We start from the raw sequence: 144,179 nt of genomic DNA on the forward strand, positions 1-144,179 counted from the left end.
GGGGGCACCGAGGAAGGTGGCTGCCGTGTGGAAGTTTGGCAGCTGTGTCAGATCTGGAGTTTGTAGTTGAGGACGGCTGCCTCACCGTAAGACCTTCCTTCCTCCCAATCTTCTCAGCCATCTTCAGGCAGGTACACCACAGCCAAGGAGGTCTGTGGGACCTTCCTTGGGGGTGTCACTTCCTGAACCCACTTCCTACACATGGACCTAATTCTGAACCTGGCTCTAACTCAGTCTCTGGGGGTCTTTGCAGGAAGCAACCCCACAGCCTGGGGTTGCAGACAAATCACCCCTCACACTTGGAGGTGGGGGAACGGAGAGCAGAGCTGGGGGCCCATCCGGCCACAGCACAAGCACGCGCTCAGTGGAATAACACTCTGAAGGATTTGGGGTTTTTCAAAATCCCCCACCTCCCTCCTTCGCAAAAGCAGCCAAGGTCAGGCCTGGGAAGGCAAAGAGGCAGGAAATCAAGAGTAGCCACTCCTGGTTCCCTCCAGCTACGGGACACAGGCCACAGGACACAAAGGGCTAGACCCCAATTTGGCTGCGTGCTCTTGAACAGTACCTGACACAAAGCAGTGAGGCTGGCCTCCTGGGAGCCAAGCTCTTGAGAACGTGCATCCAAGGACAAGGGGAGTCTGGCCCCTCTCCATGCCCCGGCTTTGGGTATCTGCCCACGCACACAGACCTCCAAAATTCAGCTTCGGGACAAAAGCGGCGGGAAAAAGCAGCCACTGCCTCCCCTCAGGCTTTTCCAAACCGAACAGGACCACCTTCCTCCCTCTCCCCGTGACGGAGATGCATAGGCCCGGTTCCGCTCCAAAACCAGCCCTCCCGTAGCAACTGCCTAAGTTCTACCCAGGGAACCCAAAGGTTCCGTTCCAAGTATGAGCCCAGCCAGGAGGCCCAGAGTTTCGCGGAGGCTGCTCTTTTTGGAGAAAGGGCGCGCATCTGGTCTGGCCCCGGTTCTGGGGCTGGCAGGGGGCACGCTGCCTCGGCTCCCGTCGCCTCGGCCGACACCGCTCCCGGGCTGTGGGGGACTAGACGCCGGCCTCGCTGGTCTCCAACCCGCTAGGATTTTTAGGCCTCTGGGCAAAGAGCCTGGAACACGCCCCCCGGCTGGGGGAGGGGGTGTCCTGTCAGGTGACTGAGGACCCGGATGCCCCCCGCCCCCGGTGACCACCCGGGCCGAGGCGGGGGCGGGGCCCACAGGGTGTGGGGGGGAAAGCCCGAAAGTTTGCCCAAGTCTCTCTTCAGCGGCGGCCCGAGGAGCGCGGGAGCCGGGCGCAGACCACCGCCGCCCCCGCGCGCGCGGCGGGCCCCAGGGAGGGGGGCGCACTTACTGGCCCCCTCGATCTTGTCGGCGCCACGGCTCCACGTGATCTGCCGCGTCTCCAGCTTGACCTGGAAGGTCTTCCGCTCGGGCCGCTGCGACTTCTTGGAGTAGAACAAAGTCATAACGGTGCCCACCTCGAGGCTGCGGCAGAGGTGCAGCACCTCGGCGTCCGAGGGCGCGCCGGGCCCGCAGCCGTTGGCGCAGGGGGACGCGGCGCCCGCCATGGCTCCGACGCTGGGGGTGGCACAGGCTGCCGCGGCGCAGGCCCGCCGGGAGCGAGCTGGCGGCGGCGGAGGCGGCGGGCGAGCAGACCCCGGCGGCGGCTCCTGCGGGCGGAGACGGGGCGGGGCCTGAGCGGGGGGCGGGGCGGCCTTGCAGGCCCCGCCTCGGCCCGCGCGCCTGGAACAAAGGCGCCCGCGCGCCCATGGGGAGGACCCCCGCCCGTCGCCCGCCGCCGCGCCCGCGCCTGCGCCTGCGCCCCGCGACCCCCGGACAGGCCCCAGCTGGGGGCGCGCGCGCCGCCCGTGGTCGACCTGCCAGTCCCTCCGTCCCGCAGAGCTACCTCACGCGGCCCCGGACACAGCCTGGCGGCCACGGCCGGCCCCGTCACGCGCGGCAGCCTCGCGCCGGCCCGGCCGTCAGTCGCACACACCGGCTGCCCAGCCCACTGTCCCGCACAGGCCCGGCCGCAGCAGTTCCCTCAAGCCCGCCTCCGGAGCGCCGCCCGCGCAGCGACCGGGAGGAGAGGTGAGGGTGCGGAGCGCCCCCCGGGCCCGCCAGCCAAACCCAGTACCTGGGCGGGCTGCCCAGCGGAGGGAACCAGGCCAGGCCGCCTCGCCTCACACCCGCGGCGGCGGCGGCGGCGGCGGCGGCGGAGGCGGGTCCTCCGCGCTCCATCTCTGGGGAGGGGAGGGGGCGGGGCCTCCTGCGGATTGGTCGTCAGGCTCTGACGGACAGCCGGCCTGTCCCGTCTTTCCCCTCTGGCCGCCCAGGGCCGGCCCGCGGGCAGCTCCTAAGATTGTTGGACCCACGTTTGTCCCGGCCCAGTGGCCAGTGTGGCCTTGGGGGGTCCCGTTTTTCGGAGTAGTACCCCAGGCCTGAGCATCCACTGCAAGTCCTCCAGTGGTCTTCGCCTCTGTCCCTTGCCTGGACCAGTGTTTTCCGCACCGCACGCTGCGTCTCCACGCGGCAGGACGCGGGCTCAGGCCCTACCTCACTGCGCCCCTCCTGCAGATGCTCTCCGGAGCTTTGGTTTTCCCGGCCCGACTCCCACTGTTTTCCTCCTCCCTCTCTGGCCGCTGCCTTTCGACCTCCAGAAGCTTCTCGTCCTCTGCGGTGGGTCCTGAGTCAGTTCCCAAGGCGACCTGACCCTTCCCATGGCGTCACCCCCCCGTCCCCCCTCCCCCGCCAAACCCAGGCACCCTAGTGCCAAAGCTGGATCTCCCCCACATCCAACTACCTGCTCCACGTCCCCACGTAACACAGACATCTCACCTCCCTCTTCAAATTGCTTCTCCCATAGCCTTCACATTGTCAGAACGTGGCATTAAACTCCTCTAAGATGCTTGGGCCAAAACCATTGGAGATACCCTTGATTCCTCTCTCTGCCTAAACCCCACAGCAATCCATCAAGTCCAGTTCACTCTACCTTGGGATATCTCCGCTCCACCCACGAGCTCAAGGCCCAACTTCTCTCAGACAGACTCTTTAGCCTCCTTGGTCTTGCCTGCATCTATTCTCTATGCTCTAGTCTTTAAAATGAAATTAAATCATGATTCCCTACCTCCAGCCTCAAACCATTCATAACTTCCCACGGCACACTCTCCCTACCTGGCCCAGCAGGTCTTATGTGGTCTGGCCCCTTTCTCACCCATTTCATCTCTCACCACCTCCCCTTCAATCCATTCTCCAGCCACAAGGCCTTTTGTTGGTTATTTGAATAATTCCCACTCTTTGTCTTCCAGCAGCCACTCCCTAGACTCACCCCTGCAATCTAGCTGCCCCTGTCACAGAACACCGCCCAAACTAAAGACACCTGCGGTCACAGTGGAGCCTGTCTGACGGATGGTGAGCCAGGCAGAGCCAGACAGAGCAGGACAACGTACTGCACGTCAGAGGTAAGAGGCTCAGCAGAGCACCCAGCTGATGCTAGAGATAGATCCAGGCTTCCAGGAATGTGTGAGTACATATACGTGTGTGTTCAGGCTTTCCCCCCATCTGGGTGGTGACTAGTGTCTGGGGCTACCTCTGACTTTGTCTTGCTGTAGTGGTAGCATGTGTGTGTGTGTGTTTTGATCCCCTCAAGTGCAACCCCCAAGGAGCTGAGAATTCAGCCTGCAGTTGAGGTGTTTGTGCTAGTAGGCTTCAGCTACCCAAGGGGAGGTGGAGTGGCTGAGATGGACTGCCACCTAGTGACAGGCCTTTAAAGTAGGAGGGAGGGAATGAAAGTTGACCCAATGCCCGGCCCAGCATTACAAGGTTTACAATATGTTGTCACACCTGATCTTCATAATTACTCTAATCAGGGATGATTGTTCCCAATTTACTGATGAGAAACTGAGATTCAGAGAAGTTCTACAGCTTGCCCCAAGGCCACATAACTAACAAGTGGGGATTTGAACCCAAATCTGTCTGATGCCATGCATTTTCTGCCTCACAGGAAAGCCACTGGCTTCAGTAGGTGCTGGTGGTCAGTGGACAGTGGACACGGAGGCTAGCTGGCCGATCAGCAAGGGTGAGGGGAGGCCCTGGGCACAGGAAACCTGAGTGCAGAACTTGAGTGCTCACAGCGTGTGGTTTGGGCTTGCTGGGGCTTGAAGTGGTGCTTGCCCCCGTCTGCGGCCTTGAGCTTCTCTGTGCTGGGTGTCGGAACCATGAGTCAGGAGAACAAGAGAAACTCAGCACCAGCGCCCCGGGAATTCACAGACATTAGACAAACACTTTGTTATGTAGGGACAATTATCATGGAGGCTATGGAGAAAAAGAACAGAGGACTATGAGCTAAAACATTAGGGAGACTTACTTGAGATCTAGTAGACAAGAAGACATCAGCAGAGGCCTAAAGGATGTGAGGAGATGGCTGGGTGAATTATTAGAGGTGGGTTGGAGGAAAGTACTTTCCAGGCAGAGGTAACAGCATGTACAAAGGCCCTGAGACCAGAAAGAGCTTAGTAAGTTTAGGAATAGAAAGAGGGCTAGAGTTTACTAAGTGAGAGGGAACACGGGAGGTGATGAGGCCAGGAAGACAGGTTGGGGCTGACTGGGCCCCTCCCTGCTTATCTGATCTAATCCGTTTTTCCAGGAGGCCTCCTAAGTGCTGCAGCCCTCATTTACTTCTTGGGCCAACTTGGGCAGCCTGTGGGTGGTGATGCTTTTTAAAAATCTCCATTTTTCCATTTTCTGAGAGCTTCCCGACATGTAGCCCATGCTTCCTTGCTTTTGCTTTTACTTTTGCCTCTGGGTCCGGGCCTCCGGGGGCTCCAGAAATCCCTGCCAACAGGATCTCAGGTTTTCAGTCTGCTGCCAGGCTCTTAATCAGGAAACAGGGCCCCATTTTCTCCTGGGACTTCTGAGCCAGCATCCCAGGTCTCAGGTGCCTCCCTCCACCAAAGTAGGTTCAGGAAAAGCAGGGTGTGCAGAGGGTGTGACTAGTATGGGCTTCCCCCAGCTCAGCATATATATGGGTACGTGGGTGTTACTGCCAGTGCCTGCAGCTGTGCTGGCTGGGAGGGAGCAGCCCAGCACCCACGCAAGGCCCACACAGATGACATCACCAAAGCTAGCCCGGCTTGGGCCTATTTCTGTCAACACTCATGCTTCAGCATGCTCCGGCTATGCCAGTACCTGTGCCTGGAGTTTGGAGGGGGAGTCCCAGCCGAGTTGCCCCTTTGGCCTTGTGGGCCTGACCCCACAGGTGTTTATTTAGCAAACACTTAGAACAGCACTTGGCATGTAGTATAACTGCTTTACCCCCATTGGCTCATTTACTCTTCATTACAGCACTGAGGTAAGTTCTCTCATTATCCCCATTTCACAGAAAAAAAATTGAGGCATGGAGAGGTTGAGAGGCATACTCGTGGACACATAGCTAAGAGGTGGCAGAGATGGGATTCAGACCCATCCAGAGTCCATGCTGTGTTGCCTTCCATGTAGGTATGAACATTTTATTTTGTTTTCTTACCCCTTCCTTAATACCCATACCTGATGTGTTTTCTATTTTCAGTTATTTGGTTAAATACTGTTACAGGCTGGGTTCTTTGGGAAGCAGGCTTTGTGACAGAGGTTAGTGTGCAGAACATTTTTTAGGGAGTGCCCTTGGGATCAACACTGGAAGGGAGGGAAGGAAACAGGAGGGGACGCAGGGAGAAGTTAAGCTGTGATTCAGGCCTGGTGACAGCCTCAGCCAGCCCCCCAGGGAGCTCTGCTGCAGCACCTCAATAAGCCATTGAATGTGGGCTGTCTTGGGAAGAGCACAGCCTCGGCCAGACAGCTGTCTGCAGCCATGGTGGTCTTAGGGAGCTGACAGGTTTCCCGGAAACAAGTGCTTCCTTGAAGGGGAATCTGAGTGGCACATCACTGTGCCCATCACAGATGTCTTCTTTCTAGTCTTTTAAGTACTCGAAACATTTCTTAAAAGGCAAAAATATTGTACTGTAGAAATGGGATATGCTGTTATCCGAAGGAGGAATGTAATTTGGTTAATATGGGTTAACATGGTGGCTGTGATTGAGAATTGAATGTTGGCTGAGCTTCCTGGTAGCCAAATCAAAAACTCCTTCTATTCTGATAATTGATTCCTTGGGGGAGAAAAATTTTCCTGGGTTTAAGTTATAAAAGAAGTTTCTCAAGTGGACACTTATTTGATTGAAATAGTGGAGAATGTTCTCAGCAGATTAACAGCAAATGCCGACACAGTTTTCATTGTTCCTTGTAATGACCTCGAGTGAATATAGAAGGTATAAAAATATAGCTTAGTGAAGCCCCTTCCACAGTTGAAGGTAGGCAGATTTATAGACTTGCAGCATCAAATCTGATCCATGCATGAAACTTTATACATTTTCTTTAAACTTTTTAAAATTGTTACTCAGTAGTTTCTTATGTTAGATGTCTGACCAGCCCTTCTCCAGCATCTGAGTCAGCCAGCCTGCCCCTAAGCATACAGCTCTTACTTAATAAGCATTCACCTTAGTGCACTTTGAACTCCATCCCATAACCTGCGGTCTTGTCTTTTGAGCTCTCATCCCCAGTATCCATCCATTGGCTCCACCTTAGTCATTGGGCCTCACACTTTTTCTGTCTTATTCTCCTGCTCACCTGGGAGGTACTCTCAGCTGCTCCAGAGCCTCGTGTTTTCTGTCCCTCATGGGGAAACCAGGCCGGGACTCTGCTCTCTCTGCAGACCCTGCTTCCCCTTTGCTGATGGGCTCCTCTAATGGGACCCAGATGTTGAGGCAGGAGAGCTGGACTCCAGATGTCCCTTCTTCAGGGAGGTGGCAGGGATACTGTAACTGCTTCGCTGCAGGCAGAGAAGGGGAGTGCCCTCGCTAGCCGCTGGCACAGGCCAGGCCGGACCTGCTGTTTTTCCACCTTTTCTTCCCTTCTTCCAACAAACACTCCTGATGCCTCCTCTATAGCATTGAGACAGCAGAATGAATCAGACTGAGTTCCCACTCCAGTAGTGGAGAGAGAAATGCCAACAGACGTTTGTCAACAGATGACAATTTAGTGTGATAAGGGCCCCTGGAGCACTGGGAAGGGACAGCTGACCTTACTAGACCTGTTGGTGGCTGTGGGGACAGAGCAAAGTGAGGGGTATGCCTTAAGATATGGCAGCTCTAAATATAAGACAGTCAATCACCTGTTTTGACAATAAGGTCACACTCCAGGTGTTTTGTGGCTATTTTTGCAACTAAAATGTATTGATAAATATTTTTAGAGATGCATGATTCAGATGTCCACATATAAGTTTATTTAGTTACATATTTTAGTTATTTATCTTTTAAATTTATTTTATTTATTTCATTTTTGGCTGTGTTGGGTCTTCATTGCTGCGCGTGGGCTTTCTCTAGCTGTGGTGAGTGGGGGCTACTCTTCATTGCGGTGCGCGGGCTTCTCATTGCGGTGGCTTCTCTTGTGGAGCACGGGCTCTAGGCGCGCGGGCTTCAGTAGTTGTGGCGCATGGGCTTAGCCACTCCGCAGCATGTGGGATCCTCCCGGACCAGGGCTCGAACCTGTGTCCCCTGCATCGGCAGGCAGATTCTTAACCACTGAGCCACCAGGGAAGTCCCTCTTTACATGAATCTTTGACTTCTATATAGTTGTCGCCATTAAAGCCACTTTTTGAGTCATCTAGTATAATTTCTGAAAGCATGTCATCTTCCTTCTCAGTCGAGAAAGAGCACTTTTGAAAAATCAGCTTTAATAAGGAATAACTTACATAAACTAAAATGCACACTTTTTTTTTTTTGCGGTACGCGGGCCTCTCACTGTTGTGGCCTCTCCCGTTGCGGAGCACAGGCTCCGGACGCACAGGCCCAGCGGCCATGGCTCACAGGCCCAGCCGCTCTGTGGCATGTGGGATCTTCCCGGACCGGGGCACGAACCCGTGTCCCCTGCATCGGCAGGCGGACTCTCAACCACTGCGCCACCAGGGAAGCCCAGAATGCACCCATTTTAAGTGTAAAGTTTGGTGAGCTTTGACAAATGTATACCCTCACGTGCCCTCCACCCAGTTGTCATAGAACATTTCCATCACCCCAAAAAGTGTTTGGGTGTCCTTTTACAGTCAATCTCCCCTGCCCCCAGCCGGCAATCACTGTCTACTTTCTGTCACTACAGATTAGTTATGTGAGTTCTAAAATTTCATGTGAATGGAATCATAGAGTATGTACCCTTGGGTCTGTGTTCAGCATAATGTTTTTGAGATTCATCTGTGTTGTTGCAGAGAAAATACGTTTTGAATCAGTATGTGATACTATCACTAGAAATTTTAACCTAAGCATAATTACCTTTTTGTATAACATTAAAACAGGTTTCTTTTCATTTCTCCCATAGATATATATTAATGATCTACATAATCACCACTTAAATTGTATTGCTTTAAAAATGTTACAGAAAATTTCAAATGTATATAAATGGAGACAGGATAGCATCAGCCAGCTTTAATTATGAACTGGTGGCCACTCTTGTTTTGTGCCAGACTCTACCCATTAACCCCTTCCATATAATTTTGACACAAATCTTAGCTCTATAATGTTATCTATAAATATTTCAGTGTTTTTCTAAAAGACTCTTTAAAAACATAAATACATAACTGCAGTATCATTTTCAAACCTGAAAAAATCAACACCGTTTTGCTATTTAAAGTGATCTTGAAGAGGCCTGTTTACATGTAATACTTGGGATTGTGAGAAATAATTACCGAGTCTGTGGTAAATTTCTTTGCCTCCTTGTTTACTGGTTTTTTCAAGGGACTACTTATAATCATCCAAAACTAGCTTGACTGAGGTCATTTCAGGATAATGTGTTTTCTCCAAAAAGTGCTTTTCGGTTCGAAACAGTTGAGAGAATAACGCAATATATGAGGGATTTTGTAAGGACTGAAATATAAGTAAACTCTTTTCTCAGAAGAAAAAAAAAATTTTTTTTTTTTAAGTTTTCTGTGGAGGAAATACCTATATTTGGTGTATGTGGTATTTAGGAGGTGATATCAGAGTTGGTGATTTACTGGTTGTGGAAGTGAGAGAAAGATGTGAAGGATGATGGCTGCCCTAGGTTCCAGTTGGGGGACAGAGTGGATGGTGGTGCCTTTCCCTGAGATGTGAAACCAAGCACCGTGGGCTTGGAGTGGTAGGTACTGAGCTCGGTTCTACAGACTTGAGATTGAACACGGACATCCCCACTGAGACGTAGTTGGCAGTGCAGTATGTGTCTGGAGCTCAGGAAGGGGGTCTAGGCTGGAGGTAATGATGTGGAGGTCATCGTGTTCAAGTGTGAATGAAATCAGCTAGGCTGAGAAGAGAACCACAGCAGTTAAGGACCTGATATAGGAGGAAACAGAAGCAACAGCCTGAGAGGGAGGGGTAAAATCAGGAGAGGGTGGCACCATGGAAACCCAAGAGAAGTGCTTTAAGGGAGTGGTCACACGTTGTATGATTCCATTTATGTGCGATGTCCAGGAAAGACAGATCTATAGAGAAAGTAGATTAGTGGAGGCTGGAGGTGGGAATGGGGATTAACTGTATGTGGGCATGAGGGATCTTACTGGGGGGAAGAAGTTCTAAAACTGATTTATGGTGATGGCTACACCACTCACTCAAGTTACTAAAAATCATTGTACAGTTGGAATGGGTGGATTTATGATATGTATCAATAGTGATTAAAAAAAAGTGGTCAAGTGTCCAGTGCCACAGTGAGTTTAAATAAGATGCAGAAGCAGAGCCCATTTAGTGGTTTGGTCACTCATTCATGGGTGATTGTGGTCCGAGTGGAGGGGGAACTGGAGGCAAGATGGAGCAGAAGCTAGTTGCAGTGGGTGGGGGAGTGACCGGGTGGTAGAGATGACTCATTCCAGGTGCTTGTGAAACAGAGAGAGGGAGGGGGTGGTGGCTGGAAAGGGTTGGGAGTTGTGGTTTCTTTTCTCGTTTGTTTTTTTTTTTTTAATGTGGGAGAGGCCTGAGGTAGACTTGACAGGGAGAACGGACGGGCTGACCAGACGTGGCGGGTGAGGGCGGAGGCAAGCAAGCACCCGGATGTCTGGCTGTGGTAGCGTGTGGAAGCAGTCTCCTTTTGCCCACAGCTGGACTCTAGCATCATGGAGGAGCCTGACAGGAGGGAGTGGGTCAGACCCTGCACATTTGGCCTCTGCTCCCAGATGAGGCTGGAAGTGGGAGGAGGGAACCTACCTGCCAGATGAATAGGAAGGGGTGGTCTCCTGACTCCGTGTTCAAGCATCCTTCGGGGCCCTTCATACCTGGCCCTCACCTACCTGTCTAGACTCTTCCCTCATTGCAGTGGCCAGGTCAGCTTCCCATTCTCTGGCTTGCTCTCCCAGCCTTGTTGCCACCACCCAGGATGTCCTTCACAACCATTCTTGACCAGTATCTAGTTGCCCTGCACCTGCCCTCAGCAGAAGGAAGGTCCTTGCCAGGAAAGGTGGGCACAAGTTTGTGCTCATCAGTAAAATCTGCCTGTAAGGCCGCCTGTCCCCGGTTTCTAGTTGTGGTCCAAGGTTTGTCCTCTGGTTGTGGCAGGTCCCGCTGAAGTGTATTGATAAGGCACTGGACGAGCCTCTCTTGTTACTATTCCTTACATTCAGTGGTCTAGCTACCCCAGAACCATAGAATTCAAAAATGCCTGGCTGCAATCTCTTGCTCCAAAGCAATGGTGGCTACATAACCTCCTTTATTTCCTGGGGTGAATGCTGCCTCCCTCACTGGCCAGTGACATACAGGCTGACAAGGACCCCTCAGGATTCTCTGCAGTGGGCCCAGCCCCAGGAAGTTCAGAGACCATCAGGGAGATGGCTCTCCTCCCAGAGTACACCTGTGCCTGCTGGCTAGCTAAGGGACCAGTTCTGACCACTTTGGCCTTCCTGCCCCCCTGGCTCCATTTGACCAGGAGACCTCACCTTTCAACCTAATTCCAGACTTAGCTGTAACCTAGGATGAATGGAAAAACAATTTTTGTAGGGACCCTGGCCAGCTCAGGTACTAGAGCACAGAGAAGTGGTCACAGACCACTCCCTCTCTCAATCAACAAAAGAAGTCTGCATTCCACCTGGGAGAGCGCTTCTGGGATCCAGTGTTCTGATTGGCTTAGTACCCTTCATTCCTGCCATCCTAACAGTAACCTTAGCCACATAAGCAAACCCAAAGAAGCTCCTACTGCTTCTTGCCAGCACACATGGAAAGTGTTCCAAAATCTGCCTCCTGAATACACTTGCTCCGTCTTGCTCAATAAACCTACCCTATGCTCCAAATATAGTTCTTGCACCCCACCTGTTCTTGTAGACTTTCTGTACTCACCCTCACTTCCTGGGCCTGCCTTTTTCTAAGGATGTGGACTCTGGCTCCCTCCTCTGTGACCCACACCCACGGCAGCAGGACAGATGCAGCCCCTTCCAGGCCTGGCCCAGCCCCCAGCTCCTGGGGAGGAAGGCATCACTGGAGCAGGCAGACCACATCCCACTCCAAGTCCCAGCCCCAGAGCTCCACTCTGGCCTGGGGCCCTGGGTAACAAAGAGGCAGACACCAAGTTTCCGTTAAGTTGTAGGAATTTATTTTAAATAACCTACAGTTGATTAAAAGGGAATTCATGATAAAAATAGAAGATACTTGAGGAAAGATGTGGGAAATGGACTCTGCACACACGCTAAACTAACAATGCCTCTAAAACTAATGATTATAGCAAAAAATGTCTTCACATTAAAATTCTGCTTTTTATGTGTTTTTTTTTCCATTTTTTACACAATTACAAAAGAAAAAATAAAAGCCCTAAAATCTTGATTATTTTTCCTTTTTTGGACCAAATACTCATTTTCCTCTAAATTTTTGACCTGTGGAACTTTTTATACAATAAAATCTTTCAAGTGAAAGACTGGGGTTTAAAATGAAAAAGATGGGTATCTGAAAGGGCACAGAGAATGTTCAGAACAAAGGATGATGGGAAAATGGTTTCAGTCACTGATTATTTCATTATCCTTAGACTCGCTCACCCCCTCTCATCCCTCCCCAGCCCCAATCTACACGATCTTTAAGATCAAGAAAAAGGTTTAAATATTTTAAAATAATTAAAAAGAAATAAAAATTCACATTTAAAAAGGAACACTCAAGTCAGGAAATATTTTCCCATCATGCTTTTCTGTGAACAGGTGTCTGAACCAAAACACTGCCGATGTCACGACTGCTTCAAGTTTAATGAAAACTGATTCCCATGACAATAGATAGTGACAACTCTAACAGGTGCGCTGGGTTTTTGTTCTACTTAATTTTAAATTCCTGAAATGGGGGAGAGGGGAGTTTAGGAACTCATTTCTATTAAAATATAGAAGTTATTGCAAAACCCTAACTGTAAAAACGCACCAATATAATCGGACTTCATATACAGTAGCTAAGAGAATCCAAATATTTCAGTGAAACAGTGAATTTGTCTGGCAGAACTCTGACAAATTCCCATCCACTTGACCCCTTGAAAATAAAAACAAAATTCAAAACAAATCATACAGCTAGAATTTTGATATCTGAAATATTTTTAAATAAGTTGTCCATAGGACAACTGGCTCAGCTCTCCCTTATAATATTTCCAGGTTTATCTTTTCTCAAAGATGTTGCTTTGTTAAGACTTGCTGCCCCTTTCCCTCAGGTGCGAGGGCAATCGAGGCTCACAGTTTATCCATCTGCCCCAAACCACACTGTTCCTTTTCACAGAACCCTGCCCCTCAAGACAGGCTAGAACTCGTAGTCCTCGTCAGCCATGTCGATGGCCCAGGCAAACTTCTCCCGCTGGGTTTTGTTGTAAATTTTCTCAATTGGGACCCCCCACTTCTTGCACCTGCAGACAAGGGAGAAAGAACGGGGATTAGTGTGTCTCAGGGAACAACGGGCCAGACCCAAGGCTGAGGCTTGGATGTGCCACCTTCTCCTTCACATCCGTCTGGTGAGAATGAGAGTTAATAAGGTACCAGACATGTTTCTTAGAGCTTCATGTGCTTAACTCATTTAATCTTGAAAAGACTTCTAAAGTAGATGCTATTATAGATGTACAAATGAAAAAGGTACAGATGAAAAACTAAGGCAGAGAAGTTGGATAATTTGCTTTCATTCTCATGCAGCTAGTTAAAATGGAGCTGAAAAGTGAACCCAAGCCATCTGGCTCCAGAGTCCATGCTCTTAACCACTGCAGTCTATTGCCTGTCAAGCTAACCAAACCTCTAGCACTAAACAGGGCAAAAAGAGTCGAAAGGATACAAGAGCTTGCTGGAACCCCTGGCCCAGAGAAACAGGGCCACAGGAGATGACTGCTCCTCCTAGGCCCAGAAGCTAATAATAACTCAAGTTAACTAATAAGCATCTTCCAAAAATGCCATTTATTTTGGATGTTGAGGCCGGGGCGGGGCAGTGGTACAGGGAAACAAGCAAACAGTAGCACAAACTCTTTGCATAGGTTTCTCAGATATGTATTCTCATTTTTTTTTTCTCCTTGTCCATACCTTACTTCCTTCACTTGTAAAGAAAAAAAAATGTTATTGAAAAGTTAAAGTGTAGGTAGATGGGTGGGCTCTTTTGTATTTTTCCTTCAATAAGGACTAAGAGTCTCCATTCTTGTCCTAAAGTTCCATTAGGGGTAGGGACCATACCTGCATTAACAAACATAAACACACTCCAAGATGGCGTAACAGTGTTGACCATTTAGGACCGTCCAGGATGTTCCAATGCATTTGTAGTGGGCACAGCAGAAGACAGAGGTTTCCCAGAGGACTCTAAGTGTGCAGTGTAGGAACTGCATGTGAAAGCTGACAACGCTCTTGGAACCCCCATCACCCTTCTCAAGCCAGCAGGTGGAGTTCAAGAAGGGTGTGGTGCTTACCAAGCCACGCTGATCCTTGGGTCCAGATAATTGAGTTTGGAGGTTCCCAAAGCAATTTGTTTATTCTCCTCTCGGTCTGTGGCTTGTACTTCAAGCTTCATCAACTGCTCCTCCAGTCTCTGCACAGCCTTCTTCTTTGACTCTACCACCCTGGAAGAAAGGAAGTCAATCAAGAGCCAGGCCTGGCCTCTGGACAAGAGCACTGCAACCCCATGGTGCCATCCAGGGACAGTAAAAGCAGAAAAGCCCCAGGTACAGAGATTTCTAAAAGACATCACTCAGAAACCCTAGAAAGACTAGGGCCTCTGGCTGATGCTCCGCCCTTTTTTCTCTCACAACAACCCCCAGCTTTGTATCACACCAGGCACATACTTCTTGGTTTTTGCATCCTTAAGGACCTTGGCATCAGCCTTAGCACTTTTCAGGTCTCTCCGGGCATCTGCTAGCTGTTCCTTCTTGGCATCAATCTGGGTGGGGAAGAACAGTAAGATTTAGGAATAAAGTAAGCCCAGAGAATACAAAGAAGGGCTCCTCATGAGAGGATGAAACCTAGAAGTTGTCTACACCAGGCAGGCTGTCTTGGTGGTTTGCCAGGTCAAAACAACTAGGGGTGGCTTCATGAAGGCACAGAGTAGATGTGCACCGGGTGCTGAATTCAAATGCTACTTGGCCATTTATGTTCTTCAGTCACCCTTGAAGAAATGAGGGTTTTATAGGCAGTGACCCAGGGCCCCCATTAATCCAGAAGCTCAGGGAAAAGGACCCACTGGGACTGGGAATGTGGGTGCTAATCTTACAGTCAGAGAACACTTTGGTTTTAGATACTGGGAGAGGAGGGCTACAGGTGAGAGCTGTTTATCAAATGGCTCTTGTGCCAGGTTGTCGCTTCCATTCTAAGAATACTACTGCAGGAGATACTCTTTATGAAGCTGAGATAGGGTCCTTGCATCTACTGAGCGCAGCTCACTCCTCAGATTCTACCAGCACTCTGGGAAGGAGCTGCCAACTTCTCAAGAAAGAAGGATGCACTGAAGAGAATATCCGAGGGACTAGAAAATGGCAATTAAAAGGTACCCAGGAAGCCAAACAGCTCAGCTTAGTCTGTTCCAAGCCACTACATGGCATGGCCTGGCTTTGGCATTCTGTTTTTAAAAGGGGAGAAAACTGAGATGGGAAGGAAATTAAAATGGTCATCACCCAAAGCAGATTTGAAAACTTTTTAGCTGTGGAGCTCTTTTTTCAAATGAAATCTCATGGGGACCCAGTCTTTAAAGGAAGAGACAAAGGCAGTTCCAGTCTTTCTTGCTTGAAAGAACCAGTTCTAAGTTCTTTTTTTTTTTTTTTTTTGTGGTATGCGGGCCTCTCACTGTTGTGGCCTCTCCCGTTGCAGAGCACAGGCTCCGGACGCGCAGGCTCAGCGGCCATGGCTCACGGGCCCAGCCCCTCCGCGGCATGTGGGATCATCCCGGACTGGGGCATGAACCCGTGTCCCCTACATCGGCAGGCGGACTCTCAACCACTGCGCCACCAGGGAAGCCCTAAGTTCTTCTTACTTAAGCAACACTGTGGAGTTAGAGCCCCAAAGCAGTGAGCTCACAGTGCTGGGAGCAGGAGAGCCCCTGACCTGTTACTACCTTGCTAACCTGTAAGGTCAAGGGAACCTCTGCCGAGTAAATACATGCCTGACTCATACACACTGAGCTGTTGCTCTCAGCCTGGAATTGTCTGTTAGATTTACACGCACAGCCTAAGACTGGAAACAGAGGTCACCATTGTGAGAGAATCATTAAATGTGTTTACTATGAATGGCTTACTTCCAACATCTATGTTGTCCAAAGTCAAGCTGAAGGAACTGACACAAAAGCATCACAGACACCACTAGCCAGATTCTTAGGCCAGAAATGCAACAAACCACAATCTTTTAACCATTTCTGTGAATGGTAAATTGGCAGGCTATGTCGAATTCTCTCAAAGCATCAAAGACTCCATTGATTCACTTGGCAAACAGGGGCATGTGTTTGCTTTGTGGGCACACAGGAGATGGTTCCTGTGCTTAGCGGGCTCGTCTGGCAGGCAGCCTGGGTGCCCAAACAGTGGTTCCAGAGTGAGACCAACAAAAGGCCTCCTCATGCTCCAGGGAGGGGTCTCCTGAATTAGGTAAATACCACCTGAAGAGTCATGCTTTTACTTCTGGCTTGAAATGATAGCATGAGGAGAGTAAACGGCACCAGATGACTGCCATTAACAGAGCTGCTAGGATGGGCGGTCTGTACAGGTTCTTTGCCTGCCAGTCACATGATCCAAGGATTTGAGTTGTCTGTGGACACACATTTATTTACTGTGGATGTGTGCATCCCTTCAGGAAAGCCAGATGGCATCTGTAGCATGAACTGCAGGTCATGTGTGTCTTCTGACCCATATGTACTACAGCTGGGTATCTATCTGGAAGAAATTTAAACAGAAGGAAAACACCCTGGGCCTCAGAATATGTATGCAGCCTCACTCTACAGCATTAGTTTTTAAACTCCAGTTGTCCAAGTACAGTATGCTGTGAACGCAGATGGAAAAGAATCAATCTGTAGTTTAATTAACCTCTAGTTGAAACTCATCATTTCTTCTTCAGTTATGAGTGTGGGCAGTTGAACACAGTAATATCAGTAGTATCTATGACTTTATCACCCATAGCTAGTTCATATATTTTCATATTGCTGCAGAAATCAAAGTATCATTTATATTCATGACTACCTTGACATTTATAGTAATTGTCAGACCCACCTAAGATCTAACTTAATAAATTAATAAGGAAGGACATCTATTACTGTATCAGACTTTTTGGTAAACGTATTTCAAGATAATTGGTTTACTTTGTAACCCATGTGTCTGCTTTGTAGTGAAATATCTACAAATTCTCATTGTGGATTAATACATTAGAATGGATTAGTTATGTAGCCATTGGTAACACAGAAATGCATATCATCAAATGTTAAGTGCCTTGCCGCTTAAAAGCTCAGTACCAGGCAGAGCTGGAGGAAGGAGAGAGGCACCTGGAAGAGGAACAGCGTCTAGTTGTTTGCACATCACCCTCTCCCTCTAGGGCAGCAGCTCTGGCACACAGCCTGTATTCAACAGATGTTTGATGATGAGCTATATAAAAATATGATTCATGTGGAATGTGCAGAAATAAAAATAGTTGTGCTAGGATTAGGGGGAAATTAAATATTGTTTCATCATCTTCAATTTAAAACAATATAATTTGGAAATAGTTGTATTTCTGGGCTGTGGAAAGGAATTGTGAAGACTATCTTTATATCCATTATCCTCATGTATAAGGACAATAATTAGCAGTATTTCAAAGAGGGTACATCAAATTTACCTTCTCAACAAAGAATAAAGACTTGCTGAACAATGAGTACCTGATATTCAGTATCTTGATCAGCAATAGTTACTACCAAATTTCCGTTTATTTAGCATGAACCTTTCTGATATCCCAACCCAGAAGGGTGGAGTATAAATGCCCACAGCAGACATGCTTCTCTTCATTTTGCTACCCCACCATCCACATCCAAAATACCTTAGATTGCAAGTTCATCATGGACTTCTCAAAAGTTTTTGGTGGTGCCCTCTGATGGTTACAAAGAATTGCAACGGCTCGGTTGGCACGGTTATAAGATAGTATCTTTGCTGGGATGTTCTCATCAGCTGTAAAGAAAGAAACATGGTAATAAGAGTCCACCTGTATAAGAAGAGAGAACACACAATGTCCCTTCCCCAGCGCTTTATCCTCACGTAAAGGTTTTACTGGTCCTCGTCTCACTCAGATGATCAATTCCGGTCCCCCAAGGCACAAGGTCAAACTCTGAGCGTTATGAGAATCATCTGCTTGCCTCAGTGCCCACCTCCCCCATCTAACCACCCAAAATAGCCTGAAGAAAATATGGGAATTGGGACAGAAAGAGCCTGTAGAGGAGGGTAAAACGAAGGGACCAGAAATTTTACATTTTAAAACCACAAGGCACTATATCTTTCAGAAAGAAAAATACAAAGTGTCATCTAAGAAATGTTTTTACTTGTGTCATATAGCATCATTCTTTGCCCCACCCTAAAATACTGACCCTCAACATACCCATCTTTGGCTTTTTGAATACCATTTTCTAATACCATTTGACATATTTCTAGAGGACAGTGGAAATTCAGCAGTGACTAGGCTCCAGAGGAAAAAAAGCTTGTGGATCTTGGTGATACTTTCTGCAGCTAGTTTTTAGGAGGACACTACCTACTCTTTTTTTTCTTTTATACTTATTTAGTTATCTATTTATTTGGCTGTGTCGGGTCTTAGTTGCGGCATGCAGGATCTTCATTGTGACATGCAGGATCTTTTGTGGCAGCACGTGGGCTTAGTAGTTGCAGCATGCGGGCTCTCTAGTTGTGGCGTGTGGGCTCTAGAGCACGTGAGCTTAGTTGCCCTGCAGTATGTGGGATCTTAGTTCCCCAACCAGGGATCGAACCCACATCCCCTGCATTGGAAGGTGGATTCTTAACCACTGGACCACCAGCGAAGTCCCGAATACTACCTACTCTTAAGAGGGAAAAAAAGAAACCTCAGGGTAAGGATTTGCTCCTATGCTGTTTTAGTAACCATGACAGCCTTACTCTCTCCAATTTAACAGAACATCATAGCACTTTATCTTCATTCTATGAGCTTTTAAACAACATAGATATAAAACACAAAATGCAGGCATTTTCAGAGCAGACAGAAAGCCCCTGTCAGCATTTCATAAAACTATTCTAGAAGCTAGAGTAGGAATAGGGGAAACAGCACTGATCTGCTTATACATCTAAGCCTTAGCCCTCTATTAGAGGTATGGAGGGAAAAAGTTTCCAGTCACAATGTCAAGGAGGATAAGTAGAACAGATCTAGGACTTAGCTGAGTAAGGATAGTGGTCACCATCGCTAAGGCCATGGGCCCTATCTGGTCAGGCAGTACTTACGAGCTGTGAGTTCCTTTAGCTGCTGCTGTAGCGTGATGGAGGCGTTGTATGTACGGAACACCTTCGCTGTCAAGCCCTCCATGAGATCCTGAAGATGTTTATTTAGAATACCAGTCTGGAGGAGACAAAGCAACGAAGAGCATGTTGGGATTTAGGTAAAAGCCATACATACCACCCTGGCCCTTCTGGCAAGCTCCAGGAAATTTATGCCAGTGCAGTTACACCTTGCCAAGTTTACTGTCCTGCCAGTGGGAAGTTAGGAAATGGGAGAAGAATTCCAGAATACAGAGTTGCATGTACCTCCCAAAGAAGCACACTTCAATCTTAAGCAGGCCAATAAAGCAACTGTATCCTTCCCTATTAAGATCATCCCCAATAAGACTTCAGGGACAGGTCTTGGGTCTCTAGCACAGGTGGCTAAGCATCCAGCCAAGGGAAGGCTCTGCAGGAGCCAGAGGATAACAGGCAGGGTTCGTCCACCCCATCCCAGGGCTTCGGCCATGGATTTGCTGTGTGCCTGAGGAAGGGAGAGTATACAGGGTGCCCCAGGACAGGCCGAGGGGAGAGCCCCAGTCACTCCCAGGCAGACCTCTCCTTTAGGAGCTTGGGAGGCTCTGGCTGGACCCCTCTTCAACCCAGTGCAGTTTACCCACTCACATTGAGTCTATCAAAAAGATCATCCTCAGGCTGTTTGTTCTCCATAAATAGTTGTAAGTTCTTAAAAACCTAAAAGAAATAAGCAGAGCCTAATTATTATTATTTTTGAAACCTCTACTTTGGAAATAACTGCAACTTAAAACTTGCAAACAAACCAACCAACCCCACAGAGCACAAAGAAACACCCATATCCTTAACCCAGATCCACCTACCATTAATATTTTACCTCATTTCCTATTTGTGCAGTGCACACGTACACTCATTTCCTTTCCACATTTATGTGTGTATATACACAATTATTCGTTCAGAACCATTTCTGGGTACTTACATAATTATGGCCCTTTACCCTTGAATACTTCAGTGTGTTTCCTAAGAATAGAGATATTCCCTTATATACACACAGTACTTCTCAGCTTTATAAATTTATACTGACACATTTTTATCCAATCTATTGTCCATATTCCAATTTTGTCAGCTGACCCAATGATGTTCTTTACCTCCCCAGTATGGAATCCAACCTAAACTCAAATATTACATTTAACTGTCAGATCTCTTTAGCTTTGTTTAATCTGAAACATTTCCACAGCCAGCAAAACCTAATTACTGATGAAACATCAGACTGCTGAAGGGCTGGACTACTGGGGTACTGCACTCTGTAAGGTCTCCAGTTCAAGCCCAGTACTTCTGGCGGACCGTGGTGCTGCAGCACCCTCTTCAGCTATGGGCTCAGAGATCCGGGGACTCAAGGGCTACCTTTTTGCTGAATGAGGAGTTGGGGGAAAGTTGAGCAATGCTACGAAAATGACAAATTTGCAACATGACCAGGGAATACTGAAGTGTGGTTAGATCATTAAAACAGTGTGATGGGATAAACCTAATGTGCAGTTCGTTGTGAGGGCCAACTCTCTATAGCATTCTCTGTTGAATGCTGCCACAGGAGATGGCCCCTCATTCCAGTAAAGTAGCGAGGGGTGAGGGGTGAGGGGCAGGGACTAAAAGGAGGTACACAGGACACCAAACAATACCTCTCCACTCTCTTTCAAGCCATTTCTTCTAGTGTTCGGCAAAGCACAGAGCACAGAAAAAGCACTCAACAAATGCTTGTTGAATGAATGAATGAAAAAACAGGCCAGGGAGCTCAGGCCACATTAACTTACTCGTTTCTCAACGGGGACTTTGTTATAGTATCTGATTGAGTCCTTTCCCAGGAAGTCAAACTCTACCACGTATTCCTGACCATCCAACTCTGGGTGCAGATTGATGTGCTCCACACGAAGTGAGCAGCAACCCACAGTGTCCGCTGTTTCTCCTTCCTCCTTCTCATTGCCTGCTCGCAGAGCAAGCTGCCCAGGGATGAGAGAAGGGAAAAAAAAAACAAACAAAGATAAGCATGAATGAAGAAACGTCAACATCACAGGCTCTGTAGGAAACCAAAACCAGAAGCCTCCCAATTCTCTTCAGGGACAGAGCATCAGTTTGCAAGGCCTGGGAATTCCGGATCTGCATTGTTGCTTCTTCCCTTATAAAATGAAGTGTGGATCGTCAAGGGATATTAAACTTTCTCAGAAATCTAAGCTTCTGTTTACTCTTGTCCTTTCAAATGGGGATAGAGGAAAGAACATATTTTAAACTCTCAGCAATCAGACTCAAAAAGCTAGTCTCGTAATTTTGCTTAATTTTTAAGACAATAAGAACTTGTGTTAAAATATACTCAGTGCAAAACCGGGGAAAACAAGAAATCTTTTTCTTCCAAAAGAGTGCTGAGAAACTGATCTTCAAAGCACTGACTTCTAAACTGTAGTTGTGATACATTGGCAGATTATTTAACCAATTTTAAGGATTATAACCATCCTTTTTAAAAACAAGAAAGAGTAAAAGACATCAGAATTCACTGCTCACAGAAAGGCTAAGCATTATTTTGTGCAACATTTGTTTCAATTACACACAAACATATTTATGTGTTGGGTTGTGATATAAAATAAAATTTGGGGGGGTGGTGCATTGTCAGAAAGAGTTTGAAAGTGTATTTCTGGCACATTCAGATTCATGAAGATCCTCCTATTAGGCAGACTGTATCTAGACAGCATCAGACACTGAACACCTCTCTCTCCACTTCTACCTTCCTTACTGGACCAGAGATCAGGTGAGCAGAACCACAGATGTCTGGGCTATCACTGCCTCTCCAGCAGTACTTATAGCACAGGGCCTGGAGGAGTAAATGCTTCCCACATCTTCGTTAAGATGAACATGGTAGACGACGTAACGGGAAGATGCTCTCACCTTGTCGATGAAGTACAAAGCTACAGCTCTTTGCCGGACTTTCATCTCTTTGGACTTCCAGTCTTCCCGGTATTGGTTCCGGATCTTGTCTACACACTTCTTCAGCCGCCGAGCAGTCTCATATTTCTGCCAGTCTTTCTCACCCTGCAAAAGACCCAGCGCCAAAGGTGGATTGCTTAGGGACGGTGGAGTAAAAACAGACACTGAATATCCAAGTTCAGAGCTCTGAACCAAAGAGAAGGAACTTGAGCTTCAGTTAAGCAAGGCATATACCTGATGAGAACTCATGCTGTCCCATTTCCCTGACAAGCAGAACTGGCTCTTGTCTGATTGCTAAGAAAGCCTCTGGCTTTCATTTTGTGAAATGTTTATGTTCTTAAGAAAAGCCCACATGACATGTCCCCAAAATTAACTTCTGTCAACACAACGGGTATAAACATCCCTATTCCCACATCAGCATCACAGCTTTGCTGCTGAATCTGTGACCCAACAACAGTTTTCTGCTAGGACTGAATTTCATTAAATTCAAGACAATCATTCACAATTTGATGGAACTGTCAAGGAAGCAGAACCAAAGATAACAACATGTAATTACTAAGGAACACAGTGACTTCCAGGAACAGCTATAATTCACCATTTTCTAACTTCTGCATTTAAAAGTATTCTTGATGAGATTGAGGGAAACAGTGTTACTGGGAAGACATTTTTTTAACAGAGCTTTTAGTGGCAGGTTTAAAAATTGATTCTAAAGCCAATGAAAGGTTTTAAAAAGGGTGTGAAAAGACAATCTAATCAACAGTGATGGAAAAAGATTTCTGTTACCTTGTTGAATGAAAAAAGGTTCACAAGCAAGGACTGATAATGTCAAGTGAGAAAGGAAAGGAAGGAAAATAAAGAAAATCCAAGAAATCCAAAAGGGCCAGGGAATATCACAAGGCCTGAAACAGACTATATGACATGAACACAGGGCAAGAATTTGAGAACTCAAGAATCTCGGCTCTTAGTTCCCCCAGCCAACAACCAAAGAGAGTTGCAGTGACTTCTACCTATGACATAGACATGTGGTCTTTGAGGCAAAAGAACTGCGGTCAAGGTACCTGGCCTTCTGAGCATGCAGGTGTGTGGGGCACATGGAGCAAGAAATGTCTTCTGGGGCTTCCCTGGTGGCACAGTGGTTAAGAACCCGCCTGTCAATGCAGGGGACACGGGTTCGAGCCCTGGTCCAGGAAGATCCCACATGCCCCGGAGCAACTAAGCCGGTGTGCCACAACTACTGAGCCTGTACTCTAGAGCCCACGAGCCACAACTACTGAGCCTGCACGCCTAGAGCCCGTGCTCCGCAACAAGAGAAGCCACCGTGATGAGAAGCCCGTGCACCACAACGAAGAGTAGCCCCTACTCGCCGCAACTAGAGAAAGCCCATGCACAGCAAAGAAGACTCAAGGAAGAGAGAGAGGGGGAGAGAAAGAAAGGGAGAAAGGGAAGGGAAGAAGAAAGAAAGAAACGTCTTCTGCTTCTAGCTCCTAACATTCAGAAATGAAAGCTACGCTAACGAGTCATCAGCACTCTCCCACAACTGTGTGTGGACTAGTTGTATATGCTTGTTTGGCTACAAAACAAGAGGCCCAGTAACTACCTGTTGTTGTGGGTGGGTGGTTTAGTAGTTGAGTGATACAGGAGAAATATCCAAGTTCTATATACTGTCAATGGGAAGCTGAAAACTTCTCTCTGGTTTTTCTAAGCACATTCTGACATTTAAGAGGGCAAAAAGGACTTCCCTGGTGGTGCAGTAGTTAAGAATCTGCCTGCCGATGCAGGGGACACGGGTTTGATCTCTGGTCTGGGAATATCCCACATGCTGCGGAGCAACTAAGTCCGTGTGCCACAACTGCTGAGTCCGTGTGCCACAACTGCTGAGTCCGTGTGCCATAACTACTGAAGCCTGCATGCCCTAGAGCCCGCGGCTCCACAAGAAGAGAAGCCACTGAAATGAGAAGCCCGTGCACCACAACGAAGAGTAGCCCCTGCTCACCGCAACTAGAGAAAAGCCCGTGGGCAGCAACAAAGACCCAACGCAGCCAAAAAAAAAAGCAATTACACATCTTAAAAAAGGAAAAAAAAAGAGGGCAAATAAGAAAAAGGTGCGGTAGAAACTTTCCTCATGTAAGTAATAAATCTCCCTGACAGTCATTCTTATATACACACACACAGAAGACGGGACACGAAAGGCTCATCTTCAACAGTACAGTCTCCAGCTCAGAAGTGGGCTCTCTCCCATCATTCTGATACACACAGGCCTACCAAAACCTGAGTCTGAGTCTTCGAAGTCCAGTAGGGTTACACTTGCTCATTCCTTAGTCATACCAGTGAAACAAAGTTTAGAAAACCTAACAAGTAAGTCATTCACGGGATAACCACAAGACCAGATTTTCTTCACAGGTTGGCTAGGCTCCTGGCACAAGGATCCAGGATTCTCTCAAATAAGGACACAGAGATGGGGGTGGTGGGAAGAGCCACCTTGTCTAGGTCTAAAAGGAGAGGGCTGGCCTCTAAGAAGTATGCATATCCCTGTGCCCTTCAGTTTCCCTAAACAGAATCCAGAGAGTGAACAGCAATCTGAACCCCACACATACATAATTTAAACAAAAGACAATAAACTGGCCCTACGTGTTTATACTATGTTTAAAAATAAAATCCAACCAGCTTTCCATACATGCCCATTCTTAAATATGTTTGTCTTCTTATTATTGATTTGTAGAGTTCTTTATAGATTCAAATTCTTTTCAGATAAAAGTAGTATTTTTCCTTCCAATACTTCCTATTCAACCTTTCACTCTGAGTAAATGTTCTAAAAAGATTTTACGTTATGCAGATTTAAGTATACAGTTAGATCAGTTCTGACCATCCGTAACCCGTGTAACCTACACCCCATCAAGTTAGAGAATATTTCTGTCATTCCAGAAAGTTCCCTTATGACCCTTCCCAGTTGATCACCAACCAAGCAACCATTGATCTTTTAATCTGATTTCTATTATCATAGATTAGCTTTGACTAATCTAGAATATTATTTAAGTGGAATCATAAAGTTTAGATTCTCATGTCTGGCTGCTCAATGTGTTCTAAAGATTCATCCATGTTGTATTTATCAGCAGTTCACTCCTTTTACCTTGCTGGTATATTCCATGACTATCTCTAATGTGTTTGACTATACTACACTGTGTTTATTCTGATGATGGACCCCTGGGATGTTTCCAGTTTTGGACTAGCATAAATATAGCATTATGAACATTGCTGTATAGGTCTTTTTGTGGACATATGTTTTCATTTTATTTGCAGCAAAATTACCTAGAACTGGAATTAGTATCTTATTGTGGTTTAAATCTGCATTCCACTGATAACTGGTGATGCTGAGTACTCTTTCATGTGCTTTTTTACTGGCCAATCCTCTACCTTCTAAAGCATCTATTTGTCTTTTGCTCTTTTTTATGGGGATGTTTTGTCTTTTTATTATTGAGGGATAGGAATTCTTTGTATATTTGAGATACAAGTCTTTTGTCAGATATACATGTTGCAAATGTTTTCTCCCAGTCTGTTACTTGTATATTTATTATCTTAGCAGTGTCCTGTGTTGAACATAAGTTTTTATTTTTAATAAAGTCCACTGTATCAACTGCTTATTGTGTTTATTTTGTGTCCTAAGAAATCTAAGGTAATGAAGATGTTCTACCATGATTATCATCTAGAAGCTTTAATGTTCTAGCTCTTACACTTAAAAATTTAGAACTGTATACTAAGAAGTCAGGTTCAGAATGTAACTTTTAAAAAAATAAGCACATCTTATTTTCTCCTTCTAATAAAACTCACCAAAATCACAGCTTCCCAAAACTATCAAGTTTTACAAAGACATTTTCCTTCAATCCAGCCCTGTAATCCCAGATGGTTACATTTAAAAGGTTGTAGACACATACATCTTTGAAACCCCTAGGTCCTAAAGAGAGAAAAAATAGAAGTGGGTATTTGGCACTGAGAATATCTTAGTATGATTGAATGCAATGTGATAGCAACAGTGATACTGAAGGTTGCTGTACTTCATTTAAAAGAAAAATGATAAATTTTGTTCATAAAGCTAAGACTGGTTTGAAGAGTCTTACTTTTACTAAGGCCTACTTCCCCAGGTTACAAGACCAGATAATGCTTGGCAGGGGTTGGACTTAGCAGTTCAGAACTTACTATAAGCAGTCCTTTTGCAACCTCTCGATCCATGGTTTATCTGGGATCAGAGAGTTTTGTTGAAAACACAGGTTCCAGAAAGCTGACCGTCATTTCCCTGCTATTTCAGATTATACGGGCACCAGGTACAGAGTGGAAAAGGAAGGGAATGGAAACACTTGCAAGAAGATAACGGGAATCCTTTATAACGGGAATCCTGGGTGGAAAAGCGGAACAAACCAAGATGAGTATATAAAGATGTGAATGAGCTCAGGACAATCTTTTCAGTAGCTGGAGCATGTGTTACTGTGGCTCTCAGAAGTCCTGATCCTTTCAGTGACCTAGGAGACCAGAAGTAGTGTAATGCTGGCTATGACCACAAGCAGACCAATCCAAGTTTCTAGAAAGGGGGCAAGGACAGGGTACATCAAAGGGACACATTTCAGCTGTGCTCTTTTTTACCCTTGACTAACCAAATTTTTTAAATTGTCAAAAATCTGTAAGTCATATCATGCTTGAGTTAAATTTTTTGAAGGAGCAGAGATGGAGTAGAAAGGTGTAACAGTATTACATGCAAGAAGTGAATGAGCAAAATATAGATACAAGAGCAAGCAAAGAATCTCAGGAGAAATCCCTGGAGGCTGAGCAGAAAGGTGTACAGCAGAGCCCCATGATGGCGGCAGCCTCCCATAAACTGGACCTAAAGTCCTCCATGAAGTAAAACCACCAGTTACCACCCTTCACCCTCTATGACAAAAACTTACTCTTCACAGACCTTTGGGTCAGATCAGGTCAATGAATTCATGCTTTAATCATCACTGTACTCCAAACATGTAGCAATGAAAGTGCTCCATGCAAGAAGGGGCAACCTGAAACCAGGGGCTGTGTTAGCATGGGCTGAGCTGGGTTAGAAGACTCGCTCCAAGACAGGAGGAATGAGCAGAGAAGTGGAGAGCAAAGAGGAGGAAAAGGGAATGATACACAGACAAAAAGTACTTCCCGTTCAAAAGGGTTTACAAACAAATTCCAAAATATATGAGGAAAATGGGTTAGAAGAACTGCCAACAAAATAATCAGTACATGAATTCACTTCAGGTAACATTTTAAAGAACAAAGACTTTCAAGAGAAAAAAATATATATAACATCTACTAAAAAGGACAAAAGAATGATAAAATAAGCACATGTCTTAAATGAAATGAAATGAAATCAGGTAAATATGAAATAAAAATAATTAGAAATCCTGAAAACAAAAATAATAATTGAAACAAATTGTAGGTGGGATAAACTTTAGATTGGATATAATCAAAAAGAGAATTAGTGAACAGAAGTCTCTAGAACTCCCCTGAAAATGAAGACCAGACCTAAAGAGACAAATAAATGAGAGGAATGGCCTAGAAGCTATGGAAGAAATAATGGCCGAGAGTTTTCTAGAATAAAAATGCTTTTGTCCTCAAATTGAAAGTCTAGTCTGAGTATCTTTAAAAATATATGTATATTTAGATACACCATAGATCGCCAATAATAAAGATGCATTCTTTACTGGAGAAAAGACAGATCATAAGAACAAAAATAAAGAAACTTTCAGATAAAAGAAAAATTTGCCACCTATGGAATCTCACTAAATAAATGATAAAGGATGTATTTCAACAAGTAAACCCAGAGAGAAGGTACTGAGTACAGAAATTAATCAAGTATTTGACTGTGACAATAGCTGACTAGTGAGAAGTTAAGGTTTCATGGATGATTGTTTTTTAAAAAATATAAAAATAGTGTCACTATACAGAAACTCCAAAAAGACACAGACACTTTTAGAATAAGAGTTCAGCAATGTTGCCAGATAGAAGATCAATATTAAAAAAATCAACAGCATTACCACTCCAGTAATAACAAAAATGTAACAACGAAAAATACTTATTCAATAGCACAAAAAACTATAAGGTCTCTAAGAAAAGTTTAAAAAAATGTGTAATACCTCTATGGAGAAAATTACAAAACAATATTGAAGGGTATATTCAAAGATATGAATTAATGGAGAGGTATAACATGTTCATGGATTGGAAGATTCAATAAAATAATCTCAATATTTTCTCCCTATTAATCTATAATTTCAATGCAATCTTATAAGAAAAGTCTCAATCGTCTTCATTAGAACTTGACAAATTTATCTCAGAATTAATGTGGAACAGCAGAGAGCCAAGACAATTTTGAAGAATGAGACGAAGGAAACTTGTCCGACTCAATAGTAAGACTTTATAAAGCTACAGTAGTTCAGACAGTATGCTACTGATGAAGAAACAGACAAATGAAACAGGACAGAGAGCCCAGAAACAATATGACATATGTGTACAAATGTGATATATGACAGAGGGGTAACACAACTAAATTGTTCTGGAACAACTGGTTATGCATTTGGGAAAAATACATTAGATCTCAACCTCACACCATACACAAAAATACATTCTAGTTGATCAAAGATCCAAATATAAAAAGCAAAATCTTAGAAACATACGGAAAAAAGAGAAACTTGTGCTCAATGTTGGGAGGATGGTGGTGATGTAAACTCGTTCAAGTACTTTAGAGAACAATCTGGAAATATCTAATAAAGAATTTTTAAGGGACATTTTCGTCTGTATACACAAGGAAAATGTGTTTATGCCAGCACTGTTTATATTAGCTAATGACTGTAAACCCGAAGTGTCTCTTGACAAGAGAACAGATAATTTTTTTTTTTTTGCAGTACCCTGGCCTCTCACTGTTGTGGCCTCTCCCTTTGCGGAGCACAGGCTCCGGACGCGCAGGCTCCACGGCCATGGCTCACAGGCCCAGCCACTCCGCGGCATGTGGGATCTTCCGGGACCGGGGCAAGAACCCATGTCCCCTGCATCGGCAGGCGGACTCCCAACCACTGCGCCACCAGGGAAGGCCCAGATAATTTTTTATATAATAGAATACCATGTAGCAAATAAAATGGATAAATTAGAAATGTATATCAAGATAATAAAATCTCAACACCAAAGCTGGGTGAAATAAGTTGCAGAACGATCTCAATAACATATCTAATTTAAAATCAAACCTTGTAAAACAATACTACATATTGTTCATGCACACATAATACACTGTAAAAATACAAAAATACACACAAGAATGAAAACATTAAATTCAATATAGTATTCTCTAGGGAAAGAGATGAATGGTACCTAGTGGGCTTCAAGCTATGGTTTTCAGAATACTTTTTATGAAATGAAGCAACTGAAATAGGACATGGCGTTAAGGTTTGACACAGCCAGATGGTAGGTATATAAGTGTTCATTATATCTATTCTTGTATATTTGAAATATTTCATTGAAAATAAAATCCCTGTTACTTGTATCTTTCTATTTTTTATCTAAAAAGAGAATGCTTCTCCTGCTGGCAGTGCAGTTAAAAAACCATTTAACATGCTGTCAAAACCTCAACCTCTGAAGATCTGTTCTGCTGAGTGGGACATAACCGAGGAGGACTGACAGAAAGCTTAAGAAATCACATTTATTTTCCCCTCAACAGTACCACTTGCCAAAGCTTTAACCATTTTTCATGACTCAGGATCCCAACCCAGTTGCTAGAGTGAGCCACTCTGTCCTGGGTATAAGGTTCTAGGCAGGGCCTACATCTAGGTGACTTTCTAGGTTTACTACCATAACCATCACTCAGAAACCTGCACAAATCCTTACAGTGCACAGGAGTTATCTGGATATTGTCTGAATAAAAATTGGCTGGCTCTCTGCCCTTGAGGAGCTCCACCAGCTTGTCTAACGAGTCTCTCAACCCTCAGAGACTCTCCTACTATGGACTCTAATCCTGCCTTTAAGAGCACACATGTATTTGGCATCTGTTCCCCTCTCTCGACCCCCACTGCCATCATCTTGTCTAGGTCATTGCCATTTCTTGCCTGGAGTACTGCAACAGCCTCCTACTGGTCTCCCTACTTCCTGTCTGTGTCCAATCCAGTCTCCACAGAGCAGCAGTCAGAATGATCAGTTATATCACAGGTTACTAAAACACAAATTGCATTATTCCCCTCTTTAAAACCCAGTGGCTTCCTACTGGACTTGGATAATAGACAAAATTTTAGGGACTTCCCTGGCGATCCACTGGTTAAGACTTTGCCTTTCAATGCAGGGGGTTGCAGGTTCTATCCCTGGTCGGGGAGTTAAGATCCCACATGCCTCGTGGCCAAAAAACCAAAACATAAAACCAGAAGCAAGGGCTTCCCTGGTGGCGCAGTGGTTAAGAATCCGCCTGCCAATGCAGGGGACAGGGGTTCAATCCCTGGTCCCGGAAGATCCCACATTCCACGGAGCAGCTAAGCCCATGTGCCACAACTACTGAGCCTGTGCTCTAGAGCCCGCGAGCCACAACTACTGAAGCCCGCGTGCCACAACTACTGAAGCCCGCGCACCTAGGGCCTATGCTCCGCAACAAGAGAAGCCACCGCAATGAGAAGCCCGCACACCGCAACGAAGAGTAGCCCCCGCTCCCTGCAATGAGAGAAAGCCAGCGTGAAGCAACGAAGACCCAACGCAGCCAAAAATAATTAATTAATTAAAAAACAGAAACAAAAAACAGAAGCAATACTGTAACAAAATTCAATACGGACTTTAAAAATGGTCCACGTTAAAAAAAAAAAACTTAAAAATTTTTTTAAGGAAGAGTCTGAAGATCTGGCCTGCATTCCTCTCTCCAGTCTCCTCTCATCATGCCTCTTTCTTGCTCATTATACTCCAATTACGGTGTTCGCCTTTCAGTCCTCAAGAACACGCAGCTCCTTCTTACCTCAGGGATTTCAAAAGGCTATTTTCTTTGGAATGCCCATTCCCCTATCCTTTCCATGGATAAATCCTATTCATTCTGTAAGTCTCATCTTAAATGTTACTTTCTCAGAAAGGCCTTTCCTAAACCCCAGAAGCCAGATCAGGTGCCCTGGCATACTCTCAAATAGGTACCCTGTATCCTTTGCAGCATGTACAACAGTTTGTATTTATTGATTTGATTATGTGTAATGCCTGTAAATCTTGCTCAAGTCGGGTTATGCACAAGACACTCCTCTGTTCCAAGCCGTGGTTCATCAAATGCAGAACATGGTCTAGTCGCTTTAGCATGGCATTTAAGGCTGGCAACAGTTTGGCCTCTCAGAGATTAAATTTATCTGTAAAACGATGGCATTAGTTCATGTCTGGTTATTAACAGAATCAAATGTCAACTTATGTGAAAATACTTTAACAGTAATCCAAAATCTTTTATTTTGATAAATTTTTTTTATGTGGTAGAACACACATAATATAAAATTTACCATTAGTGACAGCTGGCACATTCACAATGCTGTGCAACCATCACTTGACAATTCTCTGTTACTCCTTTTCATACTCCTCGTCTCTGTCCATAATGACGCATTTCTCTGTTTTAAATGCCTCTCTTTTAAGACCTAACTGTAACAAAATTTCCTTCATAAAGTTGTTTCTAATCTCTAACTGCTGGGAATAACTACTCCATTTATCTGAAGCATTCAACATTTACCTTTCCAATACAATTGACTTCTTATCCGATTTGCCCAGCAGCCCGTAAGTTCCTTGAGGGCTAAAACCATTGTTTATCCACCTTGGTAGCCCTACAGCTTGGTGGTATTTCAGAAGAGGAATACAACACGTTTCTTTAAATGACCTGACTTTTACTTGCCACGGGGGTTCTCTTTCTGATTTTATACTTACTCTAAACTAAAAACAGTGACATTTTCCAATTACACTGAAGAAAATATATACATGGGTATTTTTCATTAGGACACAGGACTATAAGCTAGAAAATGTGCGTTTAGTCTTGAAAAGACACACAGCCTTTTGAGCTGTGGCTTTCAAATCTTAACAAGTGTTTAATAAACTATAAACCAAGATTAAGAGGGTCTTTAGCCTCAGTCCCCTGCATGTAAACAGTCAGTCTATACAGAACTAATTCCTTGACTGTTTTTCTGTGGAGCCCATCTCTCTTTTAAGTTGCCGTTCACATTTCCATAGTATGTCTGAGGGACTTGCCCAAGCAGGGTATGCCTAGCAGGCTAACAAGAACTGACTGCCCTTCCAAGACAGTTTCCTCCTGTCAGTAGCAGTATCAATAAGCAGCAGCACAGGGGTACTCAACAGTTTATGATATGCTTTCACATACATTATCCCACTTGGTCCTAGTGGAATCTACCCAGATGAAACCTTAGGAAGACAGAGTATGTAAGACTCTAGATTTTACAACCTCTTTCTGGATTCAGAGTAATTACATTCCCTTCTTCAGAGCCAAGGAAGGTGAGGAAGAGAACTAGCTGTAGAAGCCAGTACACATTTACCACGTTCTTCATTGCACTCTGACCTCTGGACAGTAAACAATGTGAAGGCAAGGACTGTGTCCACCTTGTTTACCAACACGATTCCTAGCACCGTGCATACACTGTGCCAGGCTCATACTGGGATTTCAGTTAATATTTGTGAATTAATAAATAAGAATACAATGTGATGTAAAAAATGGATACATCTTAGGGACATCACCAGATAATGCTAATTATGAAATTACCTTCTATTTGTGGAGATGTTTTTCAATTTGTCAAAGTGATTCTAGAGGCTGAGAACATTAGATTTCAACAAAAAGACAGAGATTATCAGCCCCACTAACTGGTGCAGCTCTTAGCTACCCCTTACCTTGATTCGTGAGCTAGGGTTCAGCATGATGTATTTAATAGAACCTTGGATGTTCTCTGTCCAGGAGACTAGCCAAGTAACCTTGTTATCATGTCGGACCTCTTTCCACTTATGACCTGGAGGAGGAGAAGGAACCTTGGCATCTCTGTGGAAATAAAGCGAGAGCAGTGAGGTGAGAAGTAATGAGCAATTTCACCTTTCATAACGTGAAGTGGACAAATCTGCTGAGCATATATTTCCAGGTTTCCTCCTCACCAGTCAATACGTGATAAACACTTAGAGATCTATACATAGAAATACCATGCTGCTCCCAAACAGTCCTCTGTAATGTAGGAAAAACTACCAACTACCAAGAACAAAGGAAGCCCTCCACTTCATTTCTGGCCAAAGGATGAACTGTGCTCACTTGCTACAGTTGATGATTATATCCTCAGGCATGATCCGTCTCTTCAGCATGCCCATCTTGGGGTGGTTGCCACGGCCACGGAAAAGCCCAGGAGGTTCTATCTTGAAGTTGGCAATCCTCTCTCTGTGGTTATCCATAATACAGAAGCCATATTCTTTCAGTAATTTTTCATTCTCCTCTTTGATTTTCTGGAAGATGGTAAGGAAGTACTCAAAAGGGATTCAAATTACTGTGCTCAACTCATACATTCTTAGCTCTTGTGGGAGGACAGGTCAAGGTAGAGAAAAGTCTAAAAATCACTAAGAAACAAATTCAGATAAAGGAAAACCTAAGAGATTTTTTTTTGGCCGCACGGGCCCCCTATAGTGGAAGTGCAGAGTCCTAACCACTGGACTGCCAGGGAATTCCCAGAAGACCAAAGAGATTTTTCAAGCTTAAATACAATAAAATTCCCATGTGAACAGTATTTCACATGGGTTTTCAAGTGCAAAGAAACCTGTTATGGATTCTTTCCTAGTACATGGGTACATATATTTTATACTGTGATCCTTGCTCCAAAGATGGAATGATTTGGAGCCTCCTTACCCTCTGCTGACTCTTCCTTCATATTATACTCAGCAATTCAATTTAAGTAAGTCCTGCTGCCTTGTATGTAGATAAAAATCCACAACTTGCTGGCAACAGGTGTCCTTGACAAGGCTCTGACATGGTGTTACTTAAAAAACCTCCCTAGGGACGTCCCTGGCAGTCCAGTGGTTAAGACTTGTGCTCCCAATGCAAGGGGCCCAGGTTCGATACCTGGGTCAGGGAACCAGATCCTGCATGCCGCAACTAAAAGATCCTGCATGCCGCAATGAAGATCCTGCACGTGGCAACAAAGATCCCGCGTGCCACAACTAAGACTCGGCTCAGCCAAATAAATAAATAAAACAAATACATAAATATTAAAAAAAAAACCCAAAACGAACCCTCCCTAAGTGACTTTTAATTTGAAAAACACCCCTGAAGTGAAAAATAAATCAAATTTCACTAATTGGGAATACTGGAGAAAAGACTAAGCTGAGACTAAAAAGCCCAGTGCAGGGACCATTCTTATGATCCCTATAGTAACTCCTAATTTTTTAAACTGAAGGTCAAATAGGCACCCTCAAACAATGAGTTACATAAAGACAATGGCCTAAATTATATAAACATGCAAGTTTAATATACTGAAACTACAAGGCCTTGAAGTGCAAAGAATTCCTTAAAATCCTTAACTCCTAGCCCTCTGATTCTAGATAGAAAATGTTTTAGGCTTGAGGGCCATACAGTCTCTGCTGTAATTACTCAACTCTGCCACTGTTGCATGAAAGCAACCATAGATAATAGGTAAACAAGCAGATGTGGCATGTTCCAATAAAACTTTTCTACAATAACAAGCAGCCTATCTATAGCTTGCCTACCAGTATTCTAGAAGAAAGTGACATCCCAGCTGGATGCTAGAAAGATCCTTCAGGAATGAGGTTGGCCACGGCTAGAAGACAAAGATGGATGAGCATGCCTAGATTCCAGAGTAAAATATGTCAAAGGAGTGTGTGTGTGTGTGTGTGTGTGTGTACACATGGCCAATATGATTTTATCTGTCTTAAATCCCTAACATCCAGGAGCCACTGTGAGTCAGGTCTGCCCATCCTTAAATACTGTATTATTGGAGCTACTGGCTGGTTTTTAGATCAACAGAACACCAGGGTTCTCATATTGAGCCATTAAATATAGTGCTTATTCACAATTTTCAGTCTACATAAAACCCTTAAGAAATTCTAGACTTCACTAGGCTGAGAATCCTACATCTTTAGTACAGAGCCATGTGAAATCATTAAAGTCAAAACTGTTTTGTAAGAAACAAGAAGAAAATTAGATAAACTGATCACTATTCTAAAATTCTCCTGAGGTTTAAGAAATTCTGCAGTACCAGTTTCTCTTCCTTGCTCATCTGCTTCCGAGCTTCTGTCTGGGCTTTGAAATACTGGCTCATCTGGGTAAAATCACATTTGCTGAGGTTGGTGATAACATTCTTCTCTTCATTGGTCATTTCCTAGTTAAAAGAAAAGGGGGAGACAGAAGAAGAAGAAGGTAAATAAACTAAAAAGCCCTCTGGTTTTTCTGCAGTTACAGCAAAGCATCATGTTTTCAGTCAAAGGGTATCTGGCAAGGTAGTCAATCTAAACTTGTGAGTTTTGAAAAAAAAGGAACACGTTTCTTACTTCATTCTATTATAAATATGTATTCAATAGAAGAACATTCAAAATAACTTAACACTGAAAAGGGTAACACTCTTATGTAGTTTCTTGTACTCCTTGGCACACTGCCACAACCCCCTAAGCATATGAATGAGTACTACAGCTGGGGAAACATGAATACACATTGTTCATTTTAGTAATGGGAGAAATATTCCCACATTCATTCTCTCCTAGAAACACATCCTTGCTCTATTCACTTATTAAATCTTACTTCTAGAGCTATTCAGAAGGTAAACTTCAGCTCAGCCTCTGTCATATTATCCATATTGAGAATAAGGAAATTGTTTAAAATCACGTAGGCAGATACAGGATAGATATGTGGTTTCAAGAGCAGAAAGTACCTAAAGCTAACGAGCATGAATCAAGAGGGAACAGCACAACATTAATGCATGTCTCTTTGCAATAGCAGACAGAGGGCAGTCCTGCAGAGGCAAACTTTGCTTTGCTCAGCTGGAGCTGAGGTTTTCTGTTTGGCCTAATCTGATAAACTACCCCCTACAGTCCTATGACAGCTGACAGGAAAGAAATATAGGTATTCTTGTTGGACAGAAAACCTATATAATACAGTAAATGAACAGAACCCCCTCCCCCAATTTTTTAATACAATAAAATTCATAAAACTCAAATTGTACATCAGGGAATTTTTTGTAAAATTACAATTTATTACTTAGTAGTTGATCAATATTTTTGTAAGTTGCTAGGATATCAATATATAGGCTACAATACCTTTCTCCAGTCTTTAAAGAAATTTTTCCTAAATATTTCCTTAGTAGTATATTCATGGTCGAGCATTTTTGCAAAGAACGTAGCTACTTCTTCTGCTTTGGGGCTCAGCTTCATGACTTTACCTAGAGAAAAAAGTGGATCCAAAAAATGAGGTGTAGTATTCACGTTCTGAGTATAAACACTGAGGCTCTGGAGACGTCTTCTTTAATAATGGTTTACCTTCCAACGGTATGTATATAAAGGTCTGGTGACACGTGGTAACAACAATAACAACAAAGACAGTAGTATATTGATTTGTATCTACTTGTACGAATTCGCCTTCTCTGTATCAGATATTTACCTGGGTCATTCTCTGGAGACTATGCCAGTAAATTGTTCCCAGGAGCCTGCTCAGGACAGGGATGACCTGGGGGAGGCCCAGTCACTCTTCCTTTTCCTTTCAGCAAGCAGGGTCCTTTACACCTCTTCAATGGTTTTTAAAAATCAAATCCTCAGAGGGACTCCTGCCACTGCTAAGCTAAACAGCTTCTGTTCAAGAAGGGGAGGAAGGGATAGGGCAGGGAGTGGAAGAAAGGAATTGTGGGGAAAAGAAATAGGCATCTTTCTTCTTCAAAGTTAGGTGGGTGGAATATGAATTAAAAATATATATTCACAGCAGGCAAGCCCAGATATCCCATATGAAAAATCTAAGTAAGACATTCCTCTAGAACCTTGCTACTCAAAGTATAGTTCATGGACCAGCAGTATTGACATCACGTGGGAGTTTGTTAGAAGTGCAGCATCTCAGGCCCCACCCCAGACCTACTGACCAGAAAGTACATTTCAATGAGACCCCCAAGTGGCTTGTGTATACACTAGAGTTTGAGATGCCCTGGAACACAGGCATTATGAGGTTGCCTCTTTCAGGGAAACAGGGCTCGTCCAGAACACAGGGATGACTGGGGTTCTTGGCATACACGTTTCTCCACTGCCTTACTATTACATAGGTACTAATAATTCACCAAGGATTTTCCCATTTATTACAGAAAACTAAAACTTAACCAGAAATCCATTCATTTCAAAACTTAGAAGACATGTCATCTCATGATGGTTAGAAAGTTATTATCCCTGATTGTAGGGTTGATACAGGGAATTGCAGCTCCAAACTGAAACTTTCTGGGTAGACAGAAAGAACCTGCTTGAAATTCATAATTTTAAAAGGCCAGCAGGTGGCGCGGCTTCCCCTCTCAACATTCCGGCTCCTTCCAAAGACGACACTTTGAGGAGGATAGGCTGGCTTTCAAGAGTTTCCTGCACTTCTTTAGAATTCCCCCACTCAAGTCGGAACCAGTGTTGCCAGTTAAGATGTAACGTGCTTCCAATATAAAGGAAACCATTAAGTCACTAAGAATAAAATAAAAGGCAAGAAAGAATGTAAACTGTTCTCGGGTATGTCTGGTATACTCTTTGGGAAATTTTACTGAATTCTGTCCCAATAGAGAACAATTTTGACGCCTCCTGTTTTAGATGAGCTGTCAAACGATGAAATGACAGCTCCCAGCAGTAGAAGGGTAGGAGGATGACTTAAAGGTTCCTGACAATGGTAGTGCTTTGTAGAAAAGGCTGAGCTCCAGGAATAAGAAACTGCTGAGTCAGAGCTGAAAACTGGAGTTTCTTAGAGGCCATTCACTGCTTCAGCCAGTCCGTTCCCCACCTCCCTGGCAAGCGCTAAAGGAGTCTGAGAATTCTCTTCCCTAGAGAGCAGGCAGGACTGACAGTATCACTCTAGACTAGTAAGTCAAATACAACTTCTTGACTTACTGCAGTGTGGGACTTTACCTAATCAAAGGGAAGAGATCTGAGAAAGAGCAAATGAGAAAATGTGAGAGCCCTGGAGCTGGAGCTCCTATAAAGGACGACCAGGCAAGAATTCCCATCTTGGAAAGTAAGAGAAACCCAAAGGCTGAAGAAAGGAATCTAGCTTTCCTTCAAATCACTTTGGACCTCAGAGTTAGGCTTTACCAGTTGAGCATTCTAAAGCTCTTGGTAAACCCATACTAGGGTTACAGAATACCTGAACTTTTATGATTATCTAAGGCTCTTTCTGTTCATTGGAGTTTTAGCTTTGAGTCACACTGAAGAGTCTCCAGGAATGACCCACTGTGAGGGCTGACAGCAGAACTCTGTACTCTTGTCCTGTGTTGTCCAGTCAACATAGGTCAGAATGTTTATCTGATGTAAGCATTTGTCACTGAGGCTATAAGGTCCTGCTAGATGGCACAGTCCATGAGATCAGGGATTCGTCAGTATTGTCGCTGCTGGGTCTTGGTGTCTGAATACAGGCACGCTGAATAAATACAGTTTAAAAAAACGAATTCCAGCTTGCCAAGTCTGACATGTTCCTCACTTGCAAGACCCGGCCTTTTAGTATAAACTACCACCCTTGACCTATAAGCATCCATGGCCTGAGGCCACTGCTCGTGGACACAGAGATATACCAGAACTCTGAGTGTTCACCATTGATGCTTTTCAGCAGTCCTCCTGGCCCAGTGTTTCTCAAAGTTTGGTCAGCAGACCACTTGGTTCAGAAGCACCCAATATCACTCAACACCAATTAAATGGGCCCAGATCCTCTTGGTGAATCTAAAGCACATGAGAGTTTGAGGAATAATGCTCTAGCCATTTCTGGAGAAAACTCTTGGAATGAGGGAAATCAGCTGAGTATTACCATCTGCATACTGCTATATGCCAATAAGGGAGCGTCAAAGACTACTCTCAAAATGTTCAACCCAAGGACAGAAATACCAGTGACAGTTAATAGACCACTCTGAGGGTTCTAAGAGAACGAGGCAGGCTATTTCTTCAGAGCAGCCCAGCAGACTTGACTGCATAAAGGGCAAAGGCATAGTGTTGCGTTGTGTAGAGTGATAGACACCTATTAGCCCTACCTAGATGTTGATGGCAGACTAATTAATCCTCAATCAAGTACTAAATACTATTTCTAGCAATGAGCAGCTTGTCAGCTTGCATTATGTCACTAAAATAAAATACCACCATTCAAGTCAGGCTTTTCCAGTAACTCTTACAAAGAGTAGCTCCTTAGAAGTGAAGTTCAGATAAAAACATTAGGCTTGTGGACCAAGTGCTGTGACCTATGTAGATGGACCTTTTTGGGACCATGTCTCAAAGGGAGACAAGGGAGATAAGACAGCCCCTTTCTCACGGCACTTTTTCAGCACCAAATGGGCCTTTTAAGAGTTAAGTAAACACCTGAGAGCCCTTTCCCCAAACCATACGATGACAATAAAACGAAACAAACAAAAAGGATTATACAGCACAAGATCCTTCCTCACTTTCTATTCCTAAATAGAAGCAGACTCTTTCCTTGGCCAAGAATTGGACAACCTTGGAACAACTCACCATCATAGTAAAACTTGACATTCTCTGGAAGAGGTTCATATGGTGGAGCAAATACAGGACCTTTATGTTCTAGGAATTTCCACTTGATGCCTTCAGGATAGCGCTCTTCTTCCCACCTTTAAAAGACAAAGTACAACCTCATTTAGAGATCACTTCACCTAATATAGAGATTATCACCTATTAAATGCCAAAATAATTATCTGCTCAACTGATTGGTGCTCTGGAATGACTCTCTGACCCACATTCAAGGCCTGGGTCAAAAAAACCCAGCATCCTTCACTTTGTAAAAGCCAATACTCACAACAAATATGATGGAATAATCAGGTGAATGGAGGAAAATACATTTCAGCAGTGTAGTCCAAAGATATTGAGTACATGAGATCATTATTCAGCAATAAGTAGGGGATATGGATATGGAAACAACTGTTTTATCACAATGATATAACAGCCACAACGGTGTACATGACAGAGGTATTATTTATACAGCTGATACATAGGAAAAAGCCTCCTGGGAATGGAGATGCCAGGTGAAGGTGTAAGGGAAAACAACCCTTTGAGAAAGTACATAATGACTATCATCCCACGTAATAGTTCCCTAGTATCCTTCAAATACTCAGACCATATTAAAAACATCCCTATTATATCCAAAAAGTATTTTATAGACTAGGATACAATTAAGGACCACACACTGCAATTGGTTGATATGTCTCAAAGTCTTTCTTTCTCTAGAATTAGACAAACCTTCTCACCACCACCACCACCATTTTGTTTTTTAAAGAGTCAGTCAGTTGTCTTACAGATAGAATACTTTAAAACTTCACAGATTTTAATCTTTGGTATTCCTATCTTAAAATGAAAAGTACTACAGTTCTACAGAATTATTCAGGAGGCCAGTTATGCATATTCTATTACTTCCTGTCATCTTCCAACGCCAATGTTTTAAAGTTCAGAAACATCAAATAAAAATTACATGTATCAAAAACTGTGCTGTAACAATAGCATTACTATAAAACCAAGGTCAATATATATGGTCAAATAATTTTTGACAGGGGTGCTGATTATTAGGAAAAGGTAAATCAAAACCATGGGATAGCACTCTCAGCCACTAGGATAGCTATTCTTAAAAAACAAAAACAAACCAGAAATAACAAGTGTTGATGAGGATGTGGAGAAACTGGAACTCTTGTGCACTGCTGGTGGGAATGAAGCGGGTGCAGCTGTAGAAAACAATATGGCGGTTCTTCAAAAAGTTAAACATAGAATTACCATATGATCTAGAAACTTCACTCCTGGGAGTACACTCAAGAGGACTGAAAGCAGGCATTCAAACAAATATTTGTACACAAATGTTCACAGAAGCACTATTCACAACTTCCAAAAGGTAGAAACCACCTAAGCATCCATTAACAGATGAGTGGATAAATAAGAAGTAGTCTATACATACAATGGAATATTACTCAGCCTGAAACAGGAAGAAAATTCTGACATGCTACAACATGAATGAACCTTGAGGACATTTTCTTAAGTAAAATAATCCAGCCACCAAAGGCCAGATATTGTGATTCCACTGATACAGGGTACCTAGATTAATCAAATTCAGAGACAGAAAGTAGAATGGTAGTTACTGATGGCAAGAAAAGGGGGAATGAAGGAGGGTTATTGTTTAAAAAAGAGTTTCAGTTTTGCAAGGTGATGGGAATTCTGGAGACAGAAGGTGGTGGGGATCACTGCACAACAAAGTGAATGTATTATAATACCACTTAACTGCACACTTCCCCCAGAATCTTTTACTCTCCAAATCAGAGAAAATACGTATGTATGGATGGATGTGTGTACGGAGGTGAGAGAAACTGCAAGAAGCCTATCTATAGCAGTCACAAAGTAACTGTATGGGGATCCAGAGCACCATGTTTTCCTTTATCCTAGAACTTGGTTCCATTCTTCTCATCAACTCCACTGTTTTGTTTTCGTTTTATGTTTTTGGCCGCGCAGCACGGTTTGTGGGACCTTAGTTCCCTGACCAAGGATCAAACCTGGGCCTACAGCAGTGAAAATGCAGAGTCCTAACTACTGGACCGCCAGGGAATTCCCAACTCCAGTGCTTTTTAATTAAGATTCCAACTTCTATAATTCTTTCTATTCCGTCACATTCATCCTGAGGGCTCACAGTAACTTCTTAACCATTTAAGCAAATTAAGAGATGCACTCAACACTAAACCTCAGTTTAAACAGAAAGAAAGAACATAACCTATGACACATGCTGATATCATTGGATCAGCAACTACTACTATACAAATAAAAATAGTAGTGTTGGCCTTTTAAGGACCCCATCAATGGTTCACCAACAAAGTTAAGAAAAACATGTACTTAATCACACTTAACACCATCAACAAACTCCCCAGTTTCTAGATATTCTCATGAAGAATCATCTGTTTAGAATAAACATGGGACTTATGTTCCAACAGGCCAACCCTGACACAAAAGTACACTCAACTCAAAGCAGCGCTGAAACCCTATATAGCTACAACGAGTAACAGTTAAAAATAGGGGGAGCTGGGACTTCCCTGGTGGTGCAGTGGTTAAGAATCCTCCTGCCAATGCAGGCGACATGGGTTCGAGCCCTGGTCCGGGAAGATCCCACATGCCACAGAGCAACTAAGCCCGTGTGCCACAACTACTGAGCCTGCACTCTAGGGCCCACATGCCACAACTACTGAGCCTGTGTGCTGCAACTACTGAAGCCCGCATGCTCTAGGGCCCATGTGCTGCAACTACTGAGCCCATGTGCTGCAACGACTGTAGCCCATGTGCCTAGAGCCCGTGCTCTGCAACAAGAGAAGCCTGCGCACCACAATGAAGAGTAGCCTCAGCTCGCCGCAACTAGAGAAAGCAAGTGTGCAGCAACGAAGACCCAACGCAGCCAAAAACAAACAAACAATTAATTAAAAATAATAAAAAATAAATTTTAAAAATTTTTTAAAAATAGGGGGAGCTGGGTTTAATAGGTTTCTATGAATGAGCCTGAGCATTACTGCCACCACTTGTAACATTGTTTCTATAGAGAAAATGTGACACAGTAAAGAAACCCACAGGGATCCCGACCATTTTCCCATTCCCAAAATTACCAAAGAGGGAGAAAAGGCTCAAAGTTGGCTTGTTTTTTGGCAGGATGAACAAGTCTATGACTCTGGGGGCGAAGCAAAAGATCAACACATTTACCAAACTGGTAAAGGGTGTTAATTCTTTTAGTGAGATAGCAAGAGAGGTAGTAAAAATGAGAGTATCTGCCATTTAAGTTCACTGACTAGGCTCTCAGTGACAGTCACTGAGGACTTGACCACCGACTTCAGAGTCTAACAGGTAAGCCTACAGTGACAGCAGGAAAGGGCAAGCGATAGGTTAAGAGGCCAGTCATTCCTGTTCTCTACTTATAAAAACTTACAGTGGTACCTTCAAGCATTTTGCTTAAGAATGCACACGATTTAACAACCAGACTTGAGAAATGCATGCACTGGAGGCTGTAGCAAAGATTACTCAGCCCCAAACCTACCATCTTCAATGGTCCCACTTAAACCAAAACAAGAATAAAAACCATAGGTCACAAATCTCTCAGAATTAAAGTGTGGTAACACTGACAAGAATTTCAACCACAGAAGCAAAATCAGGCTATTAGACCCTTCAAGGATACCTAATTGCACACACAAAAGGCTGGACTAGAAAAAGAGTACATCTGCTTCCAGGCCCAATAAGAGCCAGGGCTCCAAAGGAAGGGGGAAGGCAGCAGAGAGCCTGTGATGACAAAGAAAGTACCTTGTTCACTCAACAAACTTACTGAGCACCCTACCACAGGACCCAGAGACATAACAAACTGACGAATTACTAACTCACCACTCCCAATAATAACCCCTGATTTATAGAATCACTTAATTTCATCTTAAAAAAAATTTTATTAAAGGTCATAAAAACCTTTCAAAATTCCATCACTAAAAACTTTGATTAATTTCAAAGGAAAAAAATGAAATAAAAATGAGGAAAATAAAAACACATGTTCTTTAGTTTTCTGACAGACCCCAGAAAGGCCCAGAGTTCCTTTGCTCTGTATTTTTCCTTTACACTTTCCTTTTTTAACCCCACATATGTCCACACCAACAATGCCGATTGCACAGCTGTGCTGAGCCTTTCTGCCACTGCAGCTCTGCTCCTCTCAGCCACCTCTCTGGACACTGATGTTTCCCCTTTGCTCAGAAGTACTGGTGAGATTACTGTTCTCTATTACAAAACCCATAGAGTAAATGCATACCAATGGGTCTGGAACTCTACATACCAAACTACAAATAGTGGATACCTCAAAGCTAGAAAAGAAAAATGGGAACGGGAGAAAGAAGGAAAGGGAACAGTCATTTTTTTCTAACTCGTATACCTCTGAATCATTGGAATTCTTTCAACATAAACACAAATCATGTATAGTATAGATGCACTGGCTAAATAATACAAAGTTTTAAGAACAGCCAGTATAAAAAATACAAGTTTATTTCAAAACTCTAAACATCTAGAAATAACCTGTTATTGCTAAACTGTCCTCCATTGAAGATTGTCTGAATCTTCACTCCCCACAGTGAAGAAGAATGCCTGTTTTCTCATATTTACAACCCTAGATGTTTTGGTACTTACTAATCTTTCCTAATCTGTGACACATTAAACAAAAAGATGTTTCATTTATTATTTTTCTTTGCACCTTTCTTTGCTACTTGTGAGGTTCACCATACTTTAAGATGTTTGTTAATCATTTATCTTCTTTAATGAGTTGCCTTTTCCTCATTTTTCTATCAGACTATTCCTTTCATTAATTGTTTTAAAAGACCTTTTTTTTTCATATTACGAATCTTAGCCCACTGTAGTACAAATATTTTCCTTTAGGATTTTTTTTTTAATGGCATGAGTTTGTTGATTTGCCATATAGAAGATTTTAATTTTATCAAATTTATAAATATTTTCCTTATGGCTCTGCTTATATGTCTTGCTTCAAAAGGTCTTCGTTATTCTACAATTATAAAAATATTCACCCAGGTTTTCTTGTGGAGGTTTTTTTTTTTTTAAACAAATAGGCAATTTCCCCAACATGATTTATAGAACAATCCATCTTTTCCCCTCTCATTTTAAATGCAACTTTATTCATATGCTAAATTTCCATATATCTATAGGACTTCTATAGTTCAACAGGGTGGGACATAGTATTGAGATCCAATAGGGTAAGAGGTAGTTAATGTTCTCACTAGGTCCTGCAAAACTTATTTCAGAATGTTATTCCAGAGAGATTCTTTTAAGTACTTCCCTCCTCCCACAAATATCAAGCTATTCATTTTAATACTCAATATTCTTGTTTCATTAGGTTGTAGAATAAAAGAGCTAACATTTTAACCCAGTGCTGAAATATTACCATTTCCACTTCTGTTCCTCTTCTTTCTTCGGCTTCTTTTTCTTACTATCTGGCTCAGGAACTTTTTTATCTTTATCTTTATCCTTATTCTTGGGTTTTTTCAATTTACCATCCTACAAAGAAACATGGTGAGAAAGCACTTAAATAAGGACCAATTACACTTCTGGAAGTAGTTTTGGGGAGCCATTAGACAGAAAAACTGGAATCATGGAATATGAGAACTGGAGAAGTTCCTGAGTCCAATACTCTCAATTTGACAGATGAATAAAAATTTATTGGTACTTTTCTCTAAAGCGGTATTTCCTAAAACTCCCAGACACATTGATTACCTGAGAAAGTAGTTAAAAACATTCATTCTGTAGGAGAAAAGCCTGGGAAATTGTATTTTTTTAGCCTCAGTGGAGTTTGGGACAGAGTAATCCCAGTGTATTATCCTCACTTATTTTAAAATCTACTCATCTTTAAACCACTTCTAATACCACCAAATAACAGGTACAGGAGACTTTTAATGTATTAAATATACAATTTGAAAGGAAATTTCTGATTGAGCCTGGGGGGGAAAATACTTTATTACTGCTATTTGCATACACAAAGTCATGAAGCAGTAAGCAAGCAAGTACTTGGGAAGCCCTACAACAATTACCAATTCCCATGATAGTATTTCTTTGAACTCTAACCCTAGATGAGCTGTCACAGTAGCACAGAAAAAGAACAAACATAAACAAGTATAATCCATCAATACAGGTGATAAATCTCAAAACACACACACACACACACACACACACACACACATTCAGACAAAAATGTGCTATTCAACAGGTGGGGGTCCTGCTTAACAGAATCTAAACTCTTCTGAAGAATATTTTCCTTTGTCCTAACTATTAAATATAATTTAAGTCTTTATTCAGCAAGTTTTATATAGCTATGAAAAATGGTTTTGAGTCATCTTAAAGTCAGTTTCAGAATGGCAGAACTTGAAAGAACTTTATAGTTTGGTTTGACCTCTTCCAGTTATAGTCAAGGAAACTCTGAAACAGGTTTTGTCACTTGCTCAAGGTCAAAAAGCTGCTATTGACTATGATGAGAGCCCAAGTTTACCAGAAAAATAACAGAATGTGACTCATGGGAATGGCTGGAATATATAAACATTCTAGGACTACACATGATAGGATGGTAATCAGATAAACTCAGGGAAAGCAAATGGCCTCCAGTGTACAAAGAAGGGGAAAGACTACAGTACTACACATAGTTTAAAATAGGAATGGAGAATATAAACGTGTAAGTATGTCTGGGAAGAGAAAATACTAGAGAATCGCATTAATTCAGATAATGTTTACTGTTTAGGCTGAAACACACCACAGGAAAAGGAAATGTTTTTCAGTTAAGACATTCTCTAAACAGCTTCTGAACAGGCATGCAGATGGTTTCATCAGGAAACTACTGGCTACATCGTATGTTTTCAAGCCTCAAAATGGGATTATCAGTCACTAGGAGACTTCAGAACAATTCCCAGAAATGAAAAACACCATAGCCAGCAAGTAAGGTTTAATGACTGATCTTGCCATCTTGGGTCCCTACCACAATAAGACTGGGTATTAATTTAGTCTTTCAGCCTGCTTTTTTTTTCCCTCCCCTGTAGGGAGAGGGTTGCCAAGACAATTAAATAAATGAAGTCAACCATTCTTTCTCCCAGATGGTTTTAACAGTTATTACTAACCTCTGTGAAACCCAGAGAAAGGTATTATTTTACATAAATGCAACATAAGCATAAAGGCAATATAGAACGCATGGAGAGCTAAAGTTTTACATTTCTTTATTGACTGGTCTGTACTGGTAATCTACATGAAAGTGGAGTGGCTATCATACTCACTACTCAACATTTCACTCTCGATTCCTTGAGTTGGCTCTTATACACTTGAGCTTCTGCCAAGAACAGGCTAGTTGTCAGGAAAGCTACAATTCCCTAAATGCAGGCCCTGATCATCTCTCTACGGCTCACCTACTCATTCATATTCTTAATATGATTTCATTAAAGACACTCCTTCTGCCTTCTTGTGGATTTGGAGGATCAGCAAAGTTCCACAGGAAGCAGGATAACATGGCAGCTAGTGTGCTGGTTCTGGAATCAAACCACATGGGATCAAATCCCGGCTTTACCACTTGGTATCTGTGTGGCTTCAGGCAAATGATTTAACCTCTCTGTACCTCAGTTTCTGCATGTGTAAAATGGAGATAATAGTAGCAATATTTATCTCTAAGGACTGTTGTAAGGATTAAATGAAATGATACCTATAAAGCATGAAGAATAGTGCCTGGTACACTGTAAACATCTAGTACATTTAATTTGAATTATTAATATTATTACTACTATGATAGATTACACTTTTAATATTCACTGCCCCTTATTTTCACTATCTTTACTGACGATACTTCAAGCTATAGACTTTATACTTGTGAATCCATTTTGCCCAAGACAATGGCTAAACTCAAATGCAGCAAAGCTAATAACTTACTCAACCCCTTCTCTTAGGAGACTGCAAGATTAAGACCCCTGTGAATTTCTGACATCTTTTTCTTGAATTACTCGCCCACAGTTTTTAGTCCAAGAAATAGACAGTGTCAAAAGAAGGAACCATATTAGTATATGTTAAATCTACCACAAGCATCAAATAGAACCCTTAGGAAAGTACCTGAATTGAAACTGAGATTTTAAGGAAGGTTATAAGCTAGGAGAGAAAGAAAAGAGGAAGAATATATGTGTTCCAGACAGAGGGAACAGCATGTGTTACATAAAGCCCTGAAGCACAAAAGAATCTGGTGTGGAAAGAAGAAAAGGAGGTCTGTGAGGCTGGAACAAGGTAAATTAGAGAAGAGGCACAAGATGCAGGGGCCAGATCGGAAGAAGCTGTAAAGAGCTTGGATTTAATCCTATATCCAAGGGACACCCATTTAAAGGACTTTAAATAGGGAGAGTTACCCAAAATGAGTGACAAGCAAGCTTTGTTAGATATAAGAAAGCACTAGAAAACATTCCTAGGGAAAACTCTTCTGGGTTGTAAGCCAAAATATGATTTATTGCTAACACTTCCCCTGTATGTATGAAGAGAGCACAGTTTCTCCAAGAACATGTCAGTTGGCAGCATAGCTATGGGTAGACACCCAGGAAGGCTGAGATCTTAAAACTAACAGTGCCGCAGCCACTGTAACACACTTAGGAGTTTTCCCCAGTGTTTCCTCTACAACAGAGCAATAAATTCCTCAAACCCATTTGGCCTCCAAAAGTTATCTTATGGAAAACTCCCTATTCCAAACTCAAGCCCCAAAGGGCCTAAGTCTCTTTACTAACCTCTTCTTCCTCTAGTTTTCGTTTCTTCTCTTTCTTGGTATCTTCTGTTTTAATTTTCTTAGGTTTATAATCAGCACTAGAAAGGGGAACATGAATACGCAGTTAACACAATTGTGACTCAGTAGTTCTCACCAATAGGATTAGGACCTCCAAACTCTTCTTGGCGGCCTCCAAGGCAGGCGTGGCTGCTATTACTCTTGGCTGGGCATTCTACAGTCAAGAACAGGAATGGAGAAAGTAAAGAAGGCCAGACCAAGGACCAATAGTTATAGTCCTCTATAGAACAAAACAAACAACTTTATACTACACGCAGGCCTGGAAGGGAAGTGGAGTAGAGGAATACATACAAACATAGACAACACCAGAAGGTAGAAATCTGGGAAGCACACACACAGGGCAACAATAGCTACCACAAAGTAGTAACTGGAAAAGAAAGGGGAGGAAAGAAATTCTCTATGAATTCTGAATATATACAAATGAGCTCATTAAGTATTTTCCTCCTCCCTTTCCATCCATCTTCTACCATAAATCCTTTGTAGATTCCCAAAACATAATAAACTCTGCAAGATTGAAAATAATGAACAGGATTTAACCGCAATGACTGAACCTGAGAAAGAGGTACATATAAGTCTCAAATAACTGTTTTAAGTAAGAGCAATTTTATTACTTCTATACATGGAAACTTCACTCAGAAGGTACGAACAGGCACAGATCCTAGGAAAAACTGCTTCAGCAATGAAAACTTATCTGTGGTAGGTGATGATAAACTTAAAGTAACTTAAATAATTTAAATATTCTTTGTGAATTCTGGATTATTTGAAATTCCAACAATAAATATGCATTACCTTTTTAATAAGAAAAAACGTAAGAAAAGTGTAAATATATATACTCCATTTAAGCCTCAGGCACACTACTTATTTATTTAAGAAACCCTATTTCTCATAATTCAAAGAGAAATCAGTCACCCAGTCTATTAATCACAAATTCCTAATGAGTAAAAGTCAACTAATGCAGTTGTTCTGTGTATTATTGTCTAAACGACTCCTTTTTGTTTAAAAAAATTAAAGTAATAAGAAATACTCACTCATCCTCGTCTCGAGGTCTCTTTAATGGCTTTATATCCTCTCTAGGAGGAGCAAAATAGCCATCATCTTCAGGTTCATCTTTAATCAATGGTGGACTAAAGAGAAAAAAATTGCTAGTTAATGAGCGGTGGAACATCTACATTGTATCAAGTAATGCAAAGTAGCGGGAGGTAGCTAGTGGAAGGATAACAACATACATGTGTACGTATTAAAAGGTTTTCCATGAGCACTTTTTCTCACTTAATTCTCACTGCAACCCTGTGAGGTAGACAGTATTGATCTCAATTACAGATGAAGAGGCGATATCAAGGTTCGGGATCCGGACTCCTTATTCTCAGGATTCTTTCCACTACATCTTAGCTACCTGCGCCAACGGAACCCACACCACAACAGGAACAAACCTAAGTTGTTTCCTCCCCTTATTTGAGGGGTCTGTGTATCTGATCCCTCAAGTGATGTGAACTGATTATTCTAGTGCTCCAAAAGCTAAAATATAGCTTTCACAAAAAAAGGAATAAAAATGTATTCCCCAAACTTGAGGCCCAAAACAAACTGAAGTCATTCTAAGCCAAATCTATTCACTGTTCAACTTCCTCCTTTGGTTTACTTACTTTATACACAGAAGAGTACCTTGTCCTATTTTTGTTAAGATTCTGCCTTCTGAATATAAAAAGATGATTCTGTTAGATGACTATCTTGAACCAAAAAGAGGAAGGAACAAGTTAAAAAACCAATGGGACCCGACTTCCCTTGGTGGCGCAGTGGTTAAGAATCCGCCTGCCATATATGCATGGGACACAGGTTTGAGCCCTGGTCCAGGAAGATCCCACATGCTACGGAGCAACTAAGCAACTAAGTAGCCTCACAACTACTGAGCCTGTGCTCTAGAGCCCAGGAGCCAGAACTACTGAGCCCACGTGCCACAACTACTGAGGCCCGCGTGCCTAGAGCCCGTGCTCTGCAACAAGAGAAGCCACCGCAATGAGAAGCCCGCGCACTGCAACGAAGAGTAGCCCCCACTCACTGCAACTAGGGAAAGCCCGCGTGCAGCAACGAAGACCCAACACAACCATAAATAAATGAGTGAGTGAGTGAATGAATGAATGAATAAATAAATACATTAAAAAACAACAACAACAACAACAACCAATGGGACCAGCAATCACCACAGCCTGGGATATTCCCTGACCTTGCACATCTTGTTGGAACTGCACTGCTCACAGCCAGAAGCATCTACAAAACTAACTAACTCGGCACAGGGAATGGCCTCCAGACACAAAGCCACTCATCTCTAGGGGGGCCAAGGGATAAGCATCCAGATTTAGCTGCCAAAGAAAGGATATTCACAGGGTTTCAATGCTGTCCCCCCACTCCCGCCCCCACCCCAAGCATACTGGATCCCCTTGCTTGCAAATGAATTTGAATGTTTAAACAGATTAGCTTTCTTTCCTTATTTATGCACACTCCCCAAATGCTGACCTCTATAGCTGTTTCTCCCCACGACGGAAACCACTGACACAGCCCCAAGTGTCCAAAATCTCCAAAGGCTTTGCACCAGAAAGAAAGAAATGCTGCCATTTACCCAACTAGTTAAGTAAATGCTAGATCCTAGTACTGTCATGAGTGAAGTTAAAAACACTTGGGAAGGGTTACTAGGCCTGAAGAAAGAATTTTTAAAACAATTACCAGAAAACTGTTCCATCCAGTGAAGCATGTGGATTCTCTACCACGATACAGATGCAAGCTAGAGAGCAGTCCAGCAAAGTGAACACATAGACCACTGCCTCGAAGGGTGTGCTTCTGACCGTCTAGCCCAGAAAGTCTGAAACTGAACCAGGACTACACACCAAGTCCAGAAAGTCTAATCATATCTTAGTTTAATAAAAGTTCAAGGCAGTCTCCTGGCAGAAAATAGTTGCCCTGTGTTCAGTTACTGTTATCTAAGAAATCAGAATGCCCAGCTTACAGCTCTAATGCTTCTTGAATTTTACTATTCTGCATTCCTAGAACAGTTACAGAACATGCCTGAAGAGGGCACTTGCTTCTCCCTGGTCTAAGGGACCCAGAGTAAATGGAACAATTTTCAAAAATGTTCTCAAGCGAAACTGAAAGTTCAAAGTTTCAAGGAAGCAAAACTGTCAAAACACTTTGCCCTGGACAGTAATGCAAATACTCCCCACAACTCCTCGTAAATGCATCCTGCCATTTAGTGGAGCAGGTGAGAATATATGATCATATAAGTTCTGGGTTTTTTGAAACCAGAGGAGACATTCGGGCTTATTTTAGGGAGTTGAGGCTGATGAGGAAAACAATCAAAATGGCCCCAAAAAGTAAAGGAAAAGTGACCTCTAGATTGTGCGTATTTTCCTTTCCTTCTGGAAAAGATATAAAATATTTCTACTCAAATCTACACCTGTCCCTAAAATGCAAATCAAGTTAGTTTCTAAATATGAGCCTCAGCATAGGGGCAATTCAGAGTAGGGGTTCAGAGTAGGGGTTTTTCAGGAAACTCCAAAATTACTACTAAGTACAGAGTTTCTTTTGGGGGTGATGAAGATGTTCTGAAATTAGACAGGGGTAATGGGGAGGCTATATAACCTTGTGAAATACTAAAAACCAATAAACTGTATACTTTAAAAGGGTATATTTTATGGAATGTTAAATTATATCTCAATTTAAAAAAGCTTCTTTCTGTCAACCTTCTCCACTCAAAACAGCCTTCTAGAAAATGTGCTGGTCAGTCTCACCTGCCAACCTTCTCCACTCAAAACAGCCTTCTAGAAAACGTGCTGGTCAGTCTCACTAAATGGCACTCTAGAAATGCTCACATTGGCTTAGACCAAGTCCTTTCACTGCCAACTTCCTCGAAAACCTGGAGATGGCCAGTCAGTGCATCTTAGGTAAGATCAGACAACACTGTAACATGGGCAGCTGGCCTACTGGATGCACACAGAGAAAGAGAAGCCAAGGCAGCAGAGGAATCTTACCTAGAAAAGCCATTTTCCTTCTCCTTTTTTATTTTTACATCCCCAGAGGCTCTAATCTGAAAGGTAAAACAACAGTAACTGATTAGTACCTTAAAAGGACTAAACTTGAAGAAGCCTCTACCTTACTTGAGATGATCTGGCCTCCACTCTTGGGGCATCTTGATCCCAGACTGACTCTTCTTGTTAGCAAAACTAAACAGGTGGACCAAAGGTCTTGACACTTTTCTAAGACTCCTTTTTAACAATTCTTCAGATGAACTGTCCAATTTACTGAGAAATGTTTCCCTTCAAAATGGTGGCTTTTTACCTTTAAATGATGGTAGGTCCCTCTCCCTCAATAAATATACTCCACCTCTCAAGGATTTGCCCTTGGCAGTGCAGACAGGAAATAAAAAACCAAACCAAAACAAAAAAGAGTACTTTATTTCCTATCTTCTCTGATTTAGGCAAAGTATATTTACTTTTGCCCTCCTTCAACTTTCCAGACATTACAAAAATCTTCACACATACACTCAGAGGAACGAACACACACACACACACACACACACACACACACACACACACACACACACCGGTACCAATGGAAGAATACAAAAAATAGCTCAGTGGCTGTCTCCAGAAAGGGAAAGATAGACGACAATGAGAGTAAAAGGGAGATGTATTTCTCACTACTATTCTCTATTTCATATTGTCTGAATTTAGCAAGTCCATCCAGCATTACCTTTTCAGAAACTAATATAAAAACTTTTTTTAAAAAGTCTATGCACAGTACTACTACTTATTCACAGCCAGATGTGCATGTCACATGTACCACCTTCTTCAGCCCAGGTGGGAAAAAAACAGATTTTACCAGCAATGAGCTCATTAGTTTACAAGCATCCCACAAAGTTTGTTCTACAGAGATTTGGCTAGCAGAATTAATTCTCCCCATGAAAGAAAACTGACTTTCCCAGAAACCCTACATCCCTCAATTTATCCATTTGCCATATAAAGTAAGGTAATGATATGGATAGGTTTGGTGCATGAAATACAGTGGTAAAGGGCTTTGGTTTTTATAGTTTAAGACTCTGGTTGGCTCTGACGTCTCCTGACACAGACCTTTTTCATTCAAAGGCCAGGGAATCTTACTAGTCAATGAAGGTACTTTCAATACCTGCTTTTACAGGTAAACAAAATGAAAAGTACATCCCACACCTCTTCATTCCCCACTGGAAAGTTCTGTACCTTTTCCTCCTTTCGTTTTTCCTTGTCTCTGTCTTTGTGTTTGTCTTTATGCTTCTCTGAACTTCCATCTTTGTGTTTGGTTTTCTCCTTCTCTTTGTGTTTCTTTTCAGAATCTTTATGTTCACTGTGAAAAATAAGACACAAACAGTTAGCAGAGTAGGGACAAACAGAGTAGGGACCACAGGGTTCATATCACAAGATTAACTCACAAGATACCCTGAGATAACATGAACCATGGAAACTTACAATGCTTTAAATAAATAGTCCTGACAGAAGGTTCAAGTAGAGGCTCTTGGCTACATCAGACTTTCTTTATCTTGCTTAATGTTTTAATTTTTTCGAAGGAGCAAAGGAATCAAATGGAAAAAACATAGTCATTCTAAACGTAACAGGACATTTTTTTAAGTTACTAAGACTATACAGCAAACCCACTGTATTTCTACAACATTCTACCAGCAGAAAACTATAATGAAAGCTCCAACTTGAGCTCTCACATCTGATGTGAGGAGGTAAAAACAGTTCACCAAAAATCATTTGGTGGCTCAGTGCCAGATGTGAGACATATCACAAATGTAGCCACGCCAGGGCTTTGTGCAGTAGCAGCCCAACACAGTCAGTGTTTCCTGCCAGCTTAGGAAAAGCTAGTCACTTCTAGCTTTTCTAGCTAGGGCTTATAAATCCTGCTTGGTTCTTTCCTCAGAATAAGAAAAGATCCATCTAAAAGCAAGGGCATTCCCTGTGCTAAATATTTAAAGCCTTACTTTTAAAGGGGTTTGTGGGCACAGCGGTAGCACTGTAAAAAGGTGCCGCTTCTCTGGAAAACAAAATATGACATTACAAAACAAGAGCCATTAAAGTGTTCATATCCTGGGTGTAGCTCCTGGAGATTTCTCTCTGGGTAAAACATTACAGAGAGATGTTCATTTTGATGCCTCCCATAACAAAAAACTAACAAGAACAAATAAACAAACAAAAAAGCACCAAGAAACCAGATACAGCCTTGGTAAATACCAAGAGGGAGAAACTGTGATATATCAAAGGTATACATCACAGTTATCATTATCATTATGTAGCTGTTATGCTATAATTTGTGAGTCCTACAAATATACATGGAAAATGTTTATGACACAAATGGAAAAAAGGAATATATAAAATGACTGCAGTTATATAAAAACATGCATGTAGACAAAAACTAAAGAGCAAAAATCACAAGCTGTATTTTAAGGTGAACACTGGATGACTATTTTCTTCAGTACACTGGGCAGGAGGTTTAGGAACCTTGCTCACCTCAGCAGCCAATATATTCCACAAGTTAACAAAAGAGAGCATGAATTCAAGTGCTATGAGTTGGGGGTCACCCCAGACACAGGACAGCTGACAGCAACCCCAGCTGACAGGGACAGTCAAACCTATAGGCAGCATCGGCTCTTGCCTTTCCCACCATAGACTGTATTTCCTATCTCACATTCACCACCTTCAGCCCAGGAGAAAAAAAACAGATTTTACCAGCAATGAGCTCATTAGGTTACAACCATCCCACGAAGTTTGTTCTAAAGAGATTTGGCTAGCGTACTCAGCCACATCAAAGGCCAAAAAGGGAGAAACAAATGATGGCGACCAGTTAGGTGAGAGCCCCAGAATGTGGATCAGGAGAGCATCGCTATCACTCACATCTCTGGGCACAAAAGGAGCCCCAACTAAAGACAGGAGTTTGGATAATAAATCAGCAGAAACTATGAATCCAGCCAGGAGGGCAGGGGGACTAGTATAAACAGGACTACAGATTTAGGGAAGACCCAGAACTACCACAGATGGAAAATAAAGCAGTGTCCACTTTCCTTGGTTGATGTACTCCTCCCTCTATGTTGTTCTCATTACGTTGTTATTTAGATGTGCCACACACTGAAAAGTAACAAATTTCTATACGAGCACACTTTTCTTTTAACTCTAGTATGCCTGGAAGCACATGATGATCAATTTTTCCCACCACGCTTTTTATTCTCAGCATTATTATGATGTCACTCTCTACTCAATGTGCTCTCTCTCATAATCTGTTTTTACCAAAACGCAATGTTTTATAAACAAATTTATCCTTTATTTTGTACAAAATGGCTCCCGATTACAATAACACTCTTACTTCCAGTTCTCATTAATTCTTCCAGCTTTAGAATGGTGAAAAAGCAAAGTTGCCAAGATTGCAATTGATTCTTTAGGAGTTTACATATGTGAAATCATAGGCCCATGGTTTTGATACTACCAGCAAAATGTCTGAGCTTACTATTCTATATACAAGCACTGAAGTTTCAGTTTTTGTTTTGTTTTGAACATTAACTGTAAGAGGAATTAATGGTCATCTACAGAAGTTTCTGCCTAAAAGCGAAAAAGGTGGAAAATTACATCCATAATATTAATGGGTGGATATATACATCCCTCCCTAGACTAAGAAAAAAGAAAAATCTAAGCAAGCATTGTGCTGCTCAGTGCTTTCACATACATTATTTCATTCAGTCCTCACAACACCCGTGTGAAGTAGGCTTTATTATCCCCTTAGACTGATTTAGAAACACAGGAGCCAGTGGTTCAAAGTCTATTCAAAGTTACAATGTTAGAAAGAAGGGCAGTTGGGATTTAAACTGAGTATTTCCATCTCCAAGTTCAGAGCACTTTCCACTAAATCAATATCATTACAATTCCATGAAGTCTATAAGTACCACATAAGAGTAGCCTGGTGTTGTTAGAGACAAATGCATGTCCAGTCTGAGATTTGATGTATAAGATCAAAACTTTATTCTACCATCAGTGGAAACTTTCTAGAATAGAGATCTAGGATATCTGAAATGATAAAACCCTTGGGACAGCTACTTCTCATTTTGTCTTCCCATGAAACTCTAAATGGCTGACTTAGGAATCTAAGTTTAGGAATGCTCTATATTCCTTATTCCTTTATGCTCCACCTCCACGCCTCCCCCACCCCCACCCCCCTTGTTCTCTTTCTCAATGAAAGCAATTCTTAGAACATTAGTCTGTTTCACTAGAAAACTGGCTCTCTGGCCTTCTGGCAATCACAGCATGGGCACCGTAAGTATACACATAGGCCTCCAGTTTTCTGCTTTGCTATTCATTACCACACCAAACAGAGATCAGGGAAAAGAAGTCAACAAATGACATGGCGATGAGATAGTACCCAGGCCACCCCAGGAAAGTGAAAAAAGTCAGTACTTCCTCTGCCTGCTAACCAGAGGGAAATCTATTCAGGAAATTCAAAGTTCCTGCTAGAGTAGTAACCCCTTTGTAGGTAATAATTAATCACAAAGACCAAAATGAGATGAAACTATCAACTTGACTTTCCAAAGGCAACTCACTCTCCTCTATTCCCAACTGTTTAGATATAAGAGAACAAGTTTAGATTTTTAGACTAAGTGAGTTCCAGTGATTCAGGGTTAAGGAACATCTTGTGGTACAATGCATTCCATTGGGGACTATTAGAAATACGGGTTCATGAAGCCCTATTAAGTCTCCTGGACACAATGCTAACATCGTATCTACGTGTCAGGTGCTGTTCCTGTCCCTGCCTCCAGAAATAGACAGCAGAGCACCGGGGGTCCTACCCCTCATCCATAACCCCACACCGACAGAAGTGCTGCCAAAGAGCGAGCCTCAGTGGTAGTCTTTCCTAGGAATCTACCTGAAGTAAGTAGCAGATGCACTTGGGGGTCAAAGTCCTATCATACAGAAACATGTCTAAGGCTGTGCCATGGAAGTCAGAAGCAGAATTTGGCCAGTGGTAGAAAATGCAGCCAATCTGGATCAGTTAGGCTGACTCATCACCATTCAGGATTTCCTAACATGTACCTCTTTTTCCAAGACTTAAAATTGGCTTGACTTTCACACTGGCTTAAAGGGCAGCACCTTTCCACTTATAATAGTGAGATGATGGAAATTCTGTCCAGTGCAGAAGAGGAGTTCATATGCTGACTACCTGTTTTAAGAGACATTACCCAGGGCTTCCCTGGTGGCGCAGTGGTTAAGAATCTGCCTGCCAATGCAAGGGACACGGGTTCGAGCCCTGGCCTGGGAAGATCCCACATGCCTCGGAGCAACTAACCCTGTGCGCCACAACTACTGAGCCTGAGCTCTAGAGCCCGCAAGCCACAACTACTGAGCCCATGTGCCACAACTACTGAAGCCTGCATGCCTCGAACCCGTGGCTCTGCAACAAGAGAAGCCACCGCAGTGAGAAGCCCACGCACCGCAATGAAGAGCAGCCCCCGCTCACCGCAACTAAGACTGAGACACGGGAAGATTCAGTAACTTGCCCAAGGAAATACATCTAACGAACAATAACTAGGACTTAAACTCAGGCAGTCATGCATTTGACCACTCTGGTGCCTTACTCCCCAAACAAAGCAAAAACGAAACACTGCTAAGGGGAGAAGAAGCCTCTTTATCTTCTGCGAATAGGACCTAGCCACTAATGGCTAAGAGAACAAACTCATTCCAGCAATCTGCCCACTTCCTCAAGGCAGCAGACCCCTGCAGGTTGCAGCCAATGGAGTCACAGGGGATTCCTATGGGAGAGCCTAGAAAGATTCCAAGCTGTGAAAGGAGGAAACCCTTCAAAGGAAAGCAGACAATTAGAGCTTAAATAGTGTTTGTTCAATTAAACATTCTAGGAGGTAAATTCAAAAGTTGCCTCTTGAAAAAATGCAGCAGCTAGTTTCTGAAAGGCTCTGAGAAATGAAGATTTCTCAATGCTCATCCGCCATGAATAGGTTACTAAACAAAATCCCAAGAATTATTAAAACTTGGGAGTTGAGTGGAATCTTAGAAATTATTTAATCCTTTGTTTGCAGGCCAGAGCAGATAAAGGGATGTGCCCAAAGATGCCAAAGCTGATACACATTCTGAACTCCCATTCCTCCCCTAAGTTCTTTATCTCTACCAATAGGGTAAACAGTCACACAGTTATCCAAGCTAGGAATCCTTTTTCTTAGACCCCCTCATGCCACTTGTGGCTACGTCCTATATTTCCCTTTCTCAACTATTTTCAAAGGCTTCTTGCTCCTTTAGAATCAAGTCCCAGCTTCTCAAAATAGCATTTAATAGTTCTGCCTCAAGCAACTTTTTGGAGCCCTCATTTTCTAACCCATCCTGTTAACCCAGGCATCCACCTAACTGGATTCTTCTCAGAGCAAAGTACATTACAATGCTTCCATATTTTGTTTATGCTTTCTCGCTGTCTGGAATGTCACTCTTTCTAGCCATCACCTTCCCTTGACAAGATCTTAACCATCTTTCCATGGCTAGCTCAAATACCCTTTCCACCATGAAATCTTTAAAAAAAAAAAAAAAAAAAGACTGTAGGTCATTATAATAGGGCTAGATATCAATGAAAACCAGGGCACCAAAATAGAAGTTATCAATAAGTAACTACTAAATTAGATTCAACTACCAAAATCAACAGCTTCAATTTATCTGAATGATATTCTACCAGGCTTTGTGGTAATCATAATAATCTCAATTACTATGTTACAGTTTCCAAAGAGCTTTTATCTGCATAATTACATTGAATTCTCCCGCAACACACTTGAAAGCTTGACCAGGCTAGTATTGCTATCAACACTCAACCAAAATGGGAAAAGACCCAGAAGTTAAGCGGCTTGGATGAGGACCCACAGCTAGTAAATGATAAAACCTAGCTTCTCCACTTCTATTTTAGTGTGCTTTCCACTACATCACATTGACTCCCATGTGAATGGTGGTGGTACTCAGTTTTCTCATTTCTAAACTACCCAATCTTCTCTATTTACCTATGTTAACTATCCATTTCCCCCAGGGAGGGTGATATAGGGACATGTAGATAAATGGAGGGCTTCAGCAACAGCTCACAAAAAAAGCAGTAAACAATCTTTTAAATGTGATTACTTTCAGAAAAACTGCCCCTAATCTGAGAACCAGTTGCTTAATTCCAGTGCATTTCCCTATGAGCCTATGTTCTCTCAACTCTAATTCAGGTAGGATTTGGAACTGAAGGGAAAGCAGAAACCAAAAGCATCCTTATTCTCACACTGACTGTATAAATTAGCACTGCCAATGTGGCTGGAAAAGCACTTCCCTTACTATTTCACAGTAGTTCTATCTTCCCTGGCCTTCCACAAAATTGTCACTCCACCCTGAGTGTCAGGTTTAAAAATGACAAGAGATGCACACAGTCAAAAGCTAGCAGGAGAAATCTTATGTTTCACATGTGACAGTCCTTTGTTTTCTAAAATCAAGCCTCCCTCCCCCGCAATTGCTTTTAATTATGTTGTATATATAAGAGGTCTAGTATTAAAGATAACTTACGCTAAGAATGCAACCTTTCAAGAGAAGTATCTGGTGAGATCCTACAAGTCCAGTGATTCTTTAGCATCTGGTAAGAGTACTCCTTTTATTTCTTTAGAGAGGATTTATATATTGCTTTAAAGGACCTCAAGTACTAAATATCAATGCTAATGGAAAGAAGCAGTATCAGAGACAAATAACAGAAGAAATTATTTTTATTTGACTTTGGTAGAAACTTCCTGTGATGTTATAGGCCAGAGAGTCAGAGATGGGGTTTTCACAGGGTCAGAATTTAATGAGATTAATACTTCTAATGCCAAAAACTTTAGGGATTTGGGGCCCAAAGAAAGAGGCAGCGCCTGAAATGATCTGGCATTTTAAAACCTAAGCTGCCGACAATATGCATATGAGAAAGAGATGCTTGTATTTAAACACAGTTTAGCAACACAACTAACCTTTCTCAGGGAGGGAGATTGTTTTGTTATGTTTTGTTTTTTACTGGAAGGAATAATGTAGTGGGAGAAAAATCATACTAGGACTCAGAAGCCCTGGTCTCTTATCCTCGCTCTGCTACCACCCTGCCATGTGACTTTGGGCATGTCACCTCAGACTCATGTCCACACAAAAAAGAGATGAGGTGGAATGATCTTTAACACCCCTTCCCCTATTTTGCACCTTGAATTAGAATAATAAAAGGAGAAAGCATATGAATAAGATGGGATCTCCTAAGAGGTAGGTCTAAATCCCATTCTAGCTCTCAAAGGCTTGTTTCCCATCCTCTGACACTCCAAATATGCAGTACATATTACTATGCAGGACAAAGAGGCCTCCTGGATTTGGGTCCTAAGTGTAGCCTAATGAAAAATGACTGATGCTAATATCTAGCAGAGAAGGAGGGAATATAGAAACACATTACTGTAGAACTTGTTTCCTCATATAGATAGCCACAAAATTAGGCAGGGTTGATGATCAAGGTATTAAAGTGAAGCATTTTGGAACAGAACATACTACATCTTAATTATTCTGGGCTTCAGAGGTGATTAAACAATCCTCAAGGTTTCCTTAATGTGCTAAGAAGAAAAATGAAGAAACCCAAAACTACCGTTAAGATCAGAAGTCACTTAAAAAGGAACACAGTGTACAGGATTTTACTGGACAATAACCAACACACTTGCTTTGTTGCAAAGAGGTAGTGTGTCAGGAGAGGTCGAAACAGGAAGCATTTAAAAGTCTGCTTACAACACATCATCTGGTTAAACTGTCTTAAACTTACTCACATGTGAATTAGAGATCCAGGGCTAGATTTAGTCATATATAAACAGAAACTCAGAGCAGGTTCTTCCAATGCCTTTTGGCAAACAGGCTACTGTTTTCTCAAGTATTCTGATTAGAAATGAAGAAAATATTAAAAGGCACAAAATTGCGTAGAACAAATTCCTGATTGCCCATGCTATAATCTTGGAAAAGCATGCTTTTAATAGATGTACAAAATATTATCTCCTCACATCTGTAGAGCAGATCACAGTTAAAGAGCTTTCATACTTATTGACTCCCAGGGTCCCTTCTGAAGCATGTATTAATGCGGGGAAACTAAGGAAGACGAGAAAGCTCAGTTGAGGAAGGTTAGATAACCTAGTCAAGATCTCACGAGACCTAAGTGGATAGACCAGACCAGAGGTCTTCTCCTAGATACAGGCAAGAAACCACTGTGGACTTTTCAAGAAAAATGATGCCAAAATTACATCCTTTATTTTTAAAAAGGAGATTCTGGCAAAACAGGAGAGGGCCAAATTTATATCCCAAAGTCTTTTATGCCACTTCTACCTAATCTTTTCTCCCATCACAATTGCAAATTATGGTTGGTGAAGTAAGATGTATCAGAGAGTAAGAGATCCATTTTTAAAAGCTTATGGTTTACACGGATGAAACCCACACCCCCTGCAGTGGAAGCCTGGAGTCTTAACCACTGGACCACCAGGGAAGTCCCTGTTTTTCTTTAATTAACAATAATCTTTTGACCTTCCTACTACCTGGTTTCTTGCAAAAACTCCTATGTATCCTGGCTCCTCCCTTACCTCTTCAGAGCAGTCCCTCAGAGTCATCTGAGAGGCTGTCTTCCAGGCTTAAGTCCTCAGCAAGTCCGTCAAATAAAACGTAATTCTCAACTTAAAAAAAAAAAAAAAAAAAAAAAAAAGCTTATGGTTTAAATAGTAACTTCTATCTTTTTAAAGTCTTTTTGGACAGATTTCAGGTAACATGAAAATTAGTTTTTCTTCATCTGATCTGTAAGCATTTTCCTCAGATGATGAAGTTCTTCATGGTCAAGACTATCTCACATTTTTTGGCACTTCACATCAACTAGCACATCATAAACATGGCAAGCAAGATAATTCTTGTTTGACATGATCAGCAATTCTACTCCTAAGTATACACCCAAAAGAATTGAAAGCAGGGACTCAAACAGACACTTGTACACCCATGTTCTTAGCAGCATTATTCACAACAGCCAACAGATAGAAACAACCCCAAGTATCCATCAACAGATGAATTTTTAAAAATGTGGTAGACATACAACGAAATATTAGTCAACTATAAAAAGGAATGGAATTCTGATATTTGACAAAATGGATGAACCTTGAAAACATTATGCTAAGAAAAATAAGCCAGACACAAAAATGACAAATATTTTATGATTATGTGGAAAAATTCACAGAGATAGAAAGTAGAAGTTGCTAATGGATGGGGGGAAGGGGGATGAGGAGGTATTATTTATTCAGAGATTATTTGGGATGACGATAAAGTTCTGAAGATGGATACTGGGGATGGTTGCACAATATGGTGAATGTACTTAATGCCACTTCAAAATGGCAAACTTTATGTTATGCATATTTCACCACATACACACACACACACACACAAAGGTATTTGAAATGTGGGATGGCCAAAGGGAACCATCCTATAGCATTGAGAATATATGAAAAGGAGAGAGAAGATGGTAACTGGTGTAACCATAGGTCAACCACTCATTGATTCAATAAACATACACTACTAAGTACCACCTATCTGCCAGGTACTATACTAAGCCTTGAGGATGTAAAATGAATACAACAGACCCCAACATTGTTCCCAGGGACCTCAAGAGTCTAATAGGGCACACAGAAAAGTAAAGAGACAATTACAACACCACCACAACTGGTAATTACTGTGATAGGGATATATTCAAGGTGCGAGGGAACTCATAAAAATTTAATATGAGGGTGGAGGGCATAAAGGATACCTGAAAGAAGTAAACTCTATGCTGCAACTAAAAGAATGTTCTTAAGAGGGCAACAGAGTATTCCAGAATCAGTAACAGCATATTTTAAAACCTAGAGTATTCAGAAGACATGCTGTGTTTGGGGAACTGAAAAGAAGTTCAGGGAGACTGGAAATGGAATGTGAGAGAAGGGTAAATGGCAAGAGAGGTGGCAGAGGAAGAGAGCCAAAAACTTAAGAGAATCACTCTGTGAACTGGAATGAGAAGATGAAAAAGGTGGCCAGAAAAGTGGAAAGCCAAGGGAAGCTGGTTTCAAGGAGAAGGCCTGGGCCCAGAATATGGTATATCTTGGCAAATGTTCCATGTGTATTTTACTGTTGAGCGTAATATTCTATAAATGTCAATTAAATCAGGTTGGTTGATGATGTTCAAAGTCTTCTATATCCTTAATGCTTTTCTCTCTGCTTATCAATTGAGAAAGAGGTAGTAAAATCTAACTATAAATATGAATTATTTTTCTTTGCAATTCTATCAGTTTTTACTTCATGTATTTTGAGGCTCTGATATCAGTGTATAAACATTTATAACTGCTATGTCCTCCTGATTAATTGGCCCCTTTTTATCATTATGAAATGAACTTCTTCATTACTGGCAATATTCTTTGCTCTCAAATCTACTTTGGTAGATATTAATATAGGCTGGACACCTACAAACTGAAGAAAAGATGCATGTGAACTGAGACTGGATTCCACTACTAAAATTAATATCACTAGACTAATGAAAATGGAAACTAGATAATCAAGTGGTAAGAAATGAGTGAGTGGTGGGGAAAGACCACAGGACTGGACTTCCCTGGTGGCGCAGTGGTTAAGAATCCACCTGCCAATGCAGGGGACATGGGTTTGATCCTTGGTCCAGGAAGATCCCACATGCCGTGGAGCAACTAAGCCCACGCACCACAACTACCGTGCCTGTGCTCTAGAGCCTGCGAGCCACAACTACTGAGCCTGCGAGCCACAACTACTGAGCCCATGTGTCACAACTACTGAAGCTCACGTGCCCTAGAGCCCACGCACCACAACTACTGAGCCCACGCACCCTAGGGCCCATGCTCTGAAACAAGAGAAGCTACCGCAATGAGAAGCCCACACACCGCAACGAAGAGTAGCCCCTGCTCGCCGTGACTAGCGAAAGCCTGTGTGCAGCAATGAAGACCCAATGCAGCCAGAAAGTTAGAAAAAAAGAAATAAAATTTAAAAATTAAAAAAAAAAGAAAAAGACCGACCACAGGAGTGATAGATGATTTTGTGAAGAAACATCCTCACTAGAGAAATTAATCTGGTTAATGATTCATAAAGACTTATTAATTTAAAATTTTCATTTAAAATAGTTAAAAATTTTTCATTACTCATAAAAAGAACAGACTTAGAATTCTCACTTTATCTTTTTTCTTGATAAGCCTTATTTTTTTATAACTTTTAAAAATAAAAGTAGCATATACACATAATTATATTCTGATCGTATGTGCAGAGTTCAGAGTTATCACAAAATAACGATAAATATGTGATTACCACCAAAGTTAAGAAAAATACCATTGATACCCCACCAGAAGTTCCCCTCATACCATTTTACAATTGCTACCCTTCCTTCCTTCCCAAAGATAACCATGACTCTGAATTCTAAAGGTCTTGATTAATTTTTTTGTCTTTGAACTTCAAGTAAATTGAAGCATACAATATGTATTTTTTGGCTGGTTTATTTCACTCAACATAGGTTTGTGGAATTCACCTATGCTTATTACTTTAACAGTAGTTATTTCATATTTATTTATATATAGTATCCTAAGATGTGAATATACCACACTTTATCCATTTTACTATCAATGAGCATTTAGGAGATTTTCACTTTGGGGCTATTAAAAGCAATGCAGCTCTGAATAGCTTTGTACATGCCCTTTGGTGCACAAATACACACATTTCTGTTGAGAACACATTCAGGAACGGAATTCTTAAGTTATAGGGTATACATATGTTAACTTTAGAAGACACTGCTAAGTAGTTTTCCAAAATGATTTAACAATTTATAGTCCCATCAGAAATGGGATTGATCCACATCACTGTAAGATCTTGGTATTAGTGTTATTTTAATATTTAGCCATTATTACAATGTGTAGGATATTATATTGAGGTTGCATTTCCCTGATGAATAATGTTGAGCGTCTTCTAGTATTTTTATTGGCCATGTGGATATCTTCTTTTGTGAAGAGCTTACTCAATCCTCTCATGAATTTTTCTGTTGGATTATCTGCCTCATTTTTATTCATTTGTAGAAGGTTTCTGTATATATTGGACAAGAAACTTTTGACTATTATTTATGTCGAAAATATCTTGTCCACAGACAATAAGCCAACCTAATGAAGTAGTTCTAAGAGACTCTAGGCTACAGGCACTTGTGCCAATAAATGACTGAACTTTATGTTCCCTCTACCAAAACTTTGGCCACTATGAGAATACCCTATGGCTTTCTCACCAACAACTGCCTTTAACTCAAAATGGAAGGTTAAGTCCTCATTTTCAATAAGTGGTCCTATATCCAAAGATAACCTAAGTCTCTGGGCTTAACCACTTGTCTCCTACATCAAAAAAATGGAAGCAAAATGAACAAGAAAACATCTTTCTGATTCCTTTGGATCCCAGAGGGCAGCACCGCTGAGTTTCATTTACATTGGTGGTTATTGGCTTTTGTGAGAGCTGAACTCTTCTGGTAACCTGACGAAAGCTAGGAATGTTCTCTCCTGGAATATCTCATATACCCAACCTTTTGTATATGATTTCAGGGGCTTATAAACCATGGAAGCCTAAGTTAAGAATTTTTAAATTTATACCCTTTAAAGTACGGAAAGAAGAAAAATATATATCTATCAAGTCTCCAATCCAGTCACCTTTTATCAAGGCAAGCTCTCTGGACACTTGATTAAATGCCATCATGAGTTAACAATTCACCATACTTGCTTTGTACATCCTGATCTGAAAAATGGCATCCCCAGGAAGCATGAATTGTCAAGGCCATCCTCTTAACAACTCTGGAATCAAAGTCTCTGCTGACTTTGCTATCCATGGTATTTACCTGTGGTTCAAGTTAAGGCCTGTTCCAGGTGAGCCAAGCCATAGCCAACCCACTGCTGAATGATGAGGGACTTGCTGGTTCAACCCTTACCTGTTGCTATGCTTGGACTTTTCTCGGTCCTTCTCCTTGTCCTTCTTGTGTTCTTTGTGCCGGTGTTCTCGATCTTTATGTTTATCTTTGTGTTTATGAGAATCTGTAACCATAAGAGATGAGTCAGTAAAGAGCAGTCATGAGCTATCTCCTGCCCACCTACCTTGACAAGCTGGTCAAGAAGCACAATGACAGGATTTAAATGGCATGGTAGCCATAATAGCACATTCCATTGGAGGGAAAGATTTCACAAAGCAGCCCAGACAAGGCATCCCATTACCCTGCCTCTAAAACCAAGATGTGTTACAAATAAGCAGGAAGGGGAGGGGAGCCAATTCTACCATAAAAGGAAGCAACAGTTTGGTATTCTTCTCGTAGATCAGGTACTATGAAGACTAAGCCATAAATGATTCGAAGGGATAAATCTTGAACACTGACTTTCAAGATCAGATGGTTAACTATGTAACTTCTGGAAAATTCAAACCTTAAGAGATACCTGTTTTTTAAATCAACTTCAATGAAGTATAATTTCTATACAGTAAGATATACAATTTCAAAGATACAGTGTGATAAGTCTAGCAAACATATGCACAGATATAATCCCCACCACAATCAAAATTTAGAACAATTCCATCATCCCCGGAAGTCTCCCTTGTGCCCATTCCCAGTCAATCCCCATTTTCCATCACCAGCCCAAAGCAACCACTGATCTGCTAGCACAATGAATTAGATTTGTCTACATTTCTAGTTTCATATGAATGAAATTACAGAATTTACTCTTTTGTGTCTGACTTCTTACGCTTAGCAAAATATTTTTTTACATTCAACCATGTTGCTGGATGTATCAGTAATTGGTTAGATTTTTATTAGAATGGTATCCCATTGTGTGGATACACTGCAATTTATTTATCCAATCACCTGTTGATGGACATTTGAGTTCTTTTCAGGCATTGGTTTTTACGAATAAATCTGTTACGAACTTTCATATACAAGTCTTTGTGTAGATGTGTTTTCATTTCTCTTGGGTACATACTTAATAGTGAAGTTATAGGGTCATACAGTAAGTATATGTTTAACCTGATAGGAAACTGCCAAACTGTATTCCCAAGTGATTGTATCATTACACATTCCCACCACCAACGGATTAGAGTTCCAACTGCTACAAATTCTCACCAATACCTAGTATTATCAGTCTCTAATTTTAGCCATTCTAGCAGGTATGTAGTGGTATCTCACTGTGGTGCTTTTTTTTTTTTTAATAAATAATTTATTTATTTTTGGCTGCGCTGGGTCTTCATTGCTGCACGCAGGCTTTCTCTAGTTGCAATGAGCGGGGGCTACTCTTTGTTGTGGTGTGCAGGCTTCTCATTGCAGTGGCTTCTCTTGTTGCAGAGCATGGGCTCTAGGTGCGCGGGCTTCAGTAGTTGTGGCACGCAGTCCCAGTAGTTGTGGCTCATGGGTTCTAGAGTGCAGGCTCAGTAGTTGTGGTGCACGGGTTTAGTTGCTCTGTGGCATGTGGGATCTTCCTGGGCCAGGGCTCGAACCCGTGTCCCCTGCATCAGCAGGCGGATTCTTAACCACTGCGCCACCAGGGAAGTCCCTCTCACTGTGGTTTTAATCCAGTTTCCTGATTAAATGATGGGCAACTTTTCATGTGCAGATTGGCCACTCATATATCTCCTTCAGTAAAGTATCTCTTCAAATCCTTCCCCCACTTAAAAAAATTTGTCTTATTCCTAAGTTGTAAGAGTTCTTTATACATTATCCATTACAAATTTTTGGTTAGACATGTGTATTGTGAATATTCTTTTTTTCTAGGAGCTTTACAGAAGTAAGGGACAGGGAACATTTTTTTAATCTATAAAGATGTCTAGTTGTTCTAGCACCATTTCTTGAAAAGACTGCCTTTTCTCCATTGAATTGCCTTAGGCCTCTTTACTGGAAATGACCACATAATCATCGATCTGTTTCTGGACCCCATTTTATCCTACACACACACACACACACTATCTTGACTACTAAAGCTTCACAGTAGAGCTTTTTTCCATAGTAAGTTTTGATATCAGGTAATATAAGTACTTTAACTTTGTTCTTTTTCAAAATTGTTTTGGCTATTCTGTCTTCTGTATGTCCATATAAATTTTAGATTCAGTTGGTTGATTTCTTTAAAAAGAAAAAAAAAAAGCCAGCTGGGAGTTTGTGTTCATAGGACAATTTGGAGAGATGTGACATCAAAACATTACTGTGGGGCTTCCCTGGTGGTACAGTGGTTGAGAGTCCGCCTGCCAATGCAGGGGACACAGGTTCGTGCCCCGGTCCGGGAAGATCCCACATGCCGCGGAGCGGCTGGGCCCGCGAGCCATGGCCGCTGAGCCTGTGCGTCCGGAGCCTGTGCTCCGCAACGGGAGAGGCCACAACAGTGAGAGGCCCACGTACCGCAAAAAAAAAAAAAAAAATTACTGTGTCTTTGCATCCACGAACATGGTATCTCTCTCCACTTTTTTAAGTTAGTAACTCTCAAATTTTAGTGTATCAGAATTAACCCAAGGGCATATTAAAAATGCAGCTCACTGGGGACATGTGACCCCAATGTTGAATATGAATCAATTAGAAGTTTATGTATCCAACACATGTGGTAGTTTTAAAATATGTCCAACAGATTCTTTCATACTCTTCCTTTCAAGGTGTGGCCTAATTTCCTGCTCCTTAAATATGGGCTGGACTTAGTGACTCCTAAAAACAGGATAAAGTGGAAATGTCACTGTGCAATTTCTAACACCAGGTCATAAAAGGCACTGGATCTTTCTCCTCGCCCTGGAGGAATCCAGTTGCCATACTGTTAGGACATCCAAGCAGCCCTATGGAGAGGCCCATGTGGTGAGGAACTGAAACTTCCCGACAATAGCTATGCGAATGAACCACCTTGGAAGTGGGTCCTCAATTAAGCATTCAGATGACCGCAGTCTCAGACTCTGAGCCAAAACCACCCAGCTAAGCTGTTCCTGGATTCCTGGTTCACACAAACTGTGTAAGACAAATGTTTGTTATTTTAAGCCATTAAATTTTGAGATAACATGTTTAATAGCAATAGATAACAAACAATAATGTATAGGCAATGTGTGTGTTCACACTACTCCTGTGGCAAAAAAAGAAGCCACATTTGGCACAATCCATTAAGTATCTATTCTGTGCCAGGCCCTAGGGAAACAGAAATTTGCATGACCGTACCCCTAGCTGTAAGAAATTCTCATCCCACAGAGATGGGAAAATAAAATCATATGGTGTCAGAAATAGGACTTGAACCCAATCTTCCATGTAGCATAAAGAACTCTCCAATTTCTGAAAATCTCAAGTCTACAATTTTAAAATGCTGAGTCAATCTGATACAAAGTTGGTGGCCCCTGTTCACTTGACAATAATTAATACCCTCATTACTTCTGTGCCCAACTAGCACTTGTGGTTAAAACCACAATAATGACAAAACATGCCACCAGCACTACAACCTGGAATGAAGTCTGTGTTGTTTGATTTTGTTTACAGGCCAGATTTAGCAAACAAGAAACAGAACATTAGGATCTGCTATTATGGCACAAGCATATGGCAGGGACATAATATATTAAAAAAAAAAATTACTCTGTGTATAATTCAACAAACACAGAAACATGTCCAAAAAGACTAGAAGATAGATACCAAATGTTAAAAGTAGTTTGGGTGGTAAATTTATAAGCAGTTTGAGTTTCTGTGTGTATACTTTGCCTTGTTTTCCAATTTTTTCCCAAGATGAGTCACTTTTATAATAAAAAAGAGAAGTTATTTTTTAAAAATTACCCAGCTTTAAAAATTTATTTTGACAAGTACTGGTGTACACAAGGAAAACGTATTATTAGCTCACTAAAAAGCACTAAATTTAAAGAAAAAGAAAACTAAGTAAAAGTTGAAAATAATTCCAGGTAGGTTTTAGATAACCAGTCTGCCCAAAACATTGTTTTAAGTGCACAAAACCTCAGAATCGATTTTGAAAGCCAGGTCCCCAATTCTTTCAATTGCTAATCTAAAAACATAAAACCAAAATGTCTGGTGAGAAACTTAAAGTTGTAGCTGAAAATCCCACTAGTGCAAGTAAGACCTAGGTCAAAGATCTGAAACCCAAGTGCCCCTAATTTTAAAAGTTATTACATGTCTCCTGTATGCTCAAATTGTGCTATGTGTGATGTGACAGGTACCAAAAAGAATAATATGTGACAACTTCTTCAAATATCTGAATAGCTATAGTATAGTTCCACATGGCAGCCTGGGCCTTCTGAGGAGAAATGACAGGGAGGCAAAATGGAATGAGGCATCTCATGAACACCAAAAGTGTGTAAACAAGCTAAATTACCAACTGACAGGGAAACCACCATAGACATGATCTGCACTATGTAAACTGATAGATAAATAACCTTTAATGATGCATACGCAAGTACTTCCAGGTGAAGGATGTCTGCAATTAGCTTTAAAATACTCTCAGGCAAAAAAGAAAAAATTGGAGCAATATGGGAATAGAGAAAACAAGATTGACAAGAGGTTGATAGTTATTGAAGTGAGCAGATAAGATACGTGGGAGTTCACTATACTACTCTCTACCTAAATACGCTTGAAACTTTTCATAATAGAAAGTTAAACACTATCTTTAAGCTTCGTCCCTTCCAATCCCTTATTTTTTCTTCTTATATAGGGTACAGCAAGGAGAAGACCAGCCTAGTTCAAGAGAGGATTTCTGTTAAGGAGCAGTAAGAGATAAAGTCTGATAGATGAAATTAACCCAAGTCAGGGTGTCCTACTCTCAGGATGACAAGGAGCTACTTCAAGCAGAAAAGGAACAAAATAAAAGCCATACTTAAGGAGGATTAATTGAAGGGCAGTGTGGGTAGAAGGTAAAAGCAAAATAACTAGCTAGTGTTTTTGAAGCAATCTAGAAAAATGTGATAACAAAGGGATTGAGAAGAAAGGAGAAAACGTAAAAGCATGTTGAAAAAGAGGAAGTAGAATCCAGTTCCAGGAACTCACTGGTATGTGTAATCAATAAATGCAGGGGAAGAGTCAAAGTAGACTCAAAGACTTTAAGTCGAGGTGATGAGAACAAGGTGCCTTGGAAGAAGACACAGGAAAGCTGTGCAGAACAAAAACGAAGAGAACAAAAAGAGTGAAGAAATGATGAAACTAACTGAAGTCATATTGTATTTAAGGTAACACTGGGAAATCTAAAGATGCTGGTCAGAAGAGATGCCGATAAGGGCACAATAATCTACATCCCCATAGTGAAAATGTAGACAGCATACTAATGGACTTGAAGATTACTTTTAGTACATACTCTTTCCCTTATCTGGAATTCATCTAAGAATAGATATTGTTAAAATGTTTTGGAGAAAGGATCTTGCCACTTCAAGCATCTGTTAAATGCAAAAAGAATTGTTTTGAACTTGACTGGAGATTAGAAATGAAAGGTGCAAACCACCGTATATTAAGTCACCAGAAAACCCCATTCATTGTGAATTCTGGTCACCCAATAACCTCTTGATGACAGGTGTTTCAAACCCTAGCCTTCAAAAATTCAAGATAAAGACATGGGAGGAAGATCGATCCCTGAAATAAGGCAGCCTTGAGAAGACGTTAACAACTAATTCCTTTCACTCTAACTTAACTAGAGTTACTCCCTAAGAATAGATATGTCAATGAACAGAGAGAGAGAACAGGAATCAACATTTTCTGTTATTGTCACCTAAGATGTTCCTTGAGGTTAACAAAGATTTTAAGTAAAGAGACTTCCAAACGACAAAAGAGGTAAGTATCTGTGTCTTCTCAGATTGCAGGAATAGTTGCTGGCTGGCATTACACAGTGACTTGATGGATAATGTGCAAAACAAAAACAAAAAGCAAAAAACCAACAAACTTTTACGACTAGATTCAGAATTATATTCTGAGGGCTGATTCAGTTTACAACTATTTGAAATGTATTCTTAAATCAAAAGCATCCTGCTCAAGACTCATCAGATACTCTGCCCTCAAGGAGTTTACTATCCAGGAAGGTAATTAAGATATGAACCCAAACAGCCATCGGCAAGCAAGAGAAAAGGGGCACTAATAGAGGTGCTGAACCATGCTAGAGTACTTACACTGTCTCATTCAATTTTCTTACTACTCTTATGATAAGGAAATATTCCCAATTTCACACAAGAGTAACAGTTATCCCTTTCTAAGGGTGCATTCTGCACAAGGTAGTATGCTTTATGTATTACCTCTAGTTTTCACAACTCTGGGCAGTACTGATTTCACCAAATCTAATACACATTTTTGCCTCTTAAGACATCTCTGAAAAGGTGCATATGGTTCGTATAGAGGGGGAATTTGGCAATATCCAGCAGAACTAACTCACATACTCTGTTTTAACCCAGCAATCCATATCTAGGAATTTAGCCTGAATATATAATTTAAAAGCAGAAAATTTATGCTGGTCTATGTATATGTGAAGGCAGAGAAAATTAGGTCATCAGAGAAGAAACCTTAATTTTAGACTTGCTAAAATGGATTAAAATTCCTTTCCTATCTCCAAAAATCTCGGATGTCAAATGATTGACCTTAAAGCAACAGTGTTTGTATTGCATCATGATGCTCCTGTATTTAAAAAGGTAACAGACATTTTTCTAAATGTCTACACATGAAACACATGGGTGTCATTACCTCTGTCTCTTACACCATGGTAGAATTTTCTACTTTTCTGCCCTGTTATTTTTTAGAAAGGGTAGTAAGGTAGTAGGATTATGAGCATTTTGAAACAAGTCTTAAGAGTAAAAATAATGAATCTGGGTTACCTGCCTCCTTTGTTTCCAAGTGAAAAGTAATATAATGAGGAGAAACAATCTGATTCCACCAGAGAACAGAAATAGAGCCTGGATCCAACAGGGCAATGAGGCATTAACACAGACTTCCTGGAGGAGGCAGTATTTGAACTAAGTCTTGCTAAAGGCTAAGAGGGAGTTAGCAAGGTAGAGGGAATTCCCTCTCTAGAGGGAATTCTTGGCAGATGAGCCATGAAAGTCAACTACCTATTATTACTATCATTATTGTTGTTGTTGTTGTTGTTGTTATTACTGAAAAATGTATCTTCTCATGATTGAGCAAAATTAAGTGTGATGTACTTCCTGCCAGCTAGGAAATGGTAGAGTTGATTCTTGTCAGGGCATACAAGAAAATAAAATCCCAGAGTTATATTTAATTTGCTTTTCTAAAGCCATGTGTCCCAAAAGCAGTTTCTTAAAAAAGATATAGATACACTTCTACTGCTTGTAGCTTTAGCGTCCCAATCCTCTGCTTAGACAGAAGAGAAACAAAACACCTATAGGAATAAGAAACTTCAGTATCAAATAAATCCAGCAAAATTTGATCCAACTGTTATAAAGTACCTGAAAGCTGGCCTAATCCCAGGATGACAATGAAGCTGCAGGTTTGGAAACCAGGTACAGAACCAGCCCCAAGTAGCCAAATCAGTATCAAGGTGTAAGATGAAGAGTTCACTCCTCACAGACACATATACAAATCATATGAAAAAGGAAGCCAAGTCCATAAAACACTTTGTTAAATATGTTCAAGAATGGGAAGTCCCCGGCAGTCCAGTGGTTAAGGCTCCACGCTTTCACTGCCGAGGGCTCAGGTTCAATCCCTGGTCAGGGAACTAATATCCCACAAGTCGCTCGGCAGGGCCAGAGAAAAAAGAAAAAAAGTTCAAGAACGATGCCATTAGAACAAAAGATCATAGTTAAACCCTAATGACGATTAGAGACATAACAGACAAGCACAGAAGGTTGGAAACAACTTCTGAAGGAAGCAGACTGGTTAAATAGAGTGAAAAAGATCCAATTCAAATCTTGTTCTACCACTGACTGTATGACCTTGGGTAAAAGTCACTTAACTACTGGGTCTATAAGAAGGCAGCATAGTTAGTGATTAAGAGCTTCAAATCTGTTCATCATTGACTTGATACCTGTAATCTCAGTAAACTCACCTCTCTTATAGATGAAGAAATTGGGGCTCAGAAAATTTAAGTGACCTGAAAGAATTTTAACTTCAAAAGGCAATCAGATTCTTTGTGTATGGTTGTAACAGAATTCCTGGCTAATCTTCACAAAATTCCAAACATGTTCACAACTGTCAATAAGGTACAATTGTTACTGACCCCTCTTCATGATTAATTTACATCAAACTGAAATAAGCCTACCCAATCATTCCAAATAACTTAGGGTTCAGGTTTTATACATGCATTTAAGGCGGCAACCATGCCCATTCACCTTGCCTGACCAGCGAACGATAAATAAAAGGCTGTCTGATTTTCTTTCCTGGATGCAGCTTACGAAGAAAGAAATAAAACTTTGGCCTAATCTAACAATCCTGTACCCAGAACCCTAAAATACCTACTGTTTTTAAGGGATACACTGCTAAACCAGTTAACACCCCCAGGTAGAAATATTTGCATGAGTTTAGCGGTTATCAGCAGGTGGCTAACAGTGTTACCAAGCTTATTACAAGCTACATAGTGACTTAGGTAGCTGCATAAGTCACTAATGCAACTACAATTCAACCCAAGCACAAACATTTACATTTTGTTAAGAGAGAAAAGGCAAAGGAATTGGCAAAGATTTCTGACCATTTTATCAACTACTCCATGATCTTTAAGGATTTTACCACTCCAACCTTCTTCTAAATGATTAGGGTAATCAGATCAGAGCAGGAGAGTCCTTTGCTTCCTTATAAACAAAAGCAGAGACTTTTCTGGTATAAAAGAAGGGTTCTTTGCCAAGCTTTGAGGCAGACCTCTTTACACTGACTTCTGACAACAGGTTTTGAGACTTAAAGCAGTAGCTGTAAAATATGATGGGCTCTTCCTTCAAAGATAAGTCAAGTGTGTGGAGGATGGGGGTGGGGAATAGTTTTTCAACCAAAAGATGCCTTCCCCAAAGAGGCCCTCAAACAACATTGTCAAAGATAATCTCTGCTCATCTCTGACACACAGATATATAGCCAGTGCCTTAGGAAAGTGGACAGTGGAATGATTTGGGTGAAAACAGTGGGTGAAAAAATTAATTTTCTAGGGACTTCCCTCGTGATCCAGTGGGTAAGAATCTGTGCTTCCAATGAAGGGGGCCCAGGTTCGATTCCTGGTCAGGGACCTCGATCCCACATGCATGCCGCAACTAAGAAGCCTGCATGCCACAACTAAAGATCCTGTGTGCCGCAACTAAGACCAAGCACAGCCTAAATATTAAAAAAAAAAAAAAAAGAAATTAATTTTCTAAAGAAGATATTCATCACCTGCTCATTTATTAAATCACTTCTATTGGGATAAATCCTTGTATCTTCTCCTTCCTCCCTGACCTTTAAACCCATGGATACCACATCCCCAGAAGCTGGAGTTTTAACAAAATCCCCATTTCTACTTAACACTCTACATCCAGTATGTTCTAACACTTTGAGACTGTTTTTGTCTAGGACAGACAACAAGCTGGTCTCAATGATAAAGACTGGCATCCGGAGTGTGGTCAGTGTCAGGGGTGTGCAAGAATCTCCTCAGGAACTTAATGCCAAACTAAAAGCAGTCACGAAGACTGAGAGCCTGTCACTGAAAGGGGGATGGGTTGAGGGGGTGAGAGAACTCTACCCTTCCTTCTCTCCCCACACAGCTGTCTAAATTCAGACTTTACCAATGTTGATCTAGTTTCAATCCAGGAAATCCAGTCTGTGATCCATCTTAATGGGTGGCTGATTTCAATTTGCAGCCCATGGAAGAGTTCTTATCACTGTTTTACAGTGATTCTCAGACAACATTTCCAAAATTCCAATGCATAGTTAATAGCCTTTCAAAGTATGCAAGACAGAGGCTGTTATGGCTAAAAGTTCAAAGAGCTCCGGAATTTAAAAGAAAAATGTTGGGAGGATTCAGCTCTAAAGAAAGACACTAGTTACATTTCCAACTTTTAAAGTCCAAATTATCATTTTTTCTCCCCAAATGTATATTGTATATAAACGAGACCTTTTGTCATGAACTGACTTGTTCATTATTGAAACTAATGGGGTTTCCTCATTAGGGACCTAGTACTCTCAAGCTAATAACACAAAAAACTCCAGGGAGAAAATGCAGATGTAAGTATTTCTTCTTCTCTCCTTAAAGAAGCTGGGGTTCACAATATTCATTCATTCAAATATTTACTGAGTACCAACTCTGTGTCAGGCGTTCTAGGTGTGGCAAAACAGTACCAAGTCTCTGGTCTCATGAAGTCCCATAATAAGCATCATAATCACCCCAACCCAGCAGCTGTTAAATGAGTAACTCTGGAAAGGGAGGGGGAAAAAAGGGTCTCCATAAGGATCTCCCAAGTTTCCCTGGACTTGGCCCCATGAAGTTCCAGAATCAGACTTCAATACTGCAGCTGGAAGGTACCTTCATAAGAAGTGATAGATGCCAAGTCAAAGAAAGGGCCAAACAATCAGATGAAGGTTGCCAAATATTTTGCAAAGTACTTAAGTTTTTCTCCTCAATGTTCAATACTTGGTAAAATTTCATCATCAGAAACTTAGTAGTACAATGCATTAAAAGACTAAGAGTTGCTCAAAGATAGCAGTCTAGCATTTTCCATTTTGTTTTTACCAGCTCTGCAACACAATCTCAAATTCTAAAACCAATCACAACATCTTCCCAAGTGTCTATATGCTTAGAAGAAATGCCACAAACTGACTTAAAAACACCTAAGTGGACCTATCTTGGTTCTTAAACATCAGCAATTCTGTAAGATTAGTGGTGTTCCATGTCCTTGCCTTGGAAAAGACACAACATGAAGCAGCCAACTGGTGTGTTTTAGGCCTCAATCTCATACAAAAAAGGGTTAAATGGTCATAGGATGTTTTCTCTTCCAGTCCACTTCCTCATTTAAATTGGACTCCTTTTATGCTTTTACAACACTACAATTACCTTAATCTGTCTTTTCAGTCCCTTCCTGTCTATGCACCCTATTTTAACTTGTTTTATAACCTTCTCTCCCATCCTACTCCTCCCATTATGCTCCTTAAATTCAAGTTCATCTTCCTCTCTTCCTCTGGCTCTCATTCCCAGGGACCAACTGATTACATTAAAAATAAAAAAAACATGCAATGTCATGACGGGGTCCTAGGTAATTTATTTCTCTACTCTGGTCTCAAGTTTTCTAGTCTGTAAAATGACCTCTACTGATCTCTTACACTTACAGTCCCAAGAATTCTATGATCTTTAAAAATTGTTTTAGTTCAAACAAATTAGGATAAAAAGAAAAAAATCTAAATGCTTAAAAAATCTCTATTAAGAGCAGTGGTTCTCAAACTTTCCTATGTGTGAGACCTGGGAATAAGATCATCCTCAGATATGTGTATTTTAACACAAGCTCTCCAGGTGACTATAATCTATAATCATATTTTGAAAAACCCTGCTCTGTCATGTCTTGGTCCTTTGAGCAGTGATTAATACCAAATACCAGCCACCTACAATAATGGACATGCTACCGATTTTATTTTCAGTTTCTACTTCAACTGGGTCTCTCTGTTCCTTTAAAAGGCAGGCACAAGGTGCTGAGTCAGTCCCTGGGGATTTTTTTTTAATTTACAGCTGAGAATATTGAGGCTCTACAACTGAGGAAGAAAGGGGTTTTCACCTGCTACTTTCCCAGCCCCTATTTGAAAGGAAGAAGGAAGAGCTACATTAGGGGTGACACAGCTACCCCAACTTAGATAAGGAGTAGGGTAGTCAGGTGCTTTAGAATAGAAATTTCCTTTGTTGTTTGGACATCGGGCACAGACGTGCTTAGAGACAGAGGTAACTTGAGTCCTGCCACTGGGACTCAGTTGAGAAGATGAATGACTAGAAACAAGATAGAATAAGACTTAATGAAGCTGCAAGCTCACAGTAAACTTTTGACACTTGGCTTATACAGATTCCTCTGGAAGCCAGAGGCTACCAAGTTTTATGAAAAGAGTCCCGTGAGCTTCCTGTGATACATACAAGTGTGAATCAGCAAGGTAAGCATCTGGCACTACTCACCAAGCCAGGGGTCAGCAAAATTTTTCTCTAAGGGGACAGGTAATAAATAGTTTTAGGCTTTGTGGCCCATTCAATCTCTGTTGCAGATACTCAGCACTGCCACTGTAGCACAAATTAGCCACAGATTATATGTAAATGCACACTGTAGCCACACTGTAGCCACAGATTATATGTAAATGAATGAGCATGGCTGCATTCCAATAAAATTTTATTTATGGACACTGGAATTTGCATTTCATATAATCTTCCTGTGTCATGAAATAATATTCTTTTTTTAAATTGAAGTATAACTGACATAACATTATATTAGTTTCAGGTGTTATTTAATAATTTTTTCCCCAACCAGTAAAAAAATATAAAGACCATGGGCCATACAAAAGAAGGCACAGTTTTCAGAACTCTGCAATTACTTAACAGTGACTAGAAACTATCCCCAATGCCCCCGTAGAGAGAGCGGTGCCATTCTGAAGCTCGGTGTGTAAATGAATATCCTCCTTGCTTTACCTAAGGCTTTCCCCTAAATGATATCCATGCTCAGCCTGGTTCCCTCTTCTCTCCTCCTTTCAAACAGCCCATGAATGGCCATACCTGATTTAAAAATGGCTAAAATCTACTTGCTCTACAAAACTAGACAGAGTCAGTCACACGAATGAGAACTCTGAAGGGGAGGCCAAGGCTGAGCCCACTGCTAATTCTGCTTCTTAAGCAGCAAGCTAGTTAAATTTGTTATTTATCCCCCTTGAAGTGGTAACAACATCACACTTGTTCACACTCCTAACCACCTCCAATGAAACTCCTTAGTATATAAGCAGACTTCAGAGATCCTTCTAAAATAAGGGGGTTGGGGGGGCGGGGTCTAGTAAATCCCTGGTTAACAAAAAGATCCCTTTTCTTCAGTACTCAGATAAACAGAAGTTTTACTGATTTTTGGAGTAACTGGCTCCAAGCACAAGGTGAACTGCTTAAAAATAAATTATCCAGGGGTCTCTGCTGCACAAGCCGGCAAGCCTTCCTTAATAAGGAAAGGATTACACATTAAACTGTAACAGAGCCTTCTAGTCAATGATATTAGTCTGATAAGGATCCACTAAATGAAGGCAAGTGCTCTAAGAAATGCAAGTCCTTGGTCTGATACCACACAGGTCACTCCACTACAACCCAGGATTCCCAGGAGGCAACTGAGTCACCCAGGCTCCCCTTTACCTTGTTTTGTGTCACATTTAAGAAATCAAGCTGTGGCATCAGACAGGCTTCGGTTAGCCTCCCAGCTGTGTGGCTTACTACTAACTATATAGCCTTGAGCCTCAGTTTCTTCAAAAGTGGAGATAATAAATGTTCAAAATTCAGCTACTTATTTTATCCCAATTCCATTTTGTCTTCCCACCCCCAAAAATAACAGATCATAATTTGAAGCTAAAGCTGAAGGAAACTGGATCTGTCCCTGGTCTTTAAGCAATTTACTCAAGTTATTTTCTAAGACCTCATACGTTCACTATACGCCAGTGGTCAAGGCTATAAAATCTCACTTTGTTCCACCAGACTAAGATTGTCTGGCTAATGGACTAGATTACTTATAAGTAAGTCAACACTCACTCACTATGTTCACTGTGAGCGTGCAAATGACAGGAAGACCCCAAATGGGGTGGAGAAGTTGAGTTCTGATCTGCTTTTACTATAAGCAGCACCTTGGGTGAGTTAAAATCTTGGGTGCTATTTGCTTGCCTGGACAATCTTAGATTCTCTACCACTTACAGTCAGACATTAACTTATTACTGACTACAGTGGAACAAATATGAATTAACTTCTTGTTATAGCAACATACCAAAAACTTGCAATTTCAAATTAAGTTGTGAGCTAAAACCAACCATTTTAAAGGACAGTGATCCATAACGTATTATATGTAAACATAAGTTAATCTGTTTTTGTCAACTACAAAACAGACATGACCTATCTCATAGGGTTGCTGAGATAAAATGAAAATTTATTCAATCCACAGGTACCTTAAATGTTCACCTTTGTGTAGCACTAAAGGGGTCAAGTAAAATGGAAAACTGTCTGAGCTTTCCAACTGCTGTGGTAAATTCAACTTTACTTACCAGTCATAAATCCTCTTAGCATTGTCACCCAGGATAAGGCAATGTAGACTTACAGAAGGAAGTTCTTTATTCAAACTCATAACATAAATTCATACCTGTTTTGGATTTTGAAGTTCCAAGAGCCCCAACCTCCCATATTCCAAGTAAAATCTAAACCCAAATCTCTTTGCTTTTATCTAAATTTTACCTAGAGCTGTGCTGTCCAATATGAAGCCACTAGCCACATGTAGCTACTTTAAATTAAAAAAAAAATAAAACTTGAAAATTAAGTTCTTTGGCCACACTAGCCACATTTCAAAGGCTCAACATGGCCAGCAGCTACCATGTGGAATAGCACAGATCAAGAACAATTTCCATCATGACAGAAAATTCCACTGGACAGTGCTGACAAAACCAGGACTGAGACTTCCTGTGTCCTGATGCCTTGCCTAGCACTCTCCACTCCACCAGTGACTCCTCTGCTGGAGCCCAGTCAGGGGCCTTTTCCCTACACTGCAAGACACTATGCTGTGTAGTTCCTTAACGTCAGCCGAAGTTTGCCATCTCAAAAGCAGGCCACTTCTGCAGAGTTCCAGGGGAATCAGAGACTCAACGAGTGCTGCCCAGAGAACATTTCAACTAAGGTATTAGTCCACTAAGGTATAAGTTAAATCAGATAGAGCAATTATTTTAAGCTTCAGGAGTATGGCAAGGAAGTCCCATTTTACTAACTCATCTTTGTTCTCTAAACGCAAGACAAAGTTGGAATTTTTTACTTTTGCCTCTGAAAGTAATTAACCAGTACAAGATCCTTAAGAGGGTTATTTGCATTTTACATACTCTTCTGTAGTGAGTAATGTTTTCACAAGGACATTTCCGTACTGAAAATGCTTCTCCTTTCCTAGGAGGCAGAACTTAAAAGAGAAAAAGGACTTGTCTAACCTGAAAATGTACCTTCTCAGGCCAGCTCAATTAGGACAGGCTCATTCCTGCAGGCTTGCCTTCCTTTGCTTCTATTAAGTGGGCCCTTAATGCCTGGGAAGTAGTGAAAGTGACTACAAACCTCCTGCCAGTGCTGCATAGGAACCCGCCAGCTCAGCCTAAACTGCCCATTTCCAATGGGCGTGGGCCTCAAATGGCCCCAAGTCCACACCTTGTCTGGCCATAAAGGTATCAAGTGTGTTGATGCGTTGCTTCATGCATCCTATTACTAATTCAGCCAACGGGCCCTTTTTGTCCAGAATATCACTACTGACTGTGCTTGAAATGCACAGGTCATTCTCTGGGTAACTAGCTACAGAAAGTGTAAGCCTGAATATATATATGCTCTTTAGAAGCTTTTCTGGTGCTAATCATGTAATTGGCTCCTATTTTTTGCTCCCATTTTGAATTACTCCAAATTCCTAACTATAAGGAAGTATAAGTATCAAACAAGTATTGAGGCCCAGACATGGGCCTTGTGAAAAAAACAAGGAACACTGTTTAAGAGGTCGAATTACTACAAAACTAGTTATAGGCTTCATATGAATCAGAGTCATAATCTGCTCAAGGCCACCCAACTACCGAGAGTTGAATCCAAGTTTATCTAACTCCAAAGCCTATGTTTCACTGGTGAGCACGTGGACTTCAACTGTCTTTCATTCCTCCTAAAAATGTGAGAGGTGCAATAGGAGAAGGTGAACTTCAAATCTTACTCTATTCCACTGGTTCTGAAACCTCAGTGTGTATCAATCACCTGGCTGACTTGGTAAAACCTAGACGGTGAGCCCACACTCCCAGAGCTTGAGCCAGTAGGTTTGCATGAGGGCCAAGAATTTGCATTTCCCCCAACAAGTTCTCAGGCAATGCTGATGCTGCTGATCAAGAAACCACACTTTAAGAACCACTGCTCTATTCAAATCCTCCCATTTCAATCAGTGCCATCAGTAACTAAAGACCCCTAGTTTAACCTAAAGATAGTGCTCTCCACAGGTTAGATCCACAGCATTCCCCTGAACTACTCTCCACTTCACGTCCTCAAGCCCTGCCTTCAACATCCTAGGAACACTAGCATGAAAACTGCCTCTCACTCTTCATGCTCCGCTTAGTCAACCAATCTTAAAAGATGACATCAGGATCAAATAATGGCAGGTTAAACATGGAAGCAGGAGAAAGGATTAGGATTCTGATGAGACACAGTTAAACAGCTGCAAAGGCACTTAACTATCTCTGCTATTTATCTAAATGCTCATTGAAAGGTAGAAGATATTTATTTAAATTAGAGTGAGATAAGTAATAAGCATTTATAAACATATGGAAAACACTGTTCTGATGCCTTTTTAAAAATTCTGTAAATTTAATAACTAGACCAATGGAGTACCTTAATCAAATGAAACAAAACAGATCTTAGCCAAATAAAATAGTTCAGATAGATCAGTTTCTCCAAAGGTGACTTATGGGTCACCTGTATTAGAATCATTTTGAATTGTTAAAGATATATTTAAAATGTAGATTTCTCAATAGCTCCACAACAGAATCAACTTCAAGGCATAGGACTAGGAATACGTATTTTTACCAAGCACTCCCAGGTAATTCTTATGCAAATTAGCTTAAGAACTGAAAACTTAGTGTAAAGCTCTCAATGTTCCTAACTTGATTTTCAACCAGTTGGTGAGCTAGGAGAGAGGGAGGATCCCATTTCACAACTAAACATTTGTTAAAAGCATCTGTATTGACCATATAAGATGAGATAGTGCTCTTGCCCACTTCCTAGTAAGTAATAAGCCAACCACATAAATTTCTAAAGCCTAGAATGAAAAATTGGAAGAGGACAACAAAGGCTCAGTGAAAGCCAGAGAAAAGTGGCTACTTCTGGCTTGGGGTTAAGTGTTGATTGCAGACAGATTTCACTGGAAAGGAAACTGAGTATCTAAGACTATGCCTTCAATATTGAAACAGGCTCTGAGATGTTTCTAACTCTCAAGGAGTTTACAATACTTAATGCCTTCCTAAAAATAGATAGGAAAATGGAGATGATATACTTATCTAAACCGTACCAAGTTCTAAACACTAAGGAGGCATTCCAGGATAAAAAGGAATATTTTAACAAAACATGATCATAGACTTCTGGGAGAAGAACACACACTGAACTTCATTTCTGGGAAACAGGGTTGCTGCAGAAGGTCTTTAAAAAAAATATCAAGTTTTCAGTAAATGTACTGAGCAAAATTATCTTCACTTTTGTACAACAGCACCTACTGGCATGCATATTTACACATGTGCAATCAGGATGAATTCTGTTTGATAGTCCGCTCGTCTTATTTATGCAAACACTTTCACTGTTTTCAGTCACTTATAGACATATTTCATCATATTGTACTATAACTTTGAACTCTTCCCCTAAAAATTTGAGCTTAACACAAACACTACATGACATCTAAATTCTAGAAGTTAGCTCCAGTCCTAAATAAGTGCTATAACATTTTCAGGACTACTGAGAGAAAATTTTTAGCTTCTTGTTTGCCCAACTAGAATCTGTTTCCCCAAAGAGAAAACAAGCACATTTCTGCTTATAGACCACTTTCCCAACATTCTGAGATTAGGAGGGTGCTAACATCTGTAAAAAGATTATAAACTTCTGTAGAAGTGTGATTTTTATATTACACTGCACTCAAGGGAGGAAGAAGGTGATTTGATTTTTAAGTGGAAAGAGTAATTAATTATGGTCAAACCACCATCAGCTGAATCTCCAGAGCCCACCCCGTCTGTCTGTCGTGGACTTCTGTATGCTAAGGGAGCTAACTGGGAGACTTTTCAGAGCTGGGCTGTGTGGCCTTGGAGAGCTTTCAGTTTGGAAGTCAAGTGTAACAAGCCAGCAGTTACAAAGACTAGCCAATTTGTATTCCTCCTCCCCATTTTTGTTCTTTCCTGGTTAACTAGAACTGTGAAAATTTCGATGTTAAATAGCAAGAACTACTGTCATTGCATCTACTCCTGCAAAAACACACTGATTATAAGAATAAGGCAGAGTAAAGCTAACGTTTAGTCTCAATCAGTTTTCTAGTGTTCAAATCACTATACATAACACTACTATGTACTCTGAACCTTCCTCTGAGGAGTTTAACAGCTTTCATGTATTGCCCGTATCAAGACACTTCATGGATTAGGAAGGAGTAACAATAGTAATATATTTGAAATGCATACAATTAGTTTCCCAGGACTTTAAGTCCTGAGTCTAACCTCTAAGATTTCAGTTCTTCAAATTTAATAAGATGGTGATTTCACAGCTTTTATTTTAGGCAATGCATTCAAGGATTTAAACTATTTCAAGCAAATACTTGATTAGCTACTGTCATATGAATCTCTTGCACAGAATGTGAACGTTTCTAGTCACCCTGACAAATGTACCTGTTCGGGGAAACCTGAAAACTAATTTCCTAAAATTCATGCAAAACAGGTATCTGATACAAAAAGATAATGGAAAATACACAGAACTTAAAACTAAACTTTTATTCTTCTATTCCAGGTGAAAAAGTTTTAATGAGCTTATAGGTATCCTAAATTTTTTTTTTCTAGAACAGTTATGAGTTTGGACATCTTTGGAAATCTAAGGTCCTAGCTTTTCCAATTCTTTCCAAGGAGAGAAAAAAAAATCTCCTAGGATTGGAAATAAATGGAGACATCACTCTTTTTCACTGATAGTGAAGCATTAGCTGCCAGAAAGTACCTTCCGTTCCCACTTACCCTGGTGCGACAGGAGCCTTTGCACTGATGAAAACACATCGAATCTCAACAGAGGAAGTAAAAATACAGACCTGCAACTTGCTAACCTCAAAGTGTTCCTTCTGAGAGCCCTATGGGTTTGTCTTGTTCATCTGTATCTAGTCACTACAGTATTTACTCTGTGAATGTTTAAATAAATGAACATGGCAACTTAAAGTTTCCATTTGCAATTAAACATGAACGTTTTACCTTCCTAAGAAGATCTCTTAAATACTGCACCAACCCAAGGGCAAAGTGGTATGAGAAACGAAGTGGTTTGTACACAGTCACAAAGTAAAGGCGAGTCAGCACCCTCCTGAGCCTGCCCATCTCAGATTCACAGCAACAGTATCATATTCAAACTCCCTAGTGACCCTTCTCCCCTGGAGTAAAATCTCACAATACCCAAATTTAAAGAAATTGAAGTTCCCTTTGTATAGAAGACTAATGAAGCAATCTCTGAAAAGGTGATTGGCTGATTTTTTTTTTTTTTTTAATTTAAGGACTGGCAAGGAACTCAAAATTTTTTTCTAAGTTTTTACCTTTACTAAAGTAATCCTCGGGACTTCCCTGGTGGTGCAGTGGTTAAAAATCTGCCAGCCAAGGCAGGGGACACGGGTTTGAGCCCTGGTCCGGGAAGATCCCACATGCCACAGAGCAACTAAGCCCGTGTGCCACAGCTACTGACCTGCACTTTAAAGCCCGTGAGCCACAACTACTGAAGCCCGTAAGCCTAACATCCCGTGCTCCACAACAAAAGAAGCCACCGCCAGGAGAAGCCCACGCACCGCAACAAAGAGTAGCCCCCACTCACTGCAACTAGAGAAAGCCCGCGCACAGCAACAAAGACCCAACGCAGCAAAAAATAAATGAATAAATAAATTTAAATAAATAAATAAAGTGATCCTCACATGCTATTTAATCCTCAGTATTAGACCTAGTTTAGATGCAAAGGACTAAGACTCAGAGATTAACTTGTTCAAAGACATCGCCATTGAGCAGAAGTGCAAGAGCTCAAATTGAAATATCCTTTCCACTACATTATGGGTGCCTGATTTGGCGGTGGGTGGGGGGAGACACATGGATCCCCTCCCCATCCAAGGCTATTCACATTCTTAATCAGAGAAAAATAATGTAAGAGAAAGAGGTCCAAGCTCGAAGACTTTTAAACCCAATCCTATTTCTGACACTCTAACATACGGAGGGCAATAGAGCCATGCAGTATTAATATTCACTTTCTCACTTTTTTTTCCTATGTACTTTAAGAACCATTTGTTCCTGAGATGTTTATCTTTTCAAGACTTTATCTCTGAGACTCTTTAAAATTAGACCCTGTGCTGTAATTTTGATCCTACAAAATTATTTTCTCTGGACTACCTTTAATTGAATATTAATTTTGAAGTCTGTTCCTGTTGTGATGCTACTCGGATAATCCTTTTGGATCCATGGTATAAGATCTCTACTAAGATCCATTTGGCTTAATTTAATGTACATTAGTAAACATATCCCTAACTAACTTCGGTTTATCTTAAGTAGTACTTCCAAATTAAAAATTCAAGGCAATTCAATAATCAGCATTACCTAGACTTATGAGCCATTACTAAAATTTTTTTCCATGGAATCCCCCAAATGCCTATACTCATGCACAATTGTTAACATGGAGTTTGCTACTTAAGTTCTCATACCTAAGTTTTATTATCTAAGGCACTTATTCCCAAGAATTATTATTTCACAGCAAGTTGAGCTGGTCACTTTGAGCAACCATCTGAATAAATGAAAAATAAAAGTAACTCTCAGGTGCTTTGAGTCTTCTCAGTTTAAAAATATTGAGGTGGGGACTTCCCTGGTGGCACAGTGGTTAAGAATCTGCCTGCCGATGCAGGGGACACGGGTTCGAGCCCTGGTCCGGGAAGATCTCCCCACATGCCACAGAGCAACTAAGCCCGTGTGCCACAACTACTGAACCTGTGCTCTAGAGCCCACAAGCCACAACTACTGAGCCCGTGTGCCACAACTACTGAGTCCGTGTGCCACAACTACTGAAGCCCACGTGCCTAGAGCCCGTGCTCTGCGACAAGAGAAGCCACCGCGATGAGAAGCCCACGCACTGCAAGGAAGAGTAGCCCCCACTCGCCGCAACTAGAGAAAGTCTGCGCGCAGCAACAAAGACGTGATGCAGCCAAAAAATATATATATATATATATTATATATATATATATATTATATATATATATATTGGGGTGGCAGATAGTAAGAGTACCCTTTGAAGAACCATGATGACGGAAGACATACTGAGTTCTGTGGTTTAAAAAAAAAAAACCACAAATAATGAACTAGGCATTTCACTGATTAAACGTATCTAAAAGATAAACCCTTGGTTACCTTTCTTTTTTAATTGAGGTATAAATGACATATAAGCTCTGGGTGACTTTAATAGAAAACCCATAATTCTATTAAAAGGTTGAGAAATTACCCACATCAATACACTTCCTTCATTTCTAAGCCCACCTTTATTGCTGGAAGAAGTTCTTTCAGCAGTAACCACCTTGCCTTAGACTTATTCTTAGAAAAGTAAGAACCAGGTAAACATTTGGCTCCTACTTAGCCCAAACCTAGATATAGATACACCATCTTTTATTTTACGGTGACTGCTTAATAGTCAGAAGAGAGCCACATAGGCTATGCAGTTCAGTTAGGTAAAGACTCTATCTACCAACTCTAGTTATGTGTTACTGTTCACTGTGTAAATGTCAGGAAGATTTAAAATGTTAACAGAGAATACCAGTGAGGGAAGGAAAGAGCCACCAACTCACTACTTCAAACCTAACATTCAAGATAAAGATCCATCTCAGAGCAGAAGCTGTCTGATCAAAGTTTAAATTTTAAAATGTGGGTAGAGAGACACCTTCATATACTCATTTAAATCTCAATAGCTTGTGAAGCATAGAAATATCCTTGTTTACAGATGAGAAAACAGGGTATACGTATGCTAACGCACACATATACAATCTTAAAAAACAGTACTGATGAACCTAGTGGCAGGGCAGGAATAAAGAAGCAGAGAATGGACTTGAGGACACGGCCGGCGGGGCAGGGAAGCTGGGATGAAGTGAGACAGTAGCACTGACATATATACACTACCAGATGTAAAATGGATGGCTAGTGGGAAGCTGCTGCATAGCACAGGGAGATCAGCTTGATGCTCTGTGACGATCTAGAGGGTTGTACAGCAGAAACTAACACAATACTGTAAAGCAATTATACTCCAATAAAGATTTTTAAAAAAAAGAAAACAAGGTATAGCGGCCAGGGCAAGTTTCATAGAAAGAACAGGGACTTAATCCAGATTGCTCTGATTTCTACTCCAACTTTCTATTTTACCACAGCTGCTCAAGAGCATTGTATCTCCCCAGAGCCTCCCTCTTCATCACTTATTCTCCTACTTCAATAGCAATCTGGTTCCAGCCTTAATACCATAGCATCTCTTGAAGATACAAGGGGTCTAAGGCTATCTCTAACAGCATATAATTAAGGACAGCCTGTGACATCTTTTTTTTTTTTGGCTGCGCTGAAGGGCATATGGGATATTAGTTCCCCAGCCAGGGATCGAACTCACACCCCCTGCAGTGGAAGCACAGAGTCTTAACCACTGGACTACCAGGCACGTCCCGGCTGTGACATCTTATTAGAAGCTTACCAATTACCACCTGACTGGGGTTTCTGGAATCTGGACTAAGACAGTATGCTACCAAAAAGGGGAGATGAGAGGAACATCCCTGGTGGCACAGTGGTTAAGAATCCTCCTGCCAATGCAGGGGACACGGGTTCAAGCCCAGGTCCAGGAAGTTCCCACATGCCGCGGAGCAACTAAGCCCGTGCGCCACAACTACTGAGCCCGCGTGCCACAACTACTGAGCCTGAGCTCTAGAGCCCGTGACCACAACTACCAAGCCCATGTGCCACAACAACTGAAGCCCGCACGCCTAGAGCCCATGCTCCGCAACAAGAGAAGCCACTGCAATGAGAAGCCCACACACCACAACAAACAGTAGCCCCCGCTGGCCGCAACTAGAGAAGCCCGTGTGCAGCAATGAAGACCCAACACAGCCAAAAATAAATAAATAAATAAATAAAATATTTTTTTAAAAGATATTTAAAAAAAGGGGGGGAGATGAGAAGGTTTTCCCACAAATCTGTACTATTCCCATTAAATTCAGATTTATTCTTTTTTTTATTTTTAGAATTTTATTTATTTTTTTATACAGCAGGTTCTTATTAGTTATTCATTTTATACATATTAGTGTATATATGTCAATCCCAATCTCCCAATGAGATTTAATGAATACAAAAACATAGTGTCTACCAAACTCTCAAAATTAGTTCCCTTTCTCCCACTTCCCCTTCTGCTGCCAAGCAAGAGCTCAGATAGCTGACTACAAACAAATAAAGGGGCTACCTTATAGGAGCTGGGTAAAGCAAGGGGGTCTTAGCCAATGAGATTCCCTAATCCACTGATCTTGAAATCTAGATCAGTCTTCTGCCCAACCTGTATTCTGCCTACAAAACTTTATAAATCTAGGCATTCGTATCTGGTAGCAAGGTTAAAATCTGGACTTTTACTAAGGGGCAATGAGTACACTTCTAGTGTATTCTAGTGTAGGAATAGCCTTCAACTTACAACTTTTTTTTGGTAAACTCCAAATAGCCAAGGATATCTCCTCCAAGGTTCCTGCCCTCTATCTTTCCTAGGCTGTGCTGAGAAAAATACAAAGAATATTGGACCAAGGGTTGGCGGATGTGTTTTTGTTCTTAAAATACAGGAAAACGTCATAATACCCAGGGATCTATTAAACTTGTTCTCAGCAACGTCAACAACAAAGACAAGCGAATTAAAGTCCTCAATTATGCTGACTGCTTTAACACCTTTTGTTGAAGCTTATCTAGGTGTGTCTCAGGAATGCTAATGAACTGAGTTCTTCGGTTCCTTAAATCCACAGAAACAAAGTTAACTTCAAAGGCTCAGAGAGGAATTAACCGAGACTGGTAGAGATGCACGCGCCTCTACCCAATCTAATGAGGAGGGCAGAAGGGAGATGTAAATAAAAATATTTACTATACATTTCAGAAAAATTCTCATGAACAGTACAGAAAGGTAAAGTTGGCAGGGAGATAACTGAGTGGATCTAAAAATATAAGGCAACAAATTAAAAACGAGTACCTACCAAAAAGAAATTTAAAACTTAAGTTGCCAATATCCCTTGCCGTTTCTTTCTTAACTAAACCTTACAGCCATAAATGACAGATAAAGACACAATACAAACTTTGACAATGGGTGGTCTAGCTTGATGATATTACAATCTGTATACCCTAGACATATACTTGAGTCACTTCTCTCCCAGTCTGAAAAATATTTAGAATCTTTCTTGAATATACAGAATAAATATCATTTTAAACAATATCTATTGCTGCTAAAATCATTTAGCAAACTATTAGTCATTTCCTACAACACTACCCAAAATACCATTAACATCTAACAGATATTCCACTCTAAGCTTCTTCCCACCTAATAAAGCCAAGGCTACACCCACCATCACCACTCCCCCATCTTTATCCCCCTGCACAGTACCCAGGCCCTATGCTATCAACACAGAGCATACTACACATTGCTCACACCTAGATAGGCAGGTGGTGGGGGAAGGGCAAAGGTTGGCAAATGCTACTTCTTCCATACCGATGGCCTCTATTTTACATTTCCTACTTTAGCTACTGGCCTGAAGCCATGGGGATGGAAAGCTGCTTCACAAACTTCAGATTTACAAGGCATGGAAACAGAAAAGACTTGTTCCAACTATTACTACTCAAAGTTAAAACACAATCTAAAAGCCTCCTTTAAACACAATATCTCATTCACTTCTAAAGGGCCAGTTGGGAACTTCTCCCATCCCAAACTTTTTACCTTAGGAAGCCAAATTCTCAACTGCTTGCCCAAATGCCCTCATTTCACAAAGTTAATGAATTCAAAAATAATTAAGCGGCAGTCAGATAACCTTAACCACAGGATTCAGAAAAGTTAGTGAACTGACTCTCTTCCGTCTCCAAATGCAATGAATGGACCATATTTTACCTTTCTTTCAAAACAGTTTTTAAACTCAGGATCCCACATCAAATACTCATTTCAAGCATTTCCATAGCCTCATTCAAAAGTAAATAATTACATTGGAATCCATTTTTCCCAGTGAACCTAGAACTTTATTGGAGTTCAACATAGTTTCATATGGAAAACACGCAATCCCTCACAAAACACTTCTGGAGAAATAACTTTGGGTTTGAAGAAAATCAGTATTCTGCACTGTAAGTACGGCAAAAGCTGTTAAAGACCAATAACATTCGTATGCACTCATACCCAACTACTAGGAAATAACATGAACAACTGAAGTATGTCTGAAAGTTCCTAAAATGAAATACACCCAGAAAGCACAACAGAATCACGTCCAATACCATTGGCAGCAACAGGTAACTGTTACTGTGATTAACATACAACACATATTCACAAGCTCAGAAGTCAGCCATGTTTTCTGCATGCCCCCACACACGCCGAAAACAAACAAAAACCCCCAACAGCTTCATTTTAGAATATAAGCTTTGAGACATGTTAAGAATCCCTGGCACTTGTATAAATGGATACTGACTCACCTAGAACAAACTAATGAACCTCTCTTCAAATTCTCACAATCCCCCATTATTATGCTGATGTTAAAGGAAAAAAGCCAGACTCAATTCTTTTTTTGCTACTGTTGGTTAAAATGAGATTTTGGAACTGACCCTGACTTCTTATTTTCCATTTTACTTTATCTACTTACCAAAGACAAGTATGAGTTAATTATAGCAAGCAATATTATCCAGTTTTCACTTTTTAAACCATGAGGTATTTCTGATTTAGTAACTACTTGATTTTCTTGTTTTACCGGTAACGTCGGAATCTAAAATTTGTTTGTGAGTTCTGACATGCTAGTAATCTAAAAAGCACATGTTGACAAGCAACTCCGTTTCATCTATAAAGATTCTACAGCAGCTCACTAATTCTGAAAAGGTGCCCCCAAGAAATCTGGCTGCAGTGGAAGGAAGGACAACACTGGAGCCCAGAGCTTAAGTGTTTCTGGATGGAGTAGGAAGACGTGCCAGATTTCATTTGAAGGTGCCATCAGTTTGGTTTTAAAAATGTGATGGGAATCTTCAGATAGCCACATCATTAGTTTTCCCACCTGCCAGCCCAACCAGTGCCCAACAGCACAGAATTATAACTATCTGTTAGCATCAGAAACAATTTATATTTAATTGCATCATCCAGTTTGAATCCACTAAGCTACTAGAATCAACACAAGATAATGCCAAACAATGAACCCATGTAACATTTCTGAGAATAATCACTGATGAAACCAAGCATTATACTTTACTCATGCCAGGGAGAAAAGAACCCTACTACTCCAGAGTAGATGGACAAAAACATCAAGCTCTTGAAACAGCAATAGGACCACTGACCCCCAACCTGATGTTACCATTATCAACACTACAGATAATTCAGTAGTCTGCACAGTACTGTGCTAATGACTCAGCCCCACTTCAATGAGTGCTACCAACACCTAGAAAAAGAAGCCTTTTCTTAGGTATAAGAGATTATGGTTTCTGCTCCTGAAACTCCCAGCAATACTTTAAATATACATACATTTCACAAATAACAGATTTTTCCCAGCAGTTGAGTATGGGCCGGAATGTTCTAAATTCTGTACGAACAGTAACAGTTCTAACTATTGTAAAGAATGAACTCCAAAGGCAAAAAATCTTTTAGCTCTTAGAGGATGAGGGCAGGCAAATGAGGGAGTTTTGTTTTAACATTATTGGTACAGTTCATCTGTAAGGTGGGTTTAGGTCCACTTAAAATCATGCTTAAGCAAACTCTTAATACAAAGATCAACAATAACTTGTCTGAGCATAATTAAACATTGATTTTTATCTTTTAAAAACTCTTTCATAGCTACATAAATCAATCACTAGTTACTAATGTATTACTTAACAGAGCAAGCAAACAGCTACTAATACTACATCTTTCTTCTAGACAATATTTACAAAGATAATACTCCACTGTCAGACCCTCAGTGTGGTGGGGAAGCAGTTAAAGTGCTTTTTCTGTTGGGAGCAGGTTTAGATAAAAAGCAAACAACAAACTATCAAATCTCTCCCTCTTGCCTTTTTCAGCTCTGTAAGAAAGCAGAGATGAGGCAGCTTTTAATTTCTTCATACTAGAATCATATATAGCATAGTGGCTAAGCTTGTGAGCTTCGTAGTGCCAACTCACTGCCCTTGGGAAAGCTAGTAAATATACCTAAGGCTCAGTTTCCTTATCTATGGAAATGGAGATAATAGTAGCCAACTCATAAGGGTTCTTCCAAGGATTAAATTAAACTAGATGATCCAATGGAAAGAACTGAGATTCACGCCTGATAGACAGTAAACATTCAATAAATATCAGCAATTATTGCTATTACAAGTGAAAAAACACATTCTAAAAGTCAATAAAGCCAGTTTACTTCAGTCTCTAAAAAATGGCACTAAAGAGCAATAACCTACCCAGCCTACAATCATTCACATATTCAACAGTTCCTTTGTATAACCTAGGTGAGAACCATGGAGGTTAACTTTCTGAGGAGGAAGGACTACACTTTGTTTCATTACTAGATACATTACCTACTCAGCCCAGTCTGAGAGTCAAAAAACACTTATTCTGTATTAAGATCCTACCTTCCTCCAAGAGAGGTCAAAAGGACTTTTACATCCTCACCTGCCACATCCTTTTTTTGCTCCTACATCCCAAAGAAACATATCTACACTCTGCGGTTTTCTGAACAGCAGGGGCCTCATCTCCCGCTTTTAAAACCCTGATAGGTTGACTAAACATAGTTAAGAAATACTCCAACTCTTGACACTCAGCACCTAGTCTTGCACAAGCAAGCCCAAAAGCTACCTCCTCTGAGAAATTTCCCCACCCCCAGACAAAATTAAATCCCCTAGTCACCCAAAGCATTTTGGGTATAGATTTGCCCCAGCACCTACCTTGTAATTAACTAATTATGTCTCCCCCACATAGACTGAAGGCAAGAGCAGCACTTTGTGGCCAAAGGTTCAGCTCTAGCACTAAGCACAGTGCCTGGCATATATTAGGTGCTCAAGAAAGGCTACACTTTAACCAGATTCTCTCCTCGCAGAGTACCATCTCTTGCTGGATGCCCTACTTCAAAATCTGAACATAAGGCTCCTCGCAGTAGAGCAGGCTAACACGATGGACTGCTGATTACAACATCAGAAAACCTAGTCATCAGCTTCTCCCACTGGATAGGTTCCCAGAACCCAAACTCAACTGAGCAGGATTATGTACCATCAGAATCAGTGGGAATTCCCAGCACACTACAGAAGGTACCTTCTCCTTCAACAGGACTGTTGAAAAGCTCGCAGGGTGAGCTTTCTATTGGGGGAATCTTCACTCGGTAACTGAAGTGGAAATACTCAAAGAATAAATGCCTTGATTTGGCTGAAAAGTGTACAAAACATAAAGGTCAGGCAAAAGCAAGCTAGCTCTCAATTCCTGAAAAACAGAGGCTTCTGAAAAAGAATGAGCAGGAAGCAGGGGTGGTGCTGGTCATCTTTGTTTCAATAAATAAAATCTTTTTTTCTACCCCACAGCCTACGAGAAATGCCTAATACACCAGGCCAGATGAGATGCTCAGCAACGTTTCCTCCTGACAACTACACTAAACTGCATTTCTAAAAAAAAAACAACAGTGCCTTAGGAACCTCAGCCCCACTGAAGTTCTAGTCAGTAATACTTCAATTAAAAAAAAAAAATCAACATGCCTGAGCCCAACATTTACAATGGATGGCCAACAGAGAACTTGCAAACTTTCTGAAGGCAGGTACCACTACCTTTGCAAAGAACACAACTTGGGGAAAGCAATCTCAAAATATAAAGAACTCCACAAAGGAGGGCTTTAGCTTTAGAGCCTTATTTCCTACCATAAACATCTTACCAGGGAAAGGGAGGAAAAAAAAAAAAAAATCAACAGTTGCCGAAGGGTATCTTTCATTCTGGAAGCAGAAAAGGAAACAAACAAGAAGCAGTAAGAGGGAATAACACCCCAAATAAAGTTCTCTTTGGGAAAAAACAGTAACAATTCAGGCTCCCAACCTTCCCCCTGGTGAGGTCTGTGATTTACGTGGCTTTGCTCCACAGAAAGCTTTTTCTGGGCAGCTCAAGGAAGGAGCCAAGGGAGGGAGAGAAAGAGACACAGACACAGAAAGGAGAGGAGAGAGAAAAAGAAAATGGCGCAGAGACTAAGTCCCGACTGTCGACAAGGCGACTTTCCCGGGAGGAATCCGGGCCCGGAAAGGCTGCCAGAGGCCCGGCGGCGGGCGACGCGGGGTCTCCGTTGCCCCCTCTTGGGAAGGCCGCGATCTGGGGGCGCTGGGGTCCCCGGAAAGGGGGTCCAGAGGCGGCCCGATGGGAACAATGGGGCCGGTGAGCGAGGAGCCGGGACTTAGTCTCTGGGACGCCATGTCTGTCCTCTGCCCGGCTCGGACCGGGCGCGGGGCCGGCGGCCGGGGGGACCGGGGTCGGGGAGGGGGCACACTCACCATTCAGTCGGAAATCCGCCTCGATCTGGGGAGAGAAAAGGAGGAACTATGAAACAACAGGCACATTCACCCCTCGGGCGGCGGGCGAGCGCGCGCTGCCGGGGGCCGGGCCCACCCTGCGCCCCCCGGGATGAGGGGGCCCCGGGAACGGCCTGAAGGGTCAGCCAACCCCCCTAAAACTGTAACTTGGCGCCTCCCGCCCGGGGCCCGGGGTGCCGATCTCCTCCGGCCGGCCACCCCTGGCGGGGGGCTCCGGCCTGTCAAAGCGGCGGCCGGGCCGAGGCCGGGGCCTGCGCCGGGGGTCGTGGAGGGTCGGGGCGGGGCCGGGGGCCCGGGCGGGCCGGGCCGGGTAGGGCAGTACCTGGGAATCGTTGTGGAGATGGTCCCCACTCATGTCGGCCGGAGCGGCGACCGCGGCGGAAGGCGAGGGGCGTCGAGGAGTCGCAGACGGCCGCGGCCGGCCTGTTCGGGCGGACGGGGGCTCCCGGAGACGCGGGTAAAGGGCGGCGGGGCGGGCCTGAGACTCCCGGAACGGCTCAGGCGGCGAGCGCGGCGGACGGTGAGGGGCGCCGAGGAGACGCAGAGACGGTCGCGGCCGGCCTGTTCGGGCGGACTGGGGCTCCGGGAGGCTCCCGGAGACGCGGGTAAACGGCGGCGGGGAGGGCCTGAGACTCCCGGAACGGCTGAGGCGGCGACAGCGGCGGTGAGGCTGACTGCTGCCGGCCTGGTGGCGACAGCAGACCCCAGCAGTTGTGTAACAGCCTAAGTTCGCATTTCGGCTCACTGCGCCTGCGCGGCCGCTTTTAAATGCGACGTCCCTGACGTCAGAGATTCCGGAAGGAGGCCGAGGGTTGCGGGACCCGCCCCCTCGTGCTTCCAAAGGTGGACCCGGCTTTGCATCGCAAGCCCCGCCCCTAGCCCTCGCGCGCCGATGTGATTTGCATAAGGAGCTGACTCCGCCCACGGCCGCCCACCCTGTGAAATCTTCTCTTCCTCTCCCAGCGCCTTTTCTCGGATCCCAGATCCCTCCCCTAGGCAGTGCGCAGGCGCAGCCCGGACACCGCCTCCGGACTGGGGCCGGTAGCTCGGCCACGTGGTGGGCCTTTAAAGGCCGCCGCGGGACAGCGGCAGGGTCCGGTCTGAGATCTCCCGGGAGCTGCAAATACCTTGGCAGCAGGGGCCCCGAGCTCTCACCAGCTATTCTTCTCTCGCTAACCGGACCCCGACGCTGCTTGGCGGGAGGAGCTTCCACCCCAGCCTTTGTCCAGGCCTTCCAACTTATGGATGATTTCACGCCCACTTCTTAAAATTTATTTTAATTTTTCAACCCGCGAAAAGTCTGGCTTAGCTTCAGTTTTCAGCCGGGTACATGTAGCCCTGGGTCACAAGAGGCCTGATTTCATTCGTTCATTCTTCAAACATCCCTGAGCCAGGAATTGTGCTAAGGAGAGGAGTTGGGGCCAAAGGGAATCAGATCGCGGAGTAAACACGACCTGGCTCTGTACCCGGCTGTGTCCATAACGCGCTATGTGGTGTAGGGGGGAGGAATTGGAGAAAGAACTGCCGTTTATGGAGCATCTACTGTGTACTCCGCTCTGAATTCACACAATAGCTCCGTGAGGTCGCCTATTTTACTAAAGTTAAACTGTGTCAGAGATACGTAACCTACTAACCTACCTGACATCTTCATTTGGATACCTCACAAGCTTCTCCAAGGCTGAACTCACCATCTTCCTCCGCCACCCAGCTAGAAAAGCTCCACCCTGGACATCTTCCTCTCCGTTTCTCATAAGTCCAGCTGATTGCATCTCTTCAATCCTCTCTACCCCGCCCACACACCTGTGAAGTCTGCATTATCTCCTGCTTGAATTCTTACAATACATTCCTAACAGGGTTCCCTACTTCCTTTCTGCCTCTCTCACAAGCTGCTCTGCAACAGTAGACAAAGTGCTCTTTCAACACCAGATCTAACTATTATCCCCTTTCCGCAAACTTCCCCTCATCTTAGTACGAAGTTCAAAATTCTTAAAGTAGCTGCCAAGATCCTGAATAACCTGCTTAATTCAAGTGTGACCTTTGTGAATTTTTTTCCATATGTATTACCACTTCTGCTATTATTACTTAATATTTTAATTGATCCCTCTTCTTTCTTTAGCTTCATCCTAAGCAATAATAGCTATGAAATAATAATGTCTATGAAATCATTTACAAATAAAATACAAAAAATGTTCATCCATGGACCACTGAAATCACCTCTATCACATCTAGTGGTAAACACTTTAATTCTTAATTCATTAAGAAAAATTCTTGTGAATGCTTCAAAGCTCAATCTTAGTACCATTTTCTCCTTTCCACAATCCCTGACTCCTCCTTCCCCACCCAGATCAAGTGCCCCTCATAGTGTCCTTTTCCTTTGTAACACTTATCACAGTTATTAAATTACTAAGAGGGGTAACTAGTGATTTTATGTCTCTCTCCCCTACTGAATGCCAGGTCTATGAGGGCTAGGACCTTGTCTATCTTGCTTAGTACTTGATCCCCAGCGTCCAGCTGCAGATCCTACAAAAGAGATATGCAATCAGTGAGGGAATGAAAGCAGGGTAATACAGTGGTTAGGACCACACATGCGGAAGTCAAACCAATCTAGTTTTGAATTCTTCTCTGCTGTTTATTAGCTCTGTGACCTCAGGCAAATTGCTTTAATTCTCTGAGCCCCAGTTTCCTCAACTGGATAATGGTGATAATGCAATTTTAAGAGATTTTTGTTTTTTAAATTTGACTGAGAACACACAGCTAGTAAGTGCTGAGTTTTGGATTCAAACTCAGGTCTGCTTGACTCCAAAGTTATTCTTTGGAGTTCTCTGAAACAAGTTGCCAGAGCCAGTTTCACCTTGCTTTTGGTGTCTTTCATCATAGTCTTTCCATCTCAGAATCAGTGCCAGGCCATCAGGTGAAGCATATAACTCCTACCTGTTTGCTGCAGTAAGGCCAAAGTAAGTTGAGGACTGCCTTAAGGCATAACAGTGCTTCCTACCACTACTCCACTGCCACCCTCCCAAGCCAGGGAGAATCTGCATTCATTTTCAAGGAAGATCTGGGTAGGCATGAAAACAGAACACACACACCAAAATGGCATCCCAAGCATGGTCCCCGTGCACAAACATGCAGATATCTGGGCGTCTTGTCACAGGCTGAACTTCTCTGCCAGCATATGTGGCTGGCTGTGCTCCGAGGCTGGTTGGCTTGCCCAAGCCCACGCGACCCCTCTCTGATTCCTGATACTTTAATCTGGTATCCCCATGATATGGTCCACCTACCCTTAGTACTTGAGAAGATTATAGGTAATGCCTGTACAGACATTTTCATTTTAATCGTTATGTATATATTGCCATGTGTATGAGAAAAAAATTTAACCATCATATCAAATCCATGATTTTAAGGATGTCACTGTTTAGGATGGGTTGGTTGATTGATTTAAATGAAAATATCACGGAATGGCACAGAGGGAACATATAAGACAAACTCCAGGAAGGTCAGAGACATAAATGAGGCTTGGGAAACACTGCTTTAAATCAAGACCACTCACTCATGGACCATCCCAGCCCCCATAAAAATCACTAGAAGAGGACAGTACACACTGTGAAAGGTGGATGATTTATCAATATTCCACTAAAAGAAGGACTTCATACACAAACACACATGTATGAAGGACTTCATACACAAACACACATGTATGCATTGTTACGATATAAACAGGTCTTTTCCCACAGGACTTCTCAGAGTTGTCCATATGCTGATACATGGCACTACAGCATCTCCAAAATGTATATAAGCCCAGAAACCCTTTTTTTTTTTTTTTTCCAGACTACTTCTTAAGACTGGGCTCTTTGGAATGACCAGCCCTCAGGCCACCTGCTCTAGATGGTCACTCAAGATTCAGTCCATACTCATTTGCTTCTGACTCTCTTGGGATTGTTATTATTTTAGCCCAACTCTTGGCTCCCAGAACTGAACACATATAGGGCTGTCTGAACAACTTCTGCTTTTCAGGGAACCTGTCCTTCTGCACAGTGTACACAAATACACAACTATGCTGTTGTCCCTTGGGCTACAGTTGTGTGACCCAAGCTGAGCCACTCAGATCAACTTCCTTGAGACTCTGGAACTAGGAAGGAGAAAGTGGTTCAGTGTATCTTCTTGCAGATGGATGTGTAGTACGTAAATCAGGGAGCTGCCCTGCTGGTATTTTCTGCCAAAAGGGCCAGAAAAAAGCTGGGAGGAAAGGAGAGAAGGAAGAGAATAGAAGGCTCTAATGGAGTTCAGGGCCCTGATTCCTACTATCTCCTGAGGCCTTATTTCACCCCTGTTCTTGTACCTTTAAATAAATCCCCATTTTTGCTTAACAGATCTCTGATGGGTCACTTAAGACCAAGAGCTCTAAGTTATACTAAGTCCTAATCTACACTTGATTCCTGGGCGCTCACAAGGCCTCTGTTTTCTCTTTGGTCCTGGACCTGGGCCCCTCATGTTATGGCACCTGGATGTCCCCTGGCATTTTGAACTTGGATGCTTGCACAGTCTTGACTTTGGCAATTCTTGGGCAGCAGTGTCTTCTGGTAGACCTCCCTTCCTGTGGGTGCCTTGCCTAAGGACCGCTTCCCTTTTAAGACTTAGATGATGCTTAGAAAAGAACCTGCTTGACACCCCAGAAAGGAGACTCAGGCTGGCAATCCCAGTAACAACCAGAAACCCTGGAGTTGTGGAATGAGAGGATAGGCAATAAGGATGTAGGAGCCTGGCCGTGTGGGGTGTCCACTTTCATATTCCTTCTTTGTCTTCCTGCCAGAAGACATCCTTCCTGTGATGAGGACATTTATTCATTCAACCAGTATTCCCTGAGAAATGAGGGTGCGGGGGCTATGTGGTAGATAGGTACTATGCTAAGCCCTGGGGATACAGATATTAATAAGACCTAATCCTCATGTTGGAGAAGTTCCTAGTCTGATAACAAGACAAACATATTCCCCAACTGTTACCATAAGGAACAAAGAATAACATGGAAGCAGTGGTTGCTATGGGAATGCTGGGGTGGGAGAGGCACATCCAACTCACCAGTGGTGGCAGGGGGGGCAATATTAGGAAAGGCTTCTGGTTGGATGCCATTCTCTAAAGATGAGGAGGGCTGGTTTGTGGAAGAGAAGGGAAGGTACTGCAGGAAGAAGACCAACCTGGGCCAAGGCAGGGAGTCATGGGCAGGAACAGCTTTGGTCAGGATGGAGCAGAGGGTCCATGTGAAGATAAACTAGAGAAGAAGGTTGGGCAAGTGGAGAGGGCTCCCCCAGTGACAGAGGAGCTACTGCAGGGTGAGCTATGACTGGGTTTTGAGGAGGTGAGAGAACAACCATGGGCAGCAGGGTGGGGACAGTTTGGCAGAGCTGACGCTGGAGACAGGCAGATTAGCCAGGAGGCACGTGAAGACCATTGCAAGTGTTTCAGAAGCATCATTAACTATGGGAGGTGGGGGGTCATTTGGAATAACTGTGAAGATGCAGACCATGAAGGGGACAGCAGGATATTGACCTGTGTCCAGGGTACAGCCCAAGGAGAACTTAGGATAGCAGCTGTCCCTGAATCTCCCTCTCACAGGGTATACTGCTGGGACATCCTGCCGCTACTCAGGTCCAGCTGCCTCCACATGGAGAACCAGTGGGCTGGGGGAGGCAAAAAGGCAGAAACTGGGGCTCTAGGAAATCCTGGACAAGCCTGGGACTGAGTGAAACCCCAGGCTGACTCAGCATGACCCTCCCAAGAAAATGGAACAGAGATGGCAGCCTCGCTCAATAACCAGTAGGTGACAGCTTCACCAAGATCAGGTTTTAAAGAGATCTACCTCCCCATGCCCCCAACAAGCCCTTCGAGCCCTCCATCCCATCCCTTCCACATCCAGCATCTTCTCTCCCTCCTGCATGGCAGCTTCTCCACTTGCTCCCTCCTCTCAATTTTCCCTCTTGACTTTGTTAAAAATAGTCTCTCACATTAATTGATTATTTACCATGGACTAAGTGCTTCCCATACATTATCTCACTTAATCCTCGCAATAAGCTTTATCAAACAGGTACTACTAGTTCTATCATTTTTACAGACCAGGAACCTGAGGCTTAGGAAGATAGAGTAAGTTTAACTTAGTCACACAGCTACGGAATGGTGGGGTTATGATTTGGACCCAAGCAGTCTGACTATGGAGCCCAGTCTCTGAATCCCTGTACTGCCTTCCAAGGTCCTTAGGTCACTGTTTCCCTTGGCATGTTTGAAATATTTGGAAAGGATAGTGCATGCTTGCTGCCTTTTCTGTTTTATTATCCAACCCCTTAAACACTGTAGATCTGACTTCCATTCTAATCAGAGACTTTCTAGTTTGCAAATAGATTAGCCTTATTCTCCACCTTCTTGCAGCACTCAGTGATGCTGGGCACATTCTTTGGGTCCTTTCCGTTTGGCTCCAGTGACCATGAATTCTCTTGGTTTTCCTCCTATCTCTGCAAATGCCATATTTCTGCCTCCTCTTCTCCCGTGACAATATAAGCATTCCCAAACTTCTGTCCTCAACCTTCTTTTCTCTCTATCCACTCTCCTCCTGGAAGCTTTACCGACTCTATATTGACTCCTATAGATAGTTTCTCAAATGGGTATCTCTAGCCTTGACTTCTTTTTGGAGCTACAGAAGTATCTGTAGCTGCCTACTGCATGTGTCCCCCTGATGGTCTCCAACAGTCCTCTGCTCCTGAGTTCAACTTTTCCCCTGGGTTTACCTTTCCCTTCTATGGTCCCTGATTGGTGAATAGCTCTGCCCATCTCCCTCCCATTCATGCAGGCTCAAATCCTAGGAGCCTCTTGAATTGATCCTGTCCTCGCCATCCCATTAGTGGCTATTGTCTCTGTGGAGTCTGCCAAGACCTACTTCTGTAATTATCTGTCCCTCTTTCCCCCGGGTTCTCATGGCATCTGCCCCTTCCCTGGCTTTCCTGCATCTCACATACATACACACAAACACATAAATACACAACAACTGTGAGCCAGGTACCATGCCTGGTGCTAAGGACTCAACCACAAATCAGACAGACAAAGTCCTTGCTCTTAAGGAGCTCAGGCCTGGTAGGTGGGACAGACAAGAGAACAAGTCATTGCCACTTACTCTGATAAATGCTTTGGGGATAATGTGCAGTATGTTTGCTATAGGAACCCTTTAAGGTTGCTGTCATGCCAGAATTGAGGAGTCCAGGCAAAGGCTTCCCGGTGGAAATAACATTCAAACTTGAGGCCTGCCCTGAGGTGGGGACAGAAGCTAGCCAGTGAAAGTTAGGGAAGATAGAGAACACAAGTGAGGGACATGATCACTAGAGGCCCAGGGAACAAATGGAATAAAGACTTGGAAATTGGGCAGGGCAGGGTTTGTTTGGAGAACTACTGGTAATTCAGTGTGGCTGAGGGGTAGACTGGGAGGAGGGGTAGTGAGAGATGAGGCTGAAGGGGTAAGCAAGGCCCGACTCATGCAGGGTGTTTTGTGTTGGTTAAGAAGTTTGCAATTTATCCTGAGAGCAATGGGGAGCCACTGATGAGTTGTAAGCAATGGAGGAACATAATCACATGCATTTTAGTAAATGCTACCTACAGTATAGAAAATGGTTTTGAAATAGTCAAGACTGCAGACTTGTTAGGCCACAGTTAAGAAGGCTGACGTTGGGCTTCCCTGGTGGCACAGTGGTTGAGAGGCCGCCTGCCGATGCAGGGGACATGGGTTCATACCCCGGTCCAGGAGGATCCCACATGCCGCGGAGCGGCTGGGCGCGTGAGCCATGGCCGCTGAGCCTGCGTGTCTGGAGCCTGTGCTCCACAACGGGAGAGGCCACAACAGTGAGAGGCCGCGTACCGCAAAAAAAAAAAAAAAGAAGGCTGATGTCAACATCTAGGCAAAAATGATGTTGATGATGGCCCCAATCAGCAGAAGAGCCATGAGGATGGAGAGGAGTATATCTGCATTTGAGGGATACTCATGACAGAGGGTTGATGTATCAGGGATTGATTATATATGTCAGAGAAAGAGAGAGAGGAGGATTCGAGGATATGGCTGGGCATGCCATTCACAAAGGCAGGAAACTCTGCGGGATGACCTGGTTTGAGGGAAAGATGATGAATTCAGCTCTGTACATTCGAGTTTGAAGTGCCTGTGGGGTAGCCTGGTCAAGATGTCCAGTAGGCAGTTGGATACATGGGTTTGGAGCTCAGGAGAGGAACTGGAAGTGGTACCTGAAGTGATTAGTCTAGATGAGGTCATTTAGGAGGGCCTGGAAGGAAAGCCTTATTTTAGGGATGGGCCTGAGTGATGAAGTGAAGGATAACAGTTTAGACAAGTTGTTGAAGAGGTTTAGCTATATGCAGGAGGTGGAACACAGTGCAGGAACCAGAGTAACCTGGGATTAAGAGGGTTTTTGTTTGTTTGTTTGTTTTATGATGGACAACACACACTTGTCCAGAAGAGGGCCTTTTGGATCATTCTATTCCTTGGACAAAGTGATGGCACAATCGAGTTGATATCCCAGGAATTCTGGGTCAGATAAAGAGATAGGTCCCTTTGGAGGAGATACCCCTTTTTTGCTTCTCAGAGGCCACAGGCTGCTTAAACCTTCCCTCCAGGGTTCTGGACCCTTTCCCACCAGAACTCGCTTAAGGATTGACTCAGAGAACTTGTTTTTGAGGATGGCTTATCCAGGCCCCCGAGAATATTCTTCTCCCAAAGGGTAGAGTGCAGCCCTGCAGGATCTATCTCTCCCTTTCCAGGACTCACCTGCAGGTGTCAGGGAAGGGGTTCAGCAGAATAGACACCAATGTAGCGAAAGACACCCAGAACCTGGGGGATGGATGTTCCTCCTTGGATTCTGCCATGTGGTTAATTTCCGCTAACATTTCTTGATGCTTGTTTGGTGCCAGGTCCTGGTAGTAGTCTTGTGATGAATTAGACAGGGCCTCCACTTGGAGAAATCCACAGTCCAGAAGAGGAGCTAGACAAGTAAACCATAAGTTACGAGACAGTGGTCTAGGAACCTCATGAGAGAGCCCTCAGGGCTGGGAAGCCAGGCAGACTCTTCCTTGGAAGCCCAGCCTGAAGGGTTTGATGGCAGAAAGCTAAAGACTCCAAATCTTCCTACAGACCGAGAGCCTGGCTCTTCTGTTATTTGGGGGGAAATGGCAACACAATGTATTTTATTTAATTTATTTATTTATTTATTTATTTTTTGCGGTACGCAGGCCTCTCACTGTTGTGGACTCTCCTGTTGCGGAGCACAGGCTCCGGACACGCAGGCTCAGCGGCCATGGCTCACGGGCCCAGCCGCTCCGCGGCATGTGGGATCTTCCTGGACCAGGGCACGAACCCGTGTCCCCTGCATCGGCAGGCGGACTCTCAACCACTGTGCTACCAGGGAAGCCCACAACACAATGTATTTTAAGTTGACTTTTTGTTCCTCTGCAGACTTTCCTGCTTCTTGTTGTGCGTGTGTATTCAGAACTGGGAGACAGAACATTGGGGAAATATTTGCACAAAACCTTACAGAATATCCAAGTTGAGTCTTGGAACCCCCAAATGAAAAGTAGGTGAGGCCATCATTGCTGGATGTTGGAGAATCCCTAGGCTCAGTCCTCAGAACTTCCCTCTTCATATCTCATCCACTCCTGTGGCTTTAAATACCAGTTACATACTGAGAAGTCCTAAGTTCATATCTGTAATCAGGACTTTGCCCACCCCCAGCCCTGCCCCAGCCTCAGACTTGTATATCCGGCTACCTACCCTATAGCCCTATCTGGATTTCCAATGGGCTTCTCTTTATTTTTTCTTTCCCTGTGGCTTGTGGGATCTTAATTCCCCGACCAGGGATCGAACCTGCACCCTCGGCAGTGAAAGCGCTGAGTTCTAACCACTGGACCACCAGGGAATTCCCTCCAATGGGCTTCTTTTTTTTTTTGTGGTATGCAGGCCTCTCACTGTTGTGGCCTCTCCCGTTGCGGAGCACAGGCTCCAGACGCGCAGGCTCAGCGGCCATGGCTCACGGGCCCAGCTGCTCCACGGCATGTGGGATCTTCCCGGACCGGGGCACGAACCCGCGTCCCCTGCATCGGCAGGTGGACTCTCAACCACTGCGCCACCAGGGAAGCCCCAATGGGCTTCTTAAACACAACACCTCAAACCAAACTTCCATCTTTCCTCCCAAACCTGCCCCTCCCTTGGTTTTCCCCATCACAGTCAAAGGCTCAGGCCAAGCCTCAGAGTCCTTGGATCTTCCTCTTGTTCACCTACCCCCCATATCCAATCCATCTGCAAATCCTGTGGACACCACCTTAAACATCCAGAGGCTAAACATTTCTCCCTATTCCCTCTGCTTCCACTTTAGCCCAAGCCTCCATCATCTCCACCTGGTTTAGTGCAGGAGCCTCCTAACTGGTGTCCCTGCTTCCGTGTTTGTCTTCCTGTAGGACATCCTCAGAACAAGTAATTTTTAAAAATAGTGGTCCTTTGAAAATGTGAGATCCTGTCACTCCTCTGCTCAAACCTCTCCAGTGGCTCCCATCTTACTCAGGATAAAAGTCAAAGTGCTTACAATGGTCCCCAAGACCTTCCCCTGCCTGTCCCCCTCCCTGGTCCCTCCACCTCATCTGCTAGCGCTTCCCACCTCCATCACCTCTCCCTAGCCTCACTGGCCTCCCTACCACTCACCCTCCGCCCTTCGCACCCTTACATTTGTAGATCTTTCTGCTTGGAACATCCTTCCCCCAAATATCTCCATGGCCTACTTTCTCATTTCTTTCAGATACTTACAATATCTCCTTTTCAGTGAGAATTTTCCTGACTACTCTATTTCTCTGTTTAGTTTAATGCCAAATTTCTAGTATCTACAGCAGTGCCCAGCACTCATGGGGTGCTTAATTAATATTTGTTGAATAAATTAATTAGTTATGGCAGTAGAGGCATCACAGTTGTACTTCCGTGCAAGGGGCAGGGACCCTCCAAATAGCCTAGGGAATAGTAAGGTGTAAGGCTTCAATGAAAACAGTTGTATTATACCACATTGCTGATGTAATCTTTCTGCCATGCTATGTTATCAATAGCTAAAAATAATATTAAGGAAAAACTACCACAGAAAACAACAAAACAAAAAAACAAACAGAAAATTAACTAGTCATGGGCTGCAGTGAGCTCCTACATGTGTCAAGTGAGGACCTGGAATGTGCCAGGAAACCCCCTGTAGTGAGTAACATGATTCCCATTTTGCAGATAAGGAAACTGAAGCTTGGAGAAGTATGAGTGTCTTTCCTCTCTGTTCCCATAGCAACCTGGGCATATCCCCAGCACCTATCATTCTCCACTGTCATTGTCCATTTCACCAACTAGATGTAAGACTTTTGAGCCCAAGGGTCATCTCTTACTCCTTGTTGCATATCAAGCTCCTGGTAGAAAGTTGGGCACACAGTAGATGCTTAGGAAATATTTGTTTTATGAATGAATGAATGAAATGGCCAAATCAGGATACAAACCCACAACTGTCAGATAGCAAAGTCTCTGCTCACCCCACTCTGGGGGCGGGGGGAATCCCTATAATAGCCATGGAGCCAGTAGTTAAGAGTCCCTCCCCTTAGCAGAGTACTCTTCATGAGAGCCAGAGTATTTCAGATGGAGAACAGTGTACAGTGGCTGACAGTTTTTTCCCATCACACACCAGGTGAATGGAAAGAATTTCTCCACTCAGTCCCTCCACAGTTCCCCAGACACACAGTCGGGGTTAATCTTCAGACCAATTACATACCGAGAAGGCCTAAGTTCACATCTATAATCAGGATCTTGCCCACCCCCCACCCCCATCTGCATTCTGCCCCACTAATTTCCTGAAACTTCAGCTGCTGGGTTGTGTTCCTGCCCATCCATCCACTCACTCAGCCAACAGTGTCTTCGAGCCTTCTCTGGGCCACAGTGAAAACTGAGTTACCCCTCCCCCCAACCCTATCCCCACTGCGAGTTGGCTTGGTTCTCTGAGACTTCATTCCAACAAACTCTCTCTCCTTTGTGTCTTCTTTTTAGATTCTTCTCCACCCCCTAAGCCCATGTCTTAGGTCATGAAGATGACTCACTCCATCCATGGATGACGGTGGCCCACTTTTCTCATCTGCCTCTCTCTCTTGAGCCTTCAGTTCTCTAGATCAGTAATTCTTAAACTGCTGGGAGGGATCCTAGACCCCTTTGAGAAACTGATATGGGCTATGGGCCCTCTCCCTCCAAAAAACACATATACTCTTTTTTTTTTGAAACATTTTGATTTTTAAATTAAAGTATAGCTGATTTACAATGTTGTGCTAATTTCTGCTGTGAAGCAAAGTGATTCAGTTATGCACATATATACATTCTTTTTAAATATTCTTTTCTATTACGGTTTATCCCAGGAGATTGGATATAGTTCCCTGTGCTACACAGTAGGACCTTGTTGTTTATCCATTCTAATGTAATCATTCACATATACTCTTAAATACAGCGTTTTGCATAGAATTTCAAATGCACCCCAATTAAGAACCCCTCCTCTAGAGGGTCTCTCTCTTCTCCTTCTCTCTTCCCCTCTAGATTTCTGGTTGTTGTTGGCTCCCAAGTCAATTCCCTGGTCTCCTTTCAGAATCAGAAGCGTCTCCCTACCACATTATTACCAATGCCCTTATTATTATGAACAGCAGCCACAAGATTTGCACAATCCTTTTCACGTATCAACTGATTTCATGCTCTCAACAACCCCAAGAGGAAGGAACTATTATTGTCCCATTTCTACAGATGAGAGAACTCTGTGGTTATGTGTTTTGCCAACACCACACAGCTCTAAGTCCAGGCTTCCTTTCCTCTGTACCACGTTGTGTTGCCTATTATAAACAGCTGTCTTCTTTGACCTTCTTTATCTCCACTGCCTGAAACTTACCTCTGCCCCCACCTACACCCCATGGTGTGTTGCCTGTTATTCTCAACTGCTGGGTTTTTTTTTTTACCTCCCCCCTCTCTGTCACCTGAAAGGCACAGTCTTCATCACCTCCCCCACTCCTCTGAAGTCCCCTCCTTCTCCCCCTTCCATGTCTTCAACTGACCACAGGTGGCTTCTTTGCAGTTGCTTAAGCACGTGTGAGCCATGCAAGGGTTTCGTTTCCCCTTCCACTCTCAGCTCAGCTGTGCCAGCCTCCGTGATCCTTGCTGGCGCTCCAGCCCCTTCTGGCAGAAGGCCTTGGCACTTCTGGAAATGCCATACCTGAAATCCAGGTAAGAATAAAGAAAGGGATACCCAGTTGAGCACCTACTTTGGGCCAGGCCTCATGCATGGCCTGGGGACACAGACTCCAACCTTTAAAGGCTCTAGCTTCCAGGTTCTTCAGGTTCTTCCAGGTTCTTCCAGGTATACTACTGATGGGCACCTGGAGGCTCCAAGATGATTGGTCTGAATCCATCTGCTGCCTGTCTGTGGAGGGTTGGGGCCCCTCTGCAGCTTGGCTAAACTTTAGCTGCCCCCTGAGCCAGCAAAACTATTGCTCAGAGCCAACATGAGAAACACCTGGCTGTTGGTTAACCTCTTCCTCCTCAGCTCAAATCTCAGACTGGCCTGATGATTTTATTTAGGTTGATCACAATCACACTTTTGCTCTTAGTGTGATAAAGTAGTAGATCATCACAAAAGCAGTTTATAAAACTGTTTACCAAAGTGTAACATACATGCAGAAAAGTGTACAGATCAAAAGTATACAGCTTGATGGATTTTCACCACCTTAACCCATCTGAATAACCTGTACCCAATCAAGAAACAGAATTTTCCAGCACCCTGAAATCCCCTGCCCTGTGTGCTTTCTTCCTCTCCTTATCCCTAACATAACCACTATCCTGATGACTTCTAACAGCACGGCTTGGTCTTGCCTGGTTTTGTCCCACAGAAACAATTTCAAGAGAAGCAGACCATCCTCTGGTCTACCCCCCAAGACACACATTTTGATTGATTGACTGATTCAATTAGTCATTGACCAGATGTTGACTGTGTATAAAATGGATCAAAAATCTGAATTAAACCAAAGACCTGTGGCCTCAAAGGGGCTTTAGCTGTAAACTAACCCTCCAGAATCCCAAAGTGTATTCTTAATAAAGGGCCCAGAACATGCATGCACATCTGATCACTTCCTCTAAAGTTCAAGATCTTATGTCAGTGCAGTTTTTTACTTTCTTTCTTCTTGATTTTATTTTATTTGTTTAGTTCTGAAGGAGGGAAATTAGAGACTCTGGGGAGGACCCTGCTCCCCACCACCCCAGAACTCCAGCCTTGATCACCCCTAGATGGAGAAATCATCATCTTATAAGGCTATCTACTGCATTTTCCAGGAAGATCTGGCAAGTGAGCCTTAAGCTGTTAAAAACATACACACTCACACACACACACACACACAAAACCCCAAAAGCTTTCTCGCTTGAGCTCAAATATGCTGCAATTTTTGCTTACTGATTCTAGCCCTGCCCTCTGCAACCTCCCAGAATTAGTTAATTAGTCAATTCAGTAATCAGGTTTTGGGTGTTTCCTGAGCTCCAGGCTCAAAGGCACGTGAGGTGGGGCTTCCTGAACCCTGAATTCTTCCCATGGGGATCCCGGGATTGACTGACTCAGGGATGTGGCTAAACCAGCATTACTAAAGAACATTCCACTGGACACTAATCCCCAGAAATGCTTTACGAAAATAGAGCTTTGAGCTCAAAGGAGTTGGGCAAATGCTCCAGACTCTCTGGTCTGTTTCTAGTATCACATCTTACATTCGCACAGCTAAGACTCTGGGAGATGGGAAGCATAAAAACTGGGCTTCACTTTGTCAGTGTTTTGAAGACTTGTATGACTTAGAATCCCTTCTTCTACAGAATGCCTATGAGAACTTCTCAGAATTAGTGTCCCCTGAACAGGACACAGGCCAAGCAGCTTTAAAGTATCCTCCCAAACTGTACTAGCCCATGGTGATACTGAACACTTGAAAAGTGGCTCTTCCAAATTGAGATGTGAGGGTAAAACACACACCAGATTTCAAAGTCTAAGAAGAAAATCAAAGGTTTTTATATGGCTTATATATTGAAATAATACGATTTTTGAAATATTGGGTTACAATGTACTATTAAAATCAACTTCACCTGTTTCTTTTTGTTTATTTATTTATTTTTATTTAAATTAAAACTTTTTTAATTTAATTTTTTTGTTTGTTTGTTTTTCTGCGATACGCGGGCCTCTCACTGTTGTGGCCTCTCCCGTTGCAGAGCACAGGCTCTGAACGTGCAGGCTCAGCGGCCATGGCTCACGGGCCCAGCCGCTTGGCGGCATGTGGGATCTTCCCGGACCGGGGCACAAACCCGTGTCCCCTGCATCAGCAGGCGGACTCTCAACCACTGTGCCACCAAGCAAGCCCTATTTTTATTTTTTAAAAAATATTTTGTGTTTTTAAAGACTGTAAGTTTTTTATTTATTTATTTTTAAATTAAAAAAATTTTTTACAAATTTATTTATTTTTAAATTTTCGGCTGCATTGGGTCTTCGTTGCTGCACGCAGGCTTTCTCTAGTTGCAGCGAGCGGGGGCTACTCTTTGTTGCGGTGCGCCGGCTTCTCGTTGCGGTGGCTTCTCGTTGCAGAGCACAGGCTCTAGGCGCACAGGCTCAGTAGTTGTGGCTCGCAGGCTCAGTAGTTGTGGCTCACGGGCTTAGTTGCTCTGCGGCATGTGGGATCTTCCCAGACCAGGGCTCAAACCTGTGTCCCCTGCACTGGCAGGCGGATTCTTAACCACTGCGCCACCAGGGAAGTCCTCTTTTTGCTTTTTAAAATGTGCCTTTCAGAAAATGCAGAGTTATGCATGAAGCATGCATTATGCTTCCATTGGAGGGTGCTGCTCCAACATTCTGAGATGCTGGGCAGGCTTTGTTGGCTGAAACAGGAACATGGGAGAGGGAGCAGGTGGGTAGCCCAGTGGAGGAAGTACAGGGGACTCTGGGAATTCACTGAAGGGGCAGCTCACAAAGCTTCAAGAGAGGCCGGTCAGGAAGTGGTGCCTAAACTGACATGTGAAAGATGAGAAGGAGTTAGGCAGAGGAAGGCAGAGAAAATAGCAGGTGCCCAGGCCTGGAAGTGAAAGACAAACTGTGAGTATTCCAGGATGTCTGACGCTTGGGGGGCAGAGGGTAGGTAGTGACCCAATGTGAGACCAGAGAGGGCAGCCAGGGCCAAGATTTGGAGGGCCTGGTAAGCCAGGGCAAGGGGTTTCTGCTGGGAGGAATGAGACACCACTGGAGGGTTTTCAGTTAGGTGAAGCTAGGCAGAATTGCGTTTTAAAAAGATGACCCTGATGTTTGCATGGGGCATAGATGGATGTAGGGATAAAATAGAGGGAGAATATCTATTGAGGAGTTGTTGGAGTCATCGAGAACTTTGGACTACTCTGCGAACCCTGAAATTAAGGAAATCCAGTGTCTGGCAAAAGAGTCAGAGATGGGACCACTGGTCAGGGTTACTACTTGGAGATGGGACAAGGGAGAGGATGGAGCCAAGGTTGATATTCCATTTTGTTTTTAATTTTTATTTAGTTTTACATTTTTTGGCCATGCCATGCAGCATGTGGGATCTAAGTTCCCCGACCAGGGATTGAACTCGTGCCCCCTGAAGTAGAAGTGCCAAGTCGTAACCACTGGACTGCCAGGGAAGTCCCCTGGGTTTTGAATAGTGAGGTTGTGATGGGCAAACAGAAGGCTGTGGAGGGAAGGTGATGAGTTTAGGGTCGTTCAAGTTGAGGGTGAGAAGAATGTGGGGTATACAAATGGGGATGCCCAAGGTGATGCGAACAGCCAGCTCTGGTTCTTGAAAGAGATTTAGGGGGTGGAGGTAGAGTCGGCAGGAAACATCTCCCCTGTGGCCCTCAGGTGCCTCATATGCACAGTGGGGACCTGATCTATTTCCCAGAGTAAGGGAAAATGATTAGATGATGGGACACGTTGAGTGTGCTGGGCCCCACATGGGCTCATAGTAGGTGCTTAGGTAGTTCTGGTTCTTTGTTTCAGAAGGTCTATAAGTCCCATTTCCTACATGGTCAAACACACCAAGTTCTTTGCAGATACCACTTCCTCCTCCAGTACCCACAGGACCCATCTCTGTTTTCAAAGTCCCCAGTGCAGTGATGGGGAGACGTTGCTGGAAAAAGTTGTGGGGAGGGGGAGTGAAGGCAGCTTTCCCCTGCCTGGGCTATCCTAGAGTAGGAAGGGAGAGAGCAGTCGGTACTGTGCGGTGGAGAAGACTTTGTACCAGCAGACCAGAGCTATGCTACCTGCCCCAACCCTGCCACCAGCAAACCAAGAAAACTTGCCCTGCGCTAAGCCTCAGCTTTTCCACTGGCTCAAGGAGGGACCTTTCCTGGTTCTGTCCCTGCCTTCTCCTTGCTCCCAGAAAGCCTCTTCCCTTTTCTTGACCCACGGAAGACATCACTTCCTTCAAGACTTGGCTCGTTGTGGGCCTCCTGGAGGCTCCTTCCTGGGGTGAAGGGCCAAAATCTTGACAAGATTAAGAGGTTTTGGGACTGGTCCAGGCTGGGAAAACAGGAAAGATGACAAACCAAACTCCCCTCCTCCTGGGGGATTGTTTATTTCAGTTTTTCCCTCAGCTGAGTTTTCTGGATGCGTAGTAACCCTTGACATTTCATCCAGTGCCCAGCCTCTGGCCCCATAGCACCTAGTGCCCCTCTCACCCATAGAGCTCATGGAACGGGCTTGCTCCCGTGTCCACTTGGCCAACTGCACTGAACTCCTGGAAAGCAGGAAGAACACAGATGTATCTAAACTGAGAGCCTAGTGTGATCCAGGGGAGGAAGTGTCCTCTCCCACAAATGCCTCTCCAGCTCCCTGGGGTAAGCAATGTTCTTGCCATTTTCAGCCACGGAAACTGAGGCTCAGGGAAGCAACCCATGTCACCCAGCATGTTGGCAGTGTGTCTAGAAACGGGGAGGGCTGGAAGGGAGAAGGACGCTTCATCAATGAAAAGAATGTCCTTTGGAGGCTGAAGAACCTTGCTTGGTTTAAATTCTGACTCTGCAACTTCCTGCCTGTGGAATTCAGGCAGGTTCCTACAGGGAGGCAATGTGGGGTAGCAGTTAAGAGCACAGACTCTGGAATTGAATGTCAGTTCCGCCATCTGCTAGTTATGTGACTTTGGGCAAGTTCCTTCGCTTCTCTGCACTGCAGTTTCCACAGCTATAAAACATGATAATAATAGCTCTGACCGCATAGACATGTCGTGCAGATTAAACGTGATAATCCATGTGGAACACTTACCACAGTGTCTGTCCCAGGGGCCGGTTCCATCTGTGTCAGCTGTGTATGGATGCAGACCTCATTGACTCTGGCCCCACCTGTTCCCCAGCCTGTCACCCGTCCCCCTGGTGTCTCACTCAACCCTTGGTGTGTGGTAGGTACTCGCTGGCTTGCTGACTACAGGAGTGGTTGGGTATTGACTCAGTGTTTCTGACAACAGGCTTCTGACAATGTGTGGGAGGAGGATTCTGAAGGACAATTTTCGGGAATTTCCCAACCACCCTGAAAGGGGTTGCTTTTTGCACACTAGTATGAACTTGAAAATATTTCCAGACGGCTTTTTCCTCTCTGATTGCAGGAGCAACTTATATGTTCATTGTGAACTGTTCAAACATTACATACAGATATAAAGCCGAGGGCCAAAGTCCTGAGTAATCCTGCTTTGAAAGAAGTGCTCACTGTTTTTCTGAGGCACCCACTGTTTATCTGAGACATGCCCTTCCAGATTTTTCCTGTGCCTAGCGTTTGAGCGCCACTGTTCATCCCTCTCCGTGGTAGATACTGCAGGGCCCCCTCAGAAATCCAGATGACTGTCTGTATCTTAAGGGTGGGCATTGTTGGGATGGGATGCAGAATTTCACGGAACACTTAATCAGCAGTTAAAGCCACCGATGACTCATTCCCCCAGCATACATTTAGCCTTAAGGACTCTGAGACCCTGAAATGATGAATCAAGGTCCCACCTGGCTTTGGAGTGAGACCTGAGATTGAATTTCAGCAAGGAGACCCCACTGTGTACTTGTCCTCGATTATGTGCAAGTCCGCCAAGCTTTAGTGAGAGGGCAGAATGGGAGCTGTGGCCCTGCTGCCCAGAGAATAGCATTTTCCCCCCTCACTCATTCACCGTGTCTAGGGAACAGAGCTGAAGGTGCCAGCCAGGGTGGGCTGGCCATGTGTGGTTTCTATGATCTTGGGCAAGCTGCTTCTCTTCTCTGAGCCTCAGGTTTCTCATCTGAAGAGTGAGGAGAATCTTCCTGCCTTGAAAGGCACGTTCCACCATCCATCCATCCATTCATTCATAGAAGATGGTATTTTGTAAGAGCGTGGGAAGATTACTCAAAAAACATGGCCATCTAGGAAGAAAAGAGTTGGGTCTGGTGGTAGATTGTATTATTGTTCAGCAGATGTTTACTTCCCCCAGCCCTCCTCACCATGGGAGGAATACGGTTCCTCACTCTCTTGATATTGAAATTAGCCATGTGACTTGCTTTGGCCAAAAGAATACGTGTGGAAGTGACAGGGGCCAGATCCAAGATACCCAGTGTGTCCATTCCCCCCTCTTGAGCAGCTGTCATCGGTCATGAGAACCGTGAGTCCCACACAGTGGGGGCTGCTTTAGGCTGGACTCAGAATGAGAAAATACATAGGGCAGCTCTGCACTCACCCCACAGCCTGGAGCCCAGCCCAGGAAAGCCCTGATGAACCCCAGCTGACCCACAGACCCCTGGGTGAGAAATAAATGTTGACTTTTGTAAGCACTCAGTTTGTGGAAGCTGTTTTTTTTTCCCTTCTTCTAGCTTTACTGAGATATAATTGACATACAGCACTGTATAAGTTTGTGAATAACATAATGATTTGACTTACATACATCATGAAATGATGACCACAGCAAGTTTAGTGAACATCCAGCATCTCATACAGATGCAAAATTAAAGAAGTAGAAAAAAACATTTTTCCTTATGATGAGAATGCTTGGGATTTACTCTCTTAACAGCTTTCATGTATAACATCCAGCAGTGTTCATTATATTTATCATGTTGTACATGACATCCCTAGTACTCATTTATCTTGTAACTGGAAGCTTGTACCTTTTGACAGCCTTCATCCAATTCCCTCACCCCCGCCTCCGGTAACCACAAATCTGATCTCTTTTTCTATGAGTTTGTTTGTTTGTTTGCTTTTGTTTTTAAATTAACTTTTATTGGAGTATAGTTGCTTTACAATGTTGTGTTAATTTTTACTGTACAGCAAAGTAAATCAGCTAGACGTATACATATATCCCCTCTTTTTTGGATTTCCTTCCCATTTAGGTCACCACAGAGCCCTGAGTAACGTTCCCCGTACTGTATAGTAGGTTCTCATTAGTTATCTATTTTATACATAGTATCAACAGTGTTTATGTGTCAAGCCCAATCTCCAAATTCATGCCCTCCCCCTTTCCTCCTTGGTATCCATACGTTTGTTCTCTATCTTTGTGTCTCTATTTCTGCTTTGCAGATAAGATCATCTATACCATTTTTCTAGATTCTACATATATGCATTAATATACGATATTTGTTTTTCTCTTTCTGACTTACTTCACTCAGTATGACAGTCTCTAGGTCCATCCATGTCTCTACAGATGACCTAATTTTGTTCCTTTTTATGGCTGAGTAATATTCCATTGTATATATGTACCACATCTTCTTTATCCAGTCCTCTGTTGATGGGCATTTAGGCTGCTTCCATGTCCTGGCTGTTGTAAATAGTGCTGCAATGAACATTGGGGTGCATGTGTCTTTTTGAATTATGGTTTTCTGTGAGTATATGCCTGGAAGTGGGATTGCCGGGTCTGTTTGTTTTTGAAGTATAATTGACCTACAACACTATGTCAGTTCCTGTTACACAGCATACTAATTCGATATTTCTCTACATTTCAAAATCAACACCACAAGAAGGAAATTGTTTTTTCGTTTTTTTTTTTTTTGCAGTAAGCGGGCCTCTCACTGTTGTGGCCTCTCCCGTTGCGGAGCACAGGCTCCGGACGCGCAGGCTCAGCGGCCATGGCTCACGGGCCCAGCCGCTCTGCGGCATGTGGGATCTTCCTGGACCGGGGCACGAACCTGTGTCCCTTGTATCGGCAGGCAGACTCTCAACCACTGCGCCACCAGGGAAGCCCAGGAAACTGTTTTTTATGCAGCATTGTTACAGCAAAATCTGGCCCATGTGGATCTCTTAACTCACTCCTTATGCTGACTTTAGCTTGGGTCCAAGGAAGGATTCTCTGATTAGATGCTATTTGACGTGCGATCTGAGTGTTAAGAAGGAACTAGCTATGTGGCCATCTCAGGGGAAGTATTCTGGGCAAAGGGAACAGCAATGCCATGGTCCTGAGGCTGGAGGAAACTTGGCCTGTTCAGGAATAGAATTAAGGCCAGTGGGATAGATTGTTTGATAAGAACGGGGAAAGGGGTCTGAGCCCCATAAATCAATGGGTCACTTCACATTTCCACTTGGACGTCTCTCAGATACTTTAAATCCAAAACATCAGATCCAAGGCTGAACCTGTGGTCTTCTCCCAAATCCATCCTTCCTTTTTCATTTCCTCATCTCAGTCATTGACACCACCACCTACCTACCAGTCCCCCAAGCTGCAAGGCTGGACCTCATCCTTAACTCTTCCCTCTCCCAGAACCCCCACATCTAATCTATCCTCAAGTTCTGACAATTTCACCATCTCATCATCTCATATTTGTCCACTTCTCTCCACCTCTGCTGAGATCACCCCAGTTGAAGCCACTGTCATCTCTTGCTTGGACTACACCTTCAGCTACCTCCCCAGCTTCCCTGCCTGCATTCTTAGTCCTTCTCCAATCAGTCCTCTACATGGAAGTCAGTGGTCTTACTTAAAAACAAATCATCTCTCTGTAAGTGATTGGATAAACAAACTGTGGTCCATCCATACAGTGGAATATTATTCAGCAATAACAAAGGAGCTAAGTTTTGGGTTGGATGGTGATGACGGTTGCACAGCAAGGTGAACATACTTAATTCCACTGAACCATATACTTAGAAATGCTTAAAATGGTAAATCTTATGTTACGTATATTTTACTCCCCCCCCTCCACACACAAAAGAATGACCTATCAAGCCACAAAAAAAACACGGAAGAACCTTAAATGCATATTGCTAAGTGAAAGAAGCCAGTCTGAAGAGGCCACATACTATATGATTCCAACAGTATGAACTTCTGGAAAAGGCAAAACCGTAGGGGGGTATAAAGATCAATTGGGGGCGGGGAGGAATAGGAGAGGAAAGAATAGGTCAAGCACAGGATATCTTTAGGGCAGTGAAACTATTCTGTGTGATACTATAATGGTGAACTCTCGTCGCTAGACATTTGTCAAAACCCAATGAACTATACAACACAAAGAGTGAACCCTAATGTAAACTATGGACTTCAGTTAATAAAAAATCCAACAAAAACAAAAACAAACAAATCAAGTTTCATGACTCTGTTTAGAGCTTCCAGTGCCTGCCCTCCGACCTGGCCAGGAAGGTTTGTCTGTCCTTCCTCCCCCTGGCTCCCTGCTAGTCATTCTTTAGGGCTCAGTTTTTTTTTTTTTTATTAACTTTTTTTTTTTTTGCCGTGCCAAGCGGCTTGTGGAGTCTTAGTTACCTGACCAGGGATTGAACCCAGGCTCTCAGCAGTGAAAGTGCTGAGTCCTAACCATTGGACCGCCAGGGAAGTCCCTAGGGCTCAGTTTAAATGTCACCTCTTCAGAGAAGCCTTCCCTCATTCAGCAGATTAAATCTGCACCCCCCCCCCTTTGTTTTACCTTTCCTGTAGATTCTGTTCTTCAACTCTGCAGCATTTGCACATTTGTAATTAGGTACTTGGGACTTCCCTAGTGCCGCAGTGGTTAAGAATCTGCCTGCCAATGCAGGGGACACGGGTTAAAGCCCTGGTCTGGGAAGATCCCACATGCTGCGGAGCAACTAAGCCGTGGAGCAACTAAGCCCTTGAGCCACAACTACTGAGCCTGTGCTCTAGAGCCCACAAGCCACAACTCTACTTTTGCCCGCGTGCCTGGAGCCTGTGCTCCGCAGCAAGAGAAGCCACGGCAATGAGAAGCCGGTGCACCTCAACAAAGAGCAGTCCCCGCTCACCGCAACTAGAGAAAGCCCACGCACAGCAACAAAGACCCAAGGCAACCAAAAGTAAATAAATAAAATAAATAAATTTATAAAAATAAATCCTCCTGTAATTAGTTAATTGTTTGTATTCATTTGCATAATGGTCTCTGAAGCCCCGGGAAGGTCTGGATTGTATGCCTGTCTTCACCATCTTATCTCTAGTGCTGAACTCGTGCCTGGTACATAATAGAGCTTAGTACATGTGTGGTTGAACATAGTTTGAAATAAAAGGTCACATAGTCTCTGATTTCATTTATATGAAATATCCAGAATAGGTAAATCCATAGAGACTGAAAGCAGACAGGTGGTGGCCAGGGGCTGGGGGATGAGGAGTGACTGTTTAATGAGTATGGGGTTTCCTTTTGGGAGGGATGCAAATGTTTTGGAACTTGACAGAGATGGTGATTGTACAGCATGGTGAATGTACTAAATGCCAGTGAACTGTATATTTTAAAGTAGCTCATTTTATATTATGTGAACTTCACCTCAATTTAAAAAATAGTTTGAAGTATTAATCGATGTAAGTCTTTTTTTTTTTTTTTTGTACAGCCTTGTATCCCATCACCTTTTCAGGTTCAGACTAGTACCTTTGGCCTCAGAGGTGGTTTTTATAGCAGAAATGCAGAAAGAATAGAAAGCAGTCATTGTGAGATTTTTCCCTTAAATTTTTTATTTAAAGATTTTTTATAATAAAAAATTTTAAGTGTATACAAAAAAAAAGAGAATAATATAATGAGCCTCCACATACCCATCAACTAGCTTCAACAGTTATTAACTCATGGATGAACTTAACTATGTGCCCATCTACCCCCTCCTCCATTGTATGAGTTTATTTATTTATTTGTTTATTTACTTACTTATTTTTGGCTGCGTTGGGTCTTCGCTGCTGGGTGCAGGCTTTCTCTAGGGCTCTAGATGTGCGGGCTTCAGTAGTTGTGTCACCTGGGCTCAGTAGTTGTGGCACACAGGCTTAGTTGCTCTGTGGCATGTGGGATCTTCCCGGGCCAGGGCTCAAACCCATGTCCCCTGCATTGGCAGACAGATTCTTAACGACTGTGCCACCAGGGAACCCCCCCCCATTGTATGAGTTTGATGCAAATAACACACATCATATCATTTCATCTGTAAACATTTCCCCGTGTCTCTTTAAAAGATAAGAACTTTCAACATGTAACCACAATATCATTATTATACCTGCAAAGTCAACAACGAATTCATAATCTTGTCAAATATCCCATCGGGGTTCAAAATGCCCAATTGTTGTCTAATTTTAAAATGTATAATATGTTTGAATCAAGATCCAAACAAGGTCTACATATTGCCTTGATTGATATATCTCTTAAGTCTCTTTTAATATATAGGTTCTTCCACCATCTCTCTCTTTTTTTATAAGTGTGGGAGGTGGAATAGACAGGACTTGGAGAGATTTCCCCCTTTCTCTGCCTTCAATTTATTTATTGAAGAAATGTGGTATTTGTCTTGTAGAGTTTCCTACAGTCCGGATTTGGCTGATTGCATCCCTGTGGTGTTGTTTCACATATCTGCTGAGCCCTTTTTTTCATGTGACTAGTATCTTAGTAGAGTCAGGTTGAACGGTTTTTTAGCAAGAATACTTCACAGGTGATGTTGTACACCTCCACTAGGAAGTTGTATGTATTTGTCTCTCTTTTAGTGAAATTCCTAGCCATTAATGATCATGGCCTAAACCCATTGTTTTGTTAAAGGTTGCAAAACCCAAAATGCAAAATTCTAATTCTTAAATTTTTTTTCACTTATTAGGAGAAATATGTCTATCAAGGGAAATTTCCTCTAGTCAATTAGCTGGTTACAATGAGATTCAGTTCATACAGGAAAAGTAGGAAAAAAATGCTTGATTCTTTCCCTTTATTTATCAATTTCCAAAATGTTGAGTTGCTTCCCTAACATGCTCAAAGGGAATGCAATGAGATTTTCTTTTTCTTCTTCTTCTTCTTTTTTTGAGTATCATTATGAACTTATGGATTTTAAGCCTGTTTGATTTTAAGCCTTATTGATGCTCAAAGTGTCTCATCTTTGGCCAGCTAGAGCCTCTTCAGATTGACTTCTGAGTCCTTTTGACATAACCTTGTAGCTTACTTGCTTTCTAGAATGACAAGATGTTCCAAGTTCACCTTGTACATTTTTTTGCCCCAGACCTTGAATTGGCCGTTTCTCAAGTACCCCTGGTTCTTGGGAAATGATGTTTAGATCTTTCACAATCTTTTCTCTAGGGGTGCTCATAGCTACTGCATTGGTAATTGTTTCCAGGTCTTTTCAGTGGATAGAGATAAAAAATTTTAAGAGGTCTTGAGTTCACACTGGTAAGTTAAAATTTAATTTAGATTACAGGGATTTTTTTTTTGGCCGCGTTGGGTCTTCATTGCTGTGCGCGGGCTTCCTCTAGTTGTGGTGAGTGGGAGCTACTCTTCTTTGTAGTGCAGGGGCTTCTCACTGCGGTGGCTTCTCTTGTTGTGGCGCACGGGCTCTAGGCATGCGGGCTCAGTAGTTGTGGCCGCGGGCTATAGAGCGCAGCCTCAGTAGTTGTGGCGCACGGGCTTAGTTGCTCTGGGGCATGTGGGATATTCCCGGACCAGGGCTTGAACCCGTGTCCCCTGCATTGGCAGGCAGATTCTTAACCACTGCGCCACCAGGGAAGTCCCAGATTATAGAGATTTTGCTTAACTCTTTTGATTTTATATTTGTATCTGTTTTCTCTTATGCTGAGAGAGTTGGTTTCTAATGGCAGTAACACTAGATTTATGTACAATCTAAGAATGCACAAATTACTGTATCAAAATTATTTGAAATAATTCTTCTCTGAGTGGTTACACTATCAGTTTAATTTCTAGTTTGATGCATTTCTTTCATTTTATTTCCAGGTTTTAGGGATTACTTTATTTGAAATTCAATTTTGCTTTAATAATTATGTAGAACAATGATACCGTTCCACAGCCAAATCTTCAAAATAAAGTATATTCAGGTAAGTCTAGATTCTATACCTGTTCCCTTCGCTCTGGTCTCTCCCTCTCCCATAGGTAATCATTTTTAAAAATTGTTTTGTTTTCTTCTTTAATTTTAAAAAGTATAAGCATATATGTATGTGTACATATATTTATCTCCCCTCTTTCTTACATAACTGGTAGCATACCATATACATTTCTTCCCAGAGGTAATAATTTTTTAAAGTTTTTTTTTTGTTTTCTTTAATTTTATTATTTTAATTAATTAATTAATTATTTTGGCTGCACCACATGGCTTGTGGGATCTTAGTTCCCCAACCAGGGATTGAACTGGGGCCCACAGCAGTGAAAGCACAGAGTCCTAACCACTGGACTGCCAGGGAATTCCCTCTTCTTTAATTTTAAAAAGTATAAGCATATATATGTGTATATATTTATATCCCCTCTTTCTTACATAACTGGTAGCATACCATATACGTTTCTTTCAGTATATATGTTCTGAGGTTTTTGCTGTCTTTAACAATATGTCTGCATGTCTTTAATGATATATTCTGAAATTCACCCTATTAAAATGTGTAGAGATAGCACTTGTTCCATTTTCACAGCTGCATAGTACTCTATCATGTAAAGTACCATGATTTATTCATTTGATTCCCTGTTGATGGACGTTTGGATAGCTTCTAGTCATTTGCTGTTACAAAGAGTATGATAACAGAAGGTCTTGTGCATAATTACTCTCAGGATTTTGGCAGCCTATTTTTGGGATGGGTTCTTAGAAGTAGGATTGCTGGGTGATGCATATGTAATACTGGTTTTTGAAGTCCTAGCCCAAGAATAATTTCTGTGTGAGCTTTTTCAGAGGACCTCTCTGTGCCTCTGTTTCTAATCTGCAAAATGAGAATATTAACAGCATTTGCCTCAGAGAGTTATTGGGAAGACTAAACGGGTGAATGGTTTTAAAGTGCTTAGAATAGGGGGCTTCCCTGGTGGTGCAGTGGTTAAGAATCAGCCTGCCAGTGCAGGGGACACGGGTTCAAGCCCTGGTCCGGGAAGATCCCACATGCTGCAGAGTAACAAAGTCCATGCATGCGCCAAAACTACTGAGCCTGCGTTCTAGAGCCCGCATGCCACAACTACTGAGGCTGCATGCTGCAACTAATGAAGCCCGTGCACCTAGAGCCCATGCTCCGCAACAAGACAAGCCACCTCAACGAGAAGCCCGCACACCGCAACAAAGACCCAACGAGGCCAAAAAATAAATAAAAATTTAAAAAATTATTTAAAAAATATGCCTGGTACATAGGAGGTGTTCAATAAATGTTAACAAAGGGTGGGAAGTACAGGAGTATGTGGGGGGGGGACAGTGGCATTAGATGCTGGGATGAGTCTTTGAGAAGGGATTCTATGCCTGCTTTATTTGCCCCTGCAGGAGGGGTAGAAATAGTAGAATCCAGGGATGAAGTTTGGAGATAAAAGAAAAGATTAAATGAATAGGATATGGACTTAGATGTATTCTGTGGGAAAAGAAGGAGGAAATCTTCACCGGACTGCATTTAACCTGAATTTATTGAGAGTAAATCTCTGCTACAGGATGGGTATTTGAGACAGATGTTACACTCAATGATAGAAAAATAAATTATTTTATATATTTGCTTTACACGAGTTTATGGCCTGTGAAATTCATACGCATTACGACGTCGTTATTGACTGATAGCTTGAGGCGTAAGAAGAATAGGATGTGAGAGAATAGAACGAGAGAGCGGGGAAAAAAGAAATAGTGGGAAGTGGCTTTGTTCACCTTCCATGCGAGCCTGGAGCTGTGCTGTGCAATATAGTAGCTGCTGCCATATTGTAGTGGCTGCCATCTTGGAAAACCTATAGAACCTATAGAACATTTCCTTCATTGCAGAAAGTTCTATTGGACAGTGCTGATCTACTCTAGACTCCAATGGAACAGCCAATATGGAAATGTTATTTGGATGTGTGTGGGGCAGTAGACCCTGGTGCTGAAGGTCCCATCCTAATACCCCCATCTCTGATGCTGCGGGAAATGGTCCAAAACTGGTTCTCTGAAGGTCCAGGGGAACCGTCCAGATCCACGTGAACATCCAAGTCTGTGTCTCAATCTCCCGCAGCCTCCTCCCTCTTCCAGGGAGCATCTGCTTGCAGCTCCTACTCTTCATCCCTTTCCCTCCAGCCTGCTTCCCCAAAGTTATGCCCTGCCTCATTCCCCAAGTCTCTTTCTCAGGACCCTAGCAGGTCCCGACTCAGCTGGTCCTCTTACCCTTCATCCTCTGCCAAGGCTGGGTGGAGGTGGCTGGGGTACTGCGTGGAGATGGAGGCAGGAAGGGTGCACCCCCAGCTGATTCCTACTTAATCTCTGCTGGCTCATATTTCCTGCTCCTGTAGCCAGGTACCTGGGCCTATCAAAGGGTGGTGTGGAAGCCGGCCCCTTCCTTCCCCCTGTGTTTGCTTTTGAAAAAGGGGAAGTGGGACTGCACCCGGCTCCGGGAGCTGGACTGACAGCACTGTTCTGGTTCTCTCTTCCCCTGCAGCCCTCCTGGCCCTGAAACCTCCAGCTCTCAGACCTACTCACATGCCCACGTCCACCCCACAGAAAGTCTTGTCAGAGACTTCTTCCAGAATTGCAAGGTCTGGGAGCCTCATGCCCCAGACTCAGAGAAAGCACCCCTGCTCTGCTCGGTTCTGAAGGGATGATGTGACGACCTCGTTGCTCTCCCACTTCCATTCAACAAATATTTATTGGTCATCTACTCTGGGCCAGAACCAGAGAACACGAGGGTCTGGAAGACAGATGAGGCCCCTGCCCTTTGGATATCCAACCTGGTGGGAAAGACAGACAAACAAGAAGGGGGGTCCTGGCTGAGGAGCTGGTTGGGAGGTAGATTCTAATATCAGCAGTTCTTCTGGGCTTAGTGGAAGCAGTGGATGCTGGGCAGGGAGAGAGGAGGTGTGTGGGTAATGTGAGCTCCGTGAAGACAGGGACTGTGGCCCATCTGCCCCCCTTGAATCCTCAGTGCCTGGTCCAGAGCAGGAGCTCATTAAACATGGAAGAAAGGTAGGAAGGAAGGAAGGAAGGAAATAATACTGACTGAATAGGGGAAAAAGCTGGGGGCTTCTGAGCTGGCCTTGCCTCTGCAGTCCCCTCTGCTGCCCACTGTTCCACAGGGCCTGTCCCTCAGCCCCAGATGAGCCAGCTCTGGTCCACTCGGATTCATCCTCTGACATTTTCTAGTCATTCCCGACCTAAATCCAGCTCAGGGACGTTATGGGTCCAAACGACTCTATCCAACCTTCTCCTCACTTAGCAATTTGTTGAGTGGAGACATCAAGTGGTCAGACCCTGGAAAGGCAGTGGTCAAGCTGAAGACTGAGGGACTGAGCCCTCATGCCAGGATCAGTCCTGATCTAGCCAGAGCTGGGTGTTGACCCTGTGCCCACAGTGACACTTATCCCAGCTGAGCCCACATTCCAGTCCTGGAATGAGTTCTAACTGTGGTCACAGCCTGAATCCCTGCCCCCCCCCAATTTAAAATTCATACGATGATGACCTGATACCACCTAAAAACTTTATTGAAGTGTAACATACATTGAGAAAAGTGCCCATACCACAAGAATTTTGCACAGACGAAACATATCCATGTAATCAACACTCATTGCCAGCATCCCAGAAGCCCTCTTGCCCTTCCACACACCACAGCCTCTCAAGGTTTGTTTGTTTGTTTGTTTCTGGCTGTGCCACGCAACGTGTAGCATCTTAGTACCCCGACCAGGGATTAAACCCGAGCCCAAGACAGTGAAAGCTGGAGTCTTAACCATTGGACAGCCGGGGAATTCCCCACAACCTCCCAGAGTTAACCATTACCCTGACTCTCAGCAGCATATATTCGTTTTATCTGTATTTATACTTCTATATACAGTTGACCCTTGAACAACACAGGTCTGAACTGCTCGGGTCCACATATATGTGAATTTTTTTCAATAAATATGGTACCTGTATTTTCACTTTACAGATCTTTAAATTAATGAAGTGGGGGGAAAAGTTTGTATTCGATTAGAGATCACAGTACGTGGAATAATAAAACGAGGGCTTGAGTCCTGATTCTATCTAAACTCTTTCAGTTTCCTGGGCTTGAGTCCTGATTCTATCTAAACTCTTTCAGTTTCCTGCCCTTGAGTGAGTCCTTTATCAATTCCTTTGTCTTCTAGACAGAGACAGCAGTATAAGGATTTTTGACTGCCTGGGGGTTGGCGTCCCTAACCCCTGCGTTGTTCAAGGGTCAACTGTATTTGAAATTATACCGTGTACACATTTTGGTGTCTGGTTTCGTTTGCTCAAGGTTGTGTTGGTGAAATTCATCCATATTTCTGTGTGTGTTTGTTGATAGTTCATACTCACCGGTGTTTAGCGTTTCACAAACCCATTGAGAATCTAGCTAAAGGGATTGAACTCAAACCTGATCAAGCCTCTGGGTCCAGCTGCCGACTTGCAGGAAGCACAGAGGCAAAAATGTACACATCTGTCAAACACACACAACTCATAATGGACCACTTCCATCACTTAACTCTTTATGCTTAGTAACCCTTATCTGAACAGGTGTTTTGTAGGCCTTCAGCCTTATACTCTGGGCCTTCATCAAGAAGGGTTATAAGAAACAGCCCTAGGAAACTGGTTGCTGGATTTACGGTCAGGATCTTGATGAGGACAGTATTCCTTCATTCTGTCTGTGGTGGCCTCTCCATGGGAACCTCAGAATAAATTTCTTCCACATCTTAGTACTAAGATTAGGCATTTTCTGTCGGGGGGAAATGACTTTGCTTTTAGCTGACAGGCCTTATGACACATGATGGACCTTGTTTCCCTTTTCACAATGGTTGCTAAGAAGCGGAGTCATATCTGTGCCTAGGACTCTGAGCTCTGCTGTCTGCACTAATCTCACCACTGGCTGCTCTCAGCGTTCCTTCTCCCATTTCCCCTCTGTCCCTATTTCTTTACCTTTCTAATTGTTTCTTTCTTTTTTTTCTTCTTTTTACCTTTTTACTCTTGAATTGTCAGTTCTTGAGGAATATGGTGAGGTGGCCACCTCTGGAACATGGACATGAGAGTAACAAGGTTGCCTTTGAGAGTTAAATGCTGGGACCAGCCAAGTCTATTAGGAGCAGAAAAGAGCAAAGTCTCCAGGTAGAGACAGGACACCTCCCAGGCACGACACCTGGTGGTGCCCAGGGTTTGCGCGGTCCCAGCAGGGTCTCCTCTCCACACTCCTGCCTGAGGATTAACAGACCAGGTTCTGATCTTGGCATTTGACCGAATTCCCCTTCTGACTGTGAAGGTTGACTGCTTCCTATGTGTGTGTCTTCTGCAAGCAAAGGCAGCAATCAAGCTGTCACCAAAACAAGAGGAGATTTATGACTTTCAGCTGAAAGAAGCATCTTTACAGGAGGGATGCTTGATGGGTCCAAGCTGTGGCAGCTTGTGCAGATTGGGGCTGGAAGGTCTCCGGAGCACCTCTGCCTCGTCCTTCCTGCACCGTCTCTGTGACTCGGAACCCAGACCCAGAGTCAGCAAGTCAGATAAAATTGCGGTGGAGGGGCGGGGAACGCAAATCTGGGACCCTGGGCACTCTAGGGTTTTTTTTTGTTTGGGTCTGGTTTATAATTTTTGCGAGCTGGAAGGCAGCTTTCAAATTGGTCCCTGGGCCATTGCTTCTTTGTCCATTTCATTTGGTAATGAAATGATCTTTCTAATCATAAGTGAGCTCAGAAGTGAGGTGAAGTCTGTCCCGGCCTGGCTTTCCCCAGCGGGAGAAGCTTGATACTGGCCACTGTCCCTTACTCTTGGCTGTCCCCTTGGCTGGTATCACAGGTATATGTTGGGACCCCAGGGAGGTGAGCTTAATTTCTTGTCCAATCTCTAGAAGGATCCAAAGGGCTGCTTCACTTCTTTTCTTTGTCTTCTGATGGGACATTTTACGAACATTTCTTTGGACTGAGAAGAAGGGCTGTTTCTTGGTTCCAAAGTTCCCCCAGTGGGTAGAACAGAGAGCAGGGGAGTCACAGCATCCTAGGAGTACAACACTAGGCCCCTGGGCTAGGCAGAATAATGTCCCCCACCAAGATGTCCCTGTCCTGAACCCCGAAACCTGTGAATATGTTATCTCTCATGCAAAAGAGATTTTGCAGATGTGATTAAGTTAAGGGTCTTGAGATTGGGAGATTAGCTGGGATTACCCAGGTGAGCTTAGTGAAATCAAAGGGTCGTGTAAGAGGGAGGCAGGGTCAAAGTCAGAGAAGATGTGAGGACAGGAAGCAAAACCGTGTGATACAGTTGCTGGCTTAAAGATGGATGAGGGCTATGAGCCATGGAATGCAAGATGCTACTAGAGGCTGAAAGAGGCAAGGAAGAGATTCTACCCTAGAGCCTCCAGGAGGAGCAGGGTTCTGTTGACACCTTGATTTTAGTCCACGTCTGACTTGCAGGATTAAGATGCTATGTATTGTTCAAGTGGTTAAGTTGTTATAGTTAGCAACAGGAAACTGATACAACCCCCAAATACACACACACACACACACACACACACAGAGCATTTTAAATATGCCCTGTGGACTTTTCCTTGTCTGGCCAAATATATTCAACAACATAAAGAAGAGGGATGTCCTGGGGCTGGGGTTTGGTCAGGCAGAGTCCAGAGCTGGCAGGACCCATCCAGGCACGTTCTAAGGAGAGGAGGAGGTCAGAGCCGATGGATTTCAGGCATCCCTGGAGCTGCTGGTCAGGGCAGCCCTGATGGAGTGGACTTGGCCATCCCAGTCTGATCCTATTGACTGTCCACTTCTCCTGGCTCTGATTCATTGGCAGGGTTGGGGGGCGGTGCTCTGCTCACGGGGAGAGGCTGTACTGGTCTGGCCAGTGAGAGAATGCCGACCCCCCACTGCTCACTGCACATTCAAAGCAGGCCCTCTGGGTCCACCTCAGCCTTGTTCTCTGGTGATAATAGTAAACGTTTATTGAGACCTTACTATGTGCCGGTACTTTGATGGGTAACTCATGGACTTCTCACTAGAACTCTGAGAGGTCGGTTCTGCTTGACCCTGGGCTGTCAGTGTGGACTTCAGAGTGGCCAGCAAGTCCTGGGATTTGGTCACCCACTCGTGGATCTCTGCTGAGAGGGCCCTGGGGTATCAGCATGAATGCCCCAGGCCAGGAGCATACCTGCTTCCATCTCTCTTTCCTGATTTCTGCAGTTGGGGTTCCTAAGAGCTGCCTTGAGTCCTTCTGGAACAATGTGGGGGATAAATAAACACACAGATGGTTAATTTAAAAAATCTGCTGACTGGCCACAAACTGTTCCTCTAATCCTAACCCCATGCTAAACTAGCTCTCTCTGCCCCCTGACTTCTGACCCTGGCCCCATACTGATCCCTAATCTCACGTTGACTGGGCCCTAACTTTAGACAAACTTCTCTCAGTTACAGGAATAACTCATTGAGGGCTCACTACGTGCCAGACCCTAATCTAAGGGTTTCATATATATATTTAATTTATTTATTTTTGGCTGCGTTGGGTCTTTGTTACTGCGCATGGGCTTTTCCGTAGTTGCGGCGAACGGGGGCTACTCTTCGTTGCGGTGCGTGGGCTTCTCATTGCGGTGGCTTCTCTTGTTGTGGAGCACGGGCTTCAGTAGTTGTGGCACATAGGCTCAGTAGTTGTGGCTCACGGGCTCTGGAGTGCAGGCTCAGTAGTTGCAGTGCACAGGCTTAGTTGCTCTGTGGCATGTGGGATCTTCCCCGACCAGGGCTCGAACCCATGTCCCCTGCATTGGCAGGTGGATTCTTAACCACTGCGCCACCAGGGAAGTCCAGGTTTTACATTTATTAACTAGTTCAGTCTTCTCAATGACCCTAGGGCTGGGCATTATCATAACTCCCGTTTTAGAGTGAAAGATGACATATACATACATATATATATATATAAATTGAAGTATAGTTGATTTACAATGTTGTGATAGTTTCAGGTGTACAGCAAAGTGATTCAGTCATATATATACACATATATATGTATATTTTCAGATTCTTTTCCCTTATAGGCTATTACAAAACATTGAGTAGAGTTCCCTGTGCTCTACAGTAGGTCCTTATTGGTTATCTATTTTATACATAGCAGTGTGTTTATGTCAATCCCAAACTCCTAATCTATCCCTCGCTTTCCTCCCTGGTAACCGTAAATTTGTCCTCTATGTCTGAGGGTCTAAGGATAATGTTATTAAATAAAATTTTTTTTGGCCGTGCTGTGTGGCATGTGAGATCTTAGTTCCTGGACCAGGGATCAAACCCGTGCCCCCTGCAATGGAAGTGTGGAGTCTTAACCGCTGGACCACCAGGGAAGTCCCTAGGATGATATAGTTTAAAAGCATTGATTTAACCTTAGACTCTATAAAATAGATCAAAAGTGATATAGCAAATTCATTCATTTATTCATTCAACAAACATGTATCGTGCCCCTGCTCTCTACCAGATTGAGTGTCAAATGCTGGGTTGACAGATACCAAGGCAGATAAGGGAGGGGCTCTAGCCTGCAGAGCTGACGGCACAGTTCCATCTTCTCCCCATTTGCCCCAACTCATTGGCGCCCTCCCAGGTGGAGTAGCAAGGGAAGGGTGCAAGCTGGCCTCTTAGTTTTAGGCCAGGACCCTTTCCCAGACCCTCTTTCTTCTCCAGGGGACAGAACACTCCGGGAGGTGTTGAGAAACAGAAGCGAAACTTCATCAGATGGTCAGGTGAGATCAAATGCATTTCTATGTCCAGAGTCTGGGGTGAGAAAAGCTGCGTGGACACAGTTTCTGAGAGCACCACGCGGGCCCTGAACAAGGGAGGGGCCCTGGGGTGTACTGTGACCACACCCAGCTGGGTACCAAGACCCGCATGTGTCCCTTACACACCCCCTGCATTACTCCTGTGCAGGGCAGGTGGATCTGAAGCCAGACTGTTTTAACTCAGCTGTTTGCCCAGAAACCAACTCAGCAGGTGTCAGCAACTGTTTGTCAAAAGAACAGATGAATCTCACTTGGGTTTCCAGTCCAGCTGGGCAGCTTAGCAGCTGTGTGGCTTTGGGCAAACTTGTGTTCCTCTCTGAGTTGTCTCTTTGTCATCCATCAAAGGAGAACAAGGAGACCTCCTAGGTGGTTCATTCATTCGTTCATTTCAGCCTTTAAAAAAAAAAAAACCCTTTATTGTAAAGTAAACACAGATACATACAGAAACCACACAAAACATATGGCTTAATGAGTCATCTTATGGTAAATATCTTTGTATGGTAAATATCTTTGTAACTACTTCCCAAGTTAATAAATAGAACTTTGCAAGCACTCCTCTCCCCCAACTCTCTCCAGGTGCCTCTTTCCAATCTAAGCCCTCTCACCCCTCTGCAATGAACGAGTAGCCTGACTTTTACAGTAATTTTCTTGCAATACTTTAGCACTGAAGTGTGTATCCCTAGATATCATTGTTAGACTTGCCTCTTAAAAAGAAAAGATACATCTTTAAAGTCTCCTTTAATCTAGAGATGTTCCTGGACCCTTTCTTTTCCTTACAAGCTATTTGTTGAAGGAACACCATTTGCCTTGTAGACTTTCCCATGGTCTGGATTTTGCTGACTTTGTCCGAACAGTACCGTTCAGTGTGCTCCTGGGTCCTCTGTGCTTCCTGGAAGCTGGCAGCTGGATCCAGAGGCTTGATCAGACCTGGGTTCAATCCCTTTGGCTAGCTCCTTGGGGGGCTTGTGTGCTCTCCTCAGGCAGCACACAATGTTGGGTGTTCTCTCTTTCTGTCTTAGCAGCTGTCTGTCGATGGTCTTAGTCAGTCCCTGAATTCATTGGGGTTGCACGTGGCAACATTCCAATCCCAATCTTTCTTTTTCATTTATCAATTGGAAAGAGACTTTTAGAAAGGGATGCTTCCTCTCATTTACTCTTTGTTGCCCTGTTGATACAGGTCATATAGGAAAGGCAGGACACATGCTTGCTTCTTTCCCTTTATTCATCAGTTTTCAAGGAAATGAATTGGTTCTTTATCATCCTCGGAAGGAGGGGACCAATTAATTCCTTTTCAATGTCATTATGAACTCTTAGATTTTAGCATATTTGATGGGTTACAATCATGTACAAGTATCATTTTTTTTTTGAAGCTCAACTTGTCCCGTTCCATCGTCCCATGCCAGGGAGAGCTTCTTCAAGCTGGCTCTTGAGTCTTTTCGGTACAACCCTAGCTGTCCCTGAGAGGTTCCTGTCTTTCTGTATGACAAGATGCACCAGATTCATCTTCTACATTTTCTGCTCCAGACCTGGAATCTTCTTTCTCCAAGAAGGCCTTTTATTTAAAATTAAAAAAAGAAAGAAAAGGGAAATGGTATTTCATGACCACTATCCAGGTGCTAGGGATACACATTGCTACTAGTTTGATTACAAAGAAATACATTTTATCATGCACACTCCTTAGCCAAAATCCCAGAGGACAGAACCCTGTGTTCAAACTGATACTTCCAACCCACATTTAGGATTTTTACTTAATCACTTCTGTATTACATCTCTCCTTTCTTCCATGCTGAGAATCACATTCGCAAGTGTATAGTGGATGGTAGAATTAGAATATTCCGTAATTACTTATGCTTTATCCCACATTACACACACAGCCGTCTCAAAATTACGACAGGAATACCACCACCAACATAATTATTGGAAACAGTTAAAAACATTATTTTTTTTGGTATATTTTTTCTTGGTATATGCTCTTCCCATTCTCCATATTTTCATAGTGGTCTTGTAGATACATTGTCAGAGCACACAGACATTACACGTGGCACCATCTCTTTTCAATCCCCATTGAGTCTTAGTTGTTCCAGTAACTATATATTTAATGTTCACTACCAGTCCTTTTTTCTCATCTTTCTAGTCATTTTGGTTGTCTGAAACCTGTTCGCTGGCAGATTCTTCAGGAAAGGCTCATGGGAACAATATTCTCTGAGTTCTTTTATGTTAATCATTATTTGTCTGAGTCCATTTAACTTACAAATCACTTTTGCTGGACATACAATTATTAACTTACATTTTCCTTTCTTGAATGTCTTAAGTATGTGACTTCTTTTTCTTCTACATAAAGCATTATTCTTGAAAAGCCTGATAATAATCTAATTTATTTTTCTTTATAAGTCCATTATTATTATTATTATTACCTAGAAGCCTGGAGGATTTTTTTTCTCTTTTCTTGAAGTCCAGTTATTTTATTAGAATGTCTTGAATATGTCTGATTATTGTGGGTTGATATTTTCAGGTATGCAGTGTGCTCCTTCAATTTGTAATTTTAATTTTTAAAAATTTTGGTAAGTTTACTTGATTAATAGTTTTTAGTATTTGTTCTCTTGCTTTAGTTTTCTTCTTCGGGGACTTTTGTTACTTGTATGTTGAAACGTCTTTGCCTAATTACAATATTTGTTCTTTTCTCTAGAATATTAAAAAAAACCCTCTGTCTTCATTTCTTGTTGATTTATAATATTTCTTCCTTTTCAACTTTTTCTCTTAAGGCATTATCTTAAGGTTGGGTTAATTTGCTCTTGTGTTTCTTCTACCTTAGCCTTCATTTCTAAAATGACTTCTTTCCCTTGTATTTCTAATTCTTTCCTGAATTCTGTTTTCTAATTAAGGTTCTCTAGTTGTAGTTTATGTTGTTCTTTCACATCTTGCATACTTAAAAAATGTCTTTAAGGTCATTTTGAAATAGAAGGCTATGGTTTTGATCTGTCCTGAAGAAATGTCTTGCTGGCATGCTTTATCCTATTTCTAGGGATGCTTTTTGGCTCCTGAATCTCCTGTTGCTTAAATTAACTATGTATGGGATTTGACCTCCAGACTTCTCTGTTGCTCATTTTTTTTTTTTTTTGCGGTACGCGGGCCTCTCACTGCTGTGGCCTCTCCCGTTGCGGAGCACAGGCTCCAGACGCGCAGGCTCAGCGGCCATGGCTCACGGGCCCAGCCGCTCCGCGGCATGTGGGATCTTCCCGGACCGGGGCACGAACCCGTGTCCCCTGCATCGGCAGGCGGACTCTCAACCACTGCGTCACCAGGGAAGCCCTCTGTTGCTCATTTTTATGTGACATTAGTTTTCCGGAACTTGAAGGTGATGTTTGGGATGCATTTCTAACCTCAAGAGCTCCCCCTCCTCTTGTCTGCGTGTGGTGCACACAGACTTGGTGACCTGCTTTCTGAGTTCTCCCGGCTCCGTCTCCTCCCGCCACTTTAATCTGGATCTTCTTCCTTCCTCTCCATTGTCTTAATCAGTCCTCCTCCGTTTTGATCCCACTCCAAAGCATTTCCTCTGCAGTGTGGGACCTTGTCCTGGAAGGGAACCAAACATCTTTGAGAGTTCGTAGTCCTTCCTGAGGATTCTTGCCCTCGCTTACTATGGGAGTGGGCAAAACCCCTCCCAGATTCAGTCACTCTTCTTGAATTGTCCCTCCATGCTTTCCACTGAATACCTGCTGCCTATTTGGGGGTTGTCTTCCTGTCATGTCCCTCAGACACCCCCTTGCTTCCCTCTGCTGGCAACAGATGGGATGCCAAAGGCTGGAGGCCGAGCTAGGAGCAGCTTGGGGTGAGGGTGGGAGAAACCCCAGGGCATCTGATAACATGTAGGTGGCTACTGGGGGTTGAGCTCCTCCACTCATATTATTTTGGTGTTCATGGGGATACCTTTGCCACCTAACTGTGAAGCAAATGTTGTCCATGGGTTTTGCTTTTGCTAATTTGCCCTGCTTATTTTTGTTGGAATTTGGAGAGATTGGCGTTGCTACTATCTCCCCAGCAAGTCACCATTAAAAAAAAAATTTTTTTTTATTGGAGTATATTTGTTTTACAATGTTGTGTTAGTTTCTGCTGTACAGCAAAGTGAATAGTTATATGTATATGTATATGTATATCCCCTCTGTTTTAGATTTCCTTCCCATTTAGGTCACCACAGAGCACTGAGTAGAGTTCCCTGTGCTATACAGTAGGATCTCATTAATTATCTATTGAGATACATAGTAGTGTATATATGTCAATCCCAATCTCCCAATTCATCCCACCCCCCACAAGTCACTATTTTTAATGCCAGGTCCCCTATAGGGCCACAGGAAAGATGAGATGAAATAATACATGTGTATAAAAGTATGTAAGGTGCCTGACCATCTTAAGTGTCCTGTAAAGTAGCTGCTCCTCCTTTCTGCTGCCCTGAAGCCAAGACTGACCCTCTGGTTCAACTCACACAGGCTTGAATTCTGGTCTCTGAATCTGCCTCAAAGGATGGGGCAGGAGGGAGCACAGGTCCCCAAACTGGCTGCCCTGAAGATGCGTGAATCCCTGGATTTTGTGCCCTTGACTTGACCTGCTGGGCACTTCCTCTTAGCACCGGTTTTGGAGAAGAGAAGGGGAAGACCTCTTCCACACTTGCCACCTTTGCACCCCCAGAAAAGGGGTGGTCCAGGGGGTGAGAAGCCTGCTGTGAGCCTGGTACGCCATCTGCTGGCCATTTGTTTAATTGCAGAGAGGAGCAGCATTAAGTCCAGAGACGGGAATATCAGGCGCACTTCCCTACTCCAGCCAATCAGGTGGGTTAATCCTTTCTCCCTCTGGTTGAAAATGATTCACAGTTGACCCTTGAACAACACAGGTTTGAACTGCGCGGGTCCACTTACACGCAGAGTTTTTCCACTAAATAACATACTACCTGACTTGAGGTTGGTTGAATCCCCAGCTGTGGAACTGAGGATACTGAGGGTCAATTATTACAAAGTTACTGGAGGATTTTCAACTCTGTTGGACCCACCTCGTTCAAGGATCAACTGTATTTATGTTAAAACAATGACAATAAAGGGAAATAAAGAGAACGTTTCCCCACATTCTTCCACTGTCTAGACAAGCACTTTTTTTTTTTAAAATATAAATAAAAGTCTGTATTTACTCTTAAGGGGGCTGGGCTGGTGTGTCCTGCCTTTCTACCTCCGAAAAAGTGGACCAGAGACCCTGGGTATTTGCATTGGTAACAAGGGGAGAAAGAACTCAGATTCTATAGCCCCAAAGACTTGGGTTTGAACCCATTTCATTAGTCACACGCTGGGAGGGGGAAGTCAATTCATCTCTGATTTTGAATCTGTATGTGCTAGGCTGGATAATACCTAACCCCACCAAAAAAAAAAAAAAAAAAAAGATATTCATGCTCTAATCCCTGGAATCTGTGAATATGTTACCTCACATTGAATAAAGGACTTGGCAGACGTGATTATGGTTACAGACCTTGAGATGGGGAGATTATTCTGGATTATCTGGGTGGTCCCAATCTAATCACAGGAGTCTTTAAAGGCAGAGAACCCTTCCTGGCTTCAGTCAGAGTGATGGGACATTGTCCACTTTGAAGAAGGAGCAAGTGGGCCATGAACCAAGGAATGCAGGCAGCTTCTAGAAGCTGGAAAAGGCAAGGAAATGGATTCTCCCCAGGGCCTCCAGAAGCAATGCAGCCCTGCAGACATCTTGATTTTAGCCCATGGGACTTGTGTTGAACTTCTGGTCTCCAGAACCGTAAGACCATAAAACTGTGTTGTTTTAGCCATTAAGTTCATAGTAATTTGTTACTACAGTGATAGGAAAGGAATACACTGTGATGTGGGATAATAATAGTATCTACTCTGTGGGTCGATGGGGAGAATGAAATGAGATCCCTGTGGGACATGCCTTAACAATTGTAAAACAATTGACAGGGGTTTCGCATTCTCTCTGGGACGATATCCATTTTTTCTTTTACTTAGTCCAGTCTTTTTCTGAGCACCTACTATGTGCCAGGCCCTGTGCTCAGTGCAGTGATTACCGGGGTCAACTTGGCCCCTTCTTTTATGGGACTTACAGATTAGGAGGGTAGTGGGACATTCAAAGGTCACACAAACACACATGTCATGCAATTACAATTGCCATGTGTGGAATGAACAGATTGTCCTGGAAGCTGTGAGTGTGGAGCTGGAAACCTGCCAGACCTCAGGCTTCGGGCCTCAGGCTTCAGACCTCAGGCTTTGGGCAGGGGCTCCAGGGTCATGGCTTGTCCTTGCTCACCTTTCCATATAGGCTGCTCTGCCTTGACCAGGGATCAGGGTACTAAGGGTCAGTATCCAGGCTAGAGACAGCATCTTGGGGGCCATCAGATGGACCTGTGCTGGTCCAGAGATCTGGGGCCTCGCATGGGGCCCCCCTTTGCTGAGGCATATCGTATAAGGGGCTGAGGCCAGTGAGCTTAGCACTGCCTGGAATGGTGGGCAGAGAAGGCCGGGCTTGGCCTGTGGCCACAGACCACTCACCCTTGGTTTGGGGTCTTATGGCTACAGGTGAAGGAAGGGACAGAAGCTGGGAGAGGGACCAGGGCTACTTTATTGGGTTCTGGAAGCCCTCTCTCTGCTGCACATTGGCCCGAGCCTCCTCACATTCCCTCCTGGATTTTTCAGGGCTGTCTAGTAGTCCCACTCTATGCCTCCAGTGTGATGCAATGGAACACAGATTCTCAGGGGCACAGGATTCCTTGTGCCTCAGTTGACTCTAGTATCTTAGCCAGCTGGAGGGGTTTCCGATGGGGGCAGGGGGACTCAGAGTGAGTCACACAGCTGAGACAAGCAGAGGAACCACAAGACAGGGTCTGGATGCAGATCTGAGGGTCCCAGTGGACCCCCAAGCCACTGAGAGGCGAGGGCCAGAGCAGGAGCTGTGCTGCCACCTGGTGGCAGATTTTGGAACTGCTGCTGGATCAGATACCCTGTCTCCTGGGATGTGACTTTCTGTGCAGCCCTGCTCTGCTCAGTTTATGTCCTGACAGAGTGGACCATGGGGAGTGCCCGGTGAGTGAATCTGGTAGAGAAGGTGGTGAGGCCTGGCTTTAGAGTCCCTTTCACCCTTCCCTAGCTATAATTCTGAGAACCAGAGGCAATTCCTGAAAAGGGGTTGATGAGAATTGGGTAGCCACCCCTCGCCCCACATCCCACATTCACACACACACACACACACACACACACACACACCACCATGGGCCTCAAGGTCTGTGTCAGACCTGATGCTCTAGAAACCTCTCATGTGGAGTTTACACATACACCTGGAGCCAGGTGAAGGGGCCCTAACACATGAAGGGGGTCAACAGGAAGTAGGGTGCTGGTTAACTCAGGTTTTCCCATGAAGCTCGTCACAGACTGGGCAGCATGCACACTGGTCCCACATGCAAAAGCTTGAATAGAAACGTGAGCCCCACCTCCAAGGAGCCACCTACCTCAGGTAATGTACATCTCCAGGTGACCTGGTATAACTACAGGGGTGTCACCTGCCTGAGACCCGCCAGCCTGAAGGCCACAGAGCACTCAGCTGAAGCCTTGAAATCAGGCTTGCAAAAGTAGTCCTGTTTGTGAAATGAGTGATTTAAAAAAAAACCAAATCATTTAAAACCCTTTAAGTATGTCTTCTAAGAAGCTGTCCATATGGGAAAAATTTTACAAAAAAAGGGAAGAAAGAACAAAGTCTTCAGAAATTTGGGAAACATTTTGGCAGATGTTTCAGAAGCTTAAAGTGCCTTCAGCCAGGGTAAATGAACTCGTAAATGCATTTGTTTTTGTATATGTTTTAAATTTTATTTTTTAATTATTTATTTTTTTTCAGAGTCCTCTGAGGCATTTTATTTGCATGTATGTATAACATCCCTAGAAAAAGAATCCAAGGATTTTCCCTCCTGTGTGTTTTCATCTTGCTTCTTCATGGTTCATGATGTCAGCTGAGGTTGTCAGTACAATGAAACCCAACTGGTGGGATGGGAGCAGGTTTTACTGCCATTTTTCTAGATCTTTGAGTCGCACATCAAATCTGGAGCTGATTGCTCCACACTTATTTAGCCTGCCTGTGAGGTTCACAACGATTTTGCCAGCCCTGTGAACATCGATGATTTCAAATTCACCATTGTAACCATGCTTCATCATCACAGAAACCTGACGATGACTTTGGAGGATGGCTTAATAAGAACCTGGTGTTTGCCTCTCTTTTTGGCATTGTTGACATTCTTGAGAGCATCAGCCGGGACATTCATGTACACCATTATGGCAGCACGGAAAGATGGTGGAAAGATACATTTTTTATTAATAGAAATGTATTTTCTCCTCACCCCCACCAAAATGATGTTGAAAAGTATTTAAAAGAACACAGGCCCCTACTTCAGAGGAACTCTAACATACGTGCACTTTGAGATGTATCCGCTTGGAGAATGTTGGCTGTAGCACTGTTTTTAGGCATGAAAATTTGTAAACAACCCAAATGCCATCAGCAGGACCATGGATAGATAAATCATAGTGCATATGGCAGGTGTCCATGGCATGACGACCTCCTTAGTTAAAGTGAATGGTTCTATGTGTTGACATGCAAAGACCTGAAGAAAAATGTGGAGTAAGAAAGCAAGCTGCAAATTTGCAGCCACATGGATGGACCTAGAGATTGTCACACTGAGTGAAGTAAGTCAGACAGAGAAGGACAAATATTGTGTGATATCGCTTATATGTGGAATCTAAAAAAGTGGTACAAATGAACTTATTTACAAAACAGAAATAGAGTTACAGATGTAGAAAACAATCCAATGGTTACCCGGGGGAAAGTGGGGGAGGGATAAAGGGGAGATTGGGATCGACGTATACACACTACTATATATTAAATAGATAACTAATAAGGACCTGTTGTGTAGCACAGGGAACTCTACGCAATACTCTGTAATGGCCTAAATGGGAAAAAAAATCTAAAAAAGATAAAAAAGAAAAAAAGAGTGGATATATGTATATGTATAACGGATTCACCTTGCTGTACACCTGAAACTAACACAACATTGTAAATTAACTATACTCAAATAAAAATTAAAAATAAAAAAGAAAGCAAGTTGCAAAGGCAAATATTCCATGTGTTATTTCTGGGTTTATGTATGTGCAACAGCAAAAAAATGCAAACATGGATGGACACGCCACCCTGATTTCATTTGCTAATGAACGAATGCATGCCTCTTTGCCTAGGTAAGGCCTGCTCATCTTCCAGATCTCAGCTCAATGCATCACTTTTTCAGGGAAGACTCCCCTGACCCCCCAGGCCAGGTAGACACCCTGAAGTCCAGTCTCAGAATCCATACCTTTCCTTCAGGTCTTTTTACACTGTTGTATATTTATTTGTGTGATTATTTGATTAATGTCCGTCTTCCCCACAGGCTTGATTCGGTCAGGGACCCTGGCTACTTTCTTCATTCCTGGCACCTAATGCACAGTGGACACCTAATAAATGAATCTGTGATTTCTGTGCCCCGACGAGGCTGTAAGCTCTGTGAGGCCAGGGGAGGTGTCTATTTTCTTTCTCACTGAATCCCCTGAGGCTTAGCGATTATGAGGGAAGGCTTTGGTGTCAGAATGTCTGAGCTCCAATCCTGGCTCTGCCACTTGCTGGCTGTGTGACCTTGGGCAACTAACTTTGAGTCTCTGAGCCTCAGCAGCCTCATCTGTAAAAAGGATAGTGATACCTGCCTTAGAGTTGTTGGAATTCAATGATATAATGTATGGAAATAACTCATCAATAGTGCTCGGTATTAGGACCTTGTTAACTGTCTAAACGCCCCCATTGTGAGAAGAACCTGGGCGGGGCAAGGGGTGGGGGTTGGAGGGTGCTCTGTTCCGTCCTCCCGGGGCCAACTGGCCCATCTCCTACATTACCACCAGGTGGCGATGTGATCATTCACACCGGTGATGCTCACCCCATCAGCTTACTCAAAGCTCTGAAGCGGGTTTCCAGCTTCCTTGCAGCCCTTATCCTGTCTGTAGGGCTCCATGTGGCCATTCGGCCTCTGTTCTAACCTCTCAGTGATGGGGAGCTTACTGTCACCAGGCTGGAAACCCCGGCAGGGCTGGTCTGAGAGCACCTATCCTCTGGATGGAGGCAGCGGGACCCCAGGAGACCAGGGGAGCTCAGGGAGAAACTAGTGGGCAGACGAGGGTGGATGGGACTAGGGTGAGGCAAGCCAGGCGCCCAGGGTGCAAAATTTAAGGATGTGCTCACTCTTGGGCTTGTGCAGTGTGGAATGTGACCGCCCCTGGTGGCCTCATAAGAATACCCTGGGGCTGGCCTGTGAGCCAGTCCAAAGCTTTCGTGCTGCCTGCCCTCCACTCATCCACGGTAGAACAGAGCTCTCAGCAGGTGCCAGGCTGTGGAGTAACTTCCTTGTTTCTCTGAAGAACCCTGGCTGGTAAGAACTGTTATTACAGTCATTTTTTCAGATAAGAAAATGGACACAGAGACAAGTTAAGAAGCTTGTACTAAAAAAGTGGCCAAGCTGGGATCTGAACCCAGGCCATTTGACTCTTGGGCGCCCCCTCTTGACCATCACCATCCACTGCTGTGCTAACCTGTCATCCTTCCCTCTCGCTACCAATCCCCTCTTCTGTCCAATATTTCTTTATGGACCAGTCGCTCTGTTCCAAGCACTGTGCAAGTGGGTCCCAGTGTGGGGCAAGGCTGGGCCCTGCGAGTCAGGTGGAGTCCTGGCTCTGGCATGTCCTATCCCGTGACCTTGGACGAGTCATTTAGCTTTGCTGTGCCTCAGGGTCTTCATTCTGAAATGGTAGGAGAGTCCAGGCCTGGTGGGTTTGTGGGGAGGGTGGGGTGACTCAGGTCTGCGGGAGCTGCAGCCTGGCCTGTGGAGGGGCTTGGGAAGTGTCAGCTGTAATCACCACCGATGTCATCACCAGTCTCCTGGTTGCCAAGTGGCAGGGTGGAAGGAGAAGGGAGTCAGAACCCACTGCTCCTGGCTTTGAATCTTGACTTTGGCACTGTGACTGTCCCAGACACGGTATTTTGCACAGGCTGCTTTGTCCTTCTGAGTTTTTCCCTCTGTAAAACGGGAATGACTAATTCCAACCTTGTGGTGTCCTTGTGGCTGTCAGATGAAGCAAGAAGGTTGAGTGCTTGGCACATAATAGGGGCCTTTGTACAACCTTCCATTTCCTGTCCTCAAGAGGAATCAGGCGACCACATCAACCCGGGGCTCAGCACTTCTGGAGTTTTGGCGTCTCCCCTTCTCCCAAGGAAGAGCCAGACCTGGTAGGCTGCAGGATTCTGTTTTCTTCTTTTGCTTCTTTTCTTTGTTCCTATTTGAATCCTGTTCCTTGAGAGGGGGATGCGTTTCACAGCCGCCCGTGCGTGGGACTCCACTTTGGATGCCCTGGTGCCCAGTTGAGGGCCATGGCTTGGACTCTTGTCACCCACGCAGGTGGAGGGTCAGTGGAGTGTGGGCCCCTGGCCTCCTCTCTGCACCTGAGGCCTCCCGAGAAACCACAGGGCAGGTGGGGGGCTGAGGGCAGGGACGCCCTGTCCAGTCCAGCCTCCTCCAGGGTCTAGGGGTGGGTGTCCTGGCCGCCCCCCCACCCCTCCCGCGCTATTCCCGGTGGCTCTGCTGCTCCAGCCCGGAGACGGGGAAAGGGATGCTGGGGCTGCGAGGGGGGCGTGCGTGGTGCCCAGGGGCCAGAGTGAGCACAGCCGGACGGTGAGAAAAGGCACTTCCGGGGGTCCGGTCTGGCGGGGGCTATCCCCCTCCCCTTCCACTAACTCCCCCGGGGCCCCGGGGCTGGGAGTCTCATCCTAGGCTCTCCCAAGACTTATTCCCCAAGCTGGGTGCTTCCACTCGTGTTATCACTGACCCTGTAGTCACAGCCACCCCTCCATTTCGGAGATGGCGAAACTGAGCCTCAGGTCCTCGAAAATGAGGCCGAGGTGTGACGGACCCAAGGTCCCGCGGCAAGGAGGTGTCAGAGTCCGGGGGTACTGACGCCCAGCTCTGCCTGACCCTCCCCCGCCCCTCCCCCTCCGTGCCCCTCCCCCTCCCCCCCACGTTCCTCCAGCACTTAATTTTAATAGCCCTTTGATTGCGAACCTCTTCTTGAGGAGAGACTAATCCTTATTAATGAATTTGGGCTGCTCCAGCATAAATGAGCCAGTGTGGCTGGCTGGTGGGTAGCTGGACCAGCAGAGAGTTGGCTGTGGGCACCCCGCTTTGGGCCACGGAGAGCTCAGTTAAACCAGACACTTGGCTGGAAGCGGTGCCAGAGTCTTCACGTCCATCCAGCCAGCCACCCGTGGCCCTCACCCTGGGGAAGACCAGGGGGTCCCAGCCTGACCCCTGGGCTCCCCATCATCCAGCACCCCCTCCTCAGCCTGGGCAGGTGGGGACCAGGGTAGCTGCAGGGGCGTCCCGTCTCTCACCTGACACACTGGGCTGTTGTCTTGGCAGCAGCTGACCTTGAGAAGGCTCACAGGGCCGGTTTTATTGTAGGTTTGTTTTCCAAAATTGAAAGGAGAGAAATAATCCCAGTGCGGAACCAAAACAAAAAACAACAAAAAAGAACTGGAAATCTCTCTTAGGATCTTTCAGTCCTGAACATTGTCCTGGCTGTGCCGACTTCCTGGTCGCCTTTGGGCACCAGCCCCCTGGGGCAGACAGAGCTGGGCTTGTCCCCACCCTTCTCCTGGGACCTTAAACTAGCTCCGAACCTCTCCGAGCCTCAGGGTCCTCTGTCATGGAACAGGGGTTACGTTATACACCCGGGTTTGGGAGGGGATGGAGTGAGATGGGGGGAGGTGGATGCATTTTGCAAATGAGGACTTGTGATGATAATTTTCTCATAGGCAGAAGACAGACACACTCACACGCCCCTAAATCACTAACGGGTCCTCCTCTGAAGGTGCTCC

The 144,179-nt window shown here is 43.3% G+C and overlaps 2 protein-coding genes across 3 annotated transcripts in view; both read right to left on the reverse strand.

Moving 5' to 3' along the window:
• The window catches only part of PLCG1 (phospholipase C gamma 1), a 36,036-nt gene extending 34,380 nt beyond the window's left edge, over positions 1-1,656 (reverse strand). Inside the window, exon 1 of one of the 2 annotated variants that reach the window (XM_029220513.1) lies at positions 1,344-1,622. In XM_029220513.1, coding sequence (XP_029076346.1) covers positions 1,344-1,560 — 217 coding nt within the window. In that variant the 5' untranslated portion in view covers positions 1,561-1,622. Of the gene's footprint in view, positions 1-1,343 lie in introns of both variants that reach the window. The other variant, XM_029220512.1, reaches the window with a different exon arrangement.
• A 9,935-nt stretch (positions 1,657-11,591) lies between these two features.
• Positions 11,592-96,802, reverse strand: TOP1 (DNA topoisomerase I). Its single transcript, XM_029220515.1, has 21 exons — positions 96,409-96,802; positions 96,048-96,072; positions 66,456-66,558; positions 53,660-53,783; positions 52,436-52,491; positions 49,448-49,543; positions 48,364-48,439; positions 45,018-45,130; positions 39,581-39,696; positions 36,182-36,303; positions 35,128-35,250; positions 33,177-33,364; positions 32,771-32,915; positions 21,848-21,991; positions 20,725-20,910; positions 19,568-19,636; positions 18,911-19,025; positions 17,493-17,620; positions 14,294-14,388; positions 13,922-14,071; positions 11,592-12,886 (listed from the first exon to the last, which is right to left on the reverse strand). The coding sequence occupies exons 1-21, from the start codon at positions 96,439-96,441 to the stop codon at positions 12,784-12,786; spliced, it is 2,310 nt and encodes a 769-aa protein (XP_029076348.1). The 5' UTR covers positions 96,442-96,802; the 3' UTR covers positions 11,592-12,783.
• Positions 96,803-144,179: the final 47,377 nt, after the last annotated feature.

Source organism: Monodon monoceros, unplaced genomic scaffold (genome assembly GCF_005190385.1).
Source record: "Monodon monoceros isolate NGI ecotype Baffin Bay Population unplaced genomic scaffold, NGI_Narwhal_1 Super_Scaffold_13, whole genome shotgun sequence".
Lineage (NCBI taxonomy): Eukaryota > Metazoa > Chordata > Mammalia > Artiodactyla > Monodontidae > Monodon > Monodon monoceros.

Coding starts and splice junctions, on each gene's coding strand:
- TOP1 (XM_029220515.1), bottom strand. CDS start 96,441: ATGAGTGGGGACCATCTCCACAACGATTCCCAG. Junction 53,784..66,455: donor AAGTCCAAGCATAGCAACAG/GTAAGGGTTGAA, acceptor TATTTTTCACAG/TGAACATAAAGATTCTGAAA. Junction 32,916..33,176: donor ATAATCATCAACTGTAGCAA/GTGAGCACAGTT, acceptor TTATTTCCACAG/AGATGCCAAGGTTCCTTCTC.